Below are 132,293 nucleotides of genomic sequence, written 5' to 3' on the forward strand. Positions count from 1 at the left end.
TGTTGAGGGCTTTATTTTGTTGGTCTCTGCAGACCCTAGGCTGACCTTGAGTTTTTGACCCCCATGCTTCTACCTCTATTACGAAGATTGCAAGCATATGCTACCATGCCCAGTTTGGTGTTGAACCAGGGTTGGGCTGTGCTAGGCAAGTGCTCTCCCAACTGAGCTGCATTCCCAGTTTTGAAGGCTTGAAGGCACCATTGGACTGCTATTTTGGTTTGGTTTCTTTGTTGTGTTGTTTTGATTTGTTTTGTTTTCTGGAAAGAATGTTACTTTGTGGCTCTCATTATGGCCTCCAGGTGAAGGTGCTTGACTTCTTTTTCTTTACTTAAAATTTTTCTTGAGTTTTTTTTTTTTGTTTGTTTTTGGTTTTTTTGTTTTTGTTTTTTTTTTTTTTTTAATGTGTATGGTATGACTACTTGGCTTCATGTTTCTGTACCGTTTGTGTGCCATGTACCCACAGAGGCTAAAAGAGGGATGGGATCCCTGAAACTGCAGTTTCAAACAGTTGTGAGCTGCCTTCTGGGTACTGGGAATTGAACCCCTGTCTTTTGGAAGAGCAACCTTAACTTACTCTGTCATTTTTTTCTGGGCTTTATTTTTCTAATGATATATTACAATGCTTTTTAAAATACCTTTTGCAACGTTAGGGGCTGGTATTCATACTTTATTAAATTATTTCTGCTTTACATAAACAATAGACAAATTTTACCTGCAAGATAACGGGGCATGTTGATTGTCTGCTAAAGGTAGTTTCTTATTCCCCAGTTACAAGGGCCCATTGTTGGATGATGGTGCGCTGTCACAGGCAGTGTCTCATGGAGCCACTTCTCCCGAGTTCACCAAACTCTGTGCTTGGCTGGTCTCTGAATTAAGAGTACTCTGTAAACTAGAAGAAAATGTGCAAGCAACTAACAGTAAGTAAACCTTCACTTTAAAAAATAACTTAAATAATAATTCTGAACTTCATTATTAATACCAAAGCTAGAATTTTCAGTGTTTTATAGCCATGAAGAAGCATGCCAAGGCCCTGCTCCCCAACACATACATATACAGCATACACACACACTCACACACACAGTGCTTTTTTATGTTGTTTTCTGGGATAAAGTAACTCTAACTGTAAGACCACTGGATAAAACATGTGCAGAGACTGAAAAGACCTTTTTACTGAAACAGAAAATAGAGAGTACTAATATGAAATATATGTGCATTCATTGTTTTATTTTGTTTTGTTCTGTTTTAATGGGGCTCACTATATAGCACAGCACAGACTGGCTTTTCTCATGATCTTTCTGCCTCAACCTGCAGAGTGCTGGGTTATCGACATGGGCTGCATTGTCTGTATTCTGTGAAACATGAATTGTGAGATCTTGGGTTGGTAGCCAATAGGATTTGGAATGTACTTCTTTTAGGACTGCCAGATTCCAGAACCGTGTACAGTATGTAAAATGTGCGTTTTAATTCTACTGTGCTTGGGAAGAATGGGGAGACTCCGTTAGGCTACTTTCATGGCATTGGAACCCATCATTAGGTACATCGCAACCAGGTGCAGCACCCCCAGATTATGGGATTGAGCGCACTCATATTTGCCAATTTTCTTGACATTTACCACTGTTCATTGACTCTGAATGAGCTTGGAACCTGACACTCCACTTTCTGCTCCCTCGTGCCATAGGTAAAGCTCTAATGGGTAGCAAATAAGAACATCTGCCTGTTAGTGTACTCCTGGGACAATGTATCCCCACATAATCCCATTTTGAAGTGCTCACTCTTGCTTGGGTGTGTGTGTGTGCTTTGTTTCTTTGTACTTTGGCAACACCATGTCTTGCTGAGACTCAGGAATGCCTCTTGCTCAGGCTAGTTTGAGGAAATTTTTCATCAGCCTCCTATGTGCTGGGATTACTCATCTGGCTTGTTAGTATATTTAATTTGTGCAGGTTGATTATATTCGGTTCTAGCAATGGGTGAAGAGAAAAAGGAAGAGAGGAAGAGAGAGAGTATATGTGTATGTTGGAGGTAGGACCTCATCAGGGGTAGAAGAGAGTAAGAGAGGGAGGGAGGAAGGGGGGTTCTAACCCAGTACCTCAGACCAGGCACTGGACCACTGGACCACATCCTAGCCCAGGTCTGACCAATTCAGTTAATAAAATCCAGTGTCATAATAATGATAGCAGACATTTTATTTATTCCTTGATTTCAAAGCAGTATGCACAGGTTGACTCATTTAGATCTGGGGCAGTTCTGTGCGTTAGATTCTATTACTCTTAGACATTCCATGACAAAGCCCGAAGAAATTAAATATATTGCCCAGGGTCGGTCACATAGCCAGGATTCAATCCACGAGAAGTTGAGGAACCAGTGTTTTTAGCTACTTTGGCATTCTGTCACTTACTGTATCAGAAATTCTAGAAACCTTTGAAAACTCTGGATCGGATACTGTCTTTAACTGGGATCGTATAGAAGCCAACGTTTAAACAGATAAGACAGTGTGGTTACCCTGCCTGTGTAGAGGGAGGGGCCCCTTAGCACAATGCCCCACACCACCTGTCTGTAAAAGAGCCTGCAGAACTCTGGGTGATTTGATCACAACTGATGAAGCACTGGTGTTTTTCCTCTCTTCTGCCTCGTCTCCCGTTGCTACGCCTAATTGAGATCCGTGGAGCCTTAGGGTTGACAAGTCACAGTTTGATAAACGTGGTGAGAAAATGGACTTGGGTCTTAAAAATGACTTATTAATTTCTACCTGTCTGTATGATACTGAATAGAACAGTCAAATCAGTGGAGACGACATCCACACCCCCTTGACTTACCCACTGAACTCAGACTTTGTTTGCATGTTACTGGAATACAGAGTAGTAAGTCATGCTTGCTGCCTTCCAGTTTCAGTTAACTGGGAATGTTAGATACAAGGGAAACAACTGGTGGTTGCTATAGTAATTAAACTCTTGCCTCTGTGGTCCACAAGTGGAAGAAATCAATGATGTAAGAGTGCCTGGGTCTCAGTGAGAAGAAGCCCTCTGGGCTGTGATGGATGGCAGAGGTTTGCTAGTGGAAAAGAGTGGTCGCCCTGTCATTCAGTTATAACTTAAGTAAAGGCTCAAAAGTAGAAATGAGACAGGCTTTCCTGGGACATTGACGAGAGAGGTGTGGCCCTGTAGAGCCGGTATTTGTGGAATTGGTGCATGGATGGTTGTGATTGGATGTACTGGGAAAGGCACGCGTGAACAATTGGGACGAGTCTTTAAAAGCAGGCAGAAAACCTGGATGGGGTATAAAGTAGGAACCTTTAAAAACTCTCAGGCAGGGGCGGTGAAGTGTGGTTCAACAGGAAGAACAGTTGCCATGCAAGCCTGATGACCTGAGTTTGGTCCCTGCAACCCACAAGGAAGATGGAAGAAGAGACCCAACTCTGCAGAGTCTTTCTGACCTCTGTACCTGTGTGCTCCACCCACACATGATACACACAAAACAATAAATAGTAATTTTTAATCGTCAGGTAAGGAACCTAGCCTCAAGCACAGCACAAAAGTGTTTTGCAGTGCTGTGAGGATGGGTGCATCAAGAAGAGCTGAGGCGGGAAAAGCCTAGTGGGAATTTCTCCCTGGGATTGACACTGTCAATTATTTTACTCTTCCCAAGGTCCAAGTGAAGCTGAAGAATTCCAGCTTGAGGTGAGTGGGCTGCTTGGGGAGATGAACTGCCCGTATCCTTCTCTGACGTCTGGGGATGTAACCAAGCGCCTTCTGGTTCAGAAGAACTGCCTCCTCCTGCTCAGTAAGTTCATGGCTACTGACTGTAGCTGTGCTCTGCTTCCCATGAGTGATGTATGGGTCATTCTTGTTGTAGTTTGTTTCATTGTGACTTGAATTCAAATCCATTCCATTTTAAAAGACAATTACATTTCCCACTAGGAGCTGGTGGATGCATGCACACCAATGGTGCTGTGTTTTGATAACTGTCCCTCTTTCCTGGCCTCTGCTTTTGTGCTCCTCTGGCTGAAGTGCCTCTCCTGCTGTGCCCACTGAAGGTGCTGGAGTACCATGGAGTGTGTCATCAACTGTAGTGGGGAGAAGCAGTGCTTGTATGATTCTAAGGTCAAAGTGTTGTGTTTTACTGATGGTTCGCTGGATTGGTAAATGGGGTTTGGCTTTGTTTCTAAGCACATAGGATCAGCACTTGAATGGTTACTCTCCCTACTGATCATTCTGGGGAATCATTTTTATGACAAGTTATTTGCTTCCATACCTCTTAAAAATTACATGAAACCTAAATACAGGCAGTAGACTCATACATATTGCCTTGTATAAACTCCCAGGAAGCGCCAGCAGTGATCGTAGCTCAGATTCTGGTAACATTTTAGAATTCAGTGAGGTTGTCCTGTAACAAGCAAAAGCCAGGGAGGTTTTTTTTTTTTTTTTGGTTTTGGACTGTACTGTAGTGTCTTAAAATACTTACACCCCAGTTTTGAAGGTTTATGGGTTTTTGGGGGGGTTTTTTGTTGTTCTTTTTAGGAAAAAAAATGTATTGCAGCTCTTATGCTTAGGCACTAAATTTCTGCAGTTACTCACATCGCCTTGTCCGGTATTTGTTGCTGGGGTGTATGCATGTAGGGCCATGACTTGCTTTAGGTATTGATGTTTTTATCTAGCTTTTACTCGTTCATCCAGTCTCCTTCAGGTTGTGACTGGCCTAGCCACAGCAGTCCAGCTGATTCTTCTCTGTAGTATGACTGGTCCTGGCCAATCGTACTTGTCACTTAAGTTATCGACATCGGAAGCTAGCCACTGCGGGACTTCCACAGAACTCAGAGTTCAGCGTTTTCCTACTTACACTTAAGAAAGCCACATTGACTATAAATCTTTATAAAGTGCCTTTAACTACTTGCCACTTCCTAAGGAGACTACCATTTTGGAATCAGGATCATAGTTAATAAGTTTACTTTTATGAACTGATACCTGAAGATCTTATCAAGAGTGCACCCATGTGCTCCCGTAGATAAAGGAAGCGGCTAGAGGCCACTCGCTTTTTACATCCTTCACGAGTGCTCACCTGGCCCCTCTTTCTCTTTGTCACTGCAGCCTGCCTCCCTCAACATGCCTCTTAGTCTGCAGCCTCTTTCACTGTAGTACTTCATACATATGCTCATTGTTGCTCTGTGTAACTGTTCTCATCTCGCCAAGGGTCACTTCTGCACTATGCTGGGTTTTCTTTCTTCCAGCACTCAGCATCACTAACCTGAATTGTTTCGCACATTCTACTTTAAGAGAAAAATTAACAAACCTCATTTGAACTAGTAGACTAGAATAGTCTCTGAGCGTAGGGGCTCTGGGCCGTCTACTGGCCTTTTATGGCTCCCAGTTTGTACCCATATTTCAGTTAAGTCAGGATTGAATTCCTAATAGATGAAGGGGGAGATATTGGATCCCTAACTAGATTGTCAGCAGAGATCCCCATTGGGTTTGGATGGTTTTTTACTGGTGTCTCCAGTGCTTTCTAGTGCTCTGAGCATGTCACTTGCTTTAAAGTTTGTTGATGTGATGGTATTAGTTAATCTCATGAATAACTGAACTAGCTCATCCCAGATTTAAACAACCAGTGTATTGTTAAATCATAGATGATTTTCTAGAACAGGGGTTGGCAAACTTCCTTAAAAGCCCAGACAATAAATGTTCCCGGCTGAGCAGACTGTGGAGCCTTAGTGGCAACTGCCCAGCTCTAGTGTTTTGGCAGGAAAGCAGCGATTGGCGTGTGAGAGCCAGTGTGACAGGACCCTGGTAAAAACCTGTTTACAGCAGCTTTAGCTATTTCCATAGCCACAGAGTTTTACTGTTCTCATTGTCTCAACACCCAAGTACAGCTTGCTATGTAGAACCTACCAAGAGTTATTAAAGCCACATGATGTGACCTCTGCAGAAACTAGCTGCATTTATTACTTTGGAATAGGAATTGGTGGCTTCTCAAGAATGACTTGCCAAAATCATGACCCCCTTGACTTCGGCCTTTTTTGTCCTGGGGATAGCAAGTGAGATATTCAAGCCAATCACACTTTGGTGTTTCAGACAGGATGGAATGATCTAGAAAACACCTCTCAAAAGAGTAGATGCCAACTTTGCTGAATACTCAGAAATCCTATGGTTTAGGTAGAAGTGTCCTAGGAACAGTTACAAGAATGTTATTCACTATTTAGTTAGGCCTTCTGCTGAATTACCTGCAAATGTGGCCCTCATTATACTAGGCTAAAACAACTCACAGGGGGATACTCAACTCAAAGGAATTAATGACAGAAAGTGACTTGAGAGCCCAAAAGGATGGCTCCAAAGGTAGATGCTTTTCCCACCAAGGCTGACCATTGGAGTGCAAACCATGACCCACATAGTCAAGAAAACTAACTCCTGCAGGTCGTCCTCTGAACTCCATACATGTGCTGTGGGCTGCACACACATACATGACAAAGTACTGAAAAGTAGAAGTGATTTGAAAGTCTCATTGTATTATGGGGGAAGAAGGTAAGGAATGTGGAGAAAAAGGGCAGGTGGGAGGGGTAAAGATGAAGGAACACCCAGGAGTTGACATAAGGCTACTGGAAAATGAGAGGACTTTTAGGAAGTCCAGTACCTTCACACTTTATTAAAAGGTTTCACATTAGTTCCAGACAGTCTGATTACTAGAGTGGGCAGGGCGGTTTTGTCATCATGCTTAGAAGTGGCTCAAAGTGGAAAAAAAAATTATTGAAAATTGGCCATCTGTCTGTCTCCTTGTGCAAGATTTTTCACAGATGCCAGCCCCTGTTCTGGAGGTAGCATGGTTGAATTCAAGAATTCAGATCTTTAGGTGTGATCAACCTTGGTCTCTGGTTTCAAAGTATTGCCTAATTTTAATGAACCTGTAAACCGTGCATAAATACCTGAGTCACATAAGCAGTGTATATGTTATGTCATTAGCAGGTAAAAGTGGTTTTCATTTCTTGTTCTGTCCATTCTTGCAGCTTTAAAAGTTACGTATCCTTAGGTCTATAGAGTTGTGACTCCAGACTTACGGCTATTAACTGTAGTGTCTTATTTTGAAATCTCATTTTGTTTACTTCAGCATACCTCATCTCAGAACTAGAAGCTGCCAGAATGCTCTGTGTGAATGCTCCTCCAAAAAAAGCTCAAGAAGGAGGCGGTAGTGAGGTCTTTCGAGAGTTGAAAGGCATATGTATTGCTCTAGGAATGTCCAAACCTCCAGCCAATATAACTATGTTCCAATTCTTCAGCGGGATTGAGAAAAAAGTAAGACCTTTAGTACCGATTGTAGCGTATTAAAGGCATAGTCCTACGTTTGTTTGAAATGAAGCATTAAGTTTATTTCTCTTAATGGGAACCTAATGTACGTATTAATAAGGAATGTTAATAAATGAGTTTGGGGTTTTAAGTCCTAGATGCCTTAAAGAGAAATTAATATTTTAGTGGGCTTTTTGTTTTTGTAATTTTTAAACATTGACATGTTTCTTTTTCAAAAATGAAACTTAATACTTTGGTTTAAAAGCTGAAGTAAGCTAGATATAACGTAAAAATAATTAAGATTCTTAAGGCCTTAATAAAATGATTGAACTTGAGGCAATTTTCATAGTTTTTATCATGATTACTATGCTTCCCCCTACTGACTGGACAGAAAGGACATTAATAAGTTCTTTTTTCTAATCCAGTTGCTTTGGGTCTATATATTTCAACTAGCAAACTCAATATGCTGGCTATGAAACTAATTTAGTGTGTGAAAATAGAATCATTTTAATGCCACACATTATCAACAGAATACTGATTTTTTTTATATTTGTAAATAATTAGGAACAAGAAATTTTAATTTTAAAAAATGGATGAGTAAATAAAAGAAAATGGCATTTGTTGTATAAAGTTACTTCCTGTCTGACTATCCGAGGGGTGAGCGCTGTGGGGCACGGCATGTATCTGTAGTTCGTAGTCTGTGTGTTCATTCACCATTCAGCTACTGCTCATTCAGTGCCCTCTGGCGTCAGGCACGGCTCCAGGTCCAGTGAAGGATCCATGCTTCTCTAGTCACGGAGTGGGACCCCAGTGTCTCACCTTATGGGTCTTTGCATTTACGTTTCAAAACCGCCTCCACCTTTGCCTCTGTCAGGAGTCTTCTTCTGATGGCAAGATATGACGGGAATTGGGAAAATGAGGGAGATGTGTTATTGCTTGTAGTTTTTTTATTCATTCATCTGTTTTTGTGTCAGTTAAAGGAAACATTAGCAAAAGTTCCACCTAATCATGTGGGAAAGCCGCTATTGAAGAAGCCGATGGGACCAGCCCACTGGGTGAGTCGTGATCCTCCCGAGTCAACTTCGTAAGGAACCATTTTTTGTGTCAGCGCTTGTAGTCCGGGTTGGCCTCACACTTGAGGCAGTTGCCTTGCCTCAGCCTTCCAAGAACTGTGATTAAACCTGACTTAAATTATACTTTTGATTCATGGTTTACTACCTGGACATTCTTAAAACCATTTCGAGGACTCCATTATGGAGAAAGAGTTATTTGTGTATGACTCAGAGCACTTACCTCATATTTTGTAAATATTTCATTCACTTATTAAATGAATTGAAGTTTGGTATAAATAAATTTTTCAAATCGCCAGGTGATTCCAAACCAAAACCTGACTGAGCTGAACCAGCTAAACGCAGTGAAAGCTAAACAGAATTTTTTTCTCTTTCCATATATTATTGTTTTGGGACAAACTTTGCTGTCCTGTCATTTCACCAGCTGTTCATAATTAGCCAGTGGGAAGGACTGTGTGTGGTGAATGCTGGGGAGTCGCTTGTAAAAGCAGCAGACGCTTTTCTGCTTTAGGAGCAGGGGATCAAGATCAAGCTCGTGTGTAAATTCTAACTGGTTTCTTAAACTTTGCTTCAGGAAAAGATAGAAGCCATTAACCAAGCCATAGCCAATGAATACGAAGTCCGGAGGAAGTTGCTAATCAAGCGTTTGGATGTCACCGTGCAGTCCTTTGGCTGGTCTGACAGAGCTAAGGTACGCTGAGATAATTACATTCGAACTTAGGAACATCTTTATCCTTATCTTTATCTTGAACCTTTTTAGTTGCAGTGTTTCCTGCATCGTTCTGAACAATAACACTTGTCTTTGAACATTTCTTTTTTTAACAGAGTCAGACAGAAAAATTAGCTAAAGTTTACCAACCGAAGCGCTCAGTCTTGTCTCCTAAAGGTAGTATTTCCGTTGCTCATCTTTTGGCTGCCAGACAAGACTTGTCAAAGATTTTAAGGACGAGCAGCGGGTCCATAAGAGAAAAGACTGCCTGTGCCATCAATAAGGTGACTAGAGTATTTTGATTTTCTTTCACATTTGTCTGTCTGTTAAATAAAATGTCTAAAATACCTTTCTTATTCCATAGGTATTGATGGGCAGGGTGCCTGACAGAGGTGGTCGACCCAATGAAATTGAACCTCCACCCCCAGAGATGCCACCATGGCAAAAAAGACAAGATGGCCCCCAGCAGCAAACAGGAGGCCGAGGAGGAGGGAGAGGTGGTTATGAACATTCCTCATATGGAGGACGAGGAGGTCATGAACAAGGAGGGCGAGGTGGACGTGGTGGCTATGACCATGGTGGCCGAGGGGGAGGAAGAGGAAATAAACATCAAGGAGGCTGGACAGATGGAGGGAGTGGAGGTGGAGGTGCCCACCAGGATGGTGGTTACCGAGATTCGGGTTTCCAGCCTGGGGGCTACCACGGTGGCCATAGCAGTGGCTATCAAGGTGGTGGTTATGGTGGTTTCCAAACATCTTCATATACAGGAAGCGGGTACCAGGGTGGTGGATACCAGCAGGAGAATAGATACCAAGATGGTGGGCACCATGGGGATCGCGGCGGTGGTCGTGGGGGAAGAGGTGGTAGAGGAGGCCGGGGTGGACGTGGAGGCCAGGGAGGAGGCTGGGGAGGAAGAGGAAGCCAGACTTATCACCAAGGGGGCCAGTTTGAACAGCATTTCCAACATGGAGGCTATCAGTATAGTCACTCTGGATTTGGGCAAGGAAGACATTATACTAGTTGAGGCTACAGAAATTTATATTTTGTTAGAGCTCAAGTAATAGAAGCTTAGTTTCAGAATCCTGAATCTGACATCCGTTTTGAATGAATGTAAGACCACAGGTGGCAGGCATACTCCTGGTTGGGACAACCATTTGTCGGTCTTCATTCGATTCTCTTTTTATTATTAAACAGTTTACATAACACTGTTTATTTAAGAAACATATCTCTCCTTTCTATGAAAAACAAGATTTAAAGGCAATTTAAATTGCCATTAATTGACCAGTAGACTAATCCAGTTAGAACATACATGCTTTTTTGAAGAAATTACTTGAATAAAATAGTTTTCATGTTTTCAATATGCAAGTTTTGAAAATGAGGATTTGCCTAGACTTTTTTTATATTTACTGCTGGGAAACCTTCCTCATACAACCCGTGTGTGTTTTCCGTAAACTATCTTCTGATGTCTGTTCTCCAACTATAGCTTTGCCCCTGATTGGCATTTTATTCAAAGAGGTTTTGTCACATGGCTTTGTGACAGCTGTTGGGTTGGTTCCTATTACATGAGCTCTTTTGCAGGTAGCACATTCAGTAGCCTTATCCTATTGGTGGAATACTGTACCATATGCTCCTCCAAAAACCATGAACACGGCCAAAATCCAGAAAGATGACAAAAGCAAACTAAGTTGTGAACTATAGTATCTGTAGGCACTTAGTGAATTATAGCAACTCAAACAGACTTGCATCCATCGAGACAGAGTTCCTCCTTCAACCTTGTTTTTACTTGAAATTTGCTAGAAGAAACAACAAGCAGAAATCTGTTTTATGCACGAGTTAATGCCACTGGCTCAAGCAAATACAAGTTAGTTTGCTTTAGGCAAGAGACCTTTTTGTGATGGAAGTGCACTACGAAGTCAGATCCAGTCCTGCTCTGTGCAGGAGGCCCTTCATTATTGCTGCAGAAGACGAAAGCCTGGCTGAGTCGCTCTCCACATCCTTTACCGAAATCCCACCATGCTTGCTGCCAGGTTTTTGTCCATGTAAACACTGTCAAGCTGTGAAAGAAAATGGCTGGAGGTATGTTTTGTGTGAGAGGTGAGCAATAAAGAATCTGTACATTCTCTCATTGTTTGGAGAGTTTGATTTTAGCTATTTTTCACACCAAATTGTTCTGGATATTTGTGTCAGACTTATGGCGTAAGGCTTTTGTTCCCAACAAGTATTTTCTTAAGTAAAAGGTAGCTGTTTTTCTAGTTCAAACAAACAAATTGAAAAAAAAAATAGCTATTTCTAAATTTATCTTATAATATGGCTAGAAAGCTTCACTCGATCTCTCCACTGGGTGTCGCTGTTGCTACACATCTTAGGCAAGATATGTCCTTATCCCTCCCTAATCTTTCAGAGGTTTCGTTTTCCCGTTCTTCCTTAAAAAAAAAAGTGAGACTTGGTTTTCTTGAAAGTGAATTCCAAAATGCAAAGATACTTATTAGAAGAGAAATTGTATCTTCACTAAGTGGGAATTTTTAGAAGTTATAGTCTACAAAAGTATGCTGTATGTCTGTGAGTGGGGGCAAATGCGTTGAGGTCAGAGGACACCTTTCAGGAGTTGGTCATTTCGCTGAAGTAGTGATTTACTAGAGTAAGGCGTATAGGGATTTCTTGAAAAATCAAGATTTTAGGAGATAATTTTTTACATGAGCTACCAGGACATCTCTGAAGCAGACTAGGTAGACATTTCCCAGATGAGCTGGAGCCAGGCCTCCATGCTGAGGAACTGTGTCGGTCCTGCCAATGGACCTGTTCATAAGATGTGGAACCAACCTGGCTGGTGTCCAGCTGGACCAGACATAGACTAAGGCTGGCTGAGGGAAAGAATTGAAACCATTTCTCATGTACAGAACTGATTTTCAGGGACGAAATCAAATCTTTCTCCTTAAGCATTTCACAACTTCATTTCTGTTGCATGGGTTGTTCTTGGACTCTGCTCACGTCCTTTTAACAACAGGTTTTAATTGGATCTAATTGCCCACTGCTTTCATTAATGGCATTTGATTGTGGTTTTTGTTTGTTTGGGGTTTTCTTGATACAAGATCTCCTGTAGCCCAGGCCAGTCTTGAACTCGCTATTGGTGACCTTGAACTGACCCTCCTGCATCTCATTCCCGAGTGCTGAGGTCACAGGCATGCACCACCATGTCTTGACTCCTGCCCTTTAAAAGGACCATTGGGTTTAAGTAGAAAAATACATTCATGGAGTGTTGATCACCACATTCGGTGTTCTGTGAGACTTCTCCCTGACTTCCTTATTGTTTCTGTTCCTTTCTTATGATGATAAATAGACACGCTCCTTTTGTTGTTCAGCGGCACATTAATAAAAACTGGCGTGTACCGACGTGGAACCTGTATAATTCGTCTAATTTATGGCCATAGGGAATAGGCTTAGTAGCAAGGTGGAAAGCAGAGATTAAAATGAGACGTGGTGAAGCTTGATACACTTGTAATAGGAAACGTACAGATTGGGAGATGATAAAGATGGCGACGTAGAAAGTGTGAAGTAAGAGAAGGGCGCTCAATGTGGCTATTCTCTAACTTTGCTTGACTGAATGCCTCTGTGTCCCCAGTTTAATGGTGGAGGCTTCAGTGAACCCTGCACCAGGCAGATGGGAACAAGAGCAGGTGTGGCCTCTAGTGTTACAGTGTCTTTCGCAAGAGCTGGCATTGCCCACTCTGGGTGGAGGCTTGTCATCAGGATCTCTCACCCCATGAGAGCAGCTCCCAGCCCTGGGGTGTCTGAGAGCCTGCTATTTCTCTGGGTCTTCGAAACCTGTTCTTCCTACTTTTACCATCCTTATTACTGCTTCTGCTGCTGCTGGCCACCTGACAAAGGCTCAGCCTACTGATTGGCTAAGCCATGCCTCTGCCCTTAGTGTTGGCAAGCTGCTTCAGCTAGGTGTGCTGACTGTTCTGCTTCTTTCTTCCTTATTGCACCTTGGGTTGTTCCTCTAAAAGCAAAGATGATTGGAGAAACCTTTTGTTGAGCGACCATGTCCCATCGGGAGAAGGAACACAGGAGTGTGTCTCTGCTTGGCTAAGTAAGCTGAGTACCTCTGTCACATGGCCAAAAGAGTGTTTGTACCCATCTGAGCAAACCCTCGTATTTGCACCAACCATGGCATTGTTACCTTTGCATTAATCACAGGCCGTCAGGAAGTGGTCCCCCTCTGGCCAGGTGAAGATGGTTGTAGGACCATCTAGAGTTCACTAAGGTGATAGGGAAAGACCTGGTACTTTGAAACAATCATGGTTGTGGTTGTACCTTCAGTATCCTGCCCTGTAGTTTTTTCAAGGTATCTGTGGTGTATTCAAGACAGTTGGCTAGTGGCTTAACTGACAGTTACTGTGTTTAAGACATCTAGGATAGTAGAGTCCAACAGCTGCCAACTAGGGTATCAAATCCCCCGCAGGTGTCCACTTACATAGAGGAAAAATGATTATCAGAAGGGATGCTCACATTAATAATCATACCATTAGCAATAATGATGACAACACATTTAATGAAGTGTCTAACACCTGCTGAGTGGCCTGGACTAGGGAGGGTCTCCAAGAACTCTCCTGTCTCAAAACTGCAGTAAGAGATGCGGGAATGGTACGTTTCATCCGAAAACTCAAGAAAAAGCTTGGGAATAAAGGTTTGGGTTAGCTGGAACAAGGATCCAAGGATTCTGCATTGGGATATTCAATCAGAATTATGATTTACCATGAATTCCCTTAGATAGGAGGAGAAAGGTAATGGGTCAGACATATAATCTTGAGGAAATCATGGTTTATGGGACAGGTAAAAAGAGGATAGGAAAAGGCCAAGAAAACAGTGACATGCAAGTCTAGGTTTAGTGAAGAACATAAACTACTATTACTATTAAAATACTAAGCTTGGCCTAAACCCGTCCACTGCCTGCGGGTGATACACAGCCCAGAGCAGCTTCCTTGCACAGTACATGGTACCCTAGCCTGACACAGATGAATCGTAACAGTGCATCCTTACAACTTAGCAATTCTTAGCCAATCGTAGCTGGTCAGGGCCCTCTCCCGCCAGCCAAGTATGTGCCACCACGCCCTTGTCTCTAGTTGTAAATCTGGCCTGAACTTGCGATGGTGGTCAGGAGCATCCTACATTCTGCACCATTTGGCCTGGAATGCTTTGGGGTTCCAGATTTTTCTTAATAAAGTTGCTGAACTTAAACAGCTTTGTAATAAGCATTTCAAAAACAAGGAAGGGAATAAGTTGTAGACTGGGAGACTCCTTATCCATGCTGTAAAGTCCCTTTCATGTTTGTAGAATTTTGAGGGCCTTTGTCTCTGTTTTGTAATCGTCTGAAATACAAAGCTGGGATGTGGCTCACTGACAGTGCTTGCTTTGCATACTCATGACTGAGTTCAATCCCTGACACCAGCACCGAGCAGTGCTTACACTGGACTGCTGCAGGAGGCTCTCTTCTCAGGTAGGTAACCTGAGGCAAGAGCAGCAGTTTCTGGATCCTCCTCATCTGCCAAATAACCTGTCTACAGGCCCCCAATATGTCCTACATCTCCCTCTGGTAGATTGCTCCAAATTATAATGCCATTCAGGAACCTAAGGGACATCTCCTACCTTCTGTCCAAAGAGTTCGGAGCTGCCTAAGGATATTCTGAGTACAAAGCAGCCTAAAGTACAGGGTAGTTGCATGGGTTGTTTTAAACATCACTCGAATGAATGTTCTATGATGACTATCAAAAATATATTGGGTAAACCAGGTGTCCTGGTACACACCTTAGTCCCAGCCCTCTGAACAGGAGTGCAGGCAGCTCTCTTGTGAGTTCCAGGGCATCCAAGGCTACATAGTGAGACTTCATCTACAAACAAACATATTGGTTGAAACTTCTTTTGCATTCAGTTCTTAAGCTGGAGATAGACCATTTAAAGTCAAACGCATCATCAACCATTTAGTTCCACCTCAGCCAATGCTCATTCCATCTGCTAGCAAACAATAAAAATTACTTAAATTTGTATTGAACTATTATCCATTAAAAAAAAAAGCTGGAGAGATGGCTCAATGGTTAAGAGCACTGCCTACTCTTCCAAAGATGCTGAGTTCAATTCCCAGCAACCACAATGGTGGCTCACAACCATCTGTAATGAGATCTTGTGCCCTCTTGAAGAAAAGACTTGGTCAGTCATCCTCATCAACTTAGACAATGAAACCCAATATGGACAAGTTCAACAGAACTGCCATATATGGGCTGCCCATGCATGCTTAGCATTGCCAGGGCATAAATTTCATTTTCATAAACGGAAAAGCTTACAGGTAAAGGCTGAGGTACTGTACCCTAGACTAAATTCCTTCCAGAGAACATAGCCTGCTTGGCCTTGTAGGGTAGAAATCAACCCTGAAAGTCACTTTAGACATGGAGAAATAAGAATAGTGGTGTCAGGCACTAAAAAGAAGACTTGATGTGTTTTTCAAAACTTGGGATTTTTTTTCTCAGTTCTATTAGTGCTCCCTATCCTCTGTGAGTGTGGTGTGGGGAGGGGGACGTTAATAATAAAGATAAATGTGCCTTTCCCCTGAAATTTTTTAGAACTAGAAATGTCTAAAAAAAGTTTTTAAATATTTTATCTGGAATCAATATTTTTTTTAAAAAAAATCTTGTTATATTGCTTTATCATACTGTGCAATAGAAACTTAAATAAAAAGACTATTTAAAAGTACTTTGCCCCCAGGCACACTCAACTCCTTGGTAGTCTTAGGTGTGGGGAAACACCGCTACCTTGCTGGTGTTACTTCCTCCCTAACTAGTCTACAGGCTCCTTCTAAAAGTATTTGCCCACATAACCATGAAGTTGCTACCATAGTCAAGTGATTTGGGGTTCACTCACTGTTATCATGGTGTAACATATAGTTCACATTTCAATTTTCCTCATTACCATAGAAAATCTGATTTATTTCATGTTTGACACAGAATATAACCATGGTCCCTAACGTTGCATTCAGATATGGCATTTGATGAGAACTCCCACACACACACACACACACACACCCTTAGATTTTGTAGTGTTTTGTTTTTGAAGTGCTCAGGCCAGTTGCTAATTGAAATGCCGAGGTGATGTTTCCCCTGTGCTCCCCCAGATGAACGCCTTACGCTTCCATTCTCAGTGGACACACATCCCATGTGACTGCCACTAAGACTAGGGGACGAGATGCAGGAACTGTTTTCGTCTATGTGCCCCCTAGTTCCACCCAGCTGAGTCTGGTGCAACCAGAAGAAACCTCCGTCCGGAGAAGTCTTGAAAAATGAAGTTGGTTCCTGTGCTTGCTTACCTTCTCTCATTCTAAAACCCAGCCCGGTTGTCAGTGCATGGCACTCTTTAATTTTGATAGCTAGTTTCTCTTTTCCTCCTGTCTCACTATAAAAAAATAAATTCTTTTAGCCTTTTAAACATATTTATGCTTTGGCCTATTTACATGTGCACAATAAATAGATTTTTCCTCTAAACTAATTCATATTTTACACATTCAGTTCCTTCATCTTGACCACCTAATTTCAAATAGGAAGAAGAGACAAGTGTTAGACCAGAAGGAGGAGGAAATGATTCTCATCATATGATTCTTAAGCATTCTCATTTATATTTCTTCTTAAAGTAGCTTTTGATGCAAATTTTAATTAAATAATGCTCTCTGAAGTCACTGAAAGTGGTGAAATGTCTTTTTTTTTTTTTTTGCATGAAGAAACTGAATAGATGTATCTATAGATGTCTCCTATCGAGGCATCTGACGTCCTAGATGCCGTGACTATAGAGAGTGGAGAAGGGGTCCAAGTTCAGTGTAAATTGCATTCCAAAGGTATGCTCTAGAAATAGTTTAAGTTTTATCTTGGTCAATCCAGAATCTTTCGAGTTTCCTGTCCCAGTTAACAGTTTGGTGTTCTTATCCCAGGAGTCTGCCTTCATTTTCCGACAGCAAAGCTCTTAGACATTCCAAAGGATGTTACTGTGGAAGTCTGGACACACTGCTGGGAAGCCAGACCTTGAACAAAAGACTTCAAATGCCGATTGCAGCTGCTCCGGATTAAGCAGCTGAATGAAGAATCAATGGAAATAGCTAATATGCCCTGACCTGCCTAATTCACTGTGAAGACTTTGACTTTACCCTTCCTTTTAAAGGGAATAGCGACAAGGTACTATGCAGTACTCAAGTGTGGGGCCAGCCTGGGCTACCTAGAAAATTATAAGCCAACCTTGGCTAATAGTGAGACCCTATCTCCCTAGTTAACCATAGAATGACACCCCGTTCAAGGAAATAAAAGTGAGGCTGGAGAGATGACTCGTAGGTTAAGAGCACTGGTTGTTCTATCAAAGGAACCAGGTTCAATTCCCTACACGGCAGCTAACAAAGGTAGCTCCACGTCCAGGGGATCCAGCGCCCTCTTCTGACCTCTGTGGGCACTGCATGCATGTGGTACACTTACAATACATGTATGTAAAACATTCATACACAGATAAAATAAGACTTTTCTTTAAAAAGAAGAAAATCAAGGTGACAATATACTATAAAAAAAGAGGTCTGGAGGAAGAAACATCTTTGTTTTTCTTTGCCATGGGCTTGTCTATTTTATTGACTCTGAGAAACTGATGAAGTCATCATTAAAGTCACTACTGGTTGTAAGTCAACAGTATAATCAGAATTGTGAAGCAGTTCTTTATGGACTACAGTTCCTCTTCAGTGCACTAATAGCCCTCATGTTTGCACAGTGCACAGGCATACACATGCTACATACACACATGCAACACACGGAGTATTTTTTTTTTGCTTGTGTTTATTTTTCATTAAAGGTACATTTTGGTTCCTTATCATGGGAAGACTGGAAATACAAAATTCCTTATGTATATGAAAACTCTTAAATATCCAAGCCAAATGGCAAGTGAACTAACTCCTCTGAAAAGAAATATAAAAAGTCCAACCTTCATTAACAGGTTTCTGTCTGATCTTTTCTCCAGAAGGGTTTCCTGTACTTAAGTTACCATTTTCTGCTTTAATTTGTTAACATGCATTTAGCTGTATGTATGACTAGCAACAGATAGTGTATATACACAGACCCGACAGCTCTGCCCTCCGAGGTGCTTGACACTGGTAAGTCAGTTCATTTCCAGCTTAATCTCAGCTCCTATTAATGACTTGACTTACTCTTCAGTATCCCCAGTCCAGATTCTTTCCCATTCCAGAGCCGCTGGAGCACACTACATCAGCTCTGCCAAAGTTTGAAGACCCTGGAACTGGGGCTGGAGAGATAGTTCAGTGGTTAAGAGCACTGACTGCTCTTCCAGAGGACCGGGGTTCAGTTCCCAGCACCCACACGGTACGTAAAGATACCAGAACCACTTAGCTTTCATGTCCTCATGCTCCCGGTCTCTAAGGACCAGAGCAGAACCACCGGTTAGTTTTTACCTCAGATACATACACAGTAGCCCTCCAGTGTAGACCAGGGTACTTCTGAGAAAGACTGGTCAGTGGGCATCAGATGGTCCCCTCAGTGACAGACTCAACACCTCAATTTTTCTTAGACAGAATCTTGCTAAGTTTCCTAGGCTGACCGCAGACTTGAGGGTCGTCCTACCCTTGCGCCAAGCAGAAAGAGAGAGGTGTGTAACCCCATCTCAGCTTTGTCTCCATCTCAGAGCATCAGGAACCACTATCATAGATACACATCCAAAGGAAGACATCTAAATTATTAATATTTTAAACTCATAACTAGAATATCAATCCATAGTTGAGGCTTATGGTAAGTTTTCTTTCTGTGAATATTCTTTTAACTGTGGGTGAGAATTTATTAAGAAGAAATGAAGTTACCTTTTGCATCCTGAAGTTATCTAAAACAAAAGTCTTCAGGTTGCTTTTGGCTTTCCAAACTGGTTGTTCTCCTTTTCACCTAGAAATTCAGAGGGGTTTTTTGCTTGTTTTTTGTTGGTTGGTTTTTGGTTTTGTTTTCTACTAAATTTTATCCCTTGGAACTTGATTTGATTTTGTAATTAACATTCTATTTTGGGAATCCTCAGAAAGATTGGGAACACAATTAGGTGTCCAGGCATATAATTTTTTTTCCACTGTAGCTAGTATGACTACTAGGGGAGCTTGGGGGCTGTGATTCTCCTTAGTGAGGCAGGATTGGTGAGACCTAGGCAATACACACATGTGGCATTACACACCACAGCCACTGTGTGGGAAGACACTCGAAATAGCGCACAGCTAACTGGCATCGGAGGAATCACTACTTTCCAGAGTCTGAAAAAACGCCTTTGTCTCTCAGCGAAACTTCAAGTCCCAGTCCCATCTAAAAGGTACGCAAAAGGAGCTCAGTCTCAACGCCTTATGAAACACCCCATACACACACACACACACCGATTTATAAAAATAACGTTATCCAAAAGGGCCAAGTTTTGAATTTAGAGAACGGATATCACACACATGCGCCGGAGCTTGCCTTCCCAGTGTATAAACGGCTCTGGAGAGGTGTGAGAAACTGCCCACTACATAACAGTGTTTGTGGCATCTCAGCAGGGGCAGAGCGTGGGAAATAAATAGTTCAGAGTCGGGATAAATCCTCTCTCCTGTGGTCCAGTCATGGAGATCCCAGGATGACAGGAGGCCGTGAACATGTGCGCATCTCTTTTCCAGACCACTCCCAGAGCTGGAAGTGCTTCCCGCAGCTTTTCTTTTCCCCAAAGCTGACATGATTGCCTTTAGTATCCCCAGCTTGATCTCAGCCATCCTGCAAGACAAACCAAAGCCTGTTGCATAGTTGGGTCTCATTGAATAAAAGCAGAGTGTTCCTAAAATGCTGTTTTCCAGGCGACTGTGAGGGAAGACCTCAATGACCAGTTCTTGTAGTTTCCATATCTAGGAGGGAATTAAAAGATCATAGAGCCAAACACTTAGAACCTGAGCCTGTGATCCCCGCTACCTTAGATTCAGTGGAGGATCCCTTGAGCCCAGGAGTTAGAAGCTAGTCCCATGCAACCTAGTGTGACTCCGTGTCACAAAAATAAATTTAAAAACAAAAACAAGACAAAACAATAGAAGGTATCAGAAAGATGGGCCAGTGTTTTAAAGTGCTTGCTGCACAATCATGAGAAGTAGAGCTTGAAATTTAGCAGCCCTGCAGCAGCTAGATGTCCTGGGAAGCCCTGTAACTGCGGCTCTGAGATGGTGATGGAAGAGACAAGAAGACTGGACTGCTGGAGCTACCTAGCTTCCGGCCTAGCAGAGGAAAACGTGACCTCCAGATTCAGAGATAGACCCCCCAATAAAATAGAAAAACAATAAAATAAAAAGGAGAGAGGAGAGGGAGAGAGAGAAGAAGCCACCTAACACCCATTTCTGACCTCCGCGCCTGCACCTAGGCACGTGTGCACAGGCACACATATTCATACACACATACATGAAATACTCAGACACAAACAAATGAATCCTAAAAAAAAAAAAAAACAGATCATCCACTCGGCACATGGACGTCTTACTCTGTGAGCCTAGAGAGTTCATATACAGGACACGAGGCGTTCCCGTTGGGTGCTACACAAAACATTGGGATGTCCCTCCTTTAAAATGCTCCTTGTTCGAATGTTTCCATCTCAGAAATTCTTTTTATAACATATAGAAGGGCACTTAGAAGATGTAGGTACATATATATGTATATGTCTGACTTTCTATAGGTACACTGTATATTCATACATACATATTCATACAGTGTGAATCTGATTTACCAATAATTGCATTACTTTACAGAGTAGGCATATTTGATGTCCCCAAATCTATTTTCTTAATACACCATAGACTGTTGACTATTGAATTATCTCCCTCTTGAATCGATTTATAATTTCAGCAGATTCTAACATTACATGTGCATGCCAGTTTACTTAGGGCGACCCAGATGTGACTCTTGGGTGACGGAGCCCACTTTATAGAATCTTCCAGCCTCCACATCTTGGATTATCACCCCCTCTTCTTTTCTGCAAAACCATTAAGTGCCTCTGTTTTAGCACAGGCAAGAATCTAACTCTCTGTTCACAAATCTTCCCTGAGTTTGAGCCCGACTCTGGCTTGGGAAATGAAGCTAATGTGTAGTGCACTGGTCTTTGAACATATGCAACAGTTATGGGCCCCTGATGCACCATTGCAATATAGACATGACCTCTTCACATTGCAGAATTCTATTTTCATTTTCTGCGTAGTGAAACAGACCCAAGGAATGAAAAATCATCATTCTGGGGTCCAATAACTAGCTAGTAGCTCTCAAAGGGATCCATCTTGATTCCCAGTCACACTGCTTTGGAAGTCATGAGGTTATTGTCCAGAGCCACCGTGCCCATATCAGCACCCTCGGCCTCCGACTTCCTGATGCTAGTTGTGGTTTCACGGCACTGACCTCACCATCCTGTTTGGCTTCATCTTGCCCTTCATCCTGGTCAGGTTCAAATGCGGTGCCTCGGTCTACAACATCCACACCAGCCTGTGCCATGGGCTTCTCGTTTTCCCACTTGGCAAAGCCTTTGTCCTTAGTTGCTTTGTCATGGAACTTGGATTTCATTTTGGGGAATGTGTGGGACCCCGAGTCTCCCCAGCCAGCCTCTGACCACACAGGTTCTGTCTGGGTAGCTTGACTAGTGGTGGCTCGCTGTAGCCTCACGGAGATTTTACGAGAAGAGCCCGTGACCAGTGTGATGGCTCTGCTATCCAGGTCCCGGTGTCCGGCAGTGACCCCAGGAAACTCAAACACTTCATCCTGCACTAGAAGGAAGAGGAGAGTGATTGTTACCTGACGTCAGTCTGTGCAATAGCAAACCATCACTGTTAGTAAAGATGCCAGGAATCTGATATGCAAGGTTTCAGAGGAACCAGCACCAGCTAGAATTAAAGTATCAGCAGGTGAGTGTGTTAGTAAGTTCGCCAAAAAAGCCAAAGAATTAAGGGGTTGGCATTCCGAGAACTCTAAGAAAGCAACTAGCCTTGCTGCTTATAGGACTCATACCCTAAGTAGACACAGAACACAGACAGACAGGTGTGGAGAGACACCACGGCAGTGAAGATCATAGAGATGCTTACCTGGGGGCAAGGCTGGGCTTCCAGGCAGTGACCCAGGATTGCTGCCCAGCGAAGGTGCCCGGGCAAGTCTCCTGCAGGCCAGAACCAAGAGGTCTTTGCACTGTTTGTGACAGTTGGCTCCACAGTCTGAAAAGATCCAAAAGGTGCCACAGATGAGTGTGAAGCCAACATGCATGTCTGGCCCTCCCCTCCCCCACATCTGGATTTCAGGGATGACACTAGGAAGTTTAGAGTTTTCTTCCAGCACGCATTAACCCTTCAGCTTCCATTGTCCCAAGAGACCCAAGTTCTCCATCCGGCCAAGAGAGCATGTACAGTTTAATCTGACAGATTTGTTTCCTACCCCAAATGTCGGCGTCTTAACAGGTATTACCTTTGCATTTGTAGCCTTGTTTGATTATGCCCCAGAGCTGAAACAGAAGACAAAGGAATGTCAGAACATGGGAAGAGAAGCCTAGAAAGAAAACAAAGCCACGGAGAAGGAAGCTCTGGGAAGTTGGATGACTGGCAGCTCACAAACAGGATGTAGCTGCTCTGGACACCCTTCCTGTGGAAGAGGAGCCTTCTCCCAGTCCCCTTCAGCTGTGGTGACAGTTTCCCTTCTCTTTCTCAGAGCCAACTGGTAGTTGGCATGGAAAATTAGAGTTAGTAAGTTGATATGTTGTTCAGATGTCAGCGACTCTGAAGCCACTTGTAGAAGAAAAGTGGACCAGCAGGCCTTCCTGCCTTCCTTTATGATCCTGGCTGCTTTGGCGCCCCCTGCAGGAGCTGTCGCAGTCTCAGCGTGCACTTCCTAACTTGGATTTTGCCAGGTAAAGAACGGGCGACTGATCTTAGGCGCCTTGTCTGCAGCAAGGCTGCGGGAGATGTCACAAGGCCTCCTACTCTACCAGCCAAGGACATGGTGATTTCCACGAAGTTAGCTACTAGGAAGTGACTGCTAAATAAAAGCTACAGGCAGGCGTTATGAAGGACATAAAAGACCCCCACGCACCAGAATAAAAATCAGACTATAAGCACCATACTAAAGCTCCACACCGTAAAGCTGAAACTAAGCGTTTTATCTGACCCTCCCAGAAACCAGGAGAAACAGCAGCCATATTCTCCCTAAACTGTCAGTTTCCATTTGTCGCCTGTCAAGTTGGGAGCTTAGGCCCCAGGCCCTTGAATCTATCCCAGCCCCCAGGCCTGATCTGGACTCCAAATCCCAGCAGGCCAGGTCCTGATCCCCTCCCTGGGGTTGGGGTCAGGACCCCTCCCCAGGGTATTTAAATGAGCTCCCAAAAGAGGAACACTTGGTCCCTTTTCCTTCCTCCCCCGGGGGTGGGGGGAGTGGGGGGTTGGAGGAGTGGGGGTGGGGGTCGAGTTTTGCGCAGCTTCCTGTTTCCCCTTCAGGGCCACCCGAGAGTGCAGAACTCCCATTAAACCTGGATATTTCTTTTTGATTTGGCTTGTTTTGATTTGGTTTGATTGGGAGCTCGCATTAGGAAATATTCCTAACATCACGTACACCTTAATCCTTAAACAGGAAGGTGGAGGAACTCATGCTCTTAGTTCCCTTTTCTTTTTTGTTTAGACAGGTTCTCCTATGGAGGCCAGGCTGGTCTCAAACTCCCAATCCTCCTGCCTCAGCCTCACAAGCATTGAAATTACAAGCATGTGCCTTCATGCCTGGCTTATTTTTCTATTATCCCCTCTCCCTGCTGCCCCCTTCCATGCAGAGACAAAGACCAGGCCGCTGTGGCTCCAGCTTCTCCCTGTCTGGAAAACCTAATTCTGTTCTGCGGAATGACATGGTGCCTGATTTTAGAATCTAAAATTGCACAACCTACAACCTTTTGCTGGAACTGTAATTTTGTCCTTTGACACTACAAATGCCTCAGGTTCAATGAGGGAGGTGTTTGCAAGTTGCTCTGGGCACGGTCATGGCTGTGGTGTAATGTCCTGGCAGAAGTGAAGATATTCTAAAGAGATCCACATTCCCTTCCCTTGCCCCCTCAAGCTACTGAATGAAGCAATGGTCGCCCAGGAACTGGGACTTTCCAGCAATCTCACACTGAAGTCTTAGGCCAGCAAGAAGAGCGGCCTGTCTCCCTCCAAGAATCCCCATAATTCTCTGACAGCTTCTCAGACCACCGGACAGGAGAGCCTGGAGCTGGGACAGCAATGGGTCAGAACTGGGCCAAGTCACACTTCCACAAGGACAGCTTGGTCATGTATCTCCTTGCTCTATTCAAGCCTAAACCTGAAGTGTCAGAAGACAGACTTGCTGCGACTCTTCATTTGTTCCTCTTCTCATTGTGGCCATGATGAATTGCCTTTTATTTGTCTAGTTGGTATCTTGAGGTCAGGTGGCTAAGCCTAGCTTGGTGGGTGGGGCCCTCCTCGTAGCTCTTAACACTGTGAAGAAGGTGCTCTTGCCCTATCCTTCCTCCTACTTTCTCGTAACATTTTCCCAGGGTGGCAGGGACACCTGCACATTCGGTATTAGGCTCAGCTCTGTTTAGTTTAGGCTTAAGATGGGAAAACTCCCAACCTCATTAATGGGTGCTTGTTGCTTGTTAATAAATGGAGGCTGAAAGGAGCGGGGCCAGCGGCCTCCTGGGTCGAGGGGGAACTCTGTTCACAATGCATAATGCCACACAAGCCCCCTGAGAACCGGCATCCAGCCCTGATATGAAAAGCAGTTGCCAATGCAGAGTGATGTAAAGGCAAGAGGGTGGCTGCCCCTTTCTCTCATGAAGACAAGGATATTCTTCTAGGGGAACCCAGAGATTCTTTTGAGCCTTCATAGTGCCAAGATCTTCTAGAACACAGTAAGATGCAAATGCCATCTGGCAGGGCAGACAGGTCAGCTCGGAATAGAGTACCACAGGAGACCAGATGGGGTCAGAAAAGGGAAGAGGGTGGTCAGGTTAGTTACAGCTTCTCAGGAGCCCAGGAAGCTTTAAAAGTCATCTAGCTGGCTTCCGTCATAGAAAGCGTGAAGATAATGATCCAGGAAATAGATACCTTGCAAGTCCCAACCGGGAAAACTTTAAGAGTGATGACATTCTTACCGCTGCCTCTGGGCCACATCTGTGTGAACAAAGCCACTAGGATGGGACCAGAAGGAGACTGAAGAAGAGGCAACTTCGGAACTAGAAAAAGAGATCATTCTGAGTGAGGTAACCCAGATCCAGAAAGACAAATATGTATGCATTCGCCTATATGTGGATATAAGCTGGTGAATTTGATGATAACGAAATTACAATCCATAGACCCACAGAGGTCAGGTACAAAGTAAGGGACAAATAGGGACAGATAGACCTCCCTAATGGAATAGAATAGATAATTATGGTTGGATTTGGGGTGGGGGGTGGAAGGGGAAAATCAAGTGAAGAGGAAAGGGGGGAGGAGGGGGGGAATACAAATGGGGAGAGTCAGGTAAAATTAAGAGCCATTGGAGGAGTAATATGGAAACCTAATATAGTTAGAAGCCTACTAAAATATATGCATGTATGGAATTGATCTAAATAAAATCTCCAAATAATGGGGGAGACACTAGACTTCTCTTGTCACCAAATGAAGCTCACTATACCAGGAATGGGTTACCCTTAATTGAATTGTGGGCCAAAGGGTTCCCATGGGAACCTCCAAACAACCCAGGCTGTTGCCAAGACTATAGGCTGCTCTCCACAAACTGATGGCAAGGTCCTGCTGCCGAAGACACTAAGTGACTCACTGAACACAGAGACGTGGAGCTGGTACCTGCATGATCCTTCACCCCAGGTTCCAGTGTCTTTGGCACATGTCTCTGTGTGCTACCAAAGGAGAAAAATAAACCCCAACTCATCCACAAACCCTTTGATCTACAACAGTGTCCTACCTGTTAAGATGCTAGTGCAACAGTGGTTCAAAGCTTGTGGGAGTAACCAACCACTATCTGATTTGACTTAAGGCCCACTCCACCAGATGGAGCCCATACCCAGCACTACTCGGGTGACCAATAACCTGAGACTAGATAGGCCAGAGACCTGGGAAGCAAACACCACTGCTAAAGGAACACAGCATTAAAATGACTCCTAAGGACATTCTCCTATACTCATAGGTCAGTGCCTTCTCAGCCATCATCAGAGAGGCTTCCTCTTGCAGCCAACACGAACAAATACAGAGACCCACAGCCAGACATATGCTGAAAATGAGAGACCTTGGAGCACTCAGCCCTAAATGGGATGTCTCCATCAAATCCCTCACCTCCAGGGTCAGGGAACCCTACATAAGAGGAGGCAGAAATAGTGTAAGAGTCAGAGGGGACAGAGGACACCAAGAAAACAAGGTCCTCAAAATCAACATGATCAACACATATATGATCTCACAGAGACCGAGGCAGCACACACAGGGGCTGTGCAGGTGTTTTGGATCTGCACTATGGCTTCCAGTTTAGTGTTTTCTAAGTTAAAAGTTCAAACAAGTGGGTCTCTGTGTGTATATCTATTTCTTGTGCCTTATCTTGGGCTCTTTTCCTTCTGCTTGCTTGCTTTTTCCTGTTCCAATGTGTTAGTTTTTGTTTATCTTATTTTATTCTATTTTATTATTATCCCTTAGAAGCCTGTTTGTTTGGTTTTTTTTCTAAATAAATAAACAGGTGGGTCTGGAACGGAGACTGCATGGGGAGGAAATGGGAGGAGTAGAGGAAGGGAAAACAATAATCAGGATATGTTATGTGAGAAAAAATCTATTATAAATAAAAAGGGGAAAGAAGAAGAAGGAGCAGAGGAGGAGGAAGAGAAGGAGGAAGACGTAGCATCCTTTCCAGGTGTGGTGGTGCTTGTGTTTAATCCCAGCATTCAGAAGACTAAGGAAAAAGGGTCTCAAGTTCAAGCCTATCCTGGACCCCCACCCCACCGCTAAAGATAGGACGCCCTAATGGGAGTTGCAATATGTTAGTAGCACCACTGTAGAGCTGCTGCAAAGAGATATAGTCAAGCAAGAGTCCTTTCAGGACTTGGTTTGCTGAGCTCACTTGGGAGCCAGGAGGAAACACTGCCAGGAAAAGGCACTGGGTCAGTGTGCCAGCCAACAACAGCCAGAGGCAACCCAACTTAGGTGAGTCTTGGAAGCATTTCCCAGGCTTCTTTGATCTGAGACCATGGGCTTGTACAATACTTGACATTCTTTACAATATAAAGAACACTGGACTGAGAGTTAGGAAAGCTGGCTGGGGTTCATGCCCCAGCTGCCAATGAGTTACGTGACCTTGGGGAACTAACTCTCTTCACTTCTCCAGCCTTTAGTTTCTTCTTCTATAAAATACGGGGATTACCACCACACTTTCAGTTCTGGCATCCTGATTCTGAAATATATGCACTGCCTTCCTTGCCCTTAAAATAGAATTTATTTCAAAAGCAGATGGCCCAGGCACTGGAAAATGGTTCCTGGCAGTCTCACAATTCCTTTCAAGGATGTACCTTCAGAGTTGTATTTATAAATCCCTTGAAGATCAGTGGACCCTTGAGTATTAAGTGAACAAAGCCCAAGTCAAGCTGTACTAATGAAATTAAATAAATTTCAAAAATTGAAAAGGACAATAAACTTAAAAGAGTTAATTTCAGGCAACCTCTAAAAGTGCCAAAAGAATACTTTCAGAAAGTTTACACTGTTTCCTCTTTTCCCAACCCCTTGATACTTTCAGACTTGTAACTTGCCTGGTATTATTTATCTCCCCAACAACTTGTCAGGTAAGCAGTGTATTGACTATTTTTTACAAATGGGAAAGCAGACATAACGGTAGTCATTAACTTGGGCCCACAACATGGAGTAAGAGGGGCAAAACTGAGGTTCAAAGCCAAGGTTCGAGACTCCAGGTCCAGAGTTGTGTTCTTCATACCAGGAGCAGCAGGGCACAGCAACAGCAAGTGTACTCAGATGAGTGGGCAGAAGATGAGGAATCCAAGATTGACCTTCTTCTCTGAAACAGGCATCCCCACGTAGGAGGAGGCAGCAATGGCTTCTATGCTGAGACTGAATAAGTACCTCAAATCCGTCCTACACCACTAGAGACCAAATAAGCATCCCGATTCCCAGTTCTGCCTTGGCAAGTCCACTCAGTCTGACCTTTCCGTCTGAAGGCTCAGGCTTTGCAGTGGTACCTGTGGTCTCACCCCACTTGCATTTTCAGGTTTATCTACTTCCCCAAACTCCCATGGGAATAGAGAAACAAGAGGCACACGAAAAAGGAAATGCATTTGTTGTACAATTGGGTGGTGCAGTGAAGGACGCATCCAGAGGAGATGCTGTTAAGAAAAGGAACGTCTCTGTCCCTGGGACTGATGAGGCAAACTGACTAGAATGGTCTGGGGGCTGCTGCTGTCGAAAGTAGAAGTTGCCTTATATACCTATTCTCAGAGAGATGTGTGCCCTGGGTCTCCCAAAGCCAGGCCTTCAAGCAGGGCATGGGAACAGTGTAACTGACAGGCAGCCCAAAGCAGTCAGTCCTGGCATACGACGGCTGAACAGAACCAACAGCTAAGCTCAGGTGGTTTATTTTACCTAGGTGCTGGGCCACCCTCACCTCAAACTTTTCATTTTCTTCTACTTGAGAACCAATTGGAAGATAATCAGAGTTCAAAAATCTGGTGAGGAGAGGGCCCAGAGCTGGCTCCACTGTCGGTGTCAGGGTAAGTATACAGCAGTGGCTCTCATCCTTCTCAATGCTGTGCGTGACCCTTAATACAGTTCCACAAGTTGTGGTGACGCCCAAGCAAAAAATTATCTTCGTTGCTACTCCATAACCGTAATTTTGCTACTGCTATGATTCGTAGTGTTAATATTTGATATGCAGGATATCTGATATCTGACTCCTGTGAAAAGGTCACTTGATCACCAAAGCGGTCGCGACCCACAGGTTGAGAACTGTGGTACACAGTGTTCTTGTACTACAGTGGTGAGGGCCAAGCACAGGACTCACACTCAGAGCTCCCGTGTTTGAGTCCACGCTCTTTTGATTAGAACTCTGCAATCGTGGAGGAGTTGGATTAACCATTCTACACCTCTCCTTCTTCACAGGGCAAATGCGGAGAAAATGCCTATCTCATGCTGTGGGGATTCCTCATATCGCTGCCCGGGGACTTTGTTACTGTCAAGTATTAAGTAAATGTTATTTATTATCACGACCTCCTTATCCCCAAAGGGTTTTCTTCCTCTTTGAGTTGGGAAGTATTGAGCCATGCCATGATGGATGTAGTGACGAACATGTTAAATGAGTGCTAGAAGGAACTGGCTAAGATAAATGCTCCTCTTTAGAGCAACCATTACCAAGAGTGGTGACGAATGCCAGAGCTCTCTAGGCTGATACTTCCCCTGGCAGACAGTAGTAGTAGAAGCTCTTTCTCTAGCTAGTGGAGCTCAGCATCCTTCCCTGGCCAGGTTTGGGGTACTCTCAGAGCATAGCTAAACTCACAGATCTCAGTTTGGTTTTTATTTTATCTTTAATTTCAGGGAATCACCACACGTTTTATTTCTGATGCAGAAAAGAAAATGAATTCTACTGAGGAAATCATTTCCCTGCCTTTCCAAGGGGCTGCAAAAAAAAAAAAATAGAAATGGAAAATCTGACTTACAAATCCCGCACAGTGTTCACAGAAGGTCGGCTTGAGATAATTCATCTCCTGAAAATTATGGATAAATCCTGGTCCCATTTTGCAGTGTAGCTGGGATTTAGCTCTCAGAAAATAGGCCATCATTTCATCTTTGCTAATTAGGCCATCCCTGTTAGGAAAGTCAAAGAAGAGAAGAATCTGTGAATACCGTATCACTAAGCAGCGGTGACACTCTGGTACCCACCTCCCAAGCCTTTGTGACCAAAAGCAAAAGAGAGCTGTTCACTTTTCTTAAACATTTAAAAGGAGGATGAGTCTCCAAAGACACATCAAATATTCAAAACCTTCTTCAATAAGTAGATGCTGTGTGTGTGTGTGTGTGTGTGTGTGTGTGTGTGTGTGTGTGTGTGTGTGTGTGAAAGCTCTCGGACACAGTCTCCTGAGATTGCTAGAGGCAGGATCGCCATTTCACACTGAGGTAGAGATAAGAGTGACTGACCATTTTGCTTATCTAGAGCAAATCCTGCAGATCTCATCTCCAGAGAACTACTCTCCTCTTCCACCAATGTATTCTCTGCTTAACACACACCTTGCTTGTTGTCACTGGTTTATCAGTAAGGGACCGAACACATGTGACACAGGCAAATGCCAGGTACAGAGATCTCACCTTTCCTGCCCTGCTCAGGATCCTTTTATCCTTCCTCTCTTGGCTCTTCCTATGGCATCAGAAGGACTGCTCCCATCCCTGCTCTCCAGGCTCCACAGACCTCTGCTCTCTCCCAGGCTCTGCCCAATCTTCTCACCCATTTCTTCGGTTTACAGAGATGCCCAATGCTTCCCTTCTCTCATCTCACTCCTTGCTCCAGCTGACTTCCCCAGCACCAGTCTTTCTCTCTTGCCAACTCCCCAAAACATCACTCATTAGCATTTTCTGTCATCATTCTACAACGCCCAGTCAAGTTTCTCCCACCGCCATCCTACTAAACTGTCACTAAGAGCAATCCTCGGTGGTCTTCTCTCACTTTTTTTTTGAAAACTCTTGACCTCACGACAGTGTGTGACACAGGGACATTTATTTGTTGACACCATCTTCTCTATGGAGCCTGCACTTCTGAGCCATGTTTCTTTACTCTTTCCTTTCCTGCTTCCCCTTCTCTGTCTTTTCTGAAGAATTCTACTTGTTACTTTCATTGTCTATGAGTGGGAAGGGAAGTCCACATATTTCTTTCTGGAGCCCTGATCTTGTCCCCACCCCCAAATTTCCCACCAGAAAAAAAATATTGCACTGAGGTACCAGCAACCAGATAGTGTTGTGAGGCTGAAAACTCAGTGTGCACCTCCAACCCTGACTGTTCTCGCACATTTCATACTGTATCTTCAATAACTTGCTAGACGTCTCTCCCTGTACACACACCTCCAAATCAACATAGCCTGCCAAAGTCCCTGTCTTCCTTTTCCAACTCACATGACCACAGGTTCATAATTGTACCTCTGACTTAAGATCCTTTTTTCATCTCATATGCAAAATAACCCGAATCATACTTAGATTTATAAAATTCAGTCATTTAGTATCTTTCCCAGCCTTAAAAACATGTATCATACAATTTGTGCAGACATGCGCATCAATCGCAAACAGACACAAAAGTCTAATTTGGACTACATTCATTTAGAAAGACGTGTGTGTATGTGTGTGTATACACATACAGAGATGTAGAATCATTGAATCATACATGCCCCAGGGATCCGCTTACTATACCATAGGGCAACAGGAGTTTAACCACCAGGCAGCAACCTAGCTCAGGTCCTTTCACGGCTCAAGAGACAGAGAAAGGAGGAGCTTGCTGCTGAGCATATATCCCATCTTACATTATGTAAGTTGCTCCTGGCACAGGAGCTTCCAGTTTCCAACAGATGTGATACAAAGCACTCAAAGATCAAAGGAGCTGAAGAAACTCCTGTGCCTGTCTACCATGTGTTCTCTCACATGCTAGGAATTCTAGAAACCAAGATGTATGCAGAACCACAAGATGGAGGGAGCTTACCCTGTGAGTTACTAGAAAGAGGAATGTTAGCTAGTCAGTAGGAATGCTGAACTTAAATAAGTGAAAAAATACGCGGCAATTCTTCACCTTGACCTTTATCCTTTAGTATTTTTTATTTTGAGACATGGTCTCGCTGATCAAGTTGTCTAGGCTGATGCTGAATACTTTCTCTGTGAACCCAAGTAGGCCCCGAGCTTGTGATCCTCCTGCCTTAGCCTGCCAAGTAGCCTGAGCTACAGGCATCTGCCCTCAGGTTGGTCACTTCCACTTCTCTTGACGGGGGTTTTGGAGTTGGTAGTGAAGCAGTAGAGGTACTGATAGAAACTGAGAGCTGGTTCATTTCCAGACGGGCCCTTATGCTTAACAGAGATGTGGCTTGCCCTGTGACAGCACCCAACAGTTAGGTTTAGGGACGCCAAGAAAAACGACGAGTGGAAAGTCCGACTGTTCTGATAGAACAGTCGGGCAAAGCTTGTCGGGATGCAGGGTGCAGGTTTGCCTGTCCCATCTCATAGATAATCTTCTGTTTTAAGCTAGACCCACTAAAAATAAAGAAAAGGTAACTCACTGGTCTTTGTCTAGCACACAGAAGGAATCCAGGAAGGGGAAATTGGCAGCTATGCTCTCAAAGTCCTCTTGGGAGATGTAGCCATCGTGATCATGATCGTAATTTCGAAACACAGACTGCAAAGGAGAAAACAACTATTTACCATGAGTGCGCATAGGTTGGCCATTAATCTTGTGAGCAACAATATGTGGATTGTACACTCAATCAAAGAGCCTAGAATCTGGTGGGGGATCTGTAAACTCACGCTTAATTAACACTATAAAACAGTAAGTGGTTTGAATTTAGATAAAGAAAGATTTCCTGGAGGTAAAAAAAAAAAAGTCTAAACTGAGACCTCAGGGTTGAGTAAGAGTTAGGCTGGTGAGTTTATTGATTACAATACTATGAAAATGGAAAATGAAACTTTACAAATTTAAATAACTTCAAAAATTGAAAATGTGTTGAATGGTGTTGAATGTTTCCCCCTAAAAATTCCAGTAAGGATTTTTTTTTAATTCATATTGGGAGACAAGAAGTGTTTACAAATGAACAAATAGATTTTACAGTTTACATCAAAGTCAATGTAGAGGTTAAAAATCATTCAGAATGGTAAGTGAGACATGTGAACTCTCCCCTTTAAGAAGTCAAGCATTCTAAGGGTTTACTTAGCAACAGGAGAGGCAGCTTGAACCGAGAGTCCCCAGATACAGGCAATGTCGAAAAGCATTTATCTGGACCCACCTCATCCTGCAAACCGCCCCCCCCTGCCCCACTCAGAAGAGAATCTCAATTTCCCCTCCTTCCTTTTCTCCTCTGCCCTTCAGCATCTCACTCCCATCAATCCAATCCTAATTCCTTGGTGAAATGTTGGCCCAGTTTGGGTTAAAATGCTTACCATTAGTTTAATCAAATTAAAGGCAAGTTTATTAAAAACCTGTACTAAAATTTGTTTTTACAAAATTCTTGTACTCTATAAAAAGTATGGCTGCTCAATGACAAATATTAGATACTTCAAAATAGGTAACCTTTAAGCTGTTTTGCTAATAAATAATAAGTATCGGGATGATAAAAATGTGGTATGCACACAATAGGAAAAACCTTATTCAGCTGTTTAAAAAAAGAAATTTAAAATTTTCAAAAATAATGGATGGATTTGGAGAGTATTATATTATTATATTAAATGAGGTGACTTAGATCCAAAAAGAAAAAAAAATCGCTCATTCTCTCTCATACATGCATATGGTAGCTTTGAATGTTTCTATGTGTGTGTATAGGACTGTGTGGGTATGGATATAAGCTGAGGAAGTAGAAAGAAAAGCATGAGAGGGAAATAGGAGGTGTTGGGAGAGCAACTGGACATATGAGACAGAAAGGAGGTTAGCGGGGGTGGGAGGGTACAAACAGAGACGGGGGCTGGAGGAAAAGAGGAAGCCAGGAGAAAAGATAAAAAGAAAATTTGTTTGACAATGCCATAATAAAATCTAATAGGAGCCGGGCGGTGGTGGCGCACGCCTTTAATCCCAGCACTCGGGAGGCAGAGGCAGGCGGATCTCTGAGTTCGAGGCCAGCCTGGTCTACAAGAACTACTTCCGGGACAGGCACCAAAGCCACAGAGAAACCCTGCCTCGAAAAACCAAAAAAAAAAAAAAAAAAATAGATAAATAAAATAAAATCTAATAGGTTATATGTTAATTTTAAAAGATGCAAGAAAATGAGAGAGAAAAGGATGTCAAGAAAGAAAGGAAGGAAGGGAAGGAGGGAGGGAGGGAGGGAGGGAGGGAGGGAGGGAGGGAGGGAGGGAGGGAGGGAGGGAGGGAGGGCAAAGGAAGATCTCTAACTTTCATTTTTGATTTTCTATCATCAGAGCATCCTGATGTGCAATGCTCTCCTTGGGTCCTTCTGGTCCCCAAACTCTGTTCCTCTTTGCCCTGGACTGTACAGACTTCTTAGTCCCTTCCCTCAGCAAAAGTCCTTCCACACCACCTTGTGATTATCATTGGCTTGCTTGGGTTTTTTGTTTGCTTGCTTGCTTAGATCTACTTTATTTTTTAATTGTATGTATGCTGGTGTGTCTGTGTCCATGCACGTGCATTCAGGTACCCATGAAAGTACCCTAGCTGGAGTTACAGTTAGGGGTGGGTGCTAGGAATCAAATCCATGCCCTGCAGAAGATCAGGGAGTCCTTTTAACCACTGAGCAATCTTTCCAGCATTTAACTTACTTGTTCTTGATATAGGATCCTGTTGTATAGCTCTGGTTGCCTTTAACTCTCCTGCCTCAGCCTCCCATATGTATTGGCACATCTGGCCCGCCACACTATGCCTTTTAACTATTTCTTTATGCCTCATATGCAACATAAAATTTCTCTCAGAAATTACCAGATTCCTGGGTTTTCCAAGATGAAGAAAATCCTTTGTGTTCTTCTGCAACATCCCTTTCCAGCAAAGAACACTATGTATACCATAGATACTCTGTCTCATAGAGTCAGCCTTATTGTAATAGATGAAGCACCAGTCTATGTAATCAGGGGTTTAATCAATTACCAATGACAGAGATATTCCCACTTCTTCCTCCATATTGGTGCTTCTCTTCCGTGTTCTCTCTCTCTCTCTCTCTCTCTCTCTCTCTCTCTCTCTCTCTCTCTCCTCTCTCATCCTTTGAGGCAGGGTTTCACTGTAGTCCAGGCTCTCCTCAAACTCACCGTCCCTCTGCCTCAGTTTCCCCAAGTGCTGATATTACATGGGTACACCACCACATGCAAATCTGTTTTGCTTTCTACATGGAGAACCCTGAAAAAGCCTTGACTTGGATTGAGTGATTTTTCTGACCTTAGTGGAACTATGTTACTGTATCATTAAACCTTCATCATATACAGCAGGTGAAAAAATCCAGCTCATAGGGTATTTCCCTACTCTGAAGTAACAAACTCATCTGGAGTGGTTTTTCCAAGAAAAATTCTAATCCCTAATGTCTTTCATGGCAATGACAGAGCTGACAAATGGCCAAGAAGGGAGCTCGAAGGAGCTGAGAATACTTGAGACAGAAAGGTACTTTCTGATAAATTCTCTTGGGGCCGATGCAGGAAGCATGGAGTTTCAGTTGAGGAACTTGTTCCTCAATCAAGCTCAATTGTTCCTATTTGCTGTTTTCATGGTCATCTGAGTTCTGGACAATCATAGCACATTCAGGAAAGAGAAGGAGGTTTTCTAGAACATTCTACTTACTCTTCTTCAATTACGTACCTCCACCAACTTCCTTATGTGTTTGTTGATGATGGTGGGGTCTGGCTTTGGTATCACCCCTGAAGCCCACTCAAGGGGCACCACAGGCTTGTTGGGCGTTGTGGGGGAGGTAGGTTGCTAAAAGAACACACACACATTTTTCCCTATTAGCTGGAACTTGATCCACCAGGAGAGAAAATTTAATATATGAATAGCAATAAAGACTTAAGTTTATATAGTGCTCAAGTGTTTACTTGAAACAGTGTCTCACTATGTCACCCCAGTAGGACTGAGACAACATAGACCAGATTGGTGTCGAATTTGTATAGATCTTCTTGCCTCTGCCTCCTGAGATCACCATAGCCAGATTTACACGTTTATAAACCAACATCTTTTGTTAATAGAATCTAACCAATAACTCAAAACATGCCTTCCCTTAGTTTGGGCTTTTTGAGACAAAGCCCCTTGCTATGTAGCCTTGGAACTTACCATTCCATTGCCTTGGCCTCTGAGTGTGAGTCTTCTAGGCAAGCACAAGCACCCATGGCTAAGGATATGTTTTGATAAGCTCTTTGTTTAATAGCCGCCTCCATTATAGTCTTTTAAGTAAATATATATACATGTATTTGGGCATATATGTATACATACATACAGATACAGATATAAAAACTGTACTCTTAGGCCACTCCAATAACCCATCCGAGTTCACTAACTACAGAATATCATCAGACCATTTCTAAAGATTTACATGGAATGCAACATGGACTTTTACATGTGTATATATGTATACACACATACATACATATAGATTACAATTATCAAGTCAACCACAGTGGCACAGGCCTGTAATTCCAACACCTGGGAAACTAAGGTCAGGAGTTTGAGGCCAGCCCAGGTTTTATAGCAAGATCTTGTCTCAAAAACAAAAGCTATCTAATTTTATCTGTGTTTTACATAGTTTGTGTTAGCGATCAATTTGCATTGAATGCATACAACAGCTCATAACCAACACACGGCCAAGTTCCTGTCCTTTCACCCATGCATTGGTTAAGGTGCTAATTTCCCATCCAACTGTTGCGTGAATGTTTGGGTCTCTCTGTCCTCTCTCTGGCCACTGACTTCTCTACAGGCTTTTCCAATAGTGCTTGTCTGTCTTATAAGACATTTTCTCTTAGTCATATGGGGAATGTGGTGGCAATAATACACAACCCAAGCAGGGCACACAATCCAATCGGAAGTCAAGCTAAGGCTGTTGTACGGTTTATTGGCTGCTCTCTGTGGGACCCTCATCCATGGGCTGTGTTTCACTGGTGCACACAGGCAAACCTGTTCTGGGAGGCTCTTTATTTGATTTGAACTTGGAATACATTTTTTTTTTGGTTTTTTTTGCAAGAGAATCTGAAAGGAACCGTAACTCAATTAAACCCCAAACAATGATGAGGTGGGTGCTACTGGTGGGCAGTTAGCAAGACCAACACCTTTACACAATTTAGACAGATTCATGCCCACACTCACAGTATTGCATCCCTTCTCACACCATGGCTCTGGGCGTATAAATGTGTGTGCACGCATGCGTGCAAACATGTATTGCATGTGTATGTGGGCTCTAGAGGTCAACCTTAGGTATCTTCTTCAGCCATTCTTAATCAGATAGTTTTTGAGACATTAAAATTTTCTTAAACTATTTTTATGGGGCATGAGGATGTCTTTGTGCTGTTCTCCTTGATATCTTTGTTTGCTTTTGTTTATTTTATTTTCTTTTTATTTGTGTGTATGAGTATTTGGACCTGCAAGTATGAATGTGTTCTGTATGGAGACCGAAAGAGGGCATTAAAATCCCTAGAACTGGAGTTGCAGGTGATTGTGAGCCACCACGTGGGTGCTGGCAACCAAACCCAGTTCTCTGCAATAGCAGCAAGTGTTCTTAACCACTAAGCCATCTCTCCAATCCATTTATTTATTTATTTATACAAAGTCTGGAAGGATACAAAGGATCTCGACAGAAACCATACCTAACATAGGATCTTAAATACTAGAATGACTGACCTTTTTTTTCCTACTTTTAAAAAGTCCTTTGTGTAGGTGAGTTCTTAGAGAAGGATACAAAAGATTAAAAAATCAATGATAAAGCAGCATATTGATGATAGTTTTCCTTTCCTTTATCATTTGATGATGTGAAGAAATAATCCAGAAACTCCTTTGGAAACAAACCGGCTCATTGGTCAAATGGGAATAATGCAGATCTCCAACATTCTTCAGTCTTAGGAATACAAAACACCATCAAAATGGCCAATGGCCATAAATGACAAACAGTGGTGTTTGAGCCCTGAGGAAAAAACAATACCTACCAACTGGGCGGTGGTGGCGCACACCTTTAATTCCAGCACTTGGGAGGCAGAAGTAGGAGGATCTCTGTGATTTCGAGGCCAGTCTGGTCTACAGAGTGAGTTCCAGGACAGCCAGAGCTGTTTCACAGCGAAACCCTGTCTCAAAAAACCAAAAATGAACAAACAAACAAACAACAACAACAAAAAACACACAGTACCTCTACCTACCGATTTGGAATTTCTAGGCTCCAGCACCAGCGACAGTTTGTAAATATCATCTTCAGTGTGATAGAGGTCCAGAGAAAGCTATGACAAAATCAAACAACACGAATGATTATGCTAGACACATTTCTTTCTGTACATTACTGAAATGTTTTCAAATTGAAGGCTCTAAGTCTCATGCTCGTGGATAGATGCAAGCGAGATAAAAGATACAGAGGCATGCAGGGGTGGGAAATAAAAACTTCAAAAGAAAAAAGTTAACCCTGGTGTGGTCATCAGCATCAAGAAAAGCACAATGAACTCCATCTTCTTGCCATGCTGGCTGGACAGATCTTATATGTTCAGTTCTGAGTCACTGGGGGATTCCAGATTTTTACAGGCTGGACAGTTGTATAGCACAGGACCTTATTAAAGGACCATGGAAATAAAGAATAAACTAGTTTAGATTCTATTGCACTGTGCAGAGTCCTGGTAATACCAAAGGGTAAAAAGTGACTCTTTGTCCTTGAGAGTCTGGCAGTTAATTTGAACAAACAAAACTCAAACAAATGGCAACAACAAAATTGTATTCCCATCAGTGTGTGTTAAGGTATGAAGTGAGATGTCCCACTCCAGTTGGAGTTACAGGAGTTATTCTGGGAAAGAGGAGTAAATGCAAAGACCTGGGTTTGTCATCGGTGAACTCTGGAGCCCGGGTAAAGTTATTTGTGCTTCCGTACTCGGATTCTGTATCCGTTAAATGTGACTAGCAATACAATTCTCCATCAAACTAGCTGTGGATCCTATGAAAGAGTATGTTCAAAGTATTCACAAGGACTTGGCATGTGGGACTGTCTTGTGAAATGCTATTTGATACTGTTATTATTGGTATATGTGTATCATTGCTATTATTATTATTACACACAGGGATCCCTGGAGACTGAAATGATCAGGAAAGATTCAAGAGGTAGCTGTGACCTGGAAAGAATTAGAGGAAGAGAAGGCCAGCGCAGGCAAGGACAACAGCTCACACCAAGGTTGGAGAGTGCATACAATGTGTAAACACTTTAACATGCATGCTCCCTGGCACCTGGAGCAAGTCATGAGCTTTACAGTATGTCAGACAGTTCCCACCCGTGCCCTTCAATGCCAGGAGACTCAGTGAACCACACCACTCCAACAACGACAGAGTCAGCGCTATTGGCCTTTAGGCACGACAAATGTCCTCTAAGACCTTTGTGCTCTGTTTAAGAATAAATCTTCATCATTTGTGAGTATGGAGCAAAGAAGAAGAGAAAGAAAAATAGATGAAAAGAGAACCAGAGACAACTATTGTTTTCTCGGATGCTTTAGCTTGAACTCCTTTACAAACGACGTTGACGCCATAAAATCCCAAAGCATTCATTCGTTTGGCAAATGTTTGGTCAATCATATATGTGCCAGAGGCCAGTCACATCACTACTCTAGCAACCACTCCTCACATCACTTAAACTGAAGACTTTGTTACCAGAAGTTCTTTCCTAAGAAGAATAAAATTGGCATTGCTATAAAACGGTCTCAAAATCCTACCAGGTCCTGAAAGCCTTGTTTGCTAAGAATCGACAGTGTGTTTACCTTTCTCTAAATGGTCGTCACACCTGTGTATGCTTGTCAGAGACAAATGCCTCTAGGAAGCAGCCAATCATTCAAAAGAATGAAACGAGACGCACGAAAAGGATATTTGATGGGCACATTGGTAACTGTGATGATGAGTATCACCCGTTCTTCTGGATCTAGACTCACCAAAGAGAGAAATCTCTGGGCAAAGCTGTGGGGGATTATCTTGGTTAGCTTAATTGGGTGGAAAGACTTAGCCTAAATTTCCCGAAGCTGGGTCCTGGGCTGTATAAAGACAAGAGAAAGCTAGGCACATTTCAGCTTATCATTCTTTGCATCCCAAGGGAAAGACACACTGGGACTAGTTACTTCAAGCTTGTGCCACAGTGATTTTCTTGTTATAATAGACTGGATCCTTGAACCACGAGACAAAATTTTTTTTTTTCTCTTTTAAGCTGTTTTTCTCATATTGATTTTAGAGATGGAGGTCTCACTATGTAACCCCGACTGACCTGGAATTTGCAATATAGAGCAAAGTGACCTCAAACTCAGAATTCACCTCTTTCTGCTTCCTGAGATTAAAGGCATTGCCAGATATTTTGGTGCGGCAACAAGGCAATAGCTGATACAGTACCACAATGACTTATTTGGAAAAAGAAGAATCCTTGTGGTTGCTATTAGGTTTTCAATCTTCTCTCTGTGCTGAAGTTTGTTATGGTGCAAGGAAAGAAACACCAGCTCTCTGCTAAGGAAGCAATAGGGGGTGACATGGTCTCTGAAACGTTGACAGCAGCTGTTATTCAGGTATAATACATATTGACTGCTGACATTTGATACCAAGTCGCCTGCTCGGGTTTGTCAAAAGTCAACAATCTGGAGTTTAATGGTCACCGGCAACAAACAACTTTCTTGTTACTATATAAATAAAACACAGCCGCCATGGGAAGCTGCCTACCACTTGGTAAATCCCCAGCTGAGGATGCTGCTGTGCCCCATGCCTCATGAAAGTGGGCGGTTACATCTGGCTTTTTGCCTCAGTTGCACTTTGAGGGCTTGCATGGAGGATCTTCCAGAAATAAGAGAGAAAGCCAAGTGCAGGCTTCCTTCCAAACTTCTTGTTATCAGGAGTTAGCTCCAGCTTTGAATGACAAGCTTGTTTCCTTCCTCCCAACTTGCCTCCAAGTCCTGTGATGTCCAAATTCCATAATGATAGGCATCAGCATCTTCGAATGAGGTAACAGCAGCTCCAAGATATTAAATCAGAAATGCCCATAAGACACCACTAAGTTCACGAGATGCTCTTGCGAGTACCTTGTTAGGTATTTTCCCATGATAGATGGGCATATAACTGACCCAGTGATAGACATGATTTGGTCTTCTCCAAATGTCTTCTTTTGTTGTAATATGAGCGGTAGGCTAAGTTCCTAGCACCAGGCCGCCTGCATGGCTAGCTTATGCCCCGAAATAATTACACGGAAACTGTATTCTTTTAATCACTGCCTGGCCCATTAGCTCCAGCCTCTTATTGGCTAGCTCTTACAATTGATCTAACCCATTTCTAATATTCTGTGTAGTACCACGAGCTGGCTTACCAGGAAAGATCTTAACCTGCGTCTGTCTGGAGTGGGAGAATCATGGCGACTCCCTTACTCGGCTTCTTTCTCCCAGCATTCTGTCTGTTTACTCCACCCACCTAAGGGCTGGCCTATAAATGGGCCAAGGCAGTTTCTTTATTAAATGAAAGTAACTCCTCCATCATTCTTTCTTCTTATCAATGCTGTGATCCTGAGCAAGAAATTAAGCTTCTTGATTTCTTCCTGATCAGCATAGCTTCCAACCAGGACCTTGGTGAAAATTTCAGTTTAATGGTTCTGCTTAGAAGGTCACGGATGCATGCTTGGCATCTAGGCAATGTAGCAGCCACATGGCAATAGTGCTTATCTGTGAACAGAAAACTGTGCCCTGAGCTACTGCTACCATTTCTGCCCTGCCAGTCACAACCTTATTTCCTCTCTCAGATCTCCTTGGGGACCTAAGGATTTTCCCTGTCTACTTCCCATTTTTAAATGAAATAAACAGCTTTTGTCTAACATATTTTGACCCTGGAGGTTTCAGGCAATATTCTGGTCCACTGTCAGTTGCATTTAGTCTCCAATCCTGTCAGCACAGCTGGATCTAGAGTTAGACTTCTTGTTCAATTTTGCTTATTATAAAACAAAACTCTGTCTCAAAAAACCAAAAAATGCACTTGTTCATCAAAGTATTTATACTCATAAGTTTAGCAATCATTTTTTCCTTCTCCTCCTCTCTTTTTTATTTTCTTTAAAAAAGAGAGAGAGAGAGACTGAAAACACAGGGGCTTTCCAGCTATTTGCATGTGCTCAAAATGGTAAAAGTAACTGATGGGGCTAAAAATACCACAAAAAGAATTTGTCTGTTTCGTATGTTATGAAACAGAGGCACCCGTTTTGAGACCTCCTCAGTATATGATTTGGGTCCTCAAGGGGAGATGCCTTCTCCAGATCGCCCCTAAAAGGGAGAGCTAACTATCTAAATCCCAATAGTCGACCGCTCTGTTCCTCCACTCTTCACTTACCCATGCTGTTCAAGGGACAAAGGACACCATAGGGAAGGTGACATGGTCATTGCTTGATAAATTGTATTCTCTACATAAGTAGTGAGAATGGTTGGGTAAAATACTGTTTAAATTTTCGGTAACACAAAATATACTATATGTTAATAATACGTCCACAGTAACGAGCAGATGTCCTTCCAAGGTCAATCAAATACAATTTGCTACAATCAAATACAAATTTATTTCCAAGGCCTATAGGTTAAAAGCTCCTGCCATGGCTTGACTCTATTGTGATGTAGTGTGTTGTAATAAGAGCGGCGGGGCTGCGTCCCCGGCACCCAGCCGCCCGCATGGCTAGCTTATGCCCCGAAATAACTGTACGGAAACTGTATTCTTTTAATTACTGCCTGGCCCATTAGCTCCAGCCTCTTATTGACTAGCTTTTACATATTGATCTAACCCATTTTTAATATTTTGTGTAGTACCACGAGTTGGCTTACCAGGAAAGATCTTAACCTGCGTCTGTCTGGAGTGGGAGAATCATGGCGACTCCCGACTCGGCTTCTTTTTTTTAGCATTTTGTTCTGTCTACTCCGCCTACCTAATTTTCTGTCCTATTAAAGGGGCCAAGGCAGTTTTTTTATTACTTAACCAATGAAACAACAGATAGAAAGATGACCCACCTCCATCAGTAGTGGGACATTATAAGCCCAGCAAAAGGTCTTCAAATCATGAGATCATGCCTCCAAGGGCATTGTGGGACATCAGCCATGTCCTCCTCTCTTCCCTGGTCATGAGATCAGTGGTCTCCTTCACCAGGTGTTGCCCCACTGACGTGCAGTCTTGCCACAGAGCCAAGGCAACGGGGCCAGCTGTCAACAGGCTGAAGTGAACAAGTCTCTCTTTTCATAAATAACAATCATACTGGAGATTTGTTATAGCAATGAAAAGCTGACCTAGTCCATTACCTAAGGGAGAAAGCTCCCCACCCTTGTACCCAGAAGTTAGCCGCTTTTAGGCTTTTGCGGTATCCATAAATCTCAGTTCCTTCATCTTTGAGAAATGAAGGAACAGAAGAGGTGTGACATTTTCTGTTTTCCCCAGGATTACAGGGCCCTTGTGAGAATATATCAGAGAGATACATGGAGAGTGTCATGTGAATCGGTGGTCATGGAAAGTTCCAGCCTTGGTAGACAGCCTGATGCACAGGGTAGGCATTTAATAACTGTTCACTAACTTGAGCTCTCCCTTTCTGTCTTTCCGTGTCTGAAGTACATGGTGGTCACTAGAGAACACAGTCACTTTGGGCGACAACTTGACCTGGAGAAAAATGAATCTCTTCTTAAAAGCTTTGCTTACGGACTTGCTCTCATGCCTCAGACAGTTACAGTCATGTGTTTCAAATCGAAACATGGATGTGTTTCATGAGGTGGCCACTAGACTCAAGTGAACATGTGTGGTTCCTCAGGATTCACGTTGGGGACATTGTTTCCCCAGAGGTCAGAAAAAAATGGACATGGCTTTGTAAGTGAAAAACATTTTACTGAATTGTGGGGAGAGTAGAAAGATGTTAGACCTACATAGAAATTGACTCAGGTGCCGTGACTCCTCTGCAGACCTGTGATGCCCCGGGGAATCAGTGGGCCATGTGCCAACACCACAGAGATACTTCTTTATTTTCATGTTCTGCCATTCTGTATTTCTAGATTCGTAGACATTTAGACCTCAAAAATGACCACAGAAACATTATGAAAAAGGCAAAGTCAGAACGGCTTAGCACAGGGCAGGGCTGAGATCAAGACCTTTCATCTAGGATTTTTGCCTCCACTTTGGGCTACGCAGACCTGCCCTTCAATATGGTTCTAAGTAGCTTCTACATCTTCCCTCAGTGCACCTAAAAGAAAGAGTGGGCACACTTGGACATCATTTCTTTTCTTTTCTTTTATTTCTAACAGAAAAAGAATTGTTTCTTAGCTTGTTTTAAAAAATTCAGATTTTCCATTTGTACTATTGAACTTCCATTTTAAAAATATTAAAACACCTCTTTTTAATAATGTTGCTTGGTGCATTTAGGTTTTGTTTTGTACAGAACCAGGACTTTGTGCACCCTAGGCAAGTATTCTAGCATGGAGAGATGCTTCCCTTGGTTGACGCACTTAAAACTCAAACTGAATGTCTCTACATTAGCTTTTCTTCCAGACTTCATATACACTGTTTCTAGAGCAAGTAATTATTATCAAAAGACAGTCATCACTGCCTTTTAGGTGTTTGAGACACTGTCCAAATGTAGGCATCTGCCTTCTGAAGTTCTACGCAAGGTTAAGAATACAGCTTAGAAGCAGACACTTGAAACTTAGGGTCCACGGCAGCACTTCTTGTTAGACATCACCTGTCTGTCCTGTGGTTTGGTGCCTGGTTGTGGCAACAACTCTGGGCACTGGTTCATGGAAACATATTTACATGGCAAACGATTAATCGGTGCAGGTGCTTGAGTTATTGTGAGGTGGTTCCCCACTGGAGAAGGCCTTTTTGTTTATTGTTTATCACACACACTCAAGAGATCTCTGAGCTGATCACTTCAACTTCACACTAAGAGTACAGTTAATAAATATTATCATTCTACTTGGGGATGTGTCCTTTGATATCAATTAATTGCTCTGGGAACAGTGTATATGAAGTCTGGGAGTCCAGCGCACCCATCCTAGGGGATTTAGACTGTCGGAGCCTTAGAGGAGCTATTGCTTTCATTTTCCACGGACATAAAAAGAAACCATCAACGCACCATGGCAGTCAAGTTTCAGATGCTACACTGTTATGAAGCCAAATAGGGAAGTTGTGCCTTCCCTTGTTTAAACAAGGGTAAGAGAATTTATTTGTGTTTCTTCCTCTTCGAAAAGAAGAACCAATGGAAGATGTCTTCTTCTATACACCTGCTGTGTTTAAAAAGCTCTAGACCTGAAGATCATCTAAACAATCTGCCACAAGTGTCAAAGTAAATAAATAATAAGAGTATCTGACACTCATTACTCCTAAATACAGCATTCACTTTGTCTTCTGAGTTCTCAGTCATGCCAAGTACTGTGAAAGGTGCTGGGTATATAGTAAAAAATGAATGAATGAATGAATGAATGAATGAATCATGAGCAGAAAGAAATGCATCTACTGCAGAATAATGCCTTGGACAGTTAAGGAAAAATGCAAAGTACAAGGGTGAAACGTGATAGATTCATCACCACTTGGGAAGAGACTAAAGAATACTCTAGAAAGCCTTTAAAAGTAGCACATAATGTCCCACAGCAACCATTCTAGCACTTCAGAGACTGAGGCCAGAGGGACCACAAGCTTAAAATTATCCTGAGCTAAATTGCATGACCCAAGTCTAAAACAAACAAGCAAATAACAGCAACAACAAAACCTGAAGACTAAGCAACAACAACATAAGAGCAAGAAGGAGCCAGCAAGATGGCTCAGCAGATAAAGGCGCTCCTTGCACAAATGTGGAAAGAGAAAGCAAACTGCATGCCATTGTCTTCTGACCTCCAGCTGTGGTATGCTCAAATACTCCCCTACCTCCCCACCCCGCCCACATACACCATGTACACACATACATATAATACAAAACGAAAACTTTTAAATTAAGAATAAAGATGGCATCTTTGAATTCTCAATGAAAAGAGAAGCAGAAGACATGAGGACCTGAGGAAAGAACTGATCAGTTGGGCAAGCATGCTGAGGGAGAGCAAAGGGTTAAAGTGGCTCTTAGGGGAGAAAGGCCTACAGAAGGGGTTCCTATGGACAGAGGTACGTTCATCTGAAAGAAGAAAAATGTATTTGCTCCAAGGCTATAGTCTCAAATCGCACTCCTTATTGGTGTTAAGTTTCCATTTTTCTTCTTCGTTGGGACTCCTTATCATGTCTTAACCCCTAAATCAATTTTTCACTGAAAGCGAATTGTTGTGACATGTCTTTCTATGGCACTAGAGTTAAGGAGCAGAAGCGCTGTGCAGCTCAGGCCCTGGCAACTCACAGTGAGCAGGTTGATCAAATCCATGTTAGGTTCTAAGTGGTGAGAGGCATTCTGCAGGGAGACCAGTTCACTCAGGGTAACGGAGAGCTGGTGCATTTTCACGATGTTCACTTTGTTCTCTTCCATCCAGTCTGGGAAGATGACATGGACAGCTATCAAGTCTTTCAAGTGCACGCCAAGGATGGGGATTTTGAAGCCATCACAGTCGGCGAAGGCCTTGCGGTAATTGCAATAATTGCCATTGGAAGAGACCAACTCTGTCATTTCATTCCAGTTCTGGGAAGAGATGGAAAAGTAGAGTTTTCAACCAACAGCTTTCTCTCCTGTCCACTCCCAGATTCTGGAAGATGTGACTTGGAATTCCTCAGCTACAAGGAGGAGGATCGGCTGCACCAGTGTTGACGCGGGAACAACCAAGAGGAAGAAAAGCAGAAAAGAGTACTGGGCCTGGCTCTCGCGTGGGCAGTCTGCTCCATTTTCCTCTGCTTACCACTGGGCTGCCAGGGTTGTCAGACAACAGACTGCTTTATTATTTAACCAATTTAGATCGTCTCCATCTTCATCTTCCTTAGGGTTAAAACGGAACACACCCTACTGCTACTACAGCCCAGGGTTGGTATAAGGGAAAATGTTCCTTTCTGCTCGGTAGGTAAAATGATTATTTGATATGTTCTACAATAAATATAGTAGAGAACTCTTACAAAAAGTTTGATAACTGACTTTTAAAGGTACATGCTTTTGAGTCTGTATACTCATCTGGTATCTTCCGCATTTATCAGAGTGCCACTCACACAGCAAGTACCAAATGAATATTAGGTGATATTTACAATATATTCATCTTTCGTTAGGATAAGATTTTTTTTCTTCTTCTATTTATGTCTTGGAGAGTAGGCATTCAGGGCTCAGCCTATGTCTACAGATCAGAGGACAGTTGTTGGGAATAAGTTCTTTCCTTTCACCATGTGAGTTCCAGGGATCAAACGCGGTCACCAGCATTGGTAGCAAGCATACTCATCTACTGGGCCACCTCACCAACCTGACCAGAACATTCTTAGTGTAACCCTTCCCACCAGCAGCAATCTGGTTTTCGGCGTGTACTCTGCCAATGGGGCTAATCCCTTCCAGTTTAGTTCCCTATGTGTAACTTTGTATTGGTTTAAGAGACAAAGGTTGCCTTCCCAAGTAATACTGGTCATAGCACATTACCGCAATCTGTACTGCTTGCTCAGAATGCAGATCAGAACCCGCCATACCTTTGTAACCTCTGAAGAGAGGTGAGAATGGGTCTCTTTGAGTCGGGAAATGGAGCTATGACTAAGGCCGCCAACCACTGCCATCAAGGTGTTAAAATTTTTTAGCTGAAGGAGTTTCTGTAATGAAAAAGGAAAGTTAACACCAGTACTTGGTAAGGATTTTTAAAAGTTATTTCAAGTTTCCCAAATTGCAGGTGAATGTAAGCACAGCATTAATAACAAGAATCTGGGGAGAAAACACATCAATTTGAGATGACGTGAAAATTGAATCCTCTATTTTTTTTTTAAAAAAAAGTATCATATTTCACAGAAGACAATCAAATATTTCTAAAACAGTGGTGTTTTAAACAATCTTGTGATGTTAGGGGAGTATGGATTGTTAATTAGACATCTATGAGTGGTTGAACTGTCCAATGCTCTTCTGTTGTAAACACCACAGTTCTCAATAGTATTAACGATTACACAGACTCCCTAAACCAGAGCTGAGTATGAGACGAACCTGTGCTACATTGATGAACTTGGTGATGACTTCTGCCCTTTGCTGGGGACTTGGTTTGCTGAGAACCATCAGCTGGACCCACTTAGAGATTCCATTAAATAAAGCAATAGATCGCTCCAAAGTTGGGTTATTCTCCAAGCAGCCATGGATGACGTAGCTCTGGTAATCGGTGAACTGGGAAGAGGAAGAATCAGATCCTAAACTAGAATGGCGCTATCATAAAAGCAGACATTAGACAGTTGGGTAAAGGGGGTGAGCTAGCCTTTCGTGACAACATGGTGATTTCTTCCATTTCCCATTCATAAAGGATTCTTTCAAGTTCGAGACCTCTGCATCTTTAGCATTTGGAGGAGGGGGGGATCAGGTAAAAATTCAAAGTTATATTATAGAGAATTCCGAACTTCCCAAACACTCACATCCAACTAGACCACTAGCCTGGGAATATTTAGGCAGACAGGATCAATATCATGCCAGAAAAGAACTAAGGTTTTCCATGTTTAGTTCTACCAGTGGCGCCAAAGAATAAACACATTTAAGACGCAATGATACACACTGAAGAAAAGGAGGTGGATGGAATATAATACTCTCAAATAAGAACAAGCTTTTAATATTTCAAGGAAAAATGGAGATTGGAAAAAATAAAGTAAGATTGCTCTTTAGCAATCCAGACATGTTTTCATGGTGTGAGGGGAGATGCTGTCACCTAGGGATGAGCCTTGTAGCCTATCCTATACAAAGTTCAGGGAACCACCTTCCTTGGCCTGTCTGAGAAGCATCATGATGGTTCTTTACAAACACAATTTGCTTGGTGAATGCATCAATCTTTTAGAAATCTCTGCTTTTTGGCTAAAGATGCAGTTTCTAGAACATTTTCCCGGCATGTGTGAGACCCTAGCATGACCAAAAGCTTAAAAAAAAAGAAAGAAAGAAAAGAAGGAAGGAAGGAACGAAGAAGGGAGGGAGAGAGGGAGGGAGGGAGTGAACAAGGAAGGAAGGAAGGGAGGAAGGGAGGAAGGAAGGAAAAGAAAGAAATCCATGCTTCTAATGAAAACCATCATGTTTGCCAGCAATGGTGTGATTTTCTTCAAGCTCCTTGGAAGGAGAGTGATTTCCCCTGAGCTCATGAGATACATTGACATAACAGTTGATAGAACCACCATAAAGAAGTGGGTAGCAGCAAAGAGGCATCTTGAAGGGAGTGCAGGAGAGGAAGGAAGGAGAACAGGAAGGGAGAAGGAATGTAGGAAAGGAATGAGGGTCCGTCACGATGTGTAGGATGGAAAGTCTATTGCAAGACCTGTGTCTCAGGGACAGAGGCCATCTTACGTTGAGAGTTCTTCAACGCCTGCAATTCTTAATTCTCGACCTATTTCCATAGGCAGTTGTGCAGATACCAAAATGAGTTAACTGTCCACTACCTCTGTGCTATAAATAAAGGTTGCAACAGAACCATTCATTTGGAAGAGGTCACTCGAACTAAATAAACCTTGAATGGTTAAATCTCTGCTGAATATTTAGAAAAAAATCAGGCTTTACTTCTATGAAAGGAGACATTGAACACAGTGACAGAAATATAGCTTCTGAGCCGTAAACTAAAGACAGGATAATATTTATATTTGGTTAAAAGGGATTGTTCCTGTGAATTGAGGGCACATTTCCAACAGAGCCCCGGGGCGGAGGCTGCCAACACTTGGGAGTATGAACACACAGCTCTCGGGAAAGTTGGCACAGCCCATGTTACCCTTGGAAGAATAACCGTCAAGTTCTTACTGAGATCCTTCGAAAAGATTTATGCTCCAGAAAAGTGAGGTGCTCGGCCAACTCAATGGGCTCCAGATGGTCAAATAAGAGACAAGCCTTCCCCTTTTTCGATACTTTTTTCCTCTGCGTGACTCTCCTCATCCAGTCATAGGAAGGGCTGTGAAAGAAGAGAGACTGGTCAACGTGCCGAAAACGCATTTCACTCAGTGGAAGATATTAACCTACTGCCTGGAACTCTTGGCCTACTGCCAGGAGCGTGTGTGAAATACATGCCCTGTCCTCCATATTTGAAGAGAAAACCACCCACCCTCTGCCAACAGAGCCCAAACTTGGAGTTGTTTTTTTCTAGGCAGGATAGGTTTGCCATGGCCTATCCTGAATCTTTTACTTGGTATTCCTTGTGACCAAGAACGACTTGAAATTTAGAGATCAGGGTGAGGTCTATAAATTCGGAAGTTTATTGGCATCTAGGAGGTGATTCAAGGCACTGGGAAACAACTGAGGCTGTGTTTACCACAGCATCATGTGGACTATCTGAAAAACTCATTATGAAGACAAAAGCCTAGATCTCACTACTAGAGACTCTGCATTTACTGTTTACTGAATTTGCTGGTTTACTAGGAATGAATCTGAATCACAGGCGTTGTAAACAAGCCTCCCTGATGACTCCTGCATCACTCATTGTCAAGTAGTCTTGAAGAAGTATTCCAGGCGAAGAGAATGCCTAAGATGCAAAAATAAGTGTTTTTGATGTTCACCTGTAATCCTAGCCCTCGGCAAGCCAAGATGGGAAAATCATCACAAACTCAAGGACAGCCCAGGTTACATATTGAATTCCATGCCAGCTTGGGACAGAATAAACAATTGAAATACCAACAACTGTACCTAGGTTCCTGAGAAAGCTTTCCCCGCGCAGAGTTAGCTGGTCTGCATTAAATGAATCTAAGTCCCTTATACGATAATCAGTCAGGATACAACTGTGATTAACATTTGTAACTTCAGGGGAGCCTCTGAAGCACTGGGGTGCAGAGCCTCTCAGGCTTGCACTGAGAGTATGAATTGAATGGGGGGTCTTCTTAAGGTATGGATTCTGATGGGTTCCTGGGAGAAACCAGTGTGATAACCTGAGTTATCCTGGGGCATAGGAGACAATGGCTAAGAACTAAATACTCAGCATCCATTCTGTGCCTGAGACTTTCTTGTGTTTCCTTGTGGAATTCTTAAACATAGACTAATCCCATTAAGGTACCATTTTACAGACAAACTGCAGCTTGGTGAGAGAGGTTGTGTCTACCATTGCTATAGCTATGTTCATTGTAGCCAGACTATCTCCAAAGGAGGCTCCTTATAGAACAGTAGGGATTCCCTCCCGCAGAGTCATCACTAGCCCCTCCCCAAAGAGGTGGACCCATGAAGACCGAAAGACTTGCACCACTCTTACACGCTGGATATGTCCATGAGGCTGAGGTGCTTTTCATAGCCTAGTTGGCTAGCGACTTCCCGGAACTCCTCAGTCATACGAATCAAACCAAGATCCAAATTAAACTCGGCAGGGAATTTCAGAATCCAATACCTGAAAGTTATAGAAAGGACTTTTGACAGCTGGGAGATTTCATTCGGACCTCTTTAGAGACTATGGTACCATTTTTATAACCTGAACTTAACACAGACTCCAGTACCCCTTAGTTCCAAGTCGTCGGCTCATATTCCCAGCAATTCCACCATGTGTCTTTCTGCTTCTTCCATGGAGAACCAAGATCCAGCAACTCTGAGCTTCTTCCTAACTTACTACAGAGCACAGCTCCCCCCATTCATGGTAATGTATATGGTTAGGGAGTAGAAACCATTGAATCCACTGGATCTCTGAGCTGGTTTGACTCTGTAAGGCACTAGCCCCTACTTGATATCTAATCCATAAGGTAAATTCTCCCCTATCCACCAGGAACAGAGAAGAATTAACAGTTGCAAAGACAGCGGGGTGAAGTATTGGCTGCTTTAAACAAAACAGGAATTGTTGACAAGTCCAGAACCCAAAGCTATGAGAAATTAAATCTGTAAGTGTGTTTACCTCATGAAATAGCAGACCTTCAGTCGGAATTCGTCACAGCCTTCTCCCCTGGCATTCTGATACGTAGGCCCGTTAAAGAAAATGTTCTTATGTCTTCCCTTTGCACATGCCTAGCCAACACTGTTCCAACAATTTACCCAAATCCCAGGCAACTCGAGTTACAGCCTGAGCAGCTCTAATTCAAAATCTTGAAATGCAAAATGCCCCAAACTCTGAAACTTTTGGGGGGCCAACAATACTAGGAAAAAACGTCAACTCCTGAACTAATAAGATGCTATAGTCAAATGAGAGTCTATTTAAAATAGTATACTTTTGGACCTCTATGTTATTATTATTGACATGCTATTATATAAGTGTAGTAGATTTATATACTCAAGTGTTCTACTGATTCTAGAAACAGGCTTCATCTAGCTTCCACTGTGTGATTTTGGACTTGAGTCTGAAGTGGGTAACTAGGAACTAAGTTTGTGTACCCCAGATGTATTTAATGGATTGCAATCCTTTAACCCCCTCCAATACGCCACATATGGCATTTGAATTGCTTATGTTTCCTGCAGTGAGCCATGACTATTCCTAACATGCCAGTACAGCTATTCTGAAATTTGTCAAAACTCCAACATGTGTAATGGTTGGGTTTCAAAGCTGTGGATGATGTGAACTCAACCTGGAGAGAGTCAAACGGGCATAGAAGTGGGGTGTGAACACACGGACACCGAGGAGTCAAACTTGACTTGTTACGCTTCTGGGATGTAGTTTTCGTCTGATGGAGAAGTCACTTACAAATTAGTTACACCCTCCTGAGTACTTATCAACCAACAACCACAAACTGGGGTTACAAGCATACTGCAAAGTATACATAGTTCCCAATTAAGAGTATGCAGAGGCACCATTTTAACTAGAAGGATTTCGAATTTAGGATTGGTATTTTATATAACAAGCACTCAGATCTCATGGGTATTTGAAAACGTCACGCTCAGGTATGTTGAAACTAAGGTTGTGTTATTTGTTCCGAAGTCTATCCACTGGATCTCCTAGAACAAACACCCCTACTGTAACCAGACACAGTGGGCATGGAAGAGATAAAGAATCCAAGGAGGAAAACGTCAGTCTTCAATGTTCATACCATCTGAAATTTCCCGCATGCTCTAACAGGCTCAAATATTCCTCTTTATTTGTGTTTCATGTGTTGACAAACACACTAAGGGTAAGAATGCTGCTTGCGGATGAGCTCTTGGAGCAGTGTATGGATCGTGTGGTCCACTCCGCCATCCTTCCCTACACTCTACTTGTCAGGGGTGGGACAATGGACGCAGAATCTTGCTCCTTCCTAAGCCTGATGCATTCAGGGTGAATATCCTCTTAACTCTCTAACATCCTCCTATCCCTTGAGCTTGTGGGAAGATGAAAGGAAGAAGTATGAAGTGGACAGGCTCGGTTCCTTCTTGGCTCAGGAAGGCTTGGCAGGCAACAACAATGTCTCGGGCTCTCCCTTCCTATAAGTAAACCCACAGGGGCTCCTGGTTAATATAAGGTAGAGATGTAAAAACACACTTGGAGATTATACACAAACACAGACCTTAGGAAATCAACTTCCTCAAACTCTGAGACTACTTGCATTATCATACGTGCATCTTTTAATTATTTTTTAGGACCATATTACACACAAAACCAGTAAGCAGCTGCTCACATTACAAAGTGGGTTTTCAACTATGAGGAATTTTATTTTCAGCCTTGTACAGGTTTTTTTGTTTGTTCGTTTTTTTGTCAATAAAACCAAAAATTAGCATTAATCAACAAATCACAGGGTCCCCCTTCTAGAACATTCACTGTATCTTACAGCAAGGGGAAAATATGAAAACTAAGCTAGGTTTTGTTGTCCTCACAGAAGGAAAATATTGAATCAGTGTTAAATAACCTTTCATTACACTAACAGTCTAAATGTTTAGGATGAGTTGGAGCCTTCAGCCTACAACTCCTGTTCCACTTCACATCTTTCTGACATCTTCAAGTTCAGCCCAAACACCAAATATTTAGTCAACTATTCGGTCCATCATCCTGATGTCTTACCTAACATCTATATAGTCTCAAAACATCTGGATGACTGACTAAATCAGACCATTTATTTATTCATCTTAATTTACTGGCTTTAGATAGACTATCTAAATACAGAACTTGATTTATGGCTATAAACATTACACAGCAGTTGAAAAGATATATGCAGAGGAGTTTTTCTGCCAGTTCGGTGGAAGATAAATACCATCGGTGCATCAGCAGAACTATTCTTGGCAAATAGCTGTCATTCAACTCTCCGTTGTCATCTGTGGAAAGTAAAATAAGAGGTGAAGAGATGGCAGGGTTAATCTCTTCTTCCTTTAATATCACTTAAGAAAATACAGTGTCAACAACTCATAAGCCCCGTTATATTTTGTAAGATTTGTTTTTAATTATGTATATATGTGTGGGTGTGTCCACATGAAGCCAGAGGCAGCAATGGGATTAACATACAGTTGTGGGCCATCAGACATGGCTTCTGGGAACTGAACTCTATCATCTGTAAGAACAGCATGCTCTCTTAACCTCCAAGTCATCTCTCAGCCATCTCTCCAGCCCCAAGCCCAATTATCTTTTTTACCTCCAATGTCTGCTGGTATTTCCTTGCAAACTAATGTAGATGGTGTCACCATTCTTGTGCTTTGCCACCGACAAATTTAGCAAAAATAAATTCAGGACACCCAAGTAAGTTTGAATTGGAAATAAATAGTGATTAAGTTGTTAGAACAGGTATGGCCTTGGCATATTTGAGACATACAAAAACATGTTGATTGTCTGAAATTCAAATATAAGTGATCATATCACATTCATTTATTTGAGTAGGGGTGCTTCATGTGTGGAAGAGAGAGGACAACTGTCAGGAATTACTTCTTTCCTTCTACCGTGTGAGCTCTAGGGATCAAAGTCAGACCAAGGGACTTATTGGCCACAGTCATTCTATATTTTCTCCAATGGCCCTATTCTGGCTTACTTCTGATTTTCTATCAATTAAAGAAATTAAATAGGTAAACTAATTGAACAAAGTTCTCTTGAGTGACTCCAGTGCTCAATGATAAAACAGATACACAAACAGCAAAACAACTGTGTGAAGCACAATTAACAACAACTCAGAGGCTGACATTGGGGTTTAACCTGAAGACCAGAAAAGCGAAATAGCCAACCACTACCTCTTAACTTGACCTCAGTATGAAAATGGCGATCCTGCCTCCAGGAATCTCAGAATGAGACTGAGACTGAGAACTGTCTCCTCCCATTTTTATAATCCTCTCTAGTCCTGGGATTAAAAGCTTGCACCACCACCGCCTCGTTTCTATTGCAAGCTGGCGTGGCTACTGGGATTAAAGTGTGTGTCATTGTGGCTACTGGGATTAAAGGTATGTGCCATTGTGGCTACTGGGATTAAAGGTGTGTGTCATTGCTGCCTGGTTTGTAAGGCTGGCCAGTGTGACTGTCTTACTTTTCTGATCCTCAGGCAAGTTTTATTTATTAAAATATAAGCGACATGCCACTACAAAGGTGCATAGATATATATGAGATATATACAAATGAAGATTATAGTGGATTGTGCAATACATACACACACAGAGAAACACAAGTCAGAACAAAGCAATCATTGAGCATGTACCACATGCATGCGAATATACCCTGAGAAGTGGGATGGTAGAAGTTAGCACCATTTCTGATAGGTTATTAGGAATTATGACTATTTAGAAGGACAACTAATGGCTTTAAAGAGAATTCTAATGAAAGGAGAAAAATATGGAAGTAGAAAATGATACAGGGAATATCCCAGAAGTGAGTAGACAGTTTGTCTGGAGTATGAGCTATGGCAGGTGAAGGAAAATAAATACAGAAGCCAGTGAAACTGGGAAGACAAAATGGGTCCACCCTCCGACACCAAGGTCTAGAGACTGAAACCTATTCCAGAAACAACTTGCATGTGAGCTGAAGCAAGCAGCAGCCTCAAGAAACACAAAGAGACCAAGGAGGCAGGGTTCGTACCAAACATCTCAATGCACGTGCTGAGCAGTTCATCTAGCGTCGCTGCTTTCCCGAGGCCGCTGGACCCCATGGTTGTTTAGCCGTTGTCAAAAGTCTGGAGACATTTCCAGCAGTAGACAGATTATCTCCATAGTTGTAGCAGCCAGTGGTTCCCTCACCCTGTGGGAGCCTCTGTTCCTAATTAAACTGCAAGAAAACTCTAAACAAAGAAGAGAAGATTGTTTCAGACTAGATTTAGACCACAACCAAGGAGGCTTTCCTATCTTTCCTAAGCCTTCCCAACTACCATTGACTGTATTTTCTACAAGAAGTACAGATAGGCAGATGATCTCAATTGCCATAAGATAAAACAGCTGGTTAGAATGTCCCTTAGCATGCACTGGGATGTGAGATCCCAGAGGTGCTCTATTTTAAACACCATGCCTTTCTGCAGCTGAACAATTTTTAAAATGATATCTTGCACTTTCTTCCTATTCTTACATAACAAGGCATTCAGGAATGCCACACACTTTACTCAGTTTAATGGCACTGCAGATGTATTTAGGGATATACACTTTGGAATACAAATGTAGTTGTAAGCATCACCCTCACTGATCATGTAAATGTTCCTCAACTATAAGAAAAAGTCTATACTTTTCCTAAACTTGCTAACAGCAACATTATTACTACCAGTACTTGTCTTAGTACATTGTTATTACTGTTAAGAGACACCATGACCTAAGCAACTTATAAAGGAAAATATCTATTGGGGCTCATGGATCCAGAGGGTTAGAGTCTACGATGACTATGGTGAGGAACATGGCGACAGGCAGGGGTGCTCTGAACAGTATCAAGACTACAGCCTGATGTACAATCCCAAGGCAGAGAGAGAGCCAGCTACAAATCTCAATCCCACCCCCAGTGCCACACCTCTTCCAGAAACACCACAACTCCTAATCATTCCCAAACAGTACAACCAATGTATGAGCCTATGGGGCCATTCTCATTCAAAACAACACTAGGAGCTTTAGTGCTATTCCCCAACTCTGTTGACAAGGCCTTTATAATGATGCTGCGAGGCAGCAATTATTATTCTCTACATAGAGATACACTTCACAGAGACTCAACAGTTTGGTCCGAGCTATCCCATCTTTCAGGCCTAAAAGCAAGAACCCCATATTAAAACACAACTTCTGGCCTCCCTTTCCCTCGTCCGATTCTCCCAGATATGAATTTTGTGAGCTGTCACCGCACTGTCCCCTAATCTAATATTAAGGGCATTACTCTTCTACAGCATCTCAGAAAGAGCATGCCACCATAATTATTACTCATAGATGTAAGAGAAAGCCATGGGGCAACTGGAGATGACAGAATCTCAGAGTCAGTTTCAAAAAGTGTCCCTGTTAGGAATACGGCACCATCTTATTTCATAGAGCTGGCCTCTGATGCCAGATCATCATAGGACATGGAGAAGCACAGAGGCCATCACGCTGTAAAGCAGTTCCACTTTGAATAGTGGGGTATATAAATAAAGCCATTAGAGACTCTTCTGGAGAGCTGTTTGTGTCAAGGTTTATTTCCTTCTCCAGTGTGGTTTACTTGACTGGCAGTCAATGAGCATCAGGCAATGTATTAGGAACAAAAGCTACCCAGGTGAAGGAAGGAATCATTCAGTCTTTGTCTTCTGCAGGCTCACAGTCAGCTGCAGAAGGCAGGGGGAACAATGGCTAATGTCCATAGACATGGCTGTATTCATTCAGTGAGGTCGGCAAAGAACAGCAATTGGGTGAATCTATACACTGGGCGTATATTGAGCCTATGGGCTTCATCTAATTCCAGATGAGAGAAAAGAAAATTTCTTGTCAATTCATTCTATACAGCCATGTCTTTGTGACTAGGGTTCTTTCTGGAGGATAAAAAGGATGGCTTCATGAGAACCACACACTTCAAGGGAACTCGTACAGTTATGCAGAGGCAACTCTTCCACATCTCATAACAAAACCATCTTATCAGCAAACATTTCCTTACCATCTACCTTCACCAAAACCACCTCTCTCTCCATGCCACCTCTGGCTCAGTATGCCTTAACTCTCTTCCTGGGTTCATCTTTCTTCAAATGCCTAAGATCATAACTCTCCACAGAAAATTCCTCAAAACATATTTAATTTTGTGAATGAGTGTTTTTATGAATAAATAGAGTAAAAAGATTGCCCAAAGTTTGTCCAAATATGTGCAAATGTCTGAGAGAATTAGAGATCCCTTAAATACTTGAGAGGTTTTGGTTTTTTTCCTTTTTCAGTTTGATTCACTAATTTAAATTAACTTTAAAAATTCCTGCCAGTCTTTTATATTTAACAGGGCCCATCCATAGTCATAATAAGAATTTCATACCTCTTCTAGGACCTTCTGGGCAGCACTTCCCCGATTTTTCTCTAATGTAAGCTCCATTAGTGTATTTAAAAGTTGAGACTGAACAATTAGCTGGAAATAGCAGTTTGTGGCTGTAAGTGGTTTTTCAGGCCAAACCCCAAATGATTCTTGAGTTGTCTTGGAAGTGCTGAGTTCCCCACAAGTGGTTAGAAAGAACCCTATACTAAAGACCTGTCACTGTATTCGGAGCTGCATTTGTGAACAGTGAAGAATCTGGTTTGTAATGGGCCAAGTGCACTGGCCTATTGGGTTACAATCTGTTTCTGCAATCATTAGGCCTGTCTGTGTCTCCACTTATCCTTGTCTCCTGCACATTTACCCGCTAACATTTCATTAACGTGGGCTTTATTGTGTCTACAAATGCGTTTTCAAAAACAAAGATTCCACCATGCAAAAACAATAGCCTTTGTGTCTTAAAATGAATGGTAAGGAAAGATATTACCTATAATCTCATCATACATGCATATAGCTCTCACTAATGTCAGGGTGTGCTTCCTTTGTTCTCCTGGGTGTATTTAGAGTCGCTTCTTGTGTGATCTTAATGGATTTGTTTTAAAAAGCACTTACAATCTATTTTCATACAGAGAAATTTCCAGGTCTGAAAAGATGTCAAGGGCAGTTGTCATCCCCGGAAAGGGCATCAAGACTGAAGAACTGGTCCATTCAGCTCAAATTATAAGTGCTCTGGAAACCCTGAAAAAGAAAGCAAAACATCAGAAAGGAACCCAGTTAGTAAGTGAAAACCCTAAAGACCCCACCTGGTGCTGAAGCATCGCAAAGTTATTCCCAGAGGTCTATGTGATGATTGAGATTTGGTGTGAACTTCAACCTTAAGATCAAATAAGAGGGAAGCTTATTTAAAATAGTCATTTGGTGGCATGATTATTTTTAACCAATTGGCAGTTTTAAAATTCTGCTTTTTAGGGGCCTACGAAATGGCCCAGATGGTAGTGTTTTCTACAAAAACTGGAAGACCTAAGTTCAACCCTCTAGATCCAGGTAAAATTTGAGAGAGGGAAATGGCTCCACAAAATTGACCTCCACACACATGCCATAGCACATGGACCACCCCCATCCCAGAATATTAATAAATAGAATTTAGTTATTATATTTACCTTAAAACAACTCATATGTGTTCTGTTTGTTTGTTTGTTTGTGTAATGGTCTGTCCTATCCCTTTAAGAGACAATCCCCGCCTACTCCCTCCCCCATCCATTGCCAAGGCAGGGAGATCTTCCTTCTGCTTCCAGTCTGAGCCCTTTCCTTTTCTGTCTCTCCTCTGAAGAGGTAGCTGCTGCCATGGTTCCTTTTCCCTGCCCCATCTGGTTCTCTTCCTCTCCCTTTCTCCCTCTCTCCCTCTCTCTGCCTCTCTCTGTTCTTCCTCCTTCTCCCCTTCTCCCCTTTCCTTTCCTTAACCCACTAAATAAATATCCAACCTCACTCTGCATGGTGTGCCTATCTATCTGTCTCTCACCCACGGGGGCTGCAGCTGCCCTGCCCAGGTCTCTCACCCTCCATGCGGCTCCCTGCCTGAGACTCTGTTGCCTTCATGGCCTGCAGTGTGGTCTCATGGCTCGCTGCCCACTGCTGCCCCTCAGGGAACAGTGCTGTTTTACCATTACAGTTTGGGTTTTTTTTTGTTGTTGTTTTAGTTTTATGCACATAATGTAAAATCTTACTTTGGTTATATATTTATCTCCATGAATTACTCATTTAGAGTTTCCAAGAATTGACCCAGAATGTCAACAAATTCTTAAGCACTTTGCTGTGGTTAATACCACTCTAACCCTAAATTACGTGGGATTGTCTCAACAGGAATGTCAGTGTTATTGTAGCTTGGGTCCTTGAGTTTCTTGGTAGTTTAGGACTTACTATAGTGTTGATAGTTTAAATTATTTTCAAGAAAAAAATATCATTCTAAATGACTTTGTCAAGCATGGTTTCAAAGGCACAATATTCATATAGCAAGAAGACTTACATTAATTTAACTTGTGAAGACGCTATCATCAAAATATACTCCCCTAAATTTAGCTAAGATGATCACACATGCACACAATTTTAAGAGCAGTAAACAGAGGCCAATCTCATGCAAGTTTTAATTAATAGTTATATTAATTAATGAGCACTTCAGGCTCTTGACTTAAACTTTTCAAAAAGGAAAATCTAATTTTGACATTACTGGTCACATGTGCAAAGTTTTACTTAAACCTGAAGTCTCTTAAATTGAGTACTGAATTTGAAGTATAGAACCAATTTATAGACATGGCAAGAAGTGGGGGCATTTAAAGATAAAAAAGCAAAATGGAAAGAAAAATATTATTGCTTTAGAGTTGCGTGCCCTGGGTAGATGACCTTATCAGTACTGGAATGCCATTCCTGAAAATTCTCAAGGCAAAGCTGAGAAAGATGTCAGGCTGTAGACTAAATTCCTAGAGATGCCTGGGGACAAACCAACACCACACTATTCCCACAGTGATCCCACACCAACACCTCACCAAGGGCTTCTCCTAACTCCAGGAGAGCAGGTGAAATGCCATATCTAATAAGGAGTTGTTTGAAATGATGCTAGCCTTGTTAGAATTCCCAAAGATGGTCTTTTCTACAGCATTTTCTCTTTCCACAAAAGATTCATCAAAATCTCTTAAAGACCCTCTCTTCTCATAGTACACAATATCTCTATACATATATGAGCATGGTTGGTTTGTTTGTTTCTTATTGCAATTATTTTGGGAGAAGAAAACAGGATCTCACTATGTATGCCTGACTGTCCTGGAACTCACTATGTAGGCCAGACTGGCCACAAACCCTTTGAGATCTGCCTGCCTCTATCTGCTGAGTGCAACCTTGCCCAACAAAACACACTTTTTTTATTTTACATATATCTGACCTTCATATGGAGATAATTTTTTGTAAGTACCTAATTCTATACCAAAACAGGTAGTATTATTTAAAAGCCTTAATCTTGAATTCTGTAAAAGAAATAATGCTAAGGCTCTGCCAGGTGATTTATGTGACAAATACTAAGGATGTATTAAATATGAGATGCTAAGCAAGGTACTCTTGTGGCTGCCGAAGGACAGGGGACGGACAAGATGACCCGGAGACATACAATTCTTGTTTCTATGCTGTAAGAAAGAACTAGAGAAGTGGTAACAGTAAAATAACCTCTGAAGCACAGCACAGAGTGTGTCGGGAGGGGACACTTACTGAGTCTAGGACCTGAGAGAGTTTTGGCTAGGCAAAGAGTGGGCAAGAAGACAGCAATGGGGAGGTTGTGGAAGACGTTTGAGACAACTGAAAGTCATATGTGGCAAGGGACAGGACTAGAGATAGAAGTAGTTAAGTCATTAGGAGCAGCATAAGCTACAAAGGAGTACAGGACAAAGGACAAGGGGAAACTATGGTCCTAGCAGTGAATAGCAGAGAAGTGGAATCATTCTGGAATCATAAAATTTCTTACAGCTATGGTACGGAGAAGAGACTGAAGAAGTATATAGCAAAGACAGTGACTGGGGGCTGCAGCTATGTCTCAGCTGCTCCAGTATCTGTCTAGCATACATACAAAGTCCTGGTTCTGATCACTAGCACTGTAAACCAGTGGTTTTCAACCTCTAGGTCATGACTCCTAGGGGGATCAAATGACCTTTTCACAGGGCTTGCCTAAGACCATCAAAACCCACAGATATTTACATTACAATTCATAATAGTGACAAATTTACAATTATGAAGTCGGGCTCACCAGAACCCGAGGAGCTGTATTAAAGGGTTGCAGCATTAGGAAGGTTGAGAACCACTGATATAAACAGAGCATGGTGACACATGCCAGTATTGCCAGCACTTTGGAAGTGGAGGTAAAAGGATCATGAGTTCATGATCATCTTCTTAAATAATAAGTACAAGGCAAGCCTGGGACAAATAAAATACTGTTTCAACAACAACAGCAACAAACATGGGGAAATACAACCACCCAACAACAGAGAAATCACTTCTCTCTTACCCATTGAGTTGATTCAGGTTATTTCATCTGGCAGCTACAACCAATCACCCACCATGATCACCACCTTCCCACCCAGGCATCCCACCTCTCTGGCTAACCATTCACCCTCTGGTATCTTCATTACCTGCTGTCTTTAAAAAGATTGAATAAACAAACAGACAAAACTACAAAGTGGCACTGCTATTCTCTTGCTAGTTCCCACTTTCTAGTTAGTTTTTGGTTTTTGTTGTTTCAACTTTGGTCTTGTTGCTTCAGCTTTCAGTCCCAGCTTTTCCAAGTTCATCCCGCACTCGGCTCTTCCAATTCCTCTCTCTACCCTGCTTCCTCTGATCAGCCGCTTTCCCAGCATGCTCCGTCAGTTTTGTTCTCGTCACTGTCAAAGACGTTGGTGTCACAGACCTGCTGGAGCAGTTGGATCATGGAGGATGGGCCCTCTGTTTAGAGCAAGGGTAAATCATTGTCCATAGGCCATAAGGGATAACATAAAGAACAAAATCTCATATTTTGCATGGCTGAGTATGAGTCCAAAGGTCATCGCACAATGAAAATAGTGTATTCTTCAACTCTGAAACTACTTTCTGTTCTTTTTTTTTTTTTTTTTTTTTTTTTATTATGGATACAATATTCTGTCTGTGTGTATGACTGCAGGCCAGAAGAGGGCACCAGACCTCATTACAGATGGTTGTGAGCCACCATGTGGTTGCTGGGAATTGAACTCAGGACCTTTGGAAGAGCAGGCAATGCTCTTAACCTCTGAGCCATCTCTCCAGCCCTACTTTCTGTTCTTGACAGGCTTATTTAATAAGATTTTCCTGGGTCTTAAGTTATGTGCTACCTGTTCACTCATCATTTTCTTCTAAAAGAGTTTACTAAGCTAATAGGATATTAACTAAAATTAGTAGGATATTTTGTCCTGAATTAAAAAAATAAAGCAATAATAGCATGTAAAAATAGCACTTATTGCTAGAAATACAGCATGAATGTAACATTCTGGGAAGGAATCTGATAGCTAGTCTAATAAAATTCAAAAGGCTAAGTAAGTATTGTTAGCTTTATGGCATAAATAACAATATAGAGGCCTAAAGAGGTTGAATTGATTGTCCAATAGCAAATTCCTAAAATCCCAAGTCTGACTCCAAAATTTATCCTCCTGCCCATGATCTGATTAAATCCATTTCTAGGCACTGTCAAGAACACATGCTCACGACTCCCTGTGCTGACTCTTAAGCATCTATCACTGGCTATATTGTCTATAGATGAATAAGCTTCATTGTTATGGAGCCTTGGCAACCCAGGGGAACACTGGTACCAAGTACCAAACAGGAGCAGCTCAGAGTTCATCTCACTCACAGGACCTCGTTGCATTTGGGGAAGCAGTGGGGGTAACAATAAAATAGCAAAGTTCAGCTGTGTGTTTTCTCCTTAGTTGCTGGCATTTAATTCTACCAGTCAAATTACTCCATTTAATGCTAGCTGACGCAAGGTGAATATGGAAGTCCAGGGGACACTCTAGTAATAAACCATGAAACTCCAAAGTCCAACTCAGAGGTGTTTTCCTGGCATTTGGAAGGAGCTAAGTGTAAAGTAAAGTCATACACACATGTTACACATGCTGTAGACACCTGTGGGTAGGGGGCATACAGACACATTCATCAACACCAAAGGCTTAGGACTTACTATGCTAACCCCATATTCTAACTAAAAATAACTTTCCAAAATGAGAGAGCAGCTAGAAAATGTTTGACCCCGGAAATTAAGATTTGTGACTTTGGACAAAATAGTTCTTTTCTAATAATAATAATTTAAAAAAAGAATCAGTATTTTCTTCTCAAGATGCCAATCTTGTCCTCACAGTAACCCTGTTGGTGATCCTAACACCCTAGAAGGATCTGGTATGAAGTCGCCCCAAACAGCTACATGCCTGCCTTCCTCTGAAAATTGTTCTACTTACATCAGAGTAAATTCGATGATGATAATAATGGCAATGATGGTGAGGATGGTGGCATATTCCACCATGAATAACTCAGTTGTGAATTTTGAAAAATTCCCAAATCAAGCCAGGAGTGGTGGTGCTATCTGGGAGACTGGTTTAAGTCCAGAAGTTTGAGATTAAACTGGGTGATGTAGCTAGATTCCAATCTCAAATATAACAAAACTGCATAAGTAAATGAAACCATAAAAAAAAAAAACCATAGGGGTTGTAGGCCATAAAATTAGGAAGATGAACATGAGAGAGGAGAATGGAAAAGGGAAAGAGTGATGAAAGGTGTGTGGTAAGAAAACACAAGATGAGAAAGTAGCTGGGATAGAAAGGGACTCAGCCCGGTTGGGGAAGGGACATGGGAGCAAATGCAGAGTCTAGTGACACATATGTGTGAAGACGCCACAATGAGACCCATCATATTATATACTAACCTAACACTTAGTCAAGACAGAGCAGGGACCGGAGAGGTGACTCAGTGCTTAGTTAAGAGCTCTGGCAGCTCTTTAGAGGCCTCGGGCTCAATTATCAGCACCCACCTATGGGCAATTCACAGCAAGCTCCAAGTCCAGGTCATCTGATGTCCTCTCTCTGGTCTCCACAGGTACCAGGCATGCATGTGGTGCACAGACACACATGTAGGTACAACACACACATGCATAACATAAAACTAAATTAAAAAAGAATAACACAAGGGGACATAGAGCGCTTTATTGTCATTACTAATTTTATGACCTCGGCAATTTTATCACTGTCAGTGATAAGTTTTAAAAGATAAACTTTTTTCAACTTTTTGATACCAGTTTCATGTGCACAGATAATAAACCCACCAGAACCGGTAATGAGGATTATTTTCCTTCTCCAGCTGAAGCTGTACTGTGCTAACACATAAGTGAAAACACTTGTTCCTATTTAGAAACCTGCGTGTTTATAGTACTCTTTTATGAGACGGTAAAATCTCGGTTTAAATTGCTTCTGAATCGGGGATTTGGAGCTAGACTTTTTATTGGAACTGACTAAAAGCCAAACATAAGAACTAAAAAAAGAAAAAAGAGTCTTTTAAATTCTTCCTTTGCTTTTAGTTACATTTGGACAGCTTGAAGCATCCAGCTGGAGGGTTCCCCTTAGTGACATTGCTGTTCTCTTTTTATTTCAGGTATCTATCCTATCACAAATATTTCTTCTTCTTCTTCTTCTTCTTCTTCTTTTTTTGTCTAAAAGGAAGGAAAACAAGTCAAGAGGCTGTGACATGGCTCATCCCCACAGCTAAGACATCAACTTCCTGGCTCCTGAAGTCATAGCTCATGCCTACTGAAAATAAAGCAGAAGTTACTAGAACATTCTGTGGTACCGCAGGTCCCACTTAGTTTCCGTAAGATTCACTGCCAGTGTCCAACAGGAAGGAAGTCACTCTGTCTTCCTCACTGGAACAAAAGAATTCCCGTGTGGAAAGTTGGAGAGCACAAACCACGACGTGATTTTAAAATGAAAAAGTCCTGGGGTTGTGAACCCCTACCAACAGAATTTGCAAAGCAGACTTTTGGAATTTAAAATACAGTTTCCTCCCATTAAGACAATATTATGTATGGATTAACAACATATTTACATATGGGAGCTAGGAGCCCAGTATCTGTCAACATACTGCAAAGAACTCTGTGATTTTTCAAGCATTCAGAGCTTGGTTCTCAACCTTCCTAAAGTTGCAACCCTTTAACACAGTTTTCCATGTTGTGCTGACCCCTAGCCATAAAAATTACTCCATTGCTACCTCACACCTGTAATTTTGTTACTGTTGTGAATCGTAAATTGTGTAAATATCAGTTATGCAGGGTCATTTGGTGTGCAACCCCAGAGGAGTCGTGACCCACAGGTTAAAAACCACTAGTTTAGAAGTTGGTAGTGCAGGTTAGTTATGGCTAGCTTCCAAAGTTACACACTTCTGAGAGTCAGAAATCTGATGGTGACGTCTAACCTACAGAGATGGAGGAAAAGGATAGAAGGAACAGAAGATAGTTTTTCATGAAGTAACAAGTAACAGAGGAGACCAAGAAATGGGAAAAAGCAGAAACAAACCCTAAGTTTAAAAGTCATGTTGGAAGAGCAAAAAAACGTGTTGTCAGAGAGAGAGAGAGAGAGAGAGAGAGAGAGAGAGAGAGAGAGATCCACATTGAGGTATCAGACACACTTCTGCATAGAAGGTCTCTAAAACTGCAGTCCCGTTCTTTAGAAACTCCCAGGGAGACAGATCCAGGCAGCGATATAAATCATACAACGCATAGAGGAAACCAGTTCACAGGCTGCCAAAGTCTTGTCTGGAAGGTCTTGGAGGGTGGAGAATTGCTGAAAAGGTGCATTGCTATTGCCAGTCTAAAACGTGTCACGGGTGGAGCAGCACTTTAAAAAACAGTAAAAGACAATGTGCAGAGGGGACTATGAAAAAGAAGTCTATTTTCATAATATTCTAATGCATGGAGGAGCAGAGGGAGGGCTTGAGGTGGGTCTGGGGGAAGGAGGTAGGCCTTGGGTAAGGTAGGCCTGAGGTAAGGGGTAGACCTAGGGCAAGGGATCATTTATCAAAAGTTTTGTATACCATGGCTAAGATCCTAGAGCTATGTAACCCAATAGAGAACCGTGCAAAGATTTTAAAAAGGATATTCTGTGATCATTTAGAAGACAGGTTTGGTTCCAATAGAGAAGAGTAATAAGCAGGTGTCAGTCTCAAAGCTTGAGTAAGCCAGTGGCATGGCCCAGGGGACAGAGAATGATATTGCCAGGCATCCTAATGGGCTCACATTTGAGGGAATTTCCATTCATTAATTCCTCTTTTATGGCCAGACACACCAGTCTTATTCTGCCCATTTCCCGGTCTCCTACTCTATTACTTCATGAGAAACTGTGTCTACTTCCCTCTATCTCCGTCTTTCTTAATCAAAGTTCACTATGAGATTCCAGGAATAATGCTTGCCAGTTCCTAACATCCCTGAAACCAAGTCACAGGGAAGTATCTTCGCTAAAAGTCTTGTGAATGGACCTGCTGGTCACAATAAGGATGTTGAAGACTTGAAATAGTAACTGAAACCAAGTTGGTTGTAAATTTAGAACCAGAGCACAACAGCTTCTGTGGTAACCTGTGGGGATTTTACAAGTGTGCCAGTTCCCACAATATCTGACCCTTGCCAGTTATATCTCACCAAAACGCCTAGCAGCTTCTTTTCCATATTTGCTTCTGATTTGTAGCCCAGGAACCAGAGCATGTACCCAGGTCTAGTAGCACACACCTTTAATCCCAGCGCTCTGGACGTAGAAGCAGGTGGACTTCTGTGAGTTCAAGGCCAGCCTAGTCTACACAGAGAGTTCCAAGACAGCCAGGGCTATATTGAGAGACCCTGTTTCAAAGAAAAAAAGAAAAAGAAAGAGAGAGAGAGAGACATAGAGGAGGGGGAGGAAGGAAGGAAGGAAAAAGGGAGGGAAGGAAGAAGGGAGAGAGAAACGGAACATGTATTTATTGATCTTATTGTTTATCTTACTGTCTTCTTAATAATCATACAAACATTCAGTATTCACCAGAACTTTAGGTAAAAAGATAATTCCTCATCACTAAATGTAACGTAAGTTACATATAGTTGTATAATTAAAACTGAAAAATACAAATTAAAGTGTGTAAACATCTCATTCATTTGGTGCTACATTCTTTCATTATTCCAGAAAGAAAATACATAGCATGGGGAGACTGCTCAGTGAATGAAGTGCTTGTCATACAAGTGTGAGGACCTGAGTTTGGACCCCCAGAACCCATATAAAGCCAGGGGTGGCAACAAATGCCCTCACTGTTCCCACAGCGAGATAAGAGACAGGGACAGGAAGATCTGGGTACCCCATAGGCCAACTAGCCTGCGTGCACGGTGGTAAACAAGCGTCTCAAACAAGGTGGGAGGTAAAAACTGCACCTGAGATTGTCCTATGACCTGGGCATATGTGCTATGGCATGAGCATTCCTGAAGTCATACACACACACACACACACACACAAACACACACACACATAAGCACATGCACACACACAAAAGCACGTGCGCACGCGTGCACATACACACACACACAACACATGCACGTGTGAGCACACACACCATAGAAACATTCAATGACTAGGAAAAATACAAAATTGTCTAGAACGGCCTCAACATATGAAAAACAAGAAACACTTGAGACCCAACATGCCTCAGTTTTATGTGTTGCAAACAAATGTGTTGTCATGGTTGATTTCTTCTTCTTTTTTGTTTTTAAACCTTTCTGCCTCAGTCCCCTCTTGAGTGCTGGCAAATACAGACATGGGCCACAATGCCCAGCAGGGCTATGTCTATCATGATAGTTTCTGTCCTAAAATTTAATGTTTGGCATTTTGAGGAGGCAGTTATTACTTAAATAAAATGTGAACGAAAGCCCAACCACCTACATTTTAAAAAAAAATCTTGAAAATCTCTTCTGTCATCTAGACAGTTCCAAACTACGGTACCTTTGCTGTAACTCGGACCATGTCTGAATCATTCCACCAAGTTTTGAACTGAGGACTGTGTGGACAGTGCCACTTGGATGACACCAGCAATGTCTCTCACAGATGTGCTTACAGGTCCAAAAACACAACCCTGCTTCACATAGCCACCCCAAGCCCTGTCCCCAGCGTGAAGCAGTGAATAGAAGAACACAATCCCTGTGATGACGTCACGGGTACTACCCGCATCGTTGCCTTTTCACATTTCCCCCTTATCTGAGAGAATCTACCTAATGACAAACGATAATTAATGGCAAGTCCCCAAGCTTTCCCGACAGTGAAGATCGCGTGCACTAATCAAGTCTACCTCCTTGTACAGATAGGAGGCTTCTTGGAACAACGCAGCCCATGGCTATATTTGTTGGTGCCGCAGCTGGCATTTAAAGCTTTTCAAAATTTTTTTAGCTATTTGTAAAAGCAATGTACAAACCCAACTTCCACTTTAACATCTAGTTTATAAGACCTGCACATCCTAGATTTGCAAACCACAAGGCAGCATTTAATTGAGCCAACTAGCAAGGGCCTCCCAGGTGCCCTAAATCCTCACTACCTTCTGTTGTCCCCTGAGACTGAGACCATAATGTGCCTTTCCTCCTTTGGTAGATTCAGAAGGGAGAGAATTGGATACCTGCTTGCTCCCTCTTGACATTTCCTCTGCTAGCCCCACCTTGGGCTCACCGGGTAGCCCTCACAGATTCAAAAGCTAAACAGGACCTTTCAAGTTGCAGGGCCCCAGAATGGTCTTACATGTAGATTAGATAAGGGGGAAGACAAGGTGGCTGCTGTGCTTCCTCAAGCTTCTCTTCATGATCACTCAAAGGGGAGGGTCATACTGCAAGATAGATTTCATCCCTCACTATAGCATAAAGTAGTCTGTTGAGAATCGTGAAGCTAAGAAGGTTATGGGAAGTCCCTCTGTATATGTGTTGTTTCTAATGGTTAATGAATAAAGAAGCTGCTTTCAACCAATGGCTTAACAGAAAATAGTCAGGCTGGAAAAGATATAAAGAGAGTAGGTGGAGTCAGGGAGAAGCCATGAAGCCACCATAGGAGAAAGATGAGAGTCCCGCCAGCTGGAACCTTGCTGATAGGCCACCAACCTCATGATAAAATATAAAATAATAGAAATGGGTTAATTTAAGATATAAGAGTTAGCAAGAAATACGCTTAAGTGATTGGCCAAGCAGTGATTTCAACAATATAGTTTCTGTGTGATTATTTTTGGAGTCTAGGCAGCCAGGAAACGAGCAAGCAGCCTCCCCTAGCAGAAAGTATTATTTATTTTCATCCCTATTACCCTTAACCGTCTATATTACTACAAGGTTTGCAATTTCCTCTGATTTCTGAGTATTTCTTTCCTAATAAATTCTCAGGCAAGAGAGCTAGCTCCATGGATAAAATGGTGGGCACACAAGCCTGAGAACTAGAGTTCAGATCCCCAGCACCCACACAGCAGCTCACCTGTAATCCCAGAACCAGTGAGACAGAGACGAGAGACAAGATATACAAGCTGGGTTCCTAGACCTGACTCAGTGGTGGAATCTGCCTTAGTAAATAAAATGGAGCGGTAGAGGAACATGCCCAACACCAACCTCTGGCCTCTACATCTACACAAACATCCATCTGCACCTGCACACCCATGCTTCACACAAACACACACACACACACACACACACCTGTAAAAAAAGTTCTCAGTACACTGGCATTCACTAACGAATCACTTGGATCAGTGTCTTCTAACATTTCCCTTGGTATATTTTAGGAAGGTGAAGAAAGATGCAAACTTCCATTGTATTGAGCTATCTTTAAATAAAACCTACCGCGTTGCACTTAGAGGTACATTTCTTCAGTCCTATACACTATAGAGAGTGTAGTGTTACACTCCGTCCTGCTTCTTTTTCCTGTTACTCTGGATTTGTTAACTACAACCAGGGACATCTGACTGCTCCATGCAGGCTTGCAGAAGGCACACATGCTTCCCACTGTGGGCTTTCCAGGATCATTTCCTGGGTGTTGTTCTAGAAACACTTAAATAAAATAAAGTCACTATATAGTTGGAGTATTATTATTATTATTATTTACTCTTTGGTGGAGTCACCACCCAGCTCCCAAACAATCACACAGAGGCTTATTCTTATGCATGTCTGTCCTTAGCTTGTCTTGTTTCTAGCCAACTTTTCTAACTTAAACTATCCTATCTACCTTTTGTCTCTGGGATTTTACCTTTCTCTACTCTGTATACCTTTCTTTACTTCTTATTCTAAGGCTTGCTAGGTGGCTGGGAAACTGGATCCTGGTGCCCTCTCTCCTTTTCCTTTTCTCGCTCTTCCTTTTTCTATTTTTGTTCTATTTGTTCTCTCTGCTCGGCAGCCCTGCCTGTTCTTCTCCTGCCTACTTATTGGCCATTCAGGTCTTTATTAGACCAATCACAGCTTCACAGAGTTAAACAAATGCAACACAAAAAGACTGTAATACATCTTTGCATCGTTAAATAAATTTTCCACAGCATAAACGAATGCAACACATCTTCAACTAATATTCCACATCATAAGTAATTGTTGACTGGGAAGCTGAACCGGGGTTCCTCCTTTGTTGTTTTTGTTTTGTTTTGTTTTACTCTATGAAGAGAAACCAAAAAGAACAGAATACTTGTGTACTGGCCAGAGCAGCTGCAGGATGGATTCCCCACCACCCAGTTTCATCTTCCCGTTCATTCAAGTTTTCTGATACTATTTTGGGTTGACCCTGTAAACTACACCTCTAATTCAGAAACAGACTCTGGGAATGGGAGACCCAAGGTGTATTTCCACTTTTCAAGAGGACTTTTTGCTTAGTTATGAAGTGTGCCACCTTCTTCAAAAAGAAGATCCCTGTGGCCAAAGTGATAATGACTGAGCCATGTTTAAGCAATGAAGATAGTGGCCGAAAGAAAAATATCACACTGTAGTAAGCATCAAAAGCCAGATTCACAATGGGGTGGGAATGTCTCCGAGACACACAAACTGAATGCCAAAGAAAGCTGATTTTGAAGTAAAGCACCTAGCTATGGAAGTGTGGATTTTCTACAGTGAAGCTGTCTATTTGTCCTTTAGATATGGAGAGATGGCTTGGCTATCCGCTGACAGTCATGCAGGCATGGCATTCTGCCCCCTGTATTTGTGTGCATGAGCATAGGACAAGGGCAAGACTCTTCTCCAGGGTCTCAAAGGGGCTTGAAATAAAATTTTAAGACCACTCCTGAAATGCGACAAGACCGTTTGCCCTAGTACATGTATACGGCTTCAAACAAATGGATTCACCCAGGACAAGGAACAAGTAGGAGTCATCTTCCTAAGTCTTGTTGTTGGCTTTACAGAGCCATGAAAAGTTAAGCCGCTAAAATTGTATCCTCTTCCCAACAGCACATAAGCAACCTCAGTGTGAATAGTAAAAAGTATAACCAGGCACAACAGCACATGCCTATAATCCCATCTCTGGGAAGTCAAATCAGGAAGATGAGTTCAAGGCCAGCCTGTTCTATAGAGTGACTTCCAGGACAGCCAGGACTACACAGAGAAACCCTGTCTGGAAGAAAACAAAGTATCTATTTCTCCCTCAAGGTCTAGAGGTGTTGTTCCTTATTCCCACCTGGGAGCCTTCAGCACCTTGGCCAGATGCCACTTTGACCTTGGCTCAGGCCTCAGCGGACAGCCCCTCCCACAAGGGCTAATGAGAAGAGCACCCAAGTTAGCACAGACAGTGGGGTTAGTTCTAGCTCGCTCGCAAAACCTCTAGTCAGTTGTATCCTTTTGCTATGGTTTGCTTCTGGAATGTCCCCACAAGGCCTGTGTGGTGACAACTTACTCCCTAGCATGGGGCTGAGATGATGAAAAACGTAAGAGGGATGTTTGGACGAGGAGGTTAGGGGACGGTCCTCCCTCTCAATTTTTGCCCATGAGGTGAGAGGTTTCGTTCTGTCCCATGTTTCCACCATGACTGGCCACCAAAGGCCCACAGCACTGGTGCCAATGGATCATAATCTGGAACCTCAAAATCTGATTCGTACACTCCCAAGGAAGGCTTACAATAACAAACACTGGCAATATTCTTCTGGTTTACAAGCAGGAGAGTTCAGACATTGGTACAATGCAGCCCTCTGGCAAAAAAAAAAAAAAAAAAAAAAAACCTGACAGTCCATCTCACCTCAAATGGAGTACTATATGCATTTAATGTATTTCTTCAAAGGATATTAAAAAGCACAGCTTTACTCTCTACAACAGTTAAACTCTTTATTTCTATACTATAAGTAAATAAAATTTGGTTGACTTTCTAATTGGTTAATCTATCAATTATGATCTTGGGTTGGGTTTTTTGTTTTTTTTGTTGTTTGTTCATTGTTTTGGTTTGGGGGGGGTCATTTTCCCCCATGCAGCTTCTTCAATGTGCTCTTTCAATCGAATTTAAAGTATGTTGGAGACTGTTGACACCTGAGGCTGGATCACTCTTCCTGTGGCGATTGCCCTGTGGACTGTAGGATGTTCAGCCACGTCCCTGGTCCCTGCTGAGTAGACACCCTACCTCCATCTGGGACAGTAATAGACATCTTCATACACTGGCAAATATCCCTATGGGTCAAGTCTCAATTAAGAACCACAGCTGTAATGGACATAACCTCAAAATAGTGAGTGAAAATTCCATCATTGAGGGATGGCTCTGCAGGTAGAATTCACTATGATGACCCAAATTTGATCCTAGAAACCCAGAGGAGAAGCTGGATGTGGTGGCCCACGTTTGTAACCGCAGCTGGCCTGGAATACAGTGTAGGATGTGAAACCAGAGCCTGCCTCAACAAGACATGGTGACAAACAACTTCCTCCTTGGTGTACTTTGGCATACATGTAACTGAAAACACATATGAATAAACAAAAATAATAAATGAATAAAGAATAAAAGTTTAAGTCCATTAGATACCTACATTTGTCTCTTACCAGAGTGTCTGCTTTGGTGTGAGCAAAGGCCTAACTCTTTGTTTGACTTTTTCCAGGGTCCAAATAAAGTCTACATATTTTTTTCATTATCAGTAAGCATTTGGAGGAATATATCTTTGGACATCATCTTAACCAGGTTCTTTTGTTGTTGTTGTTGTTGTTTTGTTTGTTTGTTTGTTTTTTGTTTCCTAGGGCTAGGGATCAAACCCAGGCCTGTGCATATGCAACACCCTCTGGCTAAGTTACACTTCACCTCTGCCTGTCTTTAACTTTGGAATCAATCAGCAAACGGTAGCTTATCAAAAATTGCCATAATTAGGAACATTTCAAAGGCTTTTTTTAAAGCCCAAATTTGTTACTAACTGAAATAATTTGTCTCTGGTTGACCTAATAGTTCCAATTATATTTTGTTTGTTTGTTTGTCAAAAAACACCTAGTGCAAACACTTGTAACCCATTTAGGAGGGAATGGGAAGATGAACAGGAACACAGCAATTTGTTCTCTATACATGAGAGAGTTTTTTTACATAAGAGCCCTTCCTCTCCCCTGTTGCCCAGCTGGGCCCCTTGTACCCTCTCTAGGGAGTCTGTGGGGAATGCATTTGGCACCTCTTCACCTACATGTCTTTGCCAAGCCCACATCTGACAATGCCTTAAAGCCGTGGTTCTCAACCACCCTAATGTTTCAACCCTTTAAGACAGTTCCTCATGTTGCGGTGATCCCCAAACCAGAATATTATTTCGTTGCCACATCATAACTGTAGTTTTGCTATTGTTGTGACTCTTAACATAAATATCTGATATGCAGGATAACTAATACACAACACCTGTGAGAGGGTCATTCAACCCCCAAAGGGGTCGCGACCCATAAGTTGAGAACCACTGCCTTAAAAGCTCCTCAGTAGTAGAGCAGTTATTCAAGATCAAGAGGCTTTCCACCAGTATCATGGTTTATAGATATCCAGAAAGAATAAGATATGAGTTGCTTTGCTCTTTCTGGAATCAGCAACTTTTCTCTGGAGAAAATATGTGCAGATAAGTCGAACCTCTCATGTAAAAAGCACAGATCCTGCACAACACTGTACACTTATTAGTGATGTGCCTGATGAGTTGATTGGTAGTAGAGTATATTGCTGTCTGCATTTTATTTTGGAAACAAAAGGCCAATGGGAAAGAGAGAGGAATAGATGCATGGACAGATGTATTAAGCCACAAATGTAGAAAACTGTCTTCTGTTTAGCTTCATTAGTAATATTTGGGAACTCATTGTCCAGCTCTTGTAACTATTTTGTTTGTTTGTTTGTTTGAACGTTTTCATCATATGATGAGGAGGTTAGGGGAGTTCTTTCATTGTTTTAAATTCACCATTTGCAAACTCCTAGTGTTTTGGAGTTGGGTGAAAAAGTCACGTACCTTGTAGAGTAGCCATTAGACTTTGCAACTGTACATCATACTTTGATGCAAGGCTATAGTTTTCAGTCTGTCCACATAGTTCCTCTGTTTCCTTGAACTTTAGTGATCTCTGAACTAGGGTTTCTGTTGCTGTGAAGAGACACCATGACCACAATGACTCTTATAAAGGAAAACGTTCATTGCAGTGGCTTGCTAAGAGGTTCAGGGGTTTGATTCATGGAGGGACATGGCAGCATCCAGACAGACATGGTGCTGGAGAAGGAGCTGAGGGTTCTACATCTCAGTCTGCAGGCAGCAGGAAGTGAACTGTGACACTGGATATAACTTGGGTCTAGGAAACCTCAAAGTCCACCCCACAGTGACACACTTCCTCCAATAAGGTCACACCTCCTAATTGTGCCACTCTTTGAGGGATCTTTTTTTTCACACAGCCACAGATGCAGTTTCCTGTGTGTGTGCCATGTTTTGTTAATATTTTTTTAAATTTTATTAAATTCTTTCAAGCCGGGCACAATGGTGCATGCCTTTAAACCCAACACTTGGGAGCCAGAGGCAGGCAGATCTCTGTGAGTCTGAGGCCAGCCTGGTCTACATAATAAGTTCCAGGACCATCAGGACTATGTAGAGAGACCCTGTCTCAAAAAACCATATGTACACACACACACACACACACACACACACACACACACACACATATATATTTGTTCGGCACACATATACAGGCATACATGCATGTGTGTGCAGCACAGCGTGCATATGGAGATCAGAGGGCAACTTGTGGGAGTCAGTTCTCTCCTTCTATCATGTGGGTCCCAGGGATTGAACTCAGGTCAACAGAGGTGGCAGCAAGTGTCTTTACCCACTGAGCTAATAAAGATTAATGATGGCAAGTGAAGAGATAAAAAATGAAAAATAAAATATCTTAAGGTCATGTGATAAAAACGTGGGTATTCATAGGGTCATTTCATTTATTTTTGTATATATTCAAATATCCCACCATAAAAACTTGGGTTTGGGGGTTGCTGCTTTGACTTCTTTTTAAGAAGAAGTTTCACAAAGTTCCCCAAGTTGACCTTGAACTTCTAATCCTTCTGCTGAAAACTGAAGTTTTGTTCTTTTGTAAACTTTAAATAGTTCTCGAGCATATCTCAATGGGTCAGAAAATCAAGCACTTCTCTTGCTGACTGGGAGCACCTGTCTTCAAGCTCTTCTCCACCTTCCCTCTGTTACAGCCCCTAGGATTCCGCTCCGCCACGTTAGGTGAGACTCTTGGAGTAGATATTTTCAAAATGCCTCCTTTACTTCTCAACAATAACTACTGACTGCTGTTTGTGTGTTTGTTTTTCTTTAGTTCAAATATCACCAGCTCCAGCAAACCTTCCCTAGCTAAAGATGATAGACTTATCTCTATTTCCTGGGCTACCACAGAACTTGGTGAAGCACATCTTTATAAACATTTATTCATGTATTGCAATGTCCTTATTGCAATATTTTAAAATGTATGCACAATTAACAAGGTGATTATATTCTATGGGAAAAATCCATATATTTATCCATGTTTGATGTTTAAAAATACAGAATGAATCATCTTGTATGAATAAACATTTTAGATTTTTAAATTCCTTTTGATGACTTCTGCATGGGGAGGGAACCCTGTAAACTAGACTGTATTTATTAAGACTTGAAAAGTTTTGGACTCAATAATATTTCTAAATTTAGGGGCTAATGGTCCAAACAACTTTCTAAGTTTATGAATTTCTAAATTCATCTTCCATAAGCTTGGTATGAGATAAAACACAAGCTAAGTTGCAGAATGCTTTATGCATGATGCATTTCATTGATTCTTACAGTTGGTCTCCAATTCTTGCATCTTATTCGATATCACATTGCATGCCTAAGTCAAAAATCTTGCAACTTGAAAAAGGGTTTTCTTTTTTTTTTTTTAACATAAAGATGAAATGTCATAAGATACCTTACATTGAGTCTGCCCCTGGCTCTGTCCTTCCAGCTTGGCCCTTCTAGCTATCTGTAATAATGGTTTCAGAAACATTTTACGGGAATGAGTATGACTGTCCTCTCTCGGTGCGAACATTATACCACTTCTTATAAAACTTAAATACAGTTCTCAGCACTTTTGGTGAATCTGCTTGTCCTATAGTCATGACCATTTTATCTACCTGTCATTCTGAGAGAAAGCATAATGATGCTTTGTGTTGGCAGAGGCAGAGTTCTGCAAGACCAACCTGCACACAATGCAGAGGACCACAGCGAGGGAACACTACAGTAATGAAAACAGGGTGTGTTCTGGGTAGGAATGAAAGAAGTGACTGTGGGGGTGCAGTTACAAACGCACAGCCTGAGGATGCTTCTCTGTCTTGGAAAAGCCTACTAATGGAAATGGCAGAGGTTTGGGTCATGATGCAACACCAGCTGCATGACAAGGCCAGCATCCTTCATTGCACAATGGTTTCCCTTTGCATAAACAGTACCAGCTTTAAACATGGGCAGAATGAGAGATGCTGTACCGGGCTTTTTATTTTGGGTCACCAACCAGTTCCCAAATCATGACACAGAGATGTATTATTAGTTTTGAATGCTCAGCCTGGCTTAGGCTCTTTTAACTGCTTCCCTGTGCCTGTCTGTCTGGCATTTGCTTGGCTTCTTGACCCAGGCGATTCCCTCAGCCTCCTCCTTCTTCTTTCATTCCTCCTCATTCTTCTTCCAAGCTTAGATTTCTTCTTCTGTCTATTTTCTTTTCCTGCCATCCCTGCCTAGTTTTTCTCTGCCCAGTTATTGGCCAGTCAGTTCTTTGATAGACCAATCAGGTGCCTTAGGCAGGCAAGGTGAAACAGATGCAACACATCTTTACATAATTAAGCAGATGCAGTAGAAACAAAGGTGACACACCTTCACACAGGTAAAGTAACTTATGCAGCATGAACAAATATAACATGTCTTTGCCTGGTTAAAATAATATTCCACAACAAGATGGCACCACTACATTAAAACTTCATGGGCATTGTTTCCAGCTAGATTCTCAGCCTGCATGGCCTTTTAAAAGGCAAGCTACTTAACTTTTCTGAAGTTTGTCCCTTCTCTCCCAGTACAATACTCACAATAGTCTCTACTTTCTGAATGAGGTGAAAGTACATGCTATTTTAGTTCCTCTTTATACCCCAGGCACAGTTTAAATATTTACTACAAAAAATAAAAAACAAACAAACAAAAAACCCTCACAGACAGAGGCAGGGCCAGGGCCATCTCAGGACCAAGAGTGGCTGGGATGAGAAACAAGCCACAGAAAAACCTGCAGAGCCACCCTTCAGATCGTCCATGCCACAAAAAACTAATGATCTCTAAAACAGCCTGTCAGTGGGTTTTGAGTGGCAGGCATTCCACACATACATGAAATTCTTTCTACTCTGAGAAACAGAACCGAGAGATGCGCAGATTCCACTGTTCTTTCAGATTGAAATGGCAGTGTGAGTGCCTCAAAACCAAGTAAGGCTCAGTTCTTCAATTTAAAACTGCTTACAATTCTTGGATATTTATGAGCTCCAGCACTCTGTATTAACTTGAAATCTGAGAAGGAGCATCCTTCATGGACCTAGTGTGAGTCACTACAGTGTAGCTAAGAAAGGATCTTTCTTTTCCCTAGGCCTTTGATTCCAGTGCTTTGTAACAGGCACCTGCAAGTGTAGATTTCTAGGAACAAGTCTCTCCTGTGACTTCCGGTGCTAATTTATATAGAATAAACCAAGGAAGCCTAGTGGGAAACAGTTCGGATTCTTAGGTGGAAAGAAAATGTCCAGGGTCCTAAAAGCAAAGGAGAGACGGAGCCGTTTTATAAACTTGGAGTCCAGCTCTGTGTAATTGATGGCTGGGTCTAAGCCTGCTCCTACTCCTTCAATCTCTCTTTGGGCCGATTGCTTAGGTCTCTGCTGAGTTACAGATGCCACAGACGGGAAAGAGGAAGGCAATTAAAATCACTTAAACACTCTCTAATGCAGTTACTTGTGTGTGGGTTTGAAAAAATTAAGCAATAGGAAAGCAATAACTAAAATGGAGCTCTGGGAAGAGATGTAAATTTCCACGTGTTCTTTCCGCTCCATTGCTAGTTCTCTGCCAGGCCGTACCAGGAGCACGCTCTCAATTAAAACTCTGGCAGCATTTATAATCTTCAAGCAAATCAATGTCATAATAATGTGGCCTCCTGTAGGGTGGTAACAGTCCATCCGGTTAAGAGAAAAGATGAGACAGTATTTGGGAAACAAAGAAGCCAACAGAAAACACAAGTACCAATCCTTTTAAACAGAAACCTAAAAGACATTGGTATCACTGCAGATGGTTGAGTCATGTCACTAAATGAATGTGAAAGAAATTCTTCCATTACAGTAGGGACATCAAGGTTTACATTTCCTTGGATTCCACAAACAGAAATGAAAACCATGACGGTAAGCCTACAACCAACCATTTCACTGTCTTTCTTTTTTAAAAACAAAAATGTTTTCTTGTGTGCTCTTGGAAGGTGCAGAAAATTCTGATTATTACAATAGGCACTAAGGAGAGGGGGGGAAAGGCCTTTTGGGTCAGTTCACAAATTAAATGTTTTTCAAGACTTTTTTAATTCAAAGAAAGTTACCTTAAATAGCCATATTACAAAGGTTATTATAATAGCTTTTATTAAAAAAAACCTATGCACTTGTATTTCCCCTGGGTATTACTATGTATAGCTGCACTTTCAATCGACAGACAGCACATACTGCTGTTTTTGAGATTTTACCAACATACTGATGATGTTGTTAGCCAACAAACGATGAACATATAGGAAAACTGGTCAAAAGCAGAGAGTCCTGATTAGTCTATAAACTAAGATCCTTCTAGTCAGTAAGTGCACACACAGAGAAAAGTAATAAGCATGTTAAGAATGCCCTCTGGCTCCTTGGATGTAAGGGTGTTATGATTGGCAGAACTCCCAAGAATGCTAATGCTTTCGCTAGGCAAGGAGAATACATGCAAGGAGACAGACTGAATACTTTGTAATTTAATCAATTACTTACATAATTAACTTACTATATCTCAGAAACAGACTCCCTCAAAGCTGATGTTACATCATGCCATCATTGCTTAGACTCAAATGTAGCCACATCAAATAGTGTAGAGATCACTAAATTCCATTACAAATATTACCCTAAGTCAATATTTTTGTATCTGAGGCTAAGATGGCCTTACTTCTGAATCAGCTGCCAGTAAACGTCTTTAATACCCACAGTATGCATCGGCCAGTGTACCCTGAACCAGTCATTAATTTGTCTTTTGCCTACCAGGTCATGACAAAGCTACAACCCCTTTTATTACAAAAGACAACTCAAAATGTGCACAATGATGACATGGTTGAAACTCCCCTTCCCCAGATGACAGCAGAAACAAAGAAAACTTCCTGGGATTGGGGGCCAATAGACTACACTCTATGCTGAATTCTGTCACCTACTCCTTCCATGACTGTGGACAAGTTCCCTACATTTTCTCATTCTCAGTTTGCTCTCTGTACACAACGGGAATGATGCCCACACCCCTTCAGGAAATGGCTGAAAAGCGCCAGAGAGTACCCAGTGTGGGTGAATTCCCAAGGAAAAACTCAGTTTCCTCAATCCCAAAGTGGACTCAGAGATCAAATCACAGTAACTTCACACACCACAGACTCTGAGAGGACAAAGACCACTTGAAAGGGTAGAACACCCAATATTTGGGTTCATAAAGCGATAAGAACATGGCACTCCAATGGCTACCTTCACTTAGTAAATGAGAAACTGATACAAAGAGAAATAAGGGTCCATGGGCTAGCTTTTTGGAAATGGTTGGTTTTAAATCACAAAATGTCCTCTGCATCACAGGATTTGGTTCTCTATTGTAAGACGTCCAAGAAACTAAGCAAGCATTTGATTTTTCTACAAACCAGCTCTCAAGTAAAGCTTACAAAAGACATCAAAAATCTGAGTCCATTCTTTGTGTCTCTGCCTCGCACTCACCGAATTATGCCATTTCCTTGGCAATAAACAATTCCCGTTAAAAACTGGATCCTTCATACCCTCAAGGTTTTACGTCTTTAAATGCAACTAACCAAGAACTTCAAGTATGTTTTTCAAAATAGCGGTTTCTGTAGTGAACGTGTACAACCTTTGACCCTTTTCATTATTCCTTAAACAAGAGAGAAGAACAATATTAAGTCACAAGTCCAAACAAGACACAAATGATCACACCAGAAGATCAACACAGGTTCTATGAAAACACCATGTCATTTAACATGAGGGACTGGGGCATCTAGATCATGGTGTCCATGGTGTCCTAGACCTTAGCGTCTAAGGACACTAAGGGGCAACTCTAATCCCCACTGAAGGTAATTGCCAGTGTTCTGGTTTAGAAGATGACCCAGGGAGCTACTATTGAGTTGGCCTTACTTTTGGAGGGATACAGTGAGTAAAATTAAAGTTTAAACTTGTCTCCTCTTTCTACAAATAGTCTGATCTTCAAAATAGGTCATCTAGTGATGATGACTTTGAAATAAATTATAATTTTCTCAAAGTATCTATGTAAGGCCTATTTGCTCAAGGTTCCTCCCAACTGACGGAAAATTTCTCCCATTGCGCATGCTCCTTATGTATCATACAGAGCCTCTTGCTCTCTATGATCTTGGCATGTAGCCCCGTGAAGTGATGTACAGAGGCATGTGAAATTTGTAAAAAGATTTAAAAAGTCATTTTCTGTAAGGGCTTCACTTGACTGATGACCCAGAAAACCCCCAAGTTCACAGTCAGCAAGTGAGACAGCCAATGTCTAGATGCGTAGCCAACTGGGAGATGAGAGTGACTCATAGCGAAACGGCACGTGCAACAGTCATCAGCTCTCCTCCTTCCCTACTCCCAGCCAGTCAGCTCCCTGCCGTGGGACCCATTCTGCATGACACTACGTAGTCACAAGTGTGATATCACACAGACAGGTATGAGGTTTACTGTGCCTTTTGCTGTGCAGACATGTGTGTATGTTTTCGTAGAAAATGCATGGTAATGCTACATGCTACTGAGCCAGTCCTTGGCTCGTGGCACTTTAAGATAACGATTTTTTCAACTGTTTGATGGTGTGGTCCATCTGTGTTGGACCACTTAACAGGTGACACTTTGGGAGTGTCAGAGAGAAGGCTCGTGCCGTTTCTGTGACTAAGCGAATAAATAGTCTACTCGGACGACCAGCCTTCTAAGCTGAACCATGCAAATGGGGTCTGAAAATAGTTTCCCCACTACCAAGCCAGCCAGGTATTCAGTGCTCAGCCTGGGGAGAGTGGCTATCCCCTAAAGAAAAGAACTTACCAAAGGGGAAAAAAATGCTGGAAAAGCCACAAGGGACAGGTGTGCGGAACAGTACAAATTAATACCAAAGCTCTCGGGGCTGGCTTTACCAACACAAACAGTTCATTGTGAACTGTTTTTCAAAGAGGACAAAAAGTAAATTATATCTCAGTGCTCCTGTGGAGTCTGGGTTGGGACTGTCACGGGGGGAGACTAGCCTTCCTTTTCTGGAGAGTTTAGGAAGCCAACACACACACATATTGTGTATCTAATTGTATTGGGATAGAAACACTCATGTTCATTTGAAGGGATCTTTAAATGGCTGGATATACATATAAATCCCACCCTTAAAAAAGTGTATATGAATCAAGACTCCAACCCAAGTGTCATCTCTGCCTCTGAGCTTCACTTTCTTCAATATACAAAACATATACACACTTCTTAACCGGCAGTGGGGTTCTCTCTTGATAATGCCTGTCGTAACTTGAAAGTGGCATCAGTTGAAAATGCATCCAACAGTTAAGGAGAGATAACATCAACACTCAGCAGTGAGGTGCCCTGTAGGGTACCAGTGGCCTGCCCTTCTCATCACCTGGCTAAATGAGTGTGGTAGCTCACCCTGCTATACAACCTGTCAAAAAAAGAAGACCCAAATCCAAGTTTCAGAGCACGGTTGCCACTGAATTCCTGTTCCTTTCATACCATCACACAGTTGAGAAAAGTGTTAAGTCAAGGCACCCTGAGCCAAAGACTGAATAGACAGGGCTTAATAGTACTATACATCGTCTCTGACAAGACATACACCTGTGTGCATCATTCGGTTTGGTACATGCACAATAAGCACACCCTATGCTTACCACTGCTGATGATCTCCTGTATCCGTAACAGAAGCCTTAGGCACTTTTTTCTGCTTCTACATTGGGAACATACTACAGTAGAAAGAGGTACTGCAATTTTCCCATCTTAAAATGCATGTGTTAAACTGAACATTTTACAATTCATATCCAGAACTAAAATTCTTTGACACTGTGATATATATTATTTGCATGTAAAATTAATGATGTTTAAAAAATATTTCTCTATCAGTACTTTGAAAAGGGGCTATCACAGCATTGCTTAAGGTCTTTGAGTGTTCAAAACTTCAGCAGGTGGATGATTCAAAGGACACTGAGTCCCAGGTAGACATTCCATTAGTTATGCTTGGTGGGGAGGAAGTGTTTACCCAGGGCCTCAAGGATGCTAGACAAGTGTTGTACCACTGAGCTCTACCTCATCCCTGTACAGTGTCATAAATGTAGTCTCTGCAGAAAACGGTCCTTAGTTTGGACTTCACTAGACACTGCCTTTTATTGTGAGAGGTTCTATTATTCTGGAGACAAGATTTCACTGCCGAGGTTTTCGTTTTTGTTTTGTTTTCCCCACTGTCAACCTGTGGAAGACGTGGACTCTGCTAAACACGAACTCTCAAGAATGGCCCAGGCGAGAACAGTCGTCTACAGCGAGACAGGGAAGAAGTCAGAGGCTACACAGGGAAGTCACAGGCTATACAGAGAAGATCCCAGCTGACTCCAGGACCACATAAAATGGCATAAAGAGGAACAAAGAATTAGAGCTAATTTCTTCTCCTTGGACACTCTAGATTTTTGCAGATTCTTCCACATTTTTAAAAAAAGAAGAAAGTCAGTGCCAGACTAGCCAGATTAGCCTTGTGTTGTTGTTGTTGCTGTTGTTAGTTGGCTTTTTTGGTTGCCCCCCTGCACCCCAACCCCACAGGGCACCCAAAGTTGTCTCCTTAGAGATCATGGCTGAAGAGATGTTCAAGTTCAGCTGTGCTTCGGAGACCCAGTGACAGGACCACCACACCCTACATCATTTTCATTCCATCTCCTCATGCAAAGGGGTGAGGCAGGGGGTGAAAATGACCCTCTGTGCCCTCCAGCGGAGGTCGCAAGCAAAGTGAGCTATTTGACTCTTGAGGACAATCCATCAGTAATCTTGGGGAAGCTGGACTCAGAGTATCCTAGTCTTGTCTCAAGCAAAATACCATGTCCTGAGAGTTCAAATGAATGCAGCCCCTCTCTGGTCCCTCAGGACTGACTGTCCAGGCAATCCAGAAAAAGGAACCGCCGGCTCATCTTCTCTGCTGAGCTGATTCAGAGGCTTGCCACTTTTAGAGGCTACTCATAGATAAGACCTCTGCCTACTCTGTCCTCGCACAGACCAACCATCCCTGAGCTTCAGCTCAATCCCACCGGTGTTCCCTCTTTGCTGCTCTCTGGAGCAAGCGCTGTAACTGAGCACTTTTATAATCCATGTCATCAATAAAGAGGGAAAACAAAACAAAACAAAAACGCTGAGCACCACACAACCACTGAAATTAGAAGGACCCAAGTGTTATCTTTAAAGTCACAAGAGTGTGAGAGATTATGGGGAAAAAGCATTATAAAGTTAAGCGCTTTATACAGAGAGCATGTATAGAACTTGATGTGACATTTGATATGTGTTTCAGACTCTTACACATAGTTACATAAATCTTTTTTTCAGAATTGACTTGGAATGATCAAATCGCCCCTTACCATAAATTCACTAGTTATTTTAAACAACTATGTTTTCCAGTTTCAGTGGTAACATATTAGTAAAGTTCCAGCCATCAGCTCCTGTTCACCAGTTCACTACTCTGTGATTTAAATCCTGGCTATGAACCTAAACATCCTGGACACTTAGAAATCAACTCCTTCCCTAGACAAGGGTCCAATCTCTCATCCTCAAAGTCAAACAATACAGTGTCTAAAAAGAACACATTCTTAAAAAATTAGTAAAAACCACGAATTAACAAGTACAAATAAAATGTCCTTCTACGGTGTCACAGTGTACTAAAATCCACATAAATAAAAAAAATGTTGGTGGCTTGAAACACACTCACACCCACCACATACGCCACACACACACCATACAGACACACACCACACCACAAACACACACACACACCACACACGCACACAGACACACCATACCATACACACACAAACCACAAACACACACACCACACAGGCACACAGACACTCACTCACCACACACACTACAAACACACCCACCACACGCACACAGACACACACACACACAGAGGAAAGACTCTGGTTACTTACTAGGGAGATTTTCTCTTCCTCACACCAGCACTCTGCTTGTCCAGCTGCTGTCCAAGTGTGGAGCATGCCGCCAGCAGCTGTTTCCTTCCAGCCAGGCTGTGCGTCTTAACCAGTCATATGCACCTCCTGATAACCACCCGAGCGGTGCCAGGAGGTCAGAAACTGAAGCTTATTATTCTCCCGGTTGGCAAACCTTCTCCTAAGCTGAGGGCTGGCTCGGCCACTTCATCAGCATGCAGGGCATTCCACCGTTTGTTTTCTTTTTAGAGACAAATGCCCCAAGAGCTGATAAGTCACACCGGGAGGACAGGTCATTGCAGACAGAAAGCTAACTGCGCTTCTGTGGGGGTAGGGAGGCAGACGGTCACTACTCTCCCACCCCACTTAAGTTTTCTCTAGGGTGTCTAGTCAGCAAGAAAAAGGAACCAGGAGTTCAGTCAACAGGTGGAAGTTGCTCTATCAGTCAGGTGCCCTTAGAGCAATCAATCCGCTTGGTTTTATTTTCTCAGAACTCCAGGCTCCAGTATGGGTGGGGTGGTTCTTCACACACTAAAAGGACTTTCCCAAGGAAGGCAAACATTAACCCTCCAAGAATGCTTAGTCGTGCGTGTCGCCACCCCACCACACCCTCCCCACCCCGACGGGCACACCTCTCCAAGGCCAGGGCTGCTGCAGCCAGAAATGGCCAGAGGCATGGACAAAAGGGGTGAAGGAAGAAAGTCTCATGCAGTTCTGTTGAAAGAGCCACTGGGAATGATTTCCTGTGGCTTCAAACCTCCTTTCCACATGGTTGTCTGCTGCCTTGGTGTCAGCATTCTGGGGAACCACAGGGCAGTTGAGATTGTCAGCCAGGGTGACTGGAAGAGAAACATCACTTTGCAGGTGTGTTGCTGACCCACCTCGTATTCTGGGAAGCTGGGACAGAAACAGTTGCTGCGTGACTCAGCGGCGGCCCGCCAGCCTGCCCACTGTGTTGTTTCCATCTGTCTCACCAGAGTTTAATTCTCCTTGTTGCCCTTATCATCTTTCTCTCCTAAGGAAACCCCTGTAGTATGTGACTTTAGAAGGTGTCTGACCTTGAGTCTCTGACTTCTTGGAATGTTAAGGTGGCACTTCCTAATACTATGTCGGAACTCACCTTCCAAGTAAGAGCGGAGATCTGGCAGAATCAGCTTATTTGGAAAAGAGTTCATCAGGAATGGATGGCTAAAGTCTCCCAGGGGATTTCTGGGTCGGAATTAATATGCTACTATCGGCCTTGACTTTTAACAAGTGTCAACTCTCTCCACACAGGGGCATGTATGGCTAGCCTTCCAAACTGAGGCTCATCTTATACCTATTTGTGGTGAAATTAAACTAGAAAATTCTCTCTGTATAAAAGTTAATATGAAGAAGAAAAGGGGGAGGAAGATGTGGAGAAAGAGGACCAATTTCTCAGGTCTAATTTTTTTTTTGTTAGTTGTAAAAGCCCAGAGTATAAATGGAAGACATTGGGAATATCAAAACCTATAAATGGGAGTTTAAAGTCAGCAGCAGCTATAAACTCCAGACCTGGGGATGCAGCGCCCTAAAATATGTCACCTCCAGAGGCTTTTTTACTCCTATGTTGGTGACTCAGTCTCCACTCACAAACAGCAAAGGAAGCCGGCTAATCATTTGAAATTCTCTCCTGATTTATTTATACTCCATGTTTACAGTAACAGAAACTTCTGGCCCTCATGATCCACATCAGTCATCTACAGCAGAATGGGTTGATTATTCTGACAATCCATCTTGCACCAAACAGACAAGGAAAGGAGAGATTCCGGGAAGCTATTCAGTGACTAATAGTGAAAACCATATAGAGATTCTTCGTCAATTCTATTTACAACCAAGGGCAGACCCTGATGGTACTTATGAGGCAAAATGTCAGCCTGGAGATCAAGATATTGGCCCCTTGTACTCTGGGTCTAGTAAGGTGACAAATGGCCCCACAGTGGTGCCATCTTCCAACTGTGCACGGGGAAGAGCACTTTTGTAGTCAACCTGCCTAGAGGTGCTTATCATTCTCTTTATCCCCAAAATCTTGCCTTCCCCTGGATCCCCCCCCCCCACCTCGGTGCCTCTCTCCCTGTGCATCCCAATGGTCCTAGACCTTCACCTGTAGCCACACTTGTCTCCCACTTAGCTCATCTTCCTCACCACCTAGCCGTGCCCATTCTCATGGCTCTTACATCAGAATAACGATCTTTCTGATTTGTTGTTCTTATTCTCATAGCTCAGACTCTCTTCCCAGCTAAGTTTCTGGAGAAATCACTTGTCTTCCATCTCACATTCTGAAGGCCTAGGCTGCTTGTGGTCTGACTTCTCCCGCTCCACAGATATTGCTTTCTCCGCCTGGCTATATAGCACGAGCAATGGACGAGTCTTTGTTCATCTTACTTGAACTTTTGGCTACATTCAGCCCAGCTGACTTCATGGTGCCGAGAATGTCCTGTAGCTTCCATGAAATCTTACTGCAAGTTCCTTCACCTCCTCGTGAACTTCCTTTCTACTTAACCCTGAATGTGAAAACCCTCTCTCCAAATCCTGTTTTCTAAGTCTCAAGCATGCTGACTGATTACTAAATTGCTACAGACTTGCCTCGAAAACCCCTATTTATGCCGGGTGGTAGTGGCGCATGCCTTTAATCTCAGCACTCGGGAGGCAGAGGCAGGCGGATCTCTGTGAGTTCGAGACCAGCCTGGTCTACAAGAGCTAGTTCCAGGACAGGCTCCAAAACCACAGAGAAACCCTGTCTCGAAAAAACAAAAAACAAACAAACAACAACAACAAAAAACCCTATTTATGACACCAATGCCTCCTTTATACTTTACGTGTATAAAGTCTCTCAGGCAGGGGCCATGTGGTAGCTTAGGCATTTTTTTTGTGTGTGTGTCCAGTAACTATGGAAATAGTTTGAGTTTGTCTTAACTAATAGACACTGTTTGTCATAATCTCCCTTTGTTCTTTATACTTCTCTCCCTCTCTGTCTTTGTCTCTCTGTCTCTCTCTCTCTGCTCTTTTGAGACATACACTGAAATAAAATGATTATTTTCGTAAGCTTAAAATTATTTCAATTAAAATTAAATTAAAATTAAAATTCTTTAATCATCATGAAAATATCTTAGCCATGATCAAAAGTCTAAGACAGTGAAAAATTAAAATATTTTTATGGTAAGATGAGATTTCTGTGTATAGACTATTGTTCCACCATAACCAAAGTTAAATCACAGATGTCAAAACAATACAAAGAGAGAAACAGACAGGTAACTGATAAATAGCTTTAATATGTAAACCACTGACAAGTAATAACTGAGCAGAGGGTATCAATAAATATTTCACAAAAAAAGAAATCTAATGTGCAATATGCATGTGAAAAAATTCAGATTCCCTACAAAGGACAAATTAAATGAACATAAAATATCATTTGTACTCTACAACTTGACAAAAATGAAATAATGGTAATTTCCAATGTTAGAAGGAGGTTTAGAAAGTAGAACCTTCACAATCAGATGTCAAGAATGTAACTGCCAAGGCAAGTGTGGTGGCGGACGCTTTTGATCCCAGCACTCGGGAGGCAGAGGCAGGAGAATCTCTGTAAGTCTGAGGCCAGCCTAGTCTACAGAACAAGTTTCAGAACAGCCAGGCTTACACAGAGAAACCCTGTCTCAACCCCCTCCGGCCCCAAAAAAGTAACTGGTACAACATGTGAGGAAGCTAGTTTTGCAATTCGATGTAAACACCCTTTAAAATGTGGTTTCCCTTCCACTCATCAGTTCCTGTTATAAAAATATATTCCAAGAAAAGACTGTGGATTGCATTGCTCCTTAGGAACCTCTCACACTCGTGAACATGATGAATGTCTGAGAGCCCACCAAGGCTGCTCCAGCACCTGTCCCCTCACAGGGGCAGTGCCGTGCAGCTGTGGCAGAACAATGATGCTCACGTGTATTACTAGCCAGGAAATATTTGCTGTTTAGTATGTGAAAATCACGCCACATAAGTTTCTTCAGAACAATTTCATTTTTCAAGGGAAGTATTATGCTAATATTGGAAAAGGTCTGAGACAAATATCAAAAATTTTAAACATTTTATCCAATTGTCTCTGAGAGTTATTAACACAGACACACACAAACACACACACACATACACACATTTTTACACAAGATCTTTTCAAAATTAGACAGGGGAAGCCAGGCAGTGGTGGCACAGGCCTTTAATCCTAGCATTCAGGAGGCAGAGGCAGGCAGATCTCTGTGAGTTTGAGGCCAGCCTGGTCTACAAAGTCAGTTTCAGGACAGCTATGACTGTTACATAGAGAAACCCTGTCTCAAACAAAACAAAACAAAACAATAAAATTAGACAGAAGAAAGTGCGGCCAAAGATGTGGTTCACTTGGTATAGTACCCGCCCTGGCGGGGTCACACCTGAACTCCCAGGATGTGAGAGGTTGAAGCAGGACCTCTAGAAGTTCAGGCTATCTCTGGCTACATGGGGAGTTCAAGGCCAGCCTGGGACGTGTAAGACCTGTCTCAAAAATAAGCGGGGGGCTGGAGAGATGGCTCAGAGGTTAAGAGCATTGCCTGCTCTTCCAAAGGTCCTGAGTTCAATTCCCAGCAACTATACGGTGGCTCACAACCATCTGTAATGGGGTCTGGTGCCCTCTTCTGGCCTGTAGGCATACATGGAAGGAATGCTCTGTATACATAATAAATAAGTATTAAAAAAAATAAAAATAAATGTTTAAAAAAAATAAGCGAACGAACAAATGAATGAATAAAATGAATAAGAGAGCAGACGTGAGGTAGAAGAAACCTCGGTGCATTCAGTATTGACACAGAGAGGAGAAGGCCATTGACAGGAAAAAGGATTGGAGAAGACATGGGAAAAAAGAATAAGAACAAAACAAACCTCAAGTTCATAACAAAGTTGGATATTCCTTAGTTATCTCACTTGGGCAAGTCCTCGACAGAATATTTGACAGGAAATTGCTAGAAGTGACGGGACGAGAAGAGGAGAGCACAGTGATCCAGCATGGGCACCCCAGATTCTACCTCTGAGGCACCCTCTTGGACTTTGTGCCATCTCACACCTGCAGACAGAAAGCACTGCTCTTGCTAGAGGCTTCCTGCCTTGTGCCAAGCTCCACACAAGCTGCTCTGAGTGGAGCCCCACCACCTGCTGTTGGCTTGCGGCACTGGCATGCACAGTGACTTCAACCCACCTCCACTTTCCTTGCAAGGGACCTTGTGTTCAGCATTGCTCTGTGCTTCCGCCAGCCCAACTCCCACCCCTCCCTCACTCACCCTGACACATGCTTTTTTTTTCTTGATATTTTCTCATCTTTTCTTTTTAGCTTTAACATTTGTCTAAGAATCTTGGTGGGGGCATTATTCTTTTCTCTCTCTCTACCCCTCCTTCCTTCCCTTTCAACTATGAGAAATCAAAGCAAGTAGTCAATCATGGTGAACTTCAAGTTCTGCTCATCTTGGGTGGTGGCACACGCCTTTAATCTCAGCAATCAGGAGGCAGAGCAGGTGGATCTCTCTGAGTTCAAGGCCAGACTGATCTACAGAGTGAGTTCCAGGACAGCCAGGGCCACACAGTGAAACCCTTTCTCGAAACAAATGAACGAACAAACAAACAAATCAAAAACAACAGGAATAAAGTTCTAGCTTTACTCATGCTCCAGAAATGAAAAACTGTTTTCTAAGCAGCATTCAGAGTTGCTCTTGCACAACCAATGACAACAAATGAAGAAACACAGTGTCTGTGTTCAGTCTACTGGAGATCATCAAAATGAGACAAAAGCCCCTGATCTCAAGTTCATGATTTCCTTCGTACAAAAAGAACAACACATAGAGTCATATACAGTCCAAGTAATTATTATAGCAATAGTACTATATTAATATGTATGCATTATGCTAATACTATACCATATAACCTGCTAACTACTATGCAAAAGGTTTATTCTCAAAGCAAATCTCTAGGGATGGGCTCTCGTCACTCACAGGTGACTTTTACTGAGGTTAGCCAGCATACCCACGACTAGCAAGCAGTCTAAGGAGTGAAGATGTAAACTCAGATTGTCACTCTGACTCCAAACCCTGCACATCACCCCCAATCCCAGTGATTTGGTAGCCACTGAGGTTTTCTTAGAAGCCATAGAAGACTTGTTCATCTTGTCACGCCTGCTTGTCTCCAGGCACGGTGATCTGGTCAACTGTACTGCCTTTGGGGGTCTAATTATTGGCATGGCGGGAAGAGTTTCCTAATATTATCAACCGCAAATGTGGTGTTTAGCCAGTTACAACGATTAAGTGGCTGTGTGGTCGGCAGGCCAAAGGACATCTGCAGCATTCTTTCTCTCTGTGAATGAATGCATTCCTGAGATAAACACAGCTGAGTTCTAAACAGCCCCTTTGCAGGTACATCTTTGGAACGCAATCCACAGATGAATTGGAAGCCTTCTAAATGACAACCGACAAAAAAGAGGGAAAAGCCTCCCTCAGAATTGGTCTCTGCACCCAGTCCCCACAGCTCCCCTGTCTTCAGTGTCCTTGGAGAAACTCCTAGACTTGCAGACAGACTAGCCCTGACTAAAATAGACTCCGCCTTTCAGTTCCCTGTTCTGTCCTGCTTTCTGGCTCTCCCTTTCCCTCTCTTTCTACAGATTCTTGTTCACTATTTAAAGACCTCATCCTCAGCATAATTGTGTTTTTACATTTTAATTTACTGAGATTTACCTTTATGGATGTTTTTTTTTTCCTCTGAAAACACCCCACCCCCCACCTCGCGGGCTCTTTAAACCCGGCTGAAGCTCCATTCCTCACAGCAGGGGGACAATCTCGCACCTGCCACAAGACAGCTTGCTTGCGTCATTGCTCAGACAACAGCTTTTACCACTAGTATTTTTATTTCAAAATCGGAGTCAGCAGAGATGTTCATTAATCTGTGAGGACGTCACCCCTAGAAGCCAGAGACTATAAATACTTTTTGTTGCTACTTCATAACTGTGATTTTGCTACTGAGCAGTGTCTCAGTTCCTAAGACCGTCAGAAATATGTGTTTTCCAATCGTCAAGATTCATAGGTTGAGATCCCCTGCATTAGTGGTTTACTCTAGAGACTGGAATATAGGCCCTGTATCACACTGGAGGCTGAGGTGAGGATGCTCTGTACTTCCCCCAAATCGGAAAAGCAGCACTCTTGTGTTTGACTTTATGGAATGCTTACATTTAAAATCATTACATGCTCATGGTAGCACACTGAGTAAGACAGAGTGTGCATGAGGAGCTTACCTGTGTTCTTGTCTCACTGATACAGCATATGGCTTTGGTCACGCCCACAGTATGAGATTCTAAAAAGATAGATACCATAGATCTGCTTTTCCATTTTTAAAGTTGATACTCTGCCAATTGATTTTTTCCTTTAATAGTATAAATGTCCATATATTGGCTCCAAACAATAATACAGCTTTTTTATTTCTACATTCTACTGCACTGTATAGCCACATCAGAGTGTACCCATGCATACTGTTGATTGTTAGGTTGGGAACCAAGGCCCCGGTCCCTCGCATCTATCCCAGGCCTGGTCTGGACTTCAAATCCCATCAGGCCATGTCCTGACCCCTCCATGGGGGTGGGGTCAGGACCACTCCCCAGGGTATTTAAGTGATCCCCCAAAAGAAGAACACGTGGTCTCCCTTTCTTCCTCCTGGGGGTCGCTTTTCTTCGGCTTCCCGTTTCCCCCTCCGGGCCACCCGAGAGCGCAGATCTCCCATTAAACCTGGATATTTCTTAATTCGGCTTGTTTTGATTTGTCTTGATTGGGAATTTTTGTGTCGTCAGAGAGCTCGCTTAGGAAATATTCCTAAATTTGATGAATACTCAAATACCAGTTTTGCCTCGGTAAGCACCGCTGCCCACAGCATCATTGCACGCATGTCTTTCATTTCTGTAGCATGAATCCCCAAACTGGGATTAGTATGATTGAAAATTTATTGATTTCTGCAGATAAAGATTCTCTTCTTGATCAAATGCTAGCCATGTTCCTCACCTTTCTTATGCATCTAGACCTACTAGGATTTGAACAAACCCAGGCTGTAAAGATGGCTCAGTGAGCTTGTTGTAGAAATATAATGACTTAATTTTGGACCCCAGAACCCACACAAAGTTGGACATAGTAGCTCATGTCTGATATCCCGATTCTTCTATAGAGAGATGGGTGGTAGAGACGGGAGAATGCCCAGAAGGGGTAGTTAACCCAGCATGCCCCGTGGCAAACAGCAAAGAGACCCATCTGTGACAAGGTGGAAGGCAAGGCCCTCCACTTGAGAATGTCCTTTGATGTCTCCATGTGTGCCATGAAACACCCTTGCATGCTTACTTGTACTCACACACATACGTTCACATACATCACACACACACACACACAGTTTGAACAAACTCCAAAATAGTTTCTAGAATGTCAAAGCAACATCTGTAAGATTAATTTGTCATTACAAGTATGTACCTTCCCAACAAAGCTCAAGGCTGTCAAAAACGTTTCCTGCCTGGTCCAGCCACCAGAGGGACAAGATCGATATTATTCAGTCTCTGTGAGAAGATAGATCCCTAACTTCCTGACTTTGAGAACTAACTAGTATCACTAACACCCACGAACCCTCCGATTCTACTGAGACCCGACTTGGTTGCTGCCTCATTTTCCCTGTAAGATGTCTAGGTATTTCTATGCAAACCACATTGCTTCTCAATCTTTAGATTGGGCTCTTTTGCCATAGTTCTTACTGACAAAAATCTGTCCTTGTCTCTTGAGCTTATGTCTGACTTGACAAAAGAAAAAAAATATATTCTCTTCTTTTTTGCCTAATCTGAACTAATAACAATACAAAGGCCACAGTTCTGAGAAATGTTAACTTAGAAGATATGGATTGTAGAAGGAGAAGCAATAATGTTTCATTGCACAGGCTGGAGAGATGGTTCAAGGGTTAAGAGCACATGGTTGCTCTTCAAGTGGACCTGAGTTCAATTCCCAGCACGCACGTGGCAGCTCACAACTGTAACTCCAGTTTCAGGGGATTGGACACCTCTACACCACACTTTGTCTTGTATATAAAACAAAGTTAAACCACGGAGGAACCCTGTCTCAAAAAATCAAAAAATTTCATAATTCATCCTACCAGCCATGCCTGTTCAAGAACTGAAGTAGAAAGTGCCTGCTTAATTTTCATGAAGAAGAACAAGTTTCTTCAAAGGATATTAAACTTGACTAAATTCAGTCAAAGTTAAAATATGGAGTCTATTTCTGCCATTTTCTTACATTTTTTTATCTTGTGTATTAGTTTGTTTGCAGAGACAGGGTCTTGCTGTGTAGACCAGGCTTGCCTCAAGTTTATAATCCTCCTGCATCAGCCCCTTAAATGATAGGATTACAGGTGTGTACCACATGCCTGCCACCCCTGGCTATTTTAGTATTTGTTCATCTGCACATCTCAAGGCTCCCATGAACTCTAAGACCGTTTCAATCCTGGGATCAATTACCGATAGGCAAACTGGTAGACTATTAGGAAAAAAAATGCCAAAGGTGTCCTGAAGCATAGTCCCAGCATGCACTGGGACAGGTGAGGAGGTCAGTCCCTCCCACACACCACTCCGTGTGACTTGCCTTGTAACTGAAGAGTCAGCACCTTGCATGGCACCTGAGGTAGGAATAATATGTCAGCACAGGGCCAAGGATCACCAGTATCCACAGCTACATTGCTCCAGGTGTGGTGGTTAATCAAAACAAAATAAAAACAAATAGCAACAGCAATAACAACCATGAGAACAACAAAAAGCCTTAACCAAAAAACTCTTCTACAGTCTAAGTCTTTATTTCATACTTTAATTTGATAGACTGGAATGAGACCTTAGAATGAGAGCATTTTTAACAGTGTATTTACTATTAATTTGGCACCAGCCACCGCATTTTAAGTCACTAATAACTACCCACCAGGTTTTTGATTTTTTTTTTAAATGTATTTCTTATAACAAGAAAACTTGGTTCACAATTCTCAAGCTTTCTTTGTTTTTAGAAAGGCATTCATTTAAACATTATAAGCAATGGATAAGTCCCTGGCCTGGCTCGTGAAAAATGACACCTCATCGATCGAAATTCAACGCACACTATTCAAGAACACATTTATTAAATATAATAAGCGCAAGTTCAATTGTGGATCCAACTTACTGGCCCAGATGAGAGGAGTCCTTTCCCTCAGAACAAAATGCAGGCAGGCAATTCCCTGCTGCCTGTGACACACAGTGACTTCATGACACCCAAGTACCCAGAGGGGACTGACTATAAATAAACACTCAGCGTTCACGTATGTATCCTCAACCGAAAGGCCAGGCGAGACTAGAATGGCTTGAAATAAGTCCCCTGTGCCCCAATGCCATGGACGGCTATTTGTTTAAAATTCCTAGCAATCTTGCTGACAATTCTCCCATAAATACTTCGTCTTTCTCCATTAGTCCTTTCCTAACCTACTAAGGCAGTGTGGTACACGGGGTGCTGCACACCATGGAGCAGGATATTGGATTCTTATTCCCCGTCCGGTCATGTATAAATTGAACCTTTGAAGATTAAACAAAATATTCATTTCATTAAAGAAATGGAAATGCCCAATTCAAAAGCTGGCTGCACTGGTTTCCCACATAGGTTTTTTCAAAAGAAAGAATGTGCTGGGCTGTGGTGGCGCAGTCCTTTAATCCCGGCACTTGGAAAGCAGAGGCAGGTGGATCTCTATGAGTTCCAACCAGCCTGGTCTATAAGAGCTAGTTCCAGTATAGCCAAGGCTACACAGAGAAACCCTGTCTCAAGAAAGAAAGAAAGAAAGAAAGAAAGAAAGAAAGAAAGAAAGAAAGAAAGAAAGAATTTTTCTTCAGAAGGGCAGCCTGTGAAAATAGTCAACAAGGCAACAGAGACACATGAAAAACAAAGTCAATGTAATATATGTCATACTAAAACCGGGAACAGTGCAATGACCAGAGAAGGGGGGAGGAATTGGATGCTCATGCTTGTCATACTAATACTTAGGAGACTGAGGCAGAATTTTGTAAGTTGAGGGCCAGCCTGGGTTACAATAATGAGTTCCAGGCCAGCCTTGGGTACAGAATAAGACCTGGTCTTCAAAATTAATTAATTAATTAACGGCAAGAGACAGTTGGTCAAAATAATCAAAATGAATATTCAATGAAGTATACACCATACAGCTAGGAGAAAAGATGAAAACAAGCATTTATCCACTCTTATAAAGCCAAACAGGATTCCCCTTTTCCTTTTCTTATATGACTAATTTTAGCACTGAGTATATTTATAACAAGCAGCACAACTTCTACAATTAGCATTTAATATTACTACTATTAGTGGCAGGGGGAGATGCAGGTATGTATAGGTCAGGGGACAACTCTGTAGAGCTGGTTCTCTCCTTTCCCCTTCAAACACGTTCCAGGAATTGAACACTGGTCATCAGACTTGTAGAACAAACACATTTAACCGCTGAGCCAACTCAACAGGCCTCAAACTAACATTTAAGGGAAGTACAAACTCAGTACTATTATGATTTGGATAAATGTCCCAGTGCCCAAGTGTTAAAGGCTCAGCTCCTCCCTATGCTGAAGGAAGGTAACAAGACCTGTAAGGGGTGGGGCTTAATGAGAGACCCTTCAGTTCCTGGAGGTATGTCCTTGGAGGGGATGGTAGGACCTCTCTACTTCCACTTCCTCTTTTCTTCTTACTTCCCAGCCCTCAGGCTTGTAGGACAGGACAGAACTTCCTACCATACAGTCAGTCGTATCTGAGTGTAAACTAAATAGGAGATCTTCCTACCACACACTCAGTCATATCTGAGTGTGAACTAGCAGATCTTCCTACCACACAGCAGGTCATATCCGAGTGTGAACTAACTAGCAGACCTTCCTACCATACAGTCGGCTGTGTCTGAGTGTGAACTGTGTCGGCTGGCTGATGTTGATTACCATTGTTGTTATGGTGGTGGTTCCATGCATGCATGCTATGTCATGAAATCAAATTGTAGATTAAGTGTGCATGAATTATTCTATTACTATTGTAGCATTGCCTTTTTTAAAAATCTTTAGTAGAATTTAAGTTCTCAGCCACAACTGAAGGGCTCTTTCACAGGCCCAAGCATTGCAAACATGGCCCTGGCAGGCCTATTCTTCTGCCCCTGCTTCTCCCTCGCTAAACTATTAGATTACCTTCCTAGAGCTAGCCCCCAAGGTCTTTTTGGCCACTTACTTTCTTGTACCTGACTAAAGCTCCAAGAACCAACAATCAAAATTCATTATCTGACTACACTGGCTAATATGTTCAGATTCACCAGCTCACCCTAACACAGATTTCCCCTTTTTCTCCCTAAGATCCACTCCTGCAGGAACACCTGCTGCTGTCTCTGTCCAACCCAGAGGCAGCCACCCCTACCTCCTCTACCCCCACCCCTGCTTGTCCCTGCAGGGTAAAAATCTCCTTTGTGCTGAGAATTTGGTGTTTGTGTGTGTTCGGTGCTGGCTCCAGGCACCCCTTACAGTAAGAGCATCAAAGGAGAATGAGGTCAGAATTTAAAGTCTCTAAGGCCTTAGTTATTCAAAAGAAGGCCGGGAGTGGTTTTTGGTCTTGCTGAATTTATTTGGTTTGATTCTAGTTTTTGAGACAAGATCTTGGTGAACAGCTAAGTCTGACTATGAACAAAGTTACTAGGTAGCTGAGGCTAGTTTCAAACTCTGTCTTACTGCCTCTCAAATGCTGAGATAACAGCTGTGTGTCACATACCTGCCTTAGATCAAACTTGTTTCTGTTAGACTCTGTTAATTCAAGTGTGTGCTCCAACTATAAATCAAAGATTGTTCTGTAATTCTCTTTCTTAATTGCGTCTTTGTATGGTTTGGGTATCAGGGTAACTGTAATCTTATAAAAAGAGTTTGGTAATGTTCCTTCTATTTCTATTGTGTAGAACAATTTAAGAGGTATTAGCTCTTCTCTGAAAATTTGGTAGAATTCTGTGCTGAAACCATCTGGCCCTGGTTAGCCATCAGAGAAATGCAAATCAAAACCACTCTGAGATAAAATCTTATACCTGTCAGAATGGCTAAGATAAAAAACACTAATGGCAACTTATGTTGAAAAGGATGTGGCATAAAGGAAACACTCCTCCCCTACTGGTGGGAATGCAAACTTGTACAGCCACTTTGGAAATCGGTATGGCAGTTTCTTAAAAATTGGGAATCAATCTACATAAAGACCCAACTATACCAATTTTAGGCATATACCCAAAGGATGTACAATCATATCACAAGGACATTTTCTTAATGATGTTCATAGCAGCATTATCCATAACAGCCAGAACCTGGAAACAACCTAGATGCCCCTCAACCAAAGAATGGATAAATAAAATGTGGTGTATTTACACAGTGAAGTACTACTCAGCTTTACAAAACAATGACCTCATGAAATTTGCTGGCAAATGCATAGAACTAGAAAAAAATCATTTTGAGTGAGGTAACCCAGACCCCAAAAGACAAACATGGTATGTACTCACTCATAGGTGGTGTCAAGGATAAGATAATGAACCTACAATCCACAGCCCCAGAGAGGCTACATAACAAGGAGGGCCAAAAGAGAGATGCATGGATTTCCCTGGGAAGGGGAAGAAGAAAGGATCTCCTGGGTAAACTGGGAGTGGGGGTTGGGAGGATGGAGGGAATGAGAACTAGAAGGAGCAGGTTGGGTGAACTGGGTGTGGGAGGCAGGTTGGAGGCAGGATGGAGAGGGAGAGATGTCCCAACAAGAGATGTCTTGTTGTTACGGGTGGCATTTAAGGGTTAGAAAGAACCTGGTGCAAGGGAAATCCCCATGAAGCTACAAAAAAGACCCCAACTAAGATTCCTAACAATGCTGGAAAGGGTGCCTGAACTGGCCATCTGCTGTAAACAGATCCGTGACTTCCCTAATTGCCATCAGAGATACTTTGTCCAGTAACTGATGGAAGCAGAGGCAGAGATCCACAGACAAGCACTGCTCTGAGCTCTGAGAGTCTTGAAAAGAAAGGGAGGAGGAACTGTACCAGCCAGGGGGTCATAGTGAGGGAACACATGAGACAGTGGGCCTGAGCTCATGGGAGCGCATGGATGTGGGACCAACAGTCAGGGAGCCTGAATGGGACTGATCTAGGCCCTCTGCATGTGTGTGACAATTGTGCAGCTTGGCCTCTTAATAAGGCTTCTAACAGTGAGAGCAAGACCTCTCCCTGGCATTTAGCTGGCTTTTGGTAACCTGGTCCCCATGCTGAATTACCAAGGCCCAACTCAATGTAAGGGGAGGAGCTCAGTCCTGCCTCAACTTGATGTGCTATACTTAGTGCAAGCCCATGGGAGGCCTGTTCCTTTCTGAATGGAACTGGAGGAGGAGTGGATGGGGAGTGGGTAGATGGGAAAAGGGAGAAGATGGGAAGAGAGGAGGGAGGGGAAAATGGCTGTATGTAAAATAAATGAAAAAAAGGTATTTAAAAAAATAAAAGATAACCATAATTCCTTAAGAGCAATGGTTAAGTTGAAAATATAAGGAAATATGATGGATGGGAGCCTTTGGGTCATCCCGTAAAATAAGATTACTGATAAAGTTACCTTGGCATTTTTACACTTGCTAAGTTTTAAACAAAACAAAGGACACAGAGTGTGTAACAGGCAAAACATGAATGGGGAAAAATGGAATACCATGAACTTTAAGAATTCAAAAGAATGCAAAAAATGGGGAAAAAAAAGTGATACTAAAAATTAAAAGTTATATAATATTTTGATGGCCATGGTATGGATTGTCTAAATTCACCACCAGAGTGTAAACACTCATTAAACAATAAACAAGAAGACAGACCTGAGCTCAGCTCAGTTCCCATGAGGTATAAAGTTGTATGTACTTTAGAGGACCAGAGAGATGCCTCTCATCAATGCAACCCCTGTAAACTACTTGTCCCAAAGTCTTGAAAGTAATTAAAAGCAAGTTCTTTATGTCAAAAATGACAGGAGGCACTGACTGATGCAGTTGAAAAAGCAAGGGACGGGATAAGCGCCACGGAGACAAAGGCCATATCTGTGCCATAAATTGAACACAAAGAGAACGAAACTCACAAGAAACTACCCAACACATGCCCAATGAGCTGGCTAGCAGGTGACCAGCCGTTCTAAGGGAACTCACACAACACTTCCTGCCCAAGTGGGCCATCTCTGGTAGGCAGAGTGCACAATCTCTAGCACCCGTTAACGCCTATTCTTCCTCGGATTCGGGAAGGTGAAGTGTTTGCCTGCATGACGGAGCCAGAACTCTTTGAAGAGAGCTGCACTAAATTTAGCCAGGCCAGATGCTACAGTTCGCCGCCTGTTAGTTCAGAGTGTGCACAGCTAGATACATGGTTCTAATCAGTCTTATCAAGGAAACAGATGGAAAATTCTTTCCAGACTAATCCTTTCGTCTGATTCCAAAAGGAGGCCATGTGGTTTCCCTGGGCCGCCCGCCTATGTTTGGAAGTACTTTCTCAGCCTCCATTCATTTTACACATTGGGGATGAGGTGCCGGGATTTGTGGGTGAGATACAAGGAAACTAGGAACGTGATGGCAATTCTTTACTTGAAGACAGCAGCTTACCAGACGTTCTTCCCCATCCCAATTTTCAAGGACTTTGTGATTGTCCTGATCACTCTGTCACTAAAATAGAAAATTGAACAGAATGAAGAGTCCAAAGACCCGACTTCTCAGTTACTTCCTTCAGCCTGAGTACTTTTGAGGGACAGTGAGCAACTCTACACCACTGCTCTTAGGAGTCTACCTTAAGAGTAAATCAACAAAATGAGTGGTGATATGTATCTCATGGATTTGTTTTCAAAAGGAAAAGAAATGGCACAGAGAAAGTGTTTTTGGACAACTGTCCTTCTGACATTGCTAACAGACACAATCTCGCAGCAAACTCCCTATTCCTCTGTCTCTTGCAATCTTTCTGCCCCCCTTCTCTGCAGTGATTCCTGAGCCTTAGGTGCAGGAATTGTGTTGTAGATGGATCCATTGGCACTGGGTACCACAACTCTGACTTGTGACACATTGTGGTTTTCTGTAATGGTCTCTGGCTGTTACAAAGAGAAGTTTCCTGATGAGGGATGACACTTATCTGGGGGGGAAAGGACGAACACTTAGAATGTAGTTAGGGATTGTGTTGGGTTAGTAAAGTGGTTGGTGTAGAATCTCCCCCAAAGAGTGATGGCTTCACTAGACAGATGGCAATGTTAACTACCAAAATTGAATTTCCTCTCGCTGAGTGAATCTTAAGTCTTAAGTAAGTCTTGAGTCCTGAGCAAGATTACTGCCAGTGGACAAGATAGCATTGGTAGGGTGTGGGAGAAGTTCATAAATACATATATACATATATATGCATACATACACACATATAAGGATTTATGATGTCATATGTTTATACATACACATACGCATGCACACACATATGACACCATAAATACTTACCATAAAAATTTAACACATTGAAGCTGGGCGGTGGTGGCACATGCCTTTAATCCCAGCACTTGAGAAGCAGAGGCAGGCAGATCTCTGTGAGTTTGAGGCTAGCCTGGTTTTCAAAGTTAGTGCTAGGACAGCCAAGGTTACACAGTAAAAAGAAGGGGAATAAGATTTGGTAATCACAGCTTTGTGACGTATGTATGGTACACATTTGTAGCAGCCTGTAGATGTCACTCAGCTGACCTCACAGACTCTTGGGTAACTCACACTGGATCCAGGCAGATTCTCTCTGGCCAACAGGATACATAAAAAATGACAGTTCAGCTTCCAAGGTAAGACCATAAAAAACATTGCCTCATTCTGAAGGAATTCTGATGCCATGCCAGGAAGACATTGCTAGTTCCTCCAGTCAGCTTCTGCCCTGTTTGCTCTATGTATTCCGTGAATCCCATAGTGCGTAATTGAGTTGACAGAAACCTTGTAAGATCTAGACGGAAAGATAAACATTCGGAGCCCTGAACTCCAATGAACCTCAGGTAGTTAACACAGAAAGATATCGTCACGCTGACACAATGGAATCATTTCTCAAAATTCAAAGACAAAGCAAATATGGAAGAGCAGCAAGAAGAAAAACAACTCATCACATAAAGAGAAAACTTTCAGAAGACAATCATCAGGTTTCTCAGAAGAAACCTAGCAGGCCAAGAGAAAATGGAATGACATACACAGAAGCTTTAAAACAAATCTGTCAACCAGATATAGCAAACCTGGCAAGATCATCTTTCAAGAAGGAAAGAAATAAAAGGGAACCCCCAGACACACAAAAGGTGTGGGTTCATCACCAGTTAGACACCCCTTAGGAGCCAGGGAGAGGTCTTCAAGCTGGAAAGTTAGTAACTAGCTACAGGAAAGTGTCAAACGTCTCTCTAGGCCTTAGAGCAGCAGCTCTGAGGATAGGAGCACTGACTGCTCTTCCAGAGAATCCAGCTTTGGTCCCCAGCACCCGCACGAAGGCTCACAATTGCTATTCCACTCCCAGGGGAGCTGATGCTCTCTTCTGGCCTCTGAGGGCACTGGACACACACAGTGCACACACACATACAGGCAAAAATACTCACACACACAAAACAATAAATCAAATTTAAAGATGTTAAACCCATTTCTGTTAAAAAGTATTTAGTCGCGTTCAGAATGCAGATACTCCCTAATTTACAATGGTATTGCATCCCCCAAAAGGTCATCAGATGTCAAAAATATTGAAAGTAAAAGAATGCATTTAATTCACTAAACCTTTGGTGCATTGGAGCACAGGAGGGTAGAGAGGGCCAAATGTTTGCTCTGTAGTCATGCACCTGGCAGGGAAATGGGGCTCACGGCCACTGCCCAGCATCACCACAGACTAAACGTTGTATATCACTGGCTGGAAAATTATCAAAATATGAAATTTGAAATATGGTTTTAACTGAATGGACTCAATTTTGACCGTTACAAGAATGAAAAGAAAAATGGTAAGTTCATTGTAAGTATGGATCCACCCATATTCTTTTTTTCCTTAAGATTTATTTATTCTGTATACAGTGTTCTGTCTGCATGTATACCTCCAGGTCAGAAGAGAGTGCCAGATCTCATTACAGATGGTTATGAGATACCATGTTGTTGTTAGGAATTTAACTCAGGACCTCTGGAAGAGAAGCCAGGGTTCTTAACCACTAAGCCATCTCTCAAACCCTTCCTTCCATAGTCTAATACCACAATGGTGATACCCTAGCCACTTTAAACTACTGTATGAAAACGGAACACAAAATGTATTAATATTAGCTATAGCTACATTCATTTGTTAGCAGATACACAATATGGAATGATGTAAATTGTGACATTAGTAACAAAAAGTTATTGTTTTCAGCTTAAAATAGATGGCTAAAAATATCAGATGTTTTAAGCCTCAGGTGGTAACTACAAAGCAAACCTTGTAGAACAAACAAGAGATAAAAAAAAAAGTTAGGAATCAAAGCATACTCCCCCAACAACAACAAAAAATCAAACCACAAAGGAAGTCAGCCTCCAAGGAAGAATGAATCAAAGACCTCGAAAACAGTAGACAACAGGCTGGGGAAATGTCTTCGTTGGTGCTTACACACAAGCATGGTCTGAATTTAGAGGTCAAACACCCATGTGAAATACCAGGTGTGGTGCACCCATCACTGGGGTGAGGGGCAGGTGTGTTCCAGAAATTTGCCCATCAGCCCATCTAGCCAATTAGGGAGCTCTAGATTCAGTGAGAGACCCTGTTTCAAAAAATAATTCAGAGAGTGATAGAAGACATTCAACATAACTGTGGCCTCTATGCACACACTTACAGGCAAGCACATCCGTGCACACACAGGTACACAGAGTAGAAAGCAGCCAAAAATGACAACATAAAGCCCTTACCTATGCATAGTTACTTGCTAAGTAAATGGATTAAGTCAAAAAACATAAAGTGGCTGAAAGAGATGCATCCTTTTTTGGTTTCTCAAGACAGGGTTTCTCTGTGTAGTTGTGACTATTCTGGAACTCACTGTGTAGACCAGGCTATCTTTGAACTCTAGAGACCCATCTGCTTCTACCTCCTGAATACTGGAATTAAAGGCGTGTGCCACCACCACCCGGCTGGCATGCATTCATTTCTAAGAGATATAAACTGGAGAGCTGCTAGGCTTCTTCCTAGTCCTGTGTGTGGGCACGTGGTGAGGTTAAGGAAGCGAGAGAAAGAAGGAGTCAGGTGAGATTCTGAAGGGAGGGAAAGAGAAGCGATCATCATGCAGCCTTAGCCGCTGGCGTTCTGGTTTCTAGAGAAAAGCCCTACCTCCCTGGTCACTTCTTCCATTTGCACAACACACAGCTTTTCTTGAAACAGATACAACATTTTTTTTTTGTTCTGTTTCTGGCAACCTGGGCTAAGACCATAGGCAGTTTGCACCCCTTCCCAGACACACTGTTCTCTCAGGACTTCAGAAAGCAGAGATTGTGGAGAGAGTTTCTGGGGTGGGAAGTCAGCTGTAAGGTCACCAAGAGAATTCACGAAGGAGGGAAAAAGGAACAGGAATGGAAGGAGGAATGCTGGGAATAGAGACGAGACACATTAACTGTGTTCAAGGTGGGTGGATGACATGTTGGGCATATGGCCGCAGTCGAATGGAGTGATGTCAGCATCTCAAAGAGCATCGCCCACAGAGTGGACATCAATAGAGGATGGAATTATTTTCTCAGTAACACTAAGTTTGAGAGTATGACAAACACCAAGGAGAGGGATATTGCAGGTAAGTAGACAACCCTGGACCTAGAGCATAAACTCAAATTCTCCCAAAGCTCTTTAAGTAAGGTCAGGATTGGTTATACATTGGTGGCAAGAACAAGTGTACCTGGGGAGAATGGGTTTAGAGAGAAATGGGAAACAATTGTATTTGTGGGAGAGGGTGAAATCCTTTGGAAGGTGGGAAGAGTGAAGGGGAAGGCTCTGTGGGTAAAGAGCACTTACCACATAAGCTTGACCACCTGAGTGCAATATTCAGAATTCACATTTTTTAAAAGTCAGCTATGGTAATGCACACACATCTGTATTCCTGGCACTCCCATGGCAAGATGGGCAGCACAGACTGGGAAATCAGCTGTAAACTCTTTTACATAGCACAGTGGTAAAACAAGAGAGACCCTGCTTCAAAACCAGGTGGAAGGAAAGAACCCACTTCCCAGAAGTTGTACTCTGACCTCTAAATAAGTGCAATGGCGAGTGAACACTCACACATGTGCAAACACACGCGCGCGCGCACACACACACAAACACACACACACACAAAATCAAGCAATAAAGTATTTACAGCTGGAGGAACATCAGGACCGTGAAGAGTCTACTGGTGGAAGAATTAAGCAGAGCCAGGTGTTCTCTATTCCCCTTCCCAAACTTCTGTCCCAAACCTCTTAGAGGTCCCTGGATTCACTTATTGTTTTGTAAAACTAAACACTGGCTCACTTGACCCAGATTTATTGATCTTGACTGAAAACAAAAACAAAAACAAAAACTGGCAGTACCTTCAGGATCCAGCTAGCAGCTGCTCACCAAGGCATAAGAACTGGAAGCGAAGACTGCTTACGTACCCTTCCCTCCCTTTCCCAGATCTGGAGGCTGCAGTCACTCCTCCAAGCCCCGTTTCACCCTGCCCCCCAAGGAGTCCTGAGCAATTTTGTACAATTTGATTTCCAATATACTTCACTATTTAATTCTAATTGCCTCTGCAATTTGCTGTCTTCTATCCTTCATCAAAACTCACTATTTGTAAATCAAGGAAAGCCTAAATACGGCTATACATCAAGTATATAGCCAAAGGTATTTCCTTACAGAAAAGCCAAGACCAGCATTTGGAAGTAAGCTTAGACATAAAAGGCTAAAGAAGAGCCGGATGGTGGTGGCGCATGCCTTTAATCCCTGGCAGACTATGAGTTTGAATCTGGTCTACAAAGCTCACTGCAGGACTGCCAGGCCTATACAGAGAAACCCAGTGTCAGTGGTGGAGGTAGGCGGGGGCATGATGACTAAGAAAAACTTTGTCCCCGAGTCACTTAGATAAGTGACTTTCTAGAGAATTCTTTCTCCTCATTTTTCGTTAATGGATTGGCTTTTCTACCAACATGAATAGATAAATTTAAATAGGATTTACTTCTTAGGCTTGTCCTGGAATGCAGGACAGCATTTGCTTCCTGCTATCTTTACTACTGCTTGCTTCTTTACATACAAGGTGATAAGAAGTTAACAGTTTATGCCATTTCATTTATTAACATGGCATTCACATATTGTTCATATAATAAAATCATTAACATTTTAATATAATTAGTGTATAAAGTATATTTCATCAATGGAGAAATACCATATAAACCATTGCATTCCTATGTAAATAAAATAGTTTCAGAAATGTAACATATTTATATTAAACAATAACTTATCAAGCAAGAACTTGGTTCATTATACATTCATCGTAGGTACATTGAAGCAATTTCATTGGAGACATATGGCATTTTAGGTGTATCTGCTCCATCACTATTTATAGCTTTGCTTCTGGGGAGAAAATGGAAAGTGGATTCAGAGGTCCAAGAAAATCCCCAACCTTCTGGAGTATTCCCAACGTGTGAGCTACACCGCAAGTGGACATTACTTGCATTTTAGACGTCTTTAGCTTTTATTCTGAGTCTGGAATTTTTCTGACTGTTCTAAATCTACCTTCCTAATCCAAACCTTGTGTAACACAAAAGGAACCCCAAATAGGACTGCTGCAGTTGGCCGCAGCCCCTCTTCAGGGCTCCAGGGGACTGGATTTCCAGGTCTCTGCCTTTGGCAGGGCCATGGGAACTTACAGGGTCTTCTGGTTTGATCCTCTTCCACAGGGTTATTTTTGGATCTCCTTAGTTAGCCCACAGAGCTATCTTTATCACCCAGCTGACTGGCATGGGAGTCCCCAGGGCAGAGAGTCACACGAGGCTATTGAAGTGCGCTTCCTACCCTTCTGGAAGCAGCACCAAGTAGTCACAATGCTAGAACTGTGTGACGTGTGTGTGTGTGCGTCTGTGTGTGTGTGTGTGTACGAGTGCACACACACATGCATATTTTACTTGCTAAAGATATATTCCTTTTTATGCTTCCTGGAGCTCAGTTGCAGTCTGTGTAGAGGAATCTATTTTAGGTCTAGAATATGTGCACACACACACACACACACACACTACCCACAGGCAAGTAATGCTGATTCAAGACCAATAAAGTCTCTTACAAGCACGTAATCCGGGTTGGTTTTGAACCTGCACTAATCTCCTGTCAGTGTTGTATGTGTGTGTGCAGATACACTAGCCCGGCATGGAGGCCAGGAGTCAATCAGAGGTGCTTATCAATCCCCACCCTATTTTTTGAGTCAGACTCATACTGTACATGGAGCTTGCCATTTGCGGTAGGCTGGCAGACCAGTGAGCCCCAACACTTGTCTGTCTTTGTCCCCGAAGTTCTGGGGCTACAGACAGACCACCCCTTCCACCTCTTCTGTGCCTGTTTAGGATGCAAGCACAGGACCTCGGAACTGCTCTGCAAGCTCTTTACCCACGGAGCCCTTTCCCCCCAACCCCTGCCTGTTCACCCGCATTTTCAATTGAGAACTCCATAGGTGCTCAGACTCAATAAACTCTGAGTTGTTCTAATAGACCAAACCTCAAAAGCCACCAACCCGTTGCCTGCTTCCAACTATTCCATTTTAGTTGAGACCTCAAAGAGTTGCCAGCTCTCTGGCAGGATGGAGGAGACCAGGGGTCCTGAACACTGCACAGGCGTAACCCACACTTACATGGGTGGCCGTGCAGAGCAGCTACTCGGCACCAAAGCCACTTGACTTCGAAGATGGTAGGAAAAAAGGAAAATGTAAAATATCTCATTAACAGTTTTTGTAGAGATCAAATGTTGAATTAGTAACAATCTAGGTATAGGTGGTTAAATAAAACAAATTGCTAAAATTCACTTAACCCTTTTATTTTTATCTTTTTTAAAAAATTCAGTCACTTGACCAGGTAAAATGAATCAGGAAGCTCATTTTCTACCCCTGTTGGATTCCACTGGTGTTAAGGCCTCCCTAATAAAAGCAGTAGCCAGAGCCACTGCAGAATTCTATTCCCAACTGAATTCATTGGTAGAACTGGAGCAAAGGCTGCAACAGCCTGTCCTCGTTCAGCCTGTCCATGCACAGAATCTTAATACTTCCCAGCACATCAGCCACGGGTAGAAGCCCTTCAAAAATGGAGCTGCCTTCAGTCCCTTAAGCCTTTCCCAGCGGATTGATAATACACTTTTCATTTTCATCTAAGATGTTATTAACTATACCCAGTTCACATCAAGGAAGCCGGACAATGAATCATGAATCATTCATCCTGAGTTTTTGCCCACCAACCTCACTTTTACTCCCTAGCCCTGTCTTCTGCTGCAGAACAAAGGCAAGAGATCATTTTGTAGAAATAGAAACCTGAATGTGATTGTTTCAAGTTCAATGGAAAGTAATAATTTTAACAGCTCATGTCTGAGCTTCAGACAGCTAGTCTGATGCAGGAAAATTCCAAAGATGTTGCTGAGTAGCGTTCCTGGATGTGTGCGCATGGAGAAGCTCACCTTGGCCCAGAACAGCAGTGGACATAAACTATTCATCACCAATACCTGATATGGGTTTTGGATTACTGAATTCAGCACATATTGGTGGGGAGGGAGGCATGCTACAGCAAAGAATAGAGTCACTGCCAGTAATAAATAAATAAATAAATAAATAAATAAATAAATAAATAAAATAGTGATTTCACAGTAGATTGAGAACAAAACAATAATGTCTTTGTGGGGTTCTGCAGTGAATGCAGAAATAACGCCGAGACAGGGTCCACCAAAATTCCCAGTCGGAGCTGCTGCAATCTTGTCTGCCTATAATTGTTCTCTGCCATTCATTTCCTCCAATTGTCAATTATTACTAAAACAATTACGGAAAGAAAAGAAAAGCATGTGTGTGTGCGTCTTTGTTTCCTGTTACCAATGAATACAGTGAAGTCATAGAGCAGGCCAGTGCATCACAAGCTTTTCCATTACCATAGATTATGCTGTCACAAACAGGATACGGCTCTTAACTGGGCGAGGAGGCCACAAATGGCGCTGAATTAGCACAAACATATTGTCGACCATGACAGCAGGGCACAGGACAGAGACTCGGCTCTCTACTTTATTGATAGTATTGGGGTTTTGATCCTATTGATAAAGTAGTGTGTATTTATTCATCCCAAGACGGAGTAGAAGAGTCACTCTGACTTCTCTGACTAAAGATCCCTGCTGTTAACATGTTAGTTTATAAAGTCTCAAATCTTAATTCCCTCACATATGCATGCAAGTTCAACCATACCACAATTATAATCATATAGCCTTTTCTTTCCCATGTAACATTAAGTATGGCTATTTCCCAACACCTTTAAATATTCTAATGGAGACTAATGGTTCTATGAAATTGAAAATTATGAAATAGCATTAAACAACTCCCTTAAGTCTTTGTATTTTCTATTTAGTAATAATGTGTTGCCTATTGCTCTTTTGTTGTTGTTGTTGTTGTTTGTTTTTCGAGGCAGAGTTTCTCTCTAACAGCTCTGGCTGTCTTGGAACTCTCTTTGTAGACCAGGCTGGCCTCGAACTCAGAGAGATCTGCCTGCCTCTGCCTCCCGAGTGCTGGGTTTAAAAGCGTGCGCCACCGCCCCCGCCCCCACACACAAGTGTTGCTGTTGCAAATAAAGATTCTTCTACAGAGCCTGGAGATTGCTCGCCTGTTGAGAGCACTTGCAATTACAGGGACAGAATTGGGACTCAGTTCCTAGCACTCACCTCACAGCTCACTTCAGTTCCAGAGGACCAGATGCCCTCCTCTGCCCTGAGAGGGTACTGCACACAGTTAGTTTACACAAACAGGCAAAATGCAAACAAGTAATTCTTTAAAAAGAAAATAAATCTGCACACATATTTGTCTGAATTTGATTATTTCCTTGAAATGCATTTCCAAGTTAGACTTTTCATTTTCTCCTTAAAAAGATACGTTGTGATTTTCAAGAAGTTGTATTAACAATAGTCTTACATGTGCACCTTAAAAGTTTATCTTTTATAATGCTGTATCATCTTTTATAATATCTGTCATAATATTTTTATCATATTTAATGTTCAAACATAATAAAACTAACACATTTCTTTTTCATTCTTTGCTGGTTTGGTTGTCCTGCAATCTGGGGCCTTGCATGTGCTTGGCCCTGAAGGGTCTGTGTAATTTTATGAAGGGTTTTCCACAGCCCTACTAATATAACAAATAAAGTCGATTGTAATGATACGTTTCTGTAATCCCAGCATTGGGGAAGCTGAGACAAGATTGCCAGTTTGGGCTACAGAGTGAGACCCTGACTTATAAAAAAAAAAAAATCAAAGATGATAACAACAATAACTCAAACCTCTTTGCATAAACTATTTCCATTTCTTCAGAGAGATACTAACCCAAAGGTGTTGTGCAATATTCCTTTACACTGTATGGAAATATGTCACCGTAATTGGTTTCATAAAAAAGCTAAACAACCAATAGCTAGGCAGGATTTTCGAGGCAAAGAACGCTGGGAAGAAGAAGGAGGAATTACCAGCCAGGGGCAGAATAAATAGTACACACAAAATGGGAGGTGGCAGCACACAAATGAATAAAAATGGGTTAATTTAAGTATAAGAGCTAGTTAGAAACAAGCCTAAGCTATTGGCCAAGCTTTCATAGTTAGTAAGAAGTCTCTGTCATTTGTTGTGGGCTGGCAGTCCCAATTAGAAAGTACTACTAACAAAGGCAAAGAATTCTATGACGTCTACTCAGATTTAGAACAAGAAGGGACCAGGAATCTAGGTCATAGCAGAACACAGGCTTTGGTGCCATTTCCTGTTGTCTTTCAACGACTGTAGTACTGAAATGTGGACAGCTGGTAACACCCTCTGGACTCTATTCTCACCTATCAGACATAACTACCAATGGAATCTTCCAGGAACTGCTTGGGAACACCTAATACGGTGATGGAGATCAGTGTCCTGACTTTTCATTGAGATACAGTAAGTGCTCAGTAGTAATAAGCTGCTGTAACAGCCATTCCTTGCCTCCCTTCTCAGCTATTCCATGTTTCCAAGTGTTAGTTGCTCTTGTACCCGGCTATTCCACCATCAAACTCCGTACAACTCTGATTAAAATCTAATCAAAATCCCCGTGTCACTCCCTGACTCAGAGCTACCATTGATAGGCTTTGAGTAAACTGTAAGCCTCCCTCCCTCCCTCCCTCCCTCCCTCCCTCCCTCCCTCCCTCCCTCCCTCCCTCCCTCCCTCTCTTTCTCTCTCTCTCTCTTTCTCTGTCTCTCTCTCTCTTTCTCTCTCTCTCTCTCACACACACAGAGAGACAGAGAGACACAGAGATAGAGAGACACAGAGAGAGTCGAGAGAGTCTGTTCTCTCCTCTCATAGCCATGTCTTCCTAGTTTTCAAAACCAGGTCAATTTGATCCCTAATGGATCCTTCATTTCTTCATTTGCATCAAAACCCAGGCCTTAGGAACCTGCTCGCCCTATCCTAGAAAAGCCCGTGTCAAATCTTATCCATGCCATCGCCCTGTCCAACATCTCTCTGTGTCCCATGACATCACTGAAATCAACATTATATCCCTCAGTCTGGCATCAGATCTATGGCAGTATGGATTCCACCTCTTCCAGGCACTTCTCATGTGCCCCACATGTTCCTTTCTCTGCTCTGGTCAAGCTGGATAACCCAGTTCTCTGTCTAGGTTGCCAGAAAATGGAATTAAAAATAAAAGTGAATTAATTAAATGTCATTTTAGGTGAAAGGTTAATAGTTTTATAAATATGAGACCCATACAATTGTCCCCATGCAAACCCATGCAATAGAACACAGATACTAGAATATATGTATATGTGTGTGTATGTGTGAATCTATCTATCTATCTATCTATATATATATATATATTTTTTTTTACCAGAAATTCACATTTCAGTGAGCATCCTCCATCTAATAACCCTATTCCTTGAGCATGCCATGCACACCTCCATCTTTGCCCTTGCTCCCGCTTCCTTTCCTACAGTGGTTTTTCTCATCTCTGGGCATATCGTATCATTGCTCTCCAGGAACCAACTTAGCTTTCTATCTCCATCAAGCCTCCCGACTGGGGTCTTCCTTATCTAGAATTCGCTATCTATATCATTAGTTTGGTTCCATATGTAGGATTTAATTCTCCAATTTCATAATTTAATTCTACTTCCAATTTCTTTTTAATTCATTTTCTCTAGCTTAATGTTGATACTGCAAAGATCTGACTTACATGATTTGAACAACGAGAAGAACTCTATTGATATGTTTTGGTTGCGGGGGTGGGGGGTGCTGCTTGCTAGCCTGAATTTCAGAGTTTGAGGAGAATGGGACTCTGCCAAGACCCTTAATCTGAAACTTAAGACTTCTGTAGAAACATAGAACCCAACACACAGCATACCCTGTCCTCTGCCCAACTTCAGGTCAGATGGGAGAAGACTGTAGCTTCCTGACCTTGGCCTGATTCACCCCACACCCTCTTTACACTTCTCACAAATTGAACGCTATTCTCACTGACAATCTAAATCACCACAGCATCACGTGACCATTTGACTCTGTTTTCATTCCTACGGAAAACGAGGCCCAGTGTAGCTATTCTACATCACCTGTGAACACGGTGATTGTAAGAGTTACCCTGGAGATAACATACCTCTATTTAGTTAATAGAAAAGTAGAAAAAAATCATAAAAGTTTTTTTTTTAATTACCCAACTTAAAATACTCTCAGGAGCCTGAAAATGGCTCAAGTAACTTATGATGCTGTTAAGCAGTTCCCAAGATATGAATCTCATAAATATTTTTATTAAGCTGAGCACCCAGAAACCAATAGCAAACAATAAGAATTTGGATATATATATATAAAATATAGATATTATTCCAAATATATATGATATTCCAAAATAAAGCCAAAACTCATCATTTTTATCTACTGTTTAAAAGTTGATTCATATTAAAACATAACTCTCATAATGTTAACTGTAAAAGTATCTTTTTTTTTGATTTGTGTGTGTGCTGTGTATGTGTGTATACGTGTTCTCACATATAGAGGTGTTAGGACGACCTGGAGGTCCTCCTCTGATGCATTCGTTGGGGCAAGCGCTAAGTAATGAATCCAGAGCTTGCCAACCTAGCTATCTAGGCTACCCAGCACCCACGTGAGGGCAGGGGAATGAGACCTTAGTCCTCCTGCTAGGTGCCTATGAAACCACCTTCTCAGCTGGCAAAAGTCGTTTAGCCATTTAGGGAGGGATGAGTTCAGCATTAGCAGAATCAGGGTTATTGAGAGTGAGATCCCTGTCCCTAGAGTCACATGTGTGACAACTCAGTAGACAAGATGGATGCAGAATTGGCTTTGGAGTACTGTGCTGCCCTGAATCAATATAATAATGATTGTTTAGATCTCTTATATTTAGTGCTTTTTCTATGATAAAGAAATATCCCTGAGCTGGGTGGTGGTGGCGCACACCTTTAATCCCAGCACTTGGAAGGCAGAGGCAGAGGCAGGCGGATCTCTGTGAGTTCAAGGCCAACCTGGTCTACAAGAGCTAGTTCCAGGACAGCTAGGACTATTACACATAGAAGCCCTCAACTCTGAGCACCATTTCCATGGAATGACTTACAAATTTCTGGTCAGAAACAAGACAAAACAAAATGACTTAAATTCCTTCAGAATAATATGAAAGGGCCAAAGAGAGCCTCCCTGACCTAGAAGGAAGCCCCAAGCTCCTCACCAGCTCTGGTAGACTCAGGGTTCTGCTTCAGACTTGCTATCTTCTTGCTGCAGATTCTAAACACACCAATCTCAACAGGGAGGGGCAGAAAGAACAGCAACCAGTTTCCTTCCCAACAACCAGGGAGCCTGCTCCTTTGTCGGTCACTGTGCTGCCGTCAATCAGCCTTCTCTATCTGCAGTTGCAGAAGCGCCCAGGCTCATCAGTTAAACAAACGCGCTCAATTAATGGCAAGGAATGTCATTTAGAATGTCCCCAGGAGCCTTCAGAGTTTTTGTGAGCATTCTTGGGTTTAGTTTCCCTCCTACGTTTTCATTTCTAAGCACAACGCCATGATTCAAGACCCTCAAAATATAAGCAGTAGAAATGTTTTTGGAAAAAAATTAAATACAAATAATGATTACAAATAAACAGTTCCTAACAGTGTAAAGTTCCGTGCTGGGTTGTTTTTCTATCTTCTAGAAGGGTCATCATTGTTTAAAGAATGATTGATCAAAAAAGGAAACTTTGTACTAGAATCATTTTCATCTTCATGATTTTACACAAAGCTTAATTTTCAGTAAAATACTAAGTAACTTTGGTGGTTGGTTGTGTCTAAAGAGATGCCTATTATGTATACTCTAAGCTGGTATTGATCAAAGAAATGGCAGATGGGTTATTAATCACCACAACAAAAAGCACAAACAGTATCAGGCAGATGTTTTATCTAAAGTGGTCATCAATGTGATTATAGATGATGCTGAGATTAGCAGAAATTACCACAAGGAAACAACCACCTTCAATCACCTTAAGAGAAGCATTCACTATTAGAAACTCAGGATGTCATCACTGGGGCTGCTGGCTGCTCTTCAGAGACACAAGCAAAGCTCACTGAACAGTTACAGGAGGACGAGCCCACAGGTCACAAATACTGCCTTTGGTCAATATGCAAAGCCAATGAAATGCCTTAAAACACACCAAGAGGTAAACTTAAAAATGACACGTACCTTAATTCACAGACACGTCTGTCATTCACGATACTAGTGAATCGTCTTTCTTTCACCAAGTTCTTGGAAGTGTCTTTTCAATGTGTCTGAACACCAACACATCGCTGTTCTCACTTTGGAAAAGCTGTCATTGCCGCCACTGATCAAGGATAGTTCAAAAGTGAGGAGCTGAAAGAAAGAAAGAAAGAAAGAAAGAAAGAAAGAAAGAAAGAAAGAAAGAAAGAAAGAAAGAAAGGAATTTGCAAGCCTATTACGCCTAACCACCACTACCACTGTGAAGCCACTAAGCTTTGAGCTCAATGAAGTAAAGGTTGTTTGGCTAAATGGCAAGCCCACTTCCTCCTATTCTTTCCCTACTTAGTTTTCCGGCCTCCAGTGGAGCGTTGTTTTTTTCCCCTTTCCTGGGCTATAAATAAGTTGGTTGTGTGAGTACTGAGAAGAGAGAGGCAGGAAATGTATTTGATTTCAAAAGCAGTCAGAGGTGTGTGTGTGTGTTCCTTTCAAGTCAGCACCAGTAAACAGGCTAAAGAAAATTTAGCCTAAACAACTCAGCTTTGGTATGAGCAGAAGAGTTGTTGCCTCAGTCCCTGTTTGCCTGGACGTTGTCACTCCCCACTAGCAGAGCTTGAATTTGGAGACGTAACATCTTCTGTGTGAACCACCATGAGCGGATCTGCGGTGCCTCTATTTCAGACACTTCAGGCGGTGTCTTGCTACATATCCCAAGCTAGCTTCAAACCTATGTTCCCCCTGCCTCAGCCTCTCAAATACTGGGATTACAAGCATTCACCACCATGTAAGATTCGGTCTTTCCTTTTGTTTAAAAAGATGTTGAGTCTAGAAAGATGGCTCAGCAAACTGAGAGCCCTTGTTAGCGACCATGAGGACTGGAGCTTGGTTCTGAGCATCCATGTAAGTCCAGCTCTGACAGATCCGACACCCTCTTCTGGCCTCCCTGGGTGTGTGTGTGTGTGTGTGCACACACACACATGTTAATTAATAAAGTCTATAAAAGATAAAGTAGAGAATTTCCTGACTCAAAGTACCAAAAAATGAATACAGCATCTGAATATAATGTGAATGAGAAAAGCACTTTTACAAAATTCAGTCTGAAACCATATCATCTGTTCATTTCCACTGATAATAGCTTTTCCATATTCTTGCAATTCAAAGCTGTTCAACTTCCCTCATGATTGTTGACAATACAAGCAAGCGCAAAAATTAGAGAGTATTTTCCACATATCAGATGGACAGCTAAAACTTCAGCTAATCTTTGATTCTGATTTGTGCTTATTAATTTGGTCTGATTTGGCTTATTGCATCAGCAGAGGAAACCAATAACCAGGGATCCAACACTTATTAGTGACATGTAGAGGAATAACCATTTGTGTAACAGAAAGCAACAATATAAAACTAGTTGGTGTGATTTTTATTTATTTATTTATTAAAGATTTCTGCCTCCTCCCCGCCACCGCCTCCCATTTCCCTCCCCCTCCCCCGATCAAGTCCCCCTCCCTCGTCAGTGTGACTTTTTAAAGATTTATTTTATTTTAATTAAATGTGTATGGCGAGCGGGTGTGAGCATATGAGTTCTGGCACCCTTAGAGATTAGAGGTATCGGATCCAACAGAACCGGAGTTAAAAGTGAGTTGCTTGGCGTGGGTGCTGGGAACTGAACTCAAGTCCTCTGCAAGAACGCTATGAGCTCTTGACCACTGAGTCATCTTTCCAGCTCTGGTCTATATTCTTTTGTGGGCAATTCTCACCTTCTTTCCAAAGGTTCAGTTCAAGTACTCCAACAAGATAACGACATCTAGTTTATTATTCAGAGGGAGAGGTATGTTAGCGATGGGAAAACAGTTTGGTTTATAGCACATTGTAGTTTTTAAATTACTTTAACTGCATATATCAAGCTTCACGTTTTGGTTTTGTTTTTTTTTTTTTTGTTTTTTTTTTTTGTTTTTTTTTTTTGGTTTTTCGAGACAGGGTTTCTCTGTGGCTTTGGTTCCTGTCCTGGAACTAGCTCTGTAGACCAGGCTGGTCTCGAACTCACAGAGATCCACCTGCCTCTGCCTCCCGAGTGCTGGGATTAAAGGCGTGCGCCACCACCACCCGTCACGTTTTGGTTTTTTATTTAGCACTGAGGACATAGCTTGCTGGTAGAGCACTTGCTTGGAGTGCTTAAAGTCCTAGTTCAATCCCCAGTACTTTAAAGAAAACTCTAAAGACAAAAATAAAACTTTATTCATTTAATAGAGAATTTGAAAAACTGTACTACTTAAAGAGTTTCACAAGACTGTGAAATGCTCATTTATTGCCTTCCTATTGCCTCTCTATCCATTTCCCTCTGTATCTATACTTTCCTGCCTTACCACAAGCTGCTCCTTACACAGGAATAACACAGACACAATACACTGCCAGCTCACCTGTTGGAGGAACCACTCAGAAGAGCAGTCAAGAGCCACGCACACCAGTGACACCCACATCAGAAGTTCCACGCAAGAGTCCCGCGTGATTCATATCAGCTGATTCTCTATGGAATTATTTTGCAACTTGTTTATTAATATTTCAACTTCTAAAGGGAAGCTTAGATTTTAAATGCAAGAATAAAAAAATTAAATGTCGGTTATATCGAGTACTCTTAGTCTGAAGACGGGAGCAGCTTTTGCATGTAATGTTAAGACATTGCATCTGAGTTACTACAGAAAAGTTATCTGCGGCATTGGAGGACTGTGGGGAAACTAAAGAGCAACCTTCTCTGGTTGTCTTGGTTCTGTTAAGTGAATGAAGCAGCAGACGTCTTATTGCCATAACCTTCAATATAGAAAAAACCCAAACCCATGTCCTCCCAAAAAACAAACAAAAAGGGTCTGGATGTTATTGCTCAGAGAAGAAGAACATACTGCATGTATGTGAGCCTTAATTAGGTGTTTTTAGTCACAGCCCGTCTTTGTCTATACAGAGAGGAAGTACAGGGTCACTGCTGGATTGTGTCCTCTGACTCAACTGTTGTATAATGCATATTAATAAAACACGTCAGGACCTCTGTGATGAGTGCTCAAAACAACCCAGACTTTACATGACTCTTTAAGAGGAATAGGAGGAAGAAGATGGTTAAAGGGTTAGGGGTTCTACATTCTAACATAAAAAAAAAATTAGTGAGAGAGAAAAGAATCACCCCTATTAATTTAATTAAAATAAATGAATGTGCATTAGCAGTTCATTTTCACCTGGCCAAGCTCTCAATAGATATAACATTAAAGGTACCTTGCAAGATTACAAAAATCCTGGCCCAATATTACAATTCATAGTAGCTCCCAGGGGAGGCCCAGACTTGGAAATGTTCACTGGGAAAATCTAAAACAGGAGGTTTTCGTTGCTTTGGGATTTGGCCTCTATGGTTGTCCTGTCCCTTTGCCACACACCTAAAATACAGTAGGTTTCCGGGTGACACGCACGAGCAACAATAACATGCCGAGGCTGTCTGGTCGTGAGTGCCCAGAGCATGCTCAGTTTTCACAACACTAAACTCTGACGTCACGAGTAAAGCCCATGCTAACCGCTGTTGCGGGCAAACAACAAACAAACAAACACAATGTGAATTCCGAAACACGGCCCTTCACTGAAGTGTTTCTGCCTCTTGTGTGTTCCCCTGAGGAAAGCTGCTGGACTCAACTATAAAGTTGTTTTTGAAGCTAATTCCTGGCAGGAAGAAGGGAGGACATCACTGGAGTAAACTGGAATAAACTGTGCAAGAGAGAGACCCATGCAGGGACAGTGTGTAACTCTCATCTGAAGACAAAGGGAAACAACCAGGGGCTCCATGAGCATTGGTGCCCTGTATCACCTTGTCTTGTGCAGTATTTGAGAGGAGGGAGAAACATGGGAGAAATCCTCTTAGTAATTAAACTTCATTGTTTTGGAGCCTCTTTAGATACAAAGCCACTCAGCAGATTGATTGCTGATTTAATAGTTTATACAGTTTCCTTGTTTGAGCATTAGAATTGTTTGAATTCGCCACAGTGTCAAAATACTTCATAGATCCCAGAATGCTCAAATTATCCAATCAATGTAAAAAGCTAAAACTGAACTTATATTAGCAGTGGCAAGTGAATACACCTGTCTTCTAGCATAAAACCTGGGGGTACAAATGCCACTTAATGAGATACAGCAAGTTAAAACAAAAGTAAAAACAAAAAGTCCTTGAATCCTCTGGTTGTGTGTACCCCATGAGCAAGAGTCTCTCTCATCTCTCATTGGATTTGGAGAAACAAACCAACTCACAGAAAGATGCTTTGCTTATTCATGGAGCCATGTGGTACTTCCCTCAAGCCACCAGCAAGAAATTAAAAGGTTTAATTTTTTAAATGTATTTTTGTCTGGCATGGTGGCCCATACCTTTAATCCCAGCTCTTGGAAGACAGAGGCCGGCAGATCTCTGAATCTGAGACCAGCCTGGTCTACAGATTGAGTTCCAGGACAACCAGAGCTATGTAGGGAAACCCTGTCTCGAAACAAACAAAAAAGGTGTGTGTGTGTGGGGGGGGGTGTGTGTGTGTGTGTGTGAGTGTGTGTGTGTGTACATGTAAAATCATCTGATTACATGGTGTAAGAGTCTGTAAAAGTCATAGGAAGCCATTGGCTCCCGTGGCACCTGAGTTGCATGTAATTGTGAGTAGTCACATAGGTGCTGGGATCCAAACCCAAGTTCTCTGCAAGAGCAGCAAATGTTCAAAAAGTAGAGCCACTTCTCCATCCCCCATTCACAGATGTTTAAGGCTGTGAAACAGATGACCCTGCTCATTCACATCTGGCCAAGCAGACGTGAAAGAAAATCTTGTATAAAGATGGCTTTCCAGTTTTACATGTGACAGTCATTTACACATGAGCATATATACCTCATCCACTTTGTTGAAATCTATGCACTAGAAGCAAGACACAGGTCCTTTTTGTACCTAGGGAGATCATGGGACCTAAACTAGAGTAACCAACCTAGAAGAAACAAGAGCCCTTGCTACAATGTGGCTTCTTCTTCTTCTTCTTCTTCTTCTTCTTCTTCTTCTTCTTCTTCTTCTTCTTCTTCTTCTTCTTCTTCTTCTTCTTCTTCCTCTTCCTCTTCCTCCTCCTCCTCCTCCTCCTCCTCCTCCTCCTTCTTCTTCTATCTTCTTATTTAACTTTACTTTATGTGCTTTTGGTGTGAAGGTATGAGATCCCCTGGAACTGGAGTTGAAGACAGTTGTGAGCTGTCATGTGGGTGCTGGGATTTGAACCCAAGTCCTCTGGAAAAGCAACCAGTGCCACTGAACTATCTCTCCAACCCCCAATGTGGGCATCTAAAGGACAGGTGGGGAGTGTTACACAAAGACAGAACAGACAAACATATTAATGTTCACTCCTTCAGATCAGTGAGGATTGCATCTCCTTGATGGAGAATCAAGGCAGCCCTCTACCTTCACGAAGCCTTGCAGTAATGTACTTATTCTCCTGCTCCTTTTCTGAGCTTGTTCAGTTCTAAGCCTCTGTAATGTGGGACGGGTTCTTCCAAGCCTCTTAAGACATCTTAGGATGCCAAAAATCCTGGATATGTTTTGAAAATAGCATTTTGACAATTTATACTATTGCTCATATCTTAATAGAGCAATACAGAGGAGATAGATAACATACCCAGTCCCTTAGAAAAGTTAAAAGCCAAATCTATTTGAGTATCAACTATCTGATGCATTTTTTATTTTTCCCTTGGAACATTTATATTCCTCAAGCATGAAGTCATTTTTAAATACACAGAGATAAAATTGTTACGTGCTTAATTTTACACAGACAAATTTTGAGCTAAAAATTATGTGATTGTAAGAAATAAATTTTATTTCATTGTCTATCCAGGCTGTTTTGTGCACATCAAGAAATTGCTTTGGCAGTATAAAGCCACCGTCACAGTATTTGATGGCTTTCTCACTCATCTTTCTAGTCACTCGTCGGAGGGGCAAATAGGCTGTAGAGCACGAGGAGCACATGATCTCAGTTTCTAAGGAAAAATTGATGGACTGTGACTGCACATCCCTGTGATACCATAAATATAAGTGACTATTAAAATTAAAGTGAATCTAATCTAAGTGAGGCAACTCCAAGTTGCTTGCCAGCAGACAAATGACTTCTTTTCTTCAGGCAAAAAAATAAATAAATAAATAAATTAAATTCTCAGACATATGAAATTTGAAACATGTTCACTGTAATTCTTGTAAGGTTGGATTAGACCCTAGTATATATTACAAATGCTCTTTAACTCTGAATCAAGAACACAGTTTGAAAGAAGACAAGTTTAAAACTAGGAGATTTTCATATCAATTTAGAAGCTAATGAGTGATTTCAAAAAGTCCCAGGAAAGAAAATGTCCTGCAATTGATGGTTTTTCTCATTACTATAACAAAAATGTATGACCAAAGAACTGAAGGAAAGAAGAATCCCTTTGGTTCGTGGTTTGAGGAGCCATAGTCCATCATGGGGGCAGGAACCATATGGTGGTAGAATGTGAGGTAGGGGGGTCATACTGCATCCACATACTGCACCAGGAAACAGAAAGAAATGAGTATGGTCCCCAACCCACTTCCTTTTCTTTTCCTGTTTTAATACAGCCTGAGACTCCAACCCATGCATGGAATTGTATAGCCCACTTAGAATAAGACTCTCTCAGAGACACACCCAGAATTATGTCCCCCAGATGATTCTAATTCCCATCAAACTGATGAGCAAGACCACCCGTTATACAAGGCTATACAAGATCAAAGCAGCTAAGAGCCTAGAATCCAAGAGACTAAATACAAATGCTATGGTTTTGGAGTTGGCATAATCTCCCCGCTCCTTATCACATGGCTTACTCAAGTACGGCTGCACAAATAATTACGAAAAAGCATGTTACAAAGTTCCTCTTATCTGGGTAAGTCCAGAAAAATACCTTTTTTCTAAAAAAGTATTTTTGGTTACATGTAAGCCCCTACTAAGCACAGAGCTCTGGACTTGAACTGTAGTAGAAAAACAAAAGAAACAAACAAAAAGCATTGAACATTTAGTCCTTTCTGTAAAAGCTACGTTCTTGTAAAGTCAAGTCCACAAACCATGATCCAATGAACCAGTATCAGGAAAATTTAGACAGCCTATAGATCATGCATATTTCTGGGACTCAGCCCCGCCCCGGTGAATTTATAACTTTAATAGATCTAGGGTAAACATTGGAATGTGCATTTATAACAAGCTTGGGTTGTCACTGCACACTGGAGTTGGAGAACCAACGATCTGGTGACATGGAGGTGATCCAGGGGACAAAACATACACTCCTAACTAGAATGAGGGAGTGGCCCAAGGGACTCTGTTATGTGAAGGCTGAGCATTCTGTTCCTAGCCACAGCCAGCATCAAGGCAGCATTCCGGAACATGCTATGGTAAAAGCTTACTTCAGAGTCAGTCCCAATTTGTTTAATGGTGACAAATTCAGTTGTAGTCTCTCGAAAGAGGTCAGAAAAAAAGAGATTCTCCCCTAGATACAAAAAACCCACCTATTTTTGCAGTGTTTAAATGATTGCAAGAGCATTTACGAGTAATTTATTGCCATCTTGACCTATGTGTATCTTATATACAGTGTTAGCATATTCATGTTGTTGAGCAGCAGATCCCGTGCTTTCATTCTGCCTGTCTGAAACACCACAGCCTTCGAATGGTTCTTCTGTCCTTTCTCCCAGCAGCCCTGAACAACACTGCCACTTTACTTTCTGTTCTGATGATGGAGGGGGCCGTTTTTTTAAAACTAATAGATGACACTGTCATATTCAAGATAAAAATGACAAAGTGAGCTCAAACATCAAAATGAGGTTCTGATTTTAAAAAATCAATTGTCAAAGAGAAAGAAGGGAGAAAGAGAAACCACGAGGCTGTTGAAACAGAGGATGTTTTCTGAGCTCTGACTGAGGATGGCGGGGGCCAGGCTGGCATGTTCCATACAACAAGATAATCTGTATTGTATCCCCACCAGACTGAAGACTTCTTTCTCAATGTTTGTTGAAGAAATAAGTATGGCTAGAATAGACAGGAGGAAAGAGATCAAGGATTACAATGTAATTACTATTACCAATGTCTGTTGCAGTCTTGAGAAGTGACAGACCTGTGACAGAAGAAGAAACAAACAAAGAAAGAAAAAAGTAGAAAATAAAAAAAAGAAAGAGAAAAAAGCATTTTAAAGGTTCAGGAGGTATTTGGATAGTTAAATTAGACCTGGAGATATCAGGATCTCTTTTTGATAAAGCTAAACGTGTTTTAAGTGTCTTATACGTCAAAGGCAACTAATCTCAAATGCAGAACGTTGGAATTTCTGGAAGGCACGGTTAATGCTTGATGGGCCATGAAGTCTTAACGGGACTGGATCCAAACTCTGCAAGCCATAGCCAAAGACAGTTTGTATCAGAATAAGGTAGGTAGCCCAAGAAAGGCTAGGAGTGTAGATGAAGGTGTCCACAAAGCATAAGGTTGACACTCTGGAAGACGAGGGCTCTCTCCTGTTGTGTGCACTGGAGTGGTATAATAGCAAGGCAAGCACGGCGAAGCTAGAAAGAACACAGGTATAGGTTTTAAAGTCAGACAAGAATAACTTCCAGTTCAACCAACGTCTGCATGCCGTACAGGCGTGTACAGCTTTCACCACTAGAACCAGTTACTGTTTTGACAATCCATGTTTCAGAATCACAAAAACAAGTCACAAGACAAACCAAAATATGTTTTTGAGTCGGTTAGACATATCTATAGCCACAGAAAACTCAACTTTTTCTTCTTTATATTGCCAGCTAAATAAGGACCATGCTCTGGAGTCAAGGGTAGTTATGATTTCTAACCCGAGAGTTATTAATAAATGGCTGCAGTGGTCATAGATACTAATGTCCAGGCATTGTTCTTATCAGAATGGCCTGAAAGATGGTCCCTGTGATTCTGAAGGGCAGAGAAGGAGGCTGTTCCCATTCATTCTGGCTGTTAGTCTATAATGTATGTCTATCTTTAAAATAGTGGGAGGGAGAAAGGCCCGGGATGGGGAAGAGGACAGAGAGGAACGTGGCAAGCAGGCTGCCCTCTGCTTGTTTTAATAATCAGATTTATAAAACCATCATTAAGTCCTTTAGGGAATGTATTCATACTCTGAGCACGGTTTTAAATATTGTGTTTTATTAAATCTTTTACATTATCATTTTATATCATTGTATATGTTCTGAAGTATAAAAAGAAAACAATCAATTTCACATTTGGCTCGAGGCAGTGGGTTCAATGCTGTGGTAAGATCCAGCATTTTTCTCAGCATCTTCTGGATCCACTTCCTGTGAGTTGGGTCCATCCTTTGGCAGTCTCTGCTCAGTAGCAAGGGATGGTTGTGGTGTCCCCAGACTTCCCTCATCTTACATTTAACCCTCATGTTGAAGAGAGACACTATTTTCCCAGAAGTTTCAACAGGTTTTGGACTGAATTCTGTATGTGTGACCGAGCCAGCCCTGAGGATATAAAGAGCATTTCTAGTTAACTTACTGGGTTGTGTGCTTCTCTCTTAGAGTCAAGGACAGAGAAAGAACCATAACAGGTATCTTAGCTATGGTTTCTATTGCTGCCATGAAATACCGCGACCAAAAAGCAAGTTGTTTGACTTACACTTCAGCCCTGCTGTTCATCACCAAAGGAAGTCAAGACAGGAACTCAAATAGGGCAGGATTCTGGAGGCAGGAGCTGAGGCAGAGGCTGTGGAGGGATGCTACGGCTTGCTCATAGCTTGCTCAGCCAGCTATCTTATAGAAACAGTAGCTTAGGGAAAGTACCACCCACCGGGCTGGGCCCTCCTACATTGATCACTAATTGAGAAAATGCCTTGCAGTTCAATCTCAAGGATGCATTTCCTCAACCCTGGCTCTGATGACTCTAGTTTATGTCAAGTTGACACACAAAACCAGCCAGTACAGCAGGTGTCCAGAGCAGAAAAATCTTCTGATGAAGAAGGATGAATTTTTTTAGCTCATTCTAACTGCCCGCTATCCAGTTCCTTGTGACTCCCGCTCTTAGAACTTTTGTAGATTGAAGATGCTGAATGACGTTTGTTTACAGGACAACCCATGATGCTGTTTCCTGCATCCTAAACTCCACCATGGGTTCCCCAGCAAATGGACTTACTGCAAAAGGTGGGAGGAGCATTATCCCAGAAGTGCAAATTTTGAGAACCCCTCCCAACCCACAACGAATTACATCAGAGATCTTAAGGTCACTGAAGGTGGTTGACTTGCTCAGAGAGACCACACCACTTTAGAATCTAGAATTAGACATCAACTATGAGTTATCTTTTTTTTAATAAAACAAATTAGTCACATTTGATGGCAGCAAGAGGAAAGGCATCTAAAGTTGACTGGACACAGAATTGTATGAACTAATTACATTTCAGGAAGAAAGGAGACAGTACAACATTGGAGTGTCTGGGGAACCCACTGGAATAGCACCAAGAATCTTTCTCCTGGGTTTTCATCTCTTCAAAATTCTCCATGAGAGTTCTCCATGAGATGAGATCTGCCTCTTTAGACTCACAGCTATAATCTTCAGAGTGACCAGATAGGAAAGCCCCTCCCCTACACTTCTATCTTCAGTGAGAAAAGTCCCTGGCAGGACTCTGCCATGGGTAACTAACCAACTTGCTTCTGGTAACAGTCATTGTGACCAGAAATGAGGTGATACACGTGGGAGAGTTTGAGCCGCTGGTCCATCAACAAGGCCAAAGAGGTTGATTCTTCTGGAGGTGGAGACAAGAGAGGTCTAAACAGTCAGAAAGACCCAAATTCAGAAGATGCCTTCTTCGCTGGGCGGTGGTGGCACACGCCTTTAATCCCAGCACTTGGGAGGCAGAGGCAGGCGGATCTCTGTGAGTTTGAGACCAGCCTGGTCTACAAGAGTGAGTTCCAGGACAGGCTCCAAAACCACAGAGAAACCCTGTCTCGAAAAACCAAAAAAAAAAAATAATAATAATAATAATAATAATAATAATAATAATAATAAGAAGATGCCTTCTTTTCCTTTTTAGCTACTGAAGAGATGGACATCAAAGATTAAGGGAAAGACTGCAGTGAAATAATCCACAATAGCCGGGCGCTGGTGGTACACAGCTTTAATTCCAACACTCGGGAGAGAGAGGCAAGTGGATTTCTGTGAGTGTAGACCAACCTGGTCTACAAAGTGAGTTCCAGGACAGCAGGAATGTTACACAGATACACAGAGAAACCCTGTCTTGAAAAAAAGACAAAAAAGATAACCCACAATAAAGATGAAAATATGAAAGTTTTTAGAATTATGTATAGTCAATTCTCCCAGCATACAGAGTGACTTTTGTAACCTCAGCATTTGGGAGGCAAAGGCAGGATTATCAGGACTTTGAAGCTAGCCTGAGCTACAGAGCAAGACTTTGTTGGGGTGGAGGTAGAAATAACACTTCTCCTGTGTTGACTGAAAGGACATAAAAGGACTGAACTTCCAGGTTTAGTGAGAGAGGGAAATAATGTTGGAAACCAGTGGATGTTCAGGCTGCAGTTGTAAGAGCTGCCAATTCAGCCCCCCTCACAGGTGCCACAGGCACCTCACTGAAACATTAGACAGGAATCTCCCTTCTAACAGACCTCCATGTGCCAGAGTCTCTCACCTGAGGAAGTGCATTGACATCAAAGAGCATGGCCACACATCCTGTTTCCCACCCTCTTCCCCTGCCTCCTGCCTGGGAACCAGAGAGCAGGGCGGTAGGGAGAAGAAGGAAGCAAAGCAGAGAAAATGGGCCAAAGGTAAAAAACGGGAACATTTTTTAATTTAAATATCTCTCTTAAGGGGCTCCTGAGGATGCCAGGAAGTGACCTGGAACTACCGAGGAGCCTGGGGAGAGAATTCTGAAGATCTCTAGAGCTGGCCTGTGAGGGGAATGTGTGAACAGAAATCTCTAAGAATGGCTTGACTCACGTGGCCTGATCTTCAATCCAAATGACCTCCATTAGGAAGCTACAGATTAACCAGGCTACCATTGTCGCCTGAAGGGGGCTCGGCAGCTCTGGCAAAGGAAGCGGTTTATTTGTGTCACTGCGGCCTTCTGTTTTAAAGAGACACCTGTCTCAGAGCATCTGTTTGTGTGAATCTGCAGAGGGTGTGTAAACTGGAGGGCACAGAAAGCATACAATCATAGATTGTATGATGAGAAGCCCAGTTTTGATGGCTAAACCAAGAAAGCGCGTGCACCCAGTAAACTGAAGCAGGAGGACTGTGAGTTCAAAGCTAGCCTGGGCTACATAGTAAGTTCCAAACAAGCCAGGGCTATGCCCTGAGACAGGGTCTTGATATATCTATATGTGTGTGGGGGGAAAGGGGGTGCTAAAATATCTTCTTGACAGGCCCAAACAAGAGGACAAAGTCAACAGAAGCAAAAGCTAACATCTGCATCAAGTTCCCAAAACTGCTTGTTCAGAAAGGTAAGGCCTGGCTGACAGGGACACCAAACATTTTAAATTCGGTGTCAATGTCCCGCTAAGCTCCTTATAGTAACAGCCCTAATTACAGCTCCAAGGCTCAGTGGAGAGCGCAGCGTGGCAGGCCTGGTGGCGCTGGCCTCCCCAGTTGCTCCCACAAGCGTCAAACCATTCTTTCATGTATTCAGAAAGGAGACTTTTACATAGTGTTCTCCAGTTTTACTAAGTTAACCTTCATAGTGAAAAATGACTTTTATATAGTTCTCCCTCTAATTTGTCAGTCAAAATACAATGAACAGGATGCAGATGTAGCTTTTTAAAAAGCTGGCCCACCAGTCACAAAACCCAGGGTTTAATCCCCAGTACTGTATAAACCAGGCAGGGTGACATGTGCCTGTAATCCAAGCACTGGGAGATGAAGGCAGGAGGACTGGATGTTTAGGGTTTAGGGTCATCCCAGGCTACATAGTGAGTTCAAAACCAGCCTGGACTATGCGAGACCCTCTTTTAAAAGAAACACAACAAAGGCTCAGGTGAAAGGAAGACAGTAGAGTTGAGGGGTAGAATGCTTGCCTAGATATGTGAGGCCCTGGGTTCAATCTTCAGTACCATCCTTAAAATGATGTGTGTGTGTGGTACACACCTTTAATGTCAGCACTTGGGTGACAGAGGCAGGAAGGTCTCTGAGTTTGAGGATAACATGGTCTACAGAATGAGTTCAGGACAGCTAGAGAGACCCTATCTATATAGAGAGACCCTAGATAGATTTTTTTTAAAAAAGGAACAAAATAAATCTAAATAAACTGCAATCCAAAATCTTCCTACTCAAGATACAAACTCTTCAACAGCCAAGTAAGTTTACAAAGGTGAATGAACGAAGGTGTGATGTATGTATGTATGCATGTGTGTGCGTATGTGTGTATATAAATCATCAGATCAGAATGGAGTAGTCTATGCCAATCTATCATCAATCTGAACTCATCATAAAGAGAGCTAGTGATTACACATGTGATACCAGCACTCAAGTGCTTTAGGCAGGAGGATCAGGGGTCGGATGCCATGCCAGTCTAAGTGTAGAGATAGAGACCCTGCCTACCTACCTGCTAAACCTTTTAAAATGAAAATTTATATCCGCTACCATCAATGAGAAACCTCTTTCTAGGTGGCTGATGGGCTACACCTGGAGCCTTAAGTCATCTTAATTAGGATGATGCTTAAAAGTCAAAAATACCCACAACAGGATGACAGGGTTTTTTTCCAGAGATTTTTCGAGTTATATAGAACAAGTTGGACTGGTGGCATGATGCACAAAACCTGATCATTGCTTAGAAGCTCCCTGTGAGGCTTCACATTTTATAATTGAGCAACAAAAGCCATAAACAACTGTGCATTTGGTTGTGGAGAAAGGGGCACACTCATCCATTGCTGGTGGGAATGCAAACTTGTGCAATCACTTTGGAAAGCAATATGGTGGTTTTTAAGGAAATTCGGGATCAACCTACCCCTGGACCCAGCAATACCACTCTTGGGAATATACCCAAGAGATGCCCTATCATACAACAAAAGTATATGCTCAACTATGTTCATAACAGCATTGTTTGTAATAGCCACAACCTGGAAACACCCTAGATGCCCTTCAATGGAAGAATGGATGAAGAAAGTATGGAATATATACATATTAGAGTACTACTCAGCAGTAAAAAACAATGACTTCTTGAATTTTGCATGCAAATGGATGGAAATTGAAACACTATCCTGAGTGAGGTAAGCCAGACCCAAAAAGAGGAACATGGGTTGTACTCACTCATATTTGGTTTCTAGCTATAAATAAAAGACATTGAGCCTTTAATTTGTGATCTTAGAGAAGCTAAATAAGAAGGTGAACCCAAAGAAAAACATATAAGCATCCTCCTGAATATTAACCTTCATCAGGCGATGAAAGGAGACAGAGACAGAGACCCACATTGGAGCACCGGACTGAAATCTCAAGGTCCAAATCAGGAGCAGAAGGAGAGAGAACACGAGCAAGGAACTCAGGACCGCGAGGGGTGCACCCACACACTGAGACAATGGGGATGTCCTATCTGGAACACACCAAGGCCAGCTGGCCCGAGTCTGAAAAAGCATGTGATAAAACTGGACTCGCAGAACATAGCAGACAATGAGGACTACTGAGAACTCAAGAACAATGGCAATGGGTTTTTGATCCTACTGCACGTACTGGCTTTGTGGGAGCCTAGGCAGTTTGGACGCTCACCTTACTAGACCTGGATGGAGGTGGGTGGTCCTTGGTCTTCACACAGGGCAGGGAACCTTGATTGATCTTTGGGCTGACGAGGGAGGGGCACTTGACCGGGGGAGGGGGACAGAAATGGGAGGCGGTGGCAGGGAGGAGGCAGAAATCCTTAATAAATAAATAAATAAAAAGAAAAGAAAAAAATATTTTTTAAAAAAACAACTGTGCATTTATTTTTTCTGCCACACTTAAAGATTGCTATGATTGTAAGGCAAAAGATCAATGAACTAAAATGCATTTCCTCCTTAATGATTTTTGAGCAAAGGTGCATAGAAAACACTGAAGAGCCAAAGAAACAAATATCAATCCAGACTAATATTGGCCATGCTAAATGCCAAAGAGTGAATGTTTTCAGCATGTCTCAGCTTCTGGTATTTGCTAACTTCTATTTCAGTACTTACATTCCTGAAGAACTGGTCTTCGTTTATATGGCCATTAAGATAAGTAAGTAAGTAAGTAAAGGCTCAGTTGAATTACACTTGCCTAGTGTACATGAGGCACTAGGTTCAAGCAATAAATCTGAAAGAAATAAACAAACACAAACTCATTTAAAAGGATTAAATAACACTAGCATTTGTAAGAAAATCATTGTAACATACTGAATTCAGAAGACTAAACCACATTCCTCCAGATGAATGAGAGGAAGACCATGAGGAAGCCATGACAGACTCTTCATCAATGGTGTTCAACTGGCATTTCCTTCATCGAAGAGTCAATGCATCAAAGGTGACACCAACTTACAAAGATGGGTGACACAAAAGGTTACTTAGATTCCATTAACGTGACTTGCTTGGGCATAAACCTTTAAACAGCAGAATTTAAGATCTTAGTGAGGTGGACAGTTTTTTGAAACTCCTTCATCATCCATCTTCTTGTACTGCTTGTATTGATTGTTTTCTATTATCTCCTAGGAAAAATACTCCCAAGAGCATCCCCCAATTCAATTCCTGTGTGCTGATCCCCATACCAGGTTCTGCTTCCCAAGGAACCTAACTTGCAGCAGTGGCAGAAGCCATCCCAGAAAACTGTTGTGGTGTGGGACTGGAGGACTGCCACATCTCGGGCGGCTGGCCATGATGATGCAGCTCCCTGGAATGGAGAGGACTGTGGCTGCATGACGGAACAGGAAAGAGCATGCTTGGCACCCTGTGGATGTACTGGAGTACCTGTTGGCATTTCCTTGCCCAAATGGAATAAGTGAACAAGCTTGCATCCTGTTTAAGGATGGGGATATGGATGACACTCCAGGCACACCCAAAGCCAGGAAGGCCTGTTAAGATTGGTTCAAAGTGGAAAATATGAGGCATGGATGGAATCCAGAGATATCTAGGGTGGAGAACAAATAACTGGCTATGGGAGATGGGGTGCCAGGAGGTGACTCTCTGGTTGAGCATCTATGCATGGCCGGTGTATTGGAACTCTGTGACTGTTATGGCCTTGGGTATCCTAAGTATGCTTATATTCCTAATATCCAACCCTACATGTTTCAGTAAATTTTCATCAAACATTTGAATGAATAAGCTTGAAGGTTAAGGTAACACATCCATTTTCAGATATGAAAAATTTCAAGTCATAATTTGAAGTTCTGTTCCGGAAATTGAATCTATTTAATGTTAAAGATAATCAATGAATGAGAATGCCTATGTCTTATTTTCAAAACCTTATTCCACTCAGGTTTAAAGCTTTGTAGTCTCTAGGAGAACTCATGTAATCTATACCTGAACGTTTTCACCTAATTTGATGCTTAAATGACATAGTAAACACTCGTTTTAACGAATAGGAAAATAGTACAAT

The 132,293-nt window shown here is 42.3% G+C and overlaps 2 protein-coding genes across 3 annotated transcripts in view; one reads left to right on the top strand and one right to left on the bottom strand.

The window, feature by feature from the left end:
* Fam98a (family with sequence similarity 98 member A) overlaps positions 1–11,164 on the top strand; it is a 14,664-nt gene extending 3,500 nt beyond the window's left edge. Inside the window, exons 2-8 of one of the 2 annotated variants that reach the window (XM_057784916.1) lie at positions 769–917; positions 3,643–3,777; positions 7,090–7,274; positions 8,240–8,320; positions 8,910–9,026; positions 9,161–9,328; positions 9,409–11,164. In XM_057784916.1, coding sequence (XP_057640899.1) covers positions 769–917; positions 3,643–3,777; positions 7,090–7,274; positions 8,240–8,320; positions 8,910–9,026; positions 9,161–9,328; positions 9,409–10,068 — 1,495 coding nt within the window. In that variant the 3' untranslated portion in view covers positions 10,069–11,164. Of the gene's footprint in view, positions 1–768; positions 918–3,642; positions 3,778–7,089; positions 7,275–8,239; positions 8,321–8,909; positions 9,027–9,160; positions 9,329–9,408 lie in introns of those variants that run through there. The other variant, XM_057784924.1, reaches the window with a different exon arrangement.
* Positions 11,165–17,703: 6,539 nt separating this feature from the next.
* On the bottom strand, positions 17,704–116,007 carry Rasgrp3 (RAS guanyl releasing protein 3). Its single transcript, XM_057782621.1, has 18 exons — positions 115,704–116,007; positions 58,900–59,025; positions 55,924–56,122; positions 54,086–54,188; positions 51,871–51,933; positions 51,244–51,375; positions 49,812–49,959; positions 48,042–48,215; positions 47,543–47,659; positions 46,290–46,565; positions 38,119–38,196; positions 35,585–35,701; positions 32,364–32,479; positions 29,775–29,922; positions 22,547–22,583; positions 22,174–22,299; positions 21,497–21,858; positions 17,704–19,843 (listed from the first exon to the last, which is right to left on the bottom strand). The coding sequence occupies exons 3-18, from the start codon at positions 55,991–55,993 to the stop codon at positions 19,835–19,837; spliced, it is 2,076 nt and encodes a 691-aa protein (XP_057638604.1). The 5' UTR covers positions 55,994–56,122; positions 58,900–59,025; positions 115,704–116,007; the 3' UTR covers positions 17,704–19,834.
* Positions 116,008–132,293: the final 16,286 nt, after the last annotated feature.

This window comes from Chionomys nivalis, chromosome 1 (genome assembly GCF_950005125.1).
Source record: "Chionomys nivalis chromosome 1, mChiNiv1.1, whole genome shotgun sequence".
Taxonomy (NCBI): domain Eukaryota; kingdom Metazoa; phylum Chordata; class Mammalia; order Rodentia; family Cricetidae; genus Chionomys; species Chionomys nivalis.

Excerpts from the sequence above, each read along its gene's own strand:
- Rasgrp3 (XM_057782621.1), bottom strand. The coding sequence starts at position 55,993 with ATGGGGTCCAGCGGCCTCGGGAAAGCAGCGACGCTAGATGAACTGCTC. Across the intron at positions 49,960-51,243 it reads CTCATGGACATATCCAGCGT|CCCTTCCTATGACTGGATGA; the intron begins GTAAGAGTGGTG and ends CTTCTTTCACAG. Across the intron at positions 35,702-38,118 it reads AGCCTAGAAATTCCAAATCG|CAACCTACCTCCCCCACAAC; the intron begins GTAGGTAGAGGT and ends GTGTTCTTTTAG.